Source organism: Balaenoptera ricei, chromosome 20, assembly GCF_028023285.1.
Source record: "Balaenoptera ricei isolate mBalRic1 chromosome 20, mBalRic1.hap2, whole genome shotgun sequence".
NCBI lineage: Eukaryota > Metazoa > Chordata > Mammalia > Artiodactyla > Balaenopteridae > Balaenoptera > Balaenoptera ricei.
Genome location: NC_082658.1, coordinates 62,469,338 through 62,579,844, shown reverse-complemented (window position 1 = coordinate 62,579,844; position 110,507 = coordinate 62,469,338). Strand labels below are relative to the sequence as shown.

Below are 110,507 nucleotides of genomic sequence, written 5' to 3'. Positions count from 1 at the left end.
AAAGGGAAGTGACCTTGCAGTAACCAACCCACTTTTTTTGCGGAGTATAACTTCCTGTTCCCTCTCCTTCTGACTGTAAAAGTCTTTCACTTTGTACAGCTCCTTGGAGCTCCTCTCTGTGTGCTAGGTGGGATGCTGCTGGATTCATGAATCATTGAACAGAGCCAGTAAGAGCTTTGAAATTTACTCAGCTGAATTTTGTTTTTTTAACATGCTCTTCTAAATTCTCAGCTGGGGCCCATGTAACAAAAGCCAGATTAACAAGAGAAAAGCACACAGATTTATTTAATGTAAGTTGTCTGTGACATGGGAGCCTTGGTAAGGAAATGAAGGCCTGACGAGGTGGTTTCACCTGCGCATTTTCATGCTGGGCTTGATAACAAGTGGGAAGTCGTGTGGAAATGTTCTAGAACAGGAAGGGTATGAGCTACGTGGAGTGAACGGGGGAACTTGGCAAGGCCTGTCCGTGCAGTTTTCTTCCCTCCTCCCTCCATCCTTGGAGATAGAGATGCTACTTTCCTCCGGGTATGGGAGGGGGTCACCTCTCACATGACAGTTTTATGACTGGTTTCAGGGGAAGGTCAGAAAGTTCTTCCTGAACCTCCCATTTCTCAAATTCCTTCAGCTTAAAATATTCAGGGACTTCCCTGGCGGTCCAGTGGTTAGGACTCCGAGCTGCCACTTCAGGGGGCGCAGGTTCGATCCTTGGTTGGGGAACTAAGATCCCATAAGCCACACGGCACAGCCAAAAAAAAAAAAAAAAAAAAAAAATTAGCATGCCAAGGCATCAAATTTTGGGGCAGTGTGTCCCAAACCCCACTGACAAGCAACGTGCAAAAATTCCCCTCCTGCCATACATTAATTTTACAAACTGTGTTCACTTTGTTGCTTGCACTTTCACATGATGAACTATTGGAGAATCATTTTGTTGCTCACAAAGACTCACCCAGCCTTAGCCTGAGGGATAGAATATCTCCAGGGCCCAATGATCAAACGTTCTAAGAGTTTTTCTTGTAAGACCCAACGCATTTGTCCTGAGTTCCCTCCAATCACACAAGTAGCCTCACACTTACGTGATAACTTAGGCCCTTCAGTAATTGTTCTACCATCCTAAATAATATTTCCCAGACACAAAAGACAAAGGCACCCATGGCTGTTATCTAGTATCAAAGCACCTTGTGAGGGCTTCCCTGGTGGCGCAGTGGTTAAGAATCTGCCTGCCAATGCAGGGAACATGGGTTCGAGCCCTGGTCCAGGAAGATCCCACATACTGCAGAGCAACTAAGCCCGTGCGCCACAACTACTGAGGCTGTGCTCTAGAGCCCGCGAGCCACAACTACTGAGCCCACACACCACAACTACTGAAGCCCGTGTGCCTAGAGCCCGTTTTCTGCAACAAGAGAAGCCACCGAAATGAGAAGCCCGTGCACTGCACCGAAGAGTGGCCCCCGCTCACTGCAAATAAAGCCCACGCGCAGCAACAAAGATCCAACGTAGCTAAAAATTAATTAATTTTTAAAAATTATATATTAAAAAAAAGCACCTTGTGAGGTGCCCTTGGGAGGTTCAGATTCAGCTTCCATGGCTCTGGAGGGTCTAAGTGTCAAGGACAACCCCCCCTAGAGGCCATTTTCCACATCCGTGCAGATCAATAGTTGTATGATTGCAGCGGGTGTGTCAGCTGAGCTAGCGATGGTGTCTCGGAGCTGCGTGGTACTAAAGCTCAGCTACCTTATTGCTGAGAGGCCTCTGAGACCTTGTGGGGTGTTTTTGTTCCAGCCTTAAATTATTCCCAACAGTCCAATTCCACATTTCCCCTATTTCCATTGCAATTGTGTTTATATGTTTTCGTAATTGCCTCCAAGCACTAAGTTTACTAGTCAAAGTATTAACATCAAAAAAGCATCAGCTAGGGACTTCCCTGGCAGTCCAGCAGTTAGGACCTGGTGCTCTCACTGCCGAGGGTGCAGGTTCAATCCCTGGTCAGGGAATTAATATCCTGCAAGCCGCATGGTGCGGCCAAAAAAAAAGCATCAGCTAGAACTTGCCTGTCCTATTCCTCCAAGGATTGGCTCTCACAGGTCTCTTTTTGTCCTTGGATGGCCCCAAACAGACCCCTTAATAAACAGATTCCATAGAGGGCAGGCCCAGGGGGGACACGATTCCACTTATAAAGGCTCTTAGCCTCAGACACTGGGCATCACATTTGGGGTTTGAGTGTTGACAAGGATCCTCTCCTTGACCAAACCCAGGATCCTCTGAACTCTTCTCAACCAGGCCCTGACTTTTCGGCTTCCGTGTTTCTCTCTGCATTGTCCACTTTTAGCATAAGTCAGTTTAGCAGGAATCCCCTCTCTTGGTATCTGATCACCCCGGATATCTGATCGGGTTCCTCCCCGCACCCCCCAGGCGATGTCCCATCACCCCGGCCAGCCTTCAGCAAGAATCCAGTGAGCTTGGTTCAGCCAGGATCCCCCCCTGTTCTCTGGTGTTTCCTCTTAATAAGTTTCTGTCCACTGACCGCCTCCCCTTGTGGTTCTTTACCAAGGGCCATGAGAGTGTTTTTCTTCAAGAGTAGCAAGATGCATGTTAGTTACTTTCACTTTAGTATTATCACAAATTACTCACAAAGAGGGTCCCAACTTCGCTTTGCGGATAATTGGATTGCTGGACTTCTGCGCCCAGACCGTGTCTATTTGGGAAAACCGAGGAGACCATCACTGGGACAGAGAGAAACGGCAGTGTGGCAACACGTTTGTGGCCGGTGAATTGAGAGTCTTGGAGCAGCTGAGGCATTGCTGCTGTGAACAGGACGGTGGGGCTTCCTGCCGTGATAACTCCCCTGGAAAAGCTCTTCTCTGTTGAGTTCAGAACAATGTCGGTCATTCAAGGAAACTTGAGTCCGGTCCTTGTGGGAACCTCCTTCACCTCGGAAGCACGGATCCAGCTGGGTTTTTCTCTCCTGTGGAGAGCCAGGTCAGGGCACGTGAAAGGGTCCCTCCCAGGGGTGACAGCGCCCGAGTGCATGTGAAACTTCCTCTGGCCGGTCCCTCCAGGTCCTGCGACCTGAGGTCTCAGGGTTTTCAGGGAGAGCAACCCTTTTTGGCGTTGGACCTGGTTATGAGAGGAGCCGGCGCAAGAGCCCGTGCCCACGGGATATGATCTCAGATCCAAGGTCACAGGCCCGCCAAACTCCAGTTTGTAAGTTCAGAGGGGGCAGTGGTTCTGCTGGGAAGGACGCTCCAGGCCGGTCCCACCCGGGAGATGGCAGGACGAAGCTTCCAGAGCTGGTCTCATCTGCTCCACCTTGGAGGGCCAAGGGGACAGGGCGTACGCAGCACGATTCATGAACGACGGTGGACGTCAGGCCAGCTGGACATTCTGTGAACCGCAGGACGAAACCTCTCACCTTCCACAGGCCTTGATTCTACGGAATCCACAGCCTGACGAAGCGGGTCCAGGAAACGTCCTGTGCTTTCCTGGCAGCAACCTGACAAGCAGCACGTCTCTGGTACGTGGCAGACACTGTCATCTGTTTGGTAAGAGCGTGGGGCCCGTCACGTTCCTCTCGGACGACGGACTCACATGACCCTGCGATGACACATCTCACCAGGCAGATGGGAGGTGTGGCACAGCAGTTGTTTTGTTGGCTGATAACCAGAGTTTGGTCACTTTTATTTTGGCCCCTTTCTCAACGCATTCGTCCATTGCCTTTCATGAAGCGTATTTTTGAAAACGAACAGCAGTTACCTCTTGAATCACAAGGGGGAATGTCCACGATTCAGCAGGGGCTTCTGCAACTGCGTCAGCCAAACAGCTTCCCCTAGAAACTGTCGTCAGCCTCACGTGGGTGCTGCCACATCTGCTGATACACGAGCCGTGAAGCCCCGAACAACTCAGCGCTTGATTTCCTGTGACATATTTTAGTTCCCACCACGGTCGAGAATGCCCTGTTTTCCGAAATTTTCCCTGTTGCAAAACAGGCCCTAAGCAGATGTTCACAGATATTTACTGTCTGTAGATTTGCTTTAAGTCTTTTTTTTCATATTTATTTTTATTATTTATTTGGTTGCACTGGGTCTTAGTTGCGGCAGGCGGGCTCCTTAGTTGTGGCTCTCTGGCTCCTTAGTTGTGGCACGTGGCCTCCTTAGTTGCGGCTCCAGGGCTCCTTAGCTGTGGCATGCGAACTCTTAGTTGCGGCATGCATGTGGGATCTAGTTCCCTGACCAGGGATCGAACCCGGGCCCCCTGCATTGGGAGCGCAGAGTCTTACCCACTGCGCCACCAGGGAAGCCCCCTGCTTTAAGTCTTGAACTGAGAATGGTGGCCCCAGTGACCGCTAGTAGTTAACTCGGCTTGTGCTGATTTAATTCCAGGCAAAACCTAAGCTTCTGAGAGCTGCTGGCCACCCACCACCTCACAGAAGTCTTAACTCAGCCTTTTTCATCCCGACACCTGACCCGGCTGGGGACGTGATCAAATCTGAACTTGGAACAGCATCGTCAGGTGAGTCAGACGAGGCCTATCATCTTCCCCGGTTGCCATTGTGTCGCCTGCCTGGCTGCCGACCAGGGTCTGGTTAGAGAGCATCGGGGCTGGATAATAATGCTCGTCCACAGCTAGTGGACGGCACACCTGCGGTGCTGGGTGTCATGCGCTTGAAAGCGGGCTGTCGGGGCACGTGGGACATGCAGATAAGTCCAGTGACCCAAAGAGGGCTTGAGCCCTTTCATGTGTCTACTGCCACCACAGCTCTGAGGATAAACCCAGAAGCACTGGGAAGCAGGCTGTGGGCCTGGAGTCTGATGCCGATTTCGGACTTAAATTCTGCTAGTAGTGCTGCCTTTGTCTTCACGGCAGATCACGCAGAATGTTTTTTCAAAACTGGGAATCCTGGGGCTTCCCTGGTGGCGCAGTGGTTGAGAATCTGCCTGCCAATGCAGGGGACACGGGTTCGAGCCCTGGTCTGGGAGGATCCCGCATGCCGCGGAGCGGCTAGGCCCGTGAGCCACAACTACTGAGCCTGTGCGTCTGGAGCCTGTGCTCCGCAACAAGAGAGGCCGCGATAGTGAGAGGCCCCCGCTTGCCACACCTAGAGAAAGCCCTTGCACAGACATGAAGACCCAACACAGCCAAAAATAAATAAATAAATAAATAAATTTTAAAAAAAATTAGGAATCCTCACAGCTGGGGAGAGACTCCAGCCAACTTCAGTCGTTCAGAAGCTTCTTCAGATTCTAGGAATGGAATCAGAGGGTCTAGACTATTATCAGTCAGTTGCTCCATCAGAGCTTTTCGCCTGTCCTTGTAAACGCTGGAATCCGCCGTGGAAAATATCCTACTAGTCCCCAAATTCTCTAAGTTGCGTTTTCTGTCATAGGTCATTTCATCTGCAGAGCTGACCAGCTCCTAGGTGCTAACCTCTGTGGCCTTCCACGGTGACTGCCCATCTGATCTCAGTCGGAGAATCCTGCTCCCTCTGCCCGGGGAGGGAACGTAGCAAACCGAAGTATTTGGGTTACTCTTTAGCTTCTGAGGCTGCCAGCAAATCATCTACACTTGAATAGTTTTAGATCCCTCCGGCAGGACAGATTTCCCTAAGATTTGTTGTGAAAGGTGAGACAAAATAGTAGGAGTCCTGAAAAACTCCCGAGTCCAGTGTTTTGCTATCAACACTGGACTCCTTCTCAGGTAAAAGCAAATGAAAATTTGGACTCAGAGGGACAGGAAAAAAAGAAAAAAGAAAAACACAGGTCCACTGCAGCAAAGAAAAAGTTTGCAGACGACAGAATCAAGTCAGAAAAGTTGCAGAGGAACTTCCCTGGTGGTCGAGCCGTTAAGATTCTGTGCTCCCAATGCAGGGGGCCCGGGTTCAATCCCTTGTTGGGGAACTCGATCCCACGTGCCGCAACTAAGACCCAGCACGCATGTGTGTACACATGCGTGCATGAATGAATGAATGAATGAATGAATGAATATTGCAGAGTTAGGGATGGGCAACAGGGGCGAGCAGAATAGCGAATTCACTTGCCTCACTAAGGCCTGGTGCAAATCTCCATGGTGGCCAAACCTCGCTCTCAAATTTACCTCCCCTGCTGACTGTGGAAGTGTGGGAGTGTGACAGCATGAGGATCCTTTTAAAAATTGTCCCTTGGGACTTCCCCGGTGGCACAGTGTTTAAGAGTCTGCCTGCTAATGCAGGGGACACGGGTTCGAGCCCTGGTCCGGGAAGATCCCACATGCCGCGGAGCAACTAAGCCCGTGTGCCACAGCTACTGAGCCTGCGCTCTAGAGCCTGTGGGCCGCAACTGGGACAATTTTTATTTTTTATTTTTAAATTGTATTTATTTATTTTTTGGCTGTGTTGAGTCTTTGTTGCTGTGCGCAGGCTTTCTCTAGTTGCGGCGAGCAGGGGCTACTCTTTGTTGCGGTGCGCGGGCTTCTCGTTCCGGTGGCTTCTCTTGTTGCGGAGCACGGGCTCTAGGCACACAGGCCCAGCAGTTGCAGCACGTGGGCTCAGTAGTTGCGGCTCGCGGGCTCTAGAGCACAGGCTCAGTAGTTGTGGCACACAGGCTTAGTTGCTCCGTGGCATGTGGGATCTTCCCGGACCAGGGCTCGAACCCATGTCCCCTGCATTGGCAGGTGGATTCTTAACCACTGCGCCACCAGGGAAGCCCAGTATTTGTCCTTTTGTAACTGGCTTATTCCATGGGGCATAATGTTTTCAAGGTTCATCCATGTTGTAGCACATTTCCGAATTCCCTTCCTTTTTTAGTCATGCCTATTGATTTTTAGTTGGATGCTTGACACTGTAACTTTTATGTCTTTGGGTCCAAGATGTTGTTTAATTCCTTTAAAGAGTGTGGAGTTTTCTGCGAACAAATAGCTTAAAAGGATCAAACTGATCCCTAGTAGCTTAACTGTGTTCCAGAAAAAATGCAACAGTCTTTCAGGGAAGACAGTATTCAGCCTCATATATTACAAGGTTTTTCCGTGCTGGAATTCTTCTCACCCTGAGTGCCAATAATTGTTCAGTCTACAAGTTCCAGATCAGATTGCTGGGTGAAAAATCTCAGAGGCACTAAGCCAAAGATCAATTTGAAATACCATATTGGTATCAGTGAAGCCTGAAAACCATAAATCTAAAAACACACAAGTCCAATGGACTCACTCCTATTATAATAAATGCTGTTTATACTCCCAATATAATCCAGGCTCTGCTGGGATGTTATATCTCATGTGGATATTCTAACTTATCCTGTGTATTCTGAGTAATTGTTAGAGGTATCCAGACACTTAAAACAACCACCCCTCCAGTCAATCATATGTTCTAAAAAGAATATCTGGAAGCTTCTAAAACAAAATTTATACAAGTCATTTAAGAAAAACTTCCAGAAAGGATAATTGATTCCCCTTTCATGCATACTCCACAGAATACAATTCCCACGAAGGGAATAAAACAACTAGAAAAAGTGGTTCAGACTTTTCTCTAACCTTCACGAAAGTCATAAATGATGCCACATGTATTCTGAAGAACCAACAGACTAATCTAAATGCATTCGCTAAAGCAGTCACGGACGATGGGATAGCCTTTGATTTGCCCTTAGCCTGCTGTAGCAAATACTGCTTGTGATGCCTACATAAGTACAACAGGGCAGACAGAACAGTGTGCGACGAACCTGGAAGGAAATGGACCTGACTGTCTAAAGCAAACCCAACTAAATTCTGGGCCCTGTTGGCTTTGAGACCTATAGGAAGCATTAAAAGTCATTTTGTTTGTGTTAATTGCCTATTTTACTGTTGGTTTACATGTCCTGTCCAGAGATTTTTTTTTCAACTGGAATATAGTTGATTTACAATATTGTGTTAGTTTCAGGTTTATAGCAAAGTGATTCAGTTATATATATATTTTTTCAGATTATTTTCAATTATAGGTTATTACAAGATATTAAATAGAGTTCCCTGTGCTATACAGTAAATCCCTGTTGCTTCTTGATTTTATGTATAGTAGTTTGTTATTCTCATAATCCTAATTTATCCCTCCCCCCACCTTTGGTAATCATAAGTTTGTTTTCTATGTCTGTGAGTCAGTTTCTGTTTTGTATATAGATTCACTTGTATTATTTTTTAGATTCCACATATAAGTGATATCAAATAGCTTCTGTCTTTCTCTGACTTCACTAAGTATAATATTCTCTAGGTCCATCCATGTTGCTGCAAATGGAAATATTTCATTCTTTTTTATGACTAGTATTCCATTGTGTGTGTGTGTGTGTGTGTGTGTGTGTTTGTGTGTGTGTGTATGTGTATATATATATATATATATATATATATATATATATATATATATATATATATATATATATACATACACACACACACATACATACCACATCTTCTTCAGCCAGTCATCTGTTGATGGGCACTTGGGTTGTTTCCATGTATTGGCTATTGTAAATAGTGCGGCTATGAACATTGGGGGTGCATGTATCTTTTCAGATTAGAGTTTTTGTCTCTTCCAGTTGTATACTCAGGGATGGGATTGCTGGATCATGTGGTAGCTCTATTTTTAGTTTTTTAAGGAACCTCCATACTGTTCTCCATAGTGGCTGCACAATTTACATTCCCACCAACAGTGCAAGAGGGTTCCCTTTTCTCCATACCCCCTCCAGCATTCGTTATTTGTAGACTTTTTAATAATGGCCATTCTGACCGGTGTGAGGGGACACCTCATTGTAGTTTTGATTTGCATTTCTCTAATGATTAGTGATGTTGAGCATCTTTTCATGTGCCTGTTGGCCACCTGTGTATCTTCTTTGGAGAGATGTGTATTTAGGCCTTCTGTCCATTTTTTTAATTGGGTTGTTTGTTTTTTCAATATTGAGTTGTGTGAGCTGTTTGTAAATTTTGGAGATTAACCCCTGGTCTGTCGCATCATTTGCAAATATTTTCTCCCATTCAGTAGGTTGTCTTTTTGTTTTGTTAGTGCTTTCCTTTGCTGTGATACATGTGTGTCCAGAGTTTTAAATGCTACTGCACAGCCATTGGAACATTAGATGTTTCAACAATGCATCCTACAACAGAAAGAAAAAAGAGATTAACCTTAAATCAACCAGAGAGTATGTGTAATACACATGCTTCTGATCTTAATCAGCAGAATCTTGACAAGGGTAAAAATCTGGACATCATGAATTAATGTCCTGCTGCCTGATGTCACCCATCTGGCCAAAAGAGGAACCGAGAGAGAAAAAAAGCAGCCCCTGACATCTGGAACTGATCTGACACTTAACAGCTAGATCTCTGTATGATCACAGGCTGCCTGAGGCTCACAGCCAGGCCGTTTTGTTCTGCGGGACATAAAAACCCTCACAGACAATCAACCTCAGAGGTTGCTGTGGTTACTCAGAGAGCAGGATGAAATGAGACAAGACAAGCCTGCTTCATAGTTTTGTCTAAGACAAGACATAAATGAGGTCACCCACAAAGCACCCAATCGTAGAACCGTCCCTGCTTCCTGGGAGCGCTCCAGCCAGAGCAAAGCCAGGCTTCCTTAGATGCTGCACCAAACCACCTGCCTGATGCCCAGTCCTGTAACAGGTTCTTCCTCGCACCCTCCCACCAGCCCTCCCCTGCTGCCCACCATCTGCATCTTCCTTCCCTCCGGCCAGTGAAATGCCAACGTGGTCACTTACACGTATGTCCCTGGCGCACTGGCTGAAGGGCAGCGGGCAGTGGATGTGCCCACAAGTGCCAGGCCTGTGGAGCAGGTGCGGCCAGGGTTCCCCTCTGCCACTTACCTGCTACGCTCCCCTGTCCACTCACTGCCATTCTCTGTGCCTTGGTTTCCCCGTATGCAAAACACAGGAACGTTCTATCTCAAAGGGGGCTTGTTGAGCAATAACGAGAAGAGGCCCCAAAATAACAAAAGATAACAGATGGTGACTGTTACTGCCCTTACCTGTCCGTGTCCTAAATTATTCCAACCACAGCTCAAGACTTGCCAGTCTTCCCAGGACACCAAACTAATTCAGGCCCCGTAAGAGGACCATGGCGGGCCAGGAAGGCTACTGTCCGCACTCAGCCGGCCCGGCGCCCGTGGTCCACATACCTCTCCCCCGGTGTGGACTGAGCAGAGCCGGGCAGCTGGCAACGTGGTCCAGGCAGTGGGGAAGGGCAGGCCGTGCTGGCCACAGCCCTGGACGGCTCACACACAGCTCCACTCCGGGCAGGCCCCCAAGTCCACAGCCACAACTGCGGCTCTCCGGGCCACCCAGGTGGGTCACGTTAGCTCAGGGCAGGCTCTCCCGCCAGGTGTGGCACGGGGCCCGCAGGCTAGCCCCCGGCTCTCCCTCACTGGGGAAATCGGCCAGCCTCCCCTGGATGAAAGGATTACCACGAGCTTTAATGTCTATAGGATCAGCCCCTTCTGGGAGCTACAGGTGATTTCCTAATTCCACAAGGGCACAATTGTTTGTAAAGGAACAGGTGGTCAGACCCCACCTTATTCTTGGGACTGAACCCTCTCTCTAGGCCATTCTCCCCTTGGCAGAAGAGAGGGGAGAACCCCATAACCTTCACCCATGACCCGGTGATGGACTGCAAGTTTTAATTCACCCCACACCATTTACAATTTTATTTCAGTTAAAAAAATTAATTTATTAGTTATTGTGATAAGATATACATAGCATAAAGTTTACCATTTTAACTGCTTTTCAGTGTACAGTTCTGTGGCATTAAGTACATTTATATTGTTGTGCAACCATCACCACCATCATCATCTCCAGAACTTTTTGATCTTCCCAAACTGAAACTCTGTCCCCATGAAACACTAATTCCCCGTCCCCCTCTCCCCAGGCTCTGGCAGCCACCATTCTACTTTCTGTCTCTACAACTTCAGTGACTCGAGATACCCCATGTAGGTGGAATCATATGGTATTTGTCCTTTTGGACTGGCTTATTTCTTGGCCTAGGGTATTCAAGTTTCACCCAGGTGGTAAAGTATCAGAATTTAATTCCTTTTTATGGCCCAATAATATTCCATTTTGTGTACATACCATGTTTTATTTGTCCGTTCGTCTGTTGATGACGTGGATTATTTCCACCTTTTGACTATTGTGAATAATGCTGCTGTGAACGTATGTATACAGATACCTGTTTGAGTGTCTGCTTTCAATTCTTTTGAGTATATACTCAAAAATGGAATTTCTGGGACATATGTTAATTTTATATTTACTATTTTGCAGAAACATCACAGTGGCTGCAGTATTCTATATTCCCACTGTCAGTGCATAAGGTTTTCAGTTTTTCCACATCCTTACCAACACTTGTTATTTTCTGGTTTGTTTGTTTGTTTGTTAATAATAGCCATCCTAATGGGTGTGAAGTGGTATTTCATTGTGGTTTTGGTTTGCATTTCCCTAATGACTAATGATCTTGAGCATCTTTTCATGGGCTTATTGGCCATTTGTATATCTTCTTCAGAGAAATGTTGATTCAACCCCCTCCCCGTTTTTAATTGGATTATTTGTATTTTTGTTGTTGAGTTGTCAGAGTTCTTAATATACTCTGGATACTAGACCTTTATCAGATATATGATTTTCAAATATTTTCTCTCATCTGTAGGTTGTCCTTTTACTTTCTTAATGATGTCCTTTGATGCACAGAAGTTTTGAATTCTTATGGAGTCCAATTTGTCTATTTTTCTTTTGTTGTTTGTGCTTTTGGTGTTATATATAAAAACCCATTGCCAAATCCAATGTCATGAAGATTTACCCTGTGTTTTCTTCTAAGAGTTTTATGATTTTGACTCTTATATTTAGGTCATTGATTTTAAAATTACTTTGTAAATCAGTTAAGAAAGAAGATGAAATATGCATTTATATCAATTTTTATAATTACAAACTATCTGTACACATTTTCTCTCTCTTCCTTTATGTTTATGTGTGTATGTGTCCTCTGTGTGTGTGTGTGTGTATGAATTTCTATCTGGGTTTCGTTGCTTTCAGCCTGAAAACCAGTGTGTCTTTAAGGTGTGTCTTAAAGGCGGGTCTATTAGCAATGACTCATTTTTAACTTTTCTGAGAATATCTTTATCTTCTTTCTTTTTTTTTTTTTAATTTATTTATTTATTGGCTGTGTTGGGTCTTCGTTGCTGCGCATGGGCTTTCTCTAGTTGCAGTGAGTGGGGGCTACTTTTCGTTGCGGTGCGTGGGCTTCTCATTGCGGTGGCTTCTCTTGTTGCGGAGCATGGGCTCTAGGCGCCCGGGCTGTGGTAGTTGTGGCTCGCAGGGTCTAGAGCGCAGGCTCAGTAGTTGTGGTGCACAGGCTTAGTTGCTCCGTGGCACACAGGCTTAGTTGCTCCGTGGCATGTGGGATCTTCCCGGACCAGGGCTCGAACCCATGTCCCCTGTACTGGGAGGCGGATTCTTAACCACTGCGCCACCAGGGAAGCCCTTTATCTTCTTTCTTGAAAGATACTTTTGCTAGATAATAAGATTCTTGGTTGACAATATTTTTTTCTTTTCAACACTTTGAAACTGTCATCTCACTGCCTTTGGCCTCCACTGTGTCTGATGAAATGTCATATTAGGGTTCCCTTGTATGTGATGAGTCATTTTTCTCTGGCTGTTTTCAAGATTTTCTCTTGGTCTTTCAGTATTTTTACTATGATATGTCTGGGTGTGGATCTCATTGTATTTATCCTGTTTGGAGTTCTTTCAGCTTACTGGATGTGTAGATTAATGTTTTTCAGCAAATTAGGGAAGTTTTCAGTCATTATTTTTTCTGTTTCTTTCTCTTTCTCCTCTCCTCTGGCACTTCTACTACATGTATGTTGGTACACTTAAGTGTATCCCATATTTTTCAGGAACTCTGTTCATTTTTATCCACTCTCTTTTCTCTCTGTTCTTCAGTTGCATGAACTCTATTGATCTATCTTCAAATTTGCTGATTCTTTCTTATGACAGTCCATATCTACTGTTAAGCCCCTTTAACAAAATTTTTATTTTTTTCATTGTACTTTTTACATTTCCATATATATTTTCTATTTTCTATGTCTTTATTATTATTCTCTATTTTATGAGACACTGTCTTCATATCTTCCTTTACTTCTTTGAGCTTCCTGGATATAAAGTTTAGGGTTTTTCAATAAATTTTGGAAGTTTTCAACCACTATTTCTTCAAATATTTTTGTCTGCTCCTTTCTCTCTCAACTCTCCTTCTGGTACTACCATTACATTTAATGTTATTTTGAAATTCTTTGAGGTTTTGTTCAGTTTTCTTCATTATCTTTTCTCTCTGTTTTTTGGCTTGCATAATTTCTCTTTACTTCTCTTCAAAATCACTAATTCTTTCTATCCCAGTTTGAATATATTGTTGAGCTCCTCTAGTGAATTTTTTTTCAGTTATTTTAGAATCTCCCATTTAGTTGTTTTGAAGTAATTTCTATCTCTTTATTGATATTTCCTATTTGGTGCAACATTTTCATCATACATTCCTTTATTTCTTTAATTATGGTTTCCTTTATTCTGTGAACTTATTTATAATGACTACTTTAAAGCCTTTTTCAGTTAAATCTAACATCTTGTCACTCTAACAAGCAGTTTTTCTTGCCTGCTTTTTCCTGGCATATGGGTCAAACACTGACATCAGAAATGATTCCTTCAATGGAGCCAAAGTTTGATTGGATTTGTTTGTAGAACAGTTTATGCCTCAGAGCATTGTGGAAAACAATAGAGCAATCAGGTCTTTATATTTTTGTACAGCTTCAAGTTATTGTGAGTGTCCCTTCATTTCAACTTGAAGGGCTTCCTTTCCCATTTCTTGTAGGGTAGGTCTAGTTCTAATGAAGTGCTTCAGCTTTTGTTTATCTGGGAATGTTTTAATTTCTCCCTCACTTTTTTAATTTTAATTTTTAAAAATTTCAGTTGGTGTAAAATTTACCATCTTAACCATTCTAAGCATACAGCTCAATAGTGTTAAGCAATCTCCCACATTTTTGAAGGACAGTTTTGCTGGGTATAGAATTCTCAGATGACAGCTTTTTCCCCCAATACTTGGAATTTGTCATCTCACTGCCTTCTGGCCTCCAAGAATACTGCTGAGAAATGACTGATAATCACACTGAGGATTGCTAGGGCTAGCAGCTTCTGAATCCGCCATTTTGTTCACACATGTAAGCCTTTAAAACAGTGTTTTAACGTGTATCTCTTAAGAGTAATGAACTACACCCTTTCCCACAATGTTTCACAGAGATAATGCTGTGCTCATTTACAAAGGCACCTAGTTCAGCTAACAAGGAATCTAGGCATGTATCAAATGAAATATGTGAACCACACACTTCTAAACACAAATTTTCAAAGACATAACACTATATTCATTCACTCACATGCTTCATTCTGTTAAACACAGTGATTAAATATACATCACTGAAGAATGGAACATGTGAGCCACACCCATGACACAGCATTCCACACATAGCATCGTACTTCTTCACTTATCCACTTGTCTCAATTCAATCATAGTTCAAACATGTATCCCGTAAGAATGAAGCACTTGAACCACACACTTCTACTCGAGTATCGTCATATACTTACCAACCAGCTTGTTAAACACAGTGTTCGAATGTGGATCACAGAATAACGAGCTACCTGAATCACATACTCGGTGACACGGTCTCAGCTCACGTCACTACAGGAAAGAATGTTTGCACCACAGAGTGACTGACTCAGTGATAGACAGAGACAGCTCTACAGGATCAGTCACGCACCCAGTTCAGTTAAACACGAGTCTCAACACACGTCACTAAGGAAAGCAGTACACACAGCACATGTTGCTAATCACAGGGTGTCACAGACACATCTTGCACTGAAGGAGTAACTGCACCACCAGCTGATAAATACGGAATTCTCAGCGATACCACCATACAGAGTCATTCACACTCATGTCTCTCTTAAACACAAGCTTCAACATCTGACACTAAGCAAATAGTACATGTACTGTGCCCTGCTGACCACAGCGCTTCAGAGATATCCTAACGACATACATCAGGAAGGAAAGCAGTTTATGCACTGTACGCGGATAAAGGGTTTCAAAAGATCACCCTACTGAGCCTTTCATGCCCCTCACACTGTCAAAGAGTTTTCTACAAAGGTCACTAATCAAAGTATTGCCTGTGGGACTTCCCTGGTGGCGCAGTGGTTAAGAATCCACCTGCCAATGCAGGGGACACAGGCTTGATCCCTGGTCCAGGAAGACCCCACATGCCACGGAGCAACGAAGGCCGTGTGCCACAACTACTGAGCCTGCGCTCCACAGCTACTGAAGCCCACGCGCCTAGAGCAACAAGAGAAGCCACCACCATAAGAAGCCCACACACCTCAACAAAGAGTAGCCCCTGCTTGCCGCAACTAGAGAAAGCCCACGTGCAGCAATGAAGACCCAACACAGCCAAAAATAAATAAAATAAATAAATTTATTTTTTAAAAAAAGTACTACCTGCACATCCCAGCATCTCACAGCTATAGCATAACCACAGTAACAGTGCACCTAGTTCTATTTTTATCGGTGTTTCAACAATATCACTACACTAAAAACATACAACAAAGTGCACAGTACAAGATCAACACACAAAAATTAGTTATATTGCTATACGATAACAGTGAGTAACCCAAAAGGGAAATTAAGAGGACAATTGTACTTAAAATAGCATCCAAAAGAATGAAATGCTTGGGAGTAAATTTAACCAAGGAAGTGTAATAGTCATACTTTAAAAAGTACAAACATTGCTGAGAGCAATTAAAGATCTAAATAAATGGAAAGACATCCTGTGTTCATGGACCGGAAGGCTTAATATTGTTAAGATGACATTCTTCCCTGGTGACTTATTGATTCAAGACAGTCTCTCTCAAAACCCCATCAGCATTGTTGCGCAAAAATGGAAAATCTGACCCTAAAATTTATACAGATCCCTGTTTTCCAGGATCACAGGGCTCAGATTGTCCCTACTGCCAGTGTGTGGGTAACTGTCACAAATACCCGGGAGTGATACTTGTGCAGGGTTATGAGAGCAAGAGGTACACAGTATAAAATATCATCCCTTCCTCCCTCCCCACCAAAAGGAGAAAATGTACGAGAAGAGTGAGGTGAAAGATATGACAGTGTGAGGGACAATGTGGACCCACTTGCCAGTGAAACTGGTGAAAATTATAAAAGCACAACAATTTAAAGTCTCTAGATGGGAGTTCCCTGGTGGTCCAGTGGTTAGGACTCGGCACTTTCACTGCTGTGGCCTGGGTTCAATCCCTGGTCAGGGAACTAAGATCCTGCAAGCCATGTGGTGCAGCCAATAGTAGTAGTAGTAGTAATAATAATAATAATAATAATAATAATAATAATAATAATAATAATAATAATAAAGTCTCTAGAATAGTTTAGGGGCATAGAGAAAATTAAGAAATATTCAAGAAGATCTATTAGAGCTCAACAAGCATGCCAGGAGTTGGTGGTGGGTTTTTGGGGTTTTAAAAAATATTTATTTATTTATTTATTTGGTTGCACTGGGTCTTAGTTGTGGCAGGCGGGCTCCTTAGTTGCGGCACACAGGCTACTTAGTTGTGGCATGTGGGATCTAGTTCCCTGACCAGGGATCAAACCTGGCCCCCCGCCCCCCCCGCATTGGGGGTGCGGAGTCTTAACCACTGTGCCACCAGGGAAGTCCCGAAGTTGGTGGTGTTTGAAACAGAATGCACTTCCTCCCTGCTCTCAGCTCAGGGCTCCCTCCCACCCCAGCTCCCACCGGAAGGTCTATCTTCCCAGCAAGGAAAGGGCTTCAGCATTTCTCCATCCTGTCCTCAGCTCCCTGCTGTGGAAGCTACATTCTCCACAAGTGTGGCCAAGAGGTGGGGGTCCCTTCTTCCCCAGGTTCCACTGGTGGAACAGGAGCTCTACCTTGGGATCAGTGCCACCAAGAGCACTGAGGCCCTGATTGCCCTTGTCTGAGTCGGGAAGGCGGTACTTCCACATTTGGAGAGACAAGCCAAGAAGACCTGAGTCAACTGCCCTTCCCCTCTACTGAGTGCCCAGCTCCTCCTGGGGTGATATCACTCAGAAAAAGTGGGCCATTGTCCTCACCCTCAGCTCCAGACCCTGGCTCAGAGATTTTGCCTGGGGGGAGAGTCAGGTCATCAAGCAGATAAACCCTCATCTCTTCCCAGAGGAACTGACTTCATCTGCAGTAGAGTGTGGAGAAGTTCAATCCTAAGAGGGCTCTCAGCAGTGGAGGATGTGGTGAAAGGCAGTTGGAAGGAGACTGGTGGGATTACTGGACACATAAGCTAACTGTAGGCTGGCTGGTTTACTCCCAAACCAGGAAGGGAGACAGCTGGGAGGGAGACCGCCTGGGATGAGAACAGATCTCAAACACTGACCTCTGCAAATATCCATTCAAAAGAGTGGGGGCTTGATGGGTTCAGACTATGGAGCAAGTTATGCCCCCTGGGTATTTTTGAAAACAGTAGAGGAATCAGCACGCAGTTAGTGGGGTTTAACAGCTGGATGCACTCAGGGAAAGAGACAGTCAAAGAGAGCCCTGACAAAACCAGTGTCATTCCAAGGCGACAGCATGCACATCCAAGGCTGTGCCCCAGAAACCTTACGGGCTCAACACCGCAGAGATGGAAATAGACTCCACTAAAATAATCCAGCCAGTCAAGAAACAAAAAGAGCTAATAACAATAACAAGCCCAGGAAGAGGACCAGTACCCAGAGTTGCTATCATGTATCATCCAAAATGTTCAGGGTCCAGTAGAAGAATTATGAGACATGCAAATAAACTGGAAAGAATCACCCATTCACCAGGAAAAAAAAAAAAAAAAGGAAAGCAGGCACAGAAACTGACAGCGAATGAGACCAGATGTTGCTTTTAACAGACAAAGCCTTCAAAGTAGCCATTATAAATACCATCGAGGAGTAAAGGAAGGCATGATGCATTCAACAGAGAGTAAAAACAAAGAGATAGAATTGACTTTAAAAAAGAATCAAATGGATATTCTGGAATTGAAAGGACAATAGCTGAAACAAAAAATTAGGGGAGCTTGGCAGTGGATTTTAACTGGCAGAAGAAAGAATTTGTTAAGTTAAGGATAAGGTCTATAGAGCTTGTACTATGTACAGATACATAGTAGTAAAAATGTTGAAAGCCTAAGACAGGGAAACAGTTTTGAAAGCAGCCACAACTAAGAGTCTACATGCTGCAACTAAGAAGTCTGCATGCTGCAACTAAGACCCAGTGCAGCCAAAATAAATAAACAAATGAATGAATGAATGAATGAATGAATAAATATTTTTTTAAGAAAAAGGATGTACATGGTAACCACTAAGGAAATAACTAAAAAATATATAGTGAAAAAATCATTAAATAAATTAAAATACTATATTAGAAAATATCCATGTAATGCAAAAGAAAGCAATTAAGGAGAAATAGAGGAACACAAAAGACATAAGACACATAGATACAAACAAAAAGCAAATGTCAGAGGAAAATCCAAGTATGTTAATAGTAATATAAAATATAAATGGATTAAACAATCCAAAAATTAGGCAAAGATTGTTGCACTGGATTTAAAAAAAAAAAGATCCAACTCTATGCTGTCTACAGGAGATACACTTTAAAGATACAAAGAGATTGAAAGTAGAAAGGTGGAAAAAGATGTATCATGCAAACAGTACCCACAAATAGGCTTGAATGGCTATTATAATATCAGACCAAATAAACTTTAAAATAAACAATGTTACTTGAGATATGAAGGGACATTTTATAATGATAAAAGGGTCAATCCATCAGAAGCCATAACAATTTAAAACATTCTTGTACTTAATAACAGCATCAAAATGTGTTGCAAATTTTGACAGAAATGAAGGGAGAAACAGACAATTCAATATTAATCACTGGAGATTAAAATGAACATCACCATAAACCAGTTAGACCCAACAGACAGCTATGGAACACTCCACCAGACAACAGCGGAATACATATTCTTCTCAAATGCCCATGGAACATTCCCCAGGGTAGACCATATGCTGGGCCATAAAACAGATCTAAGATGGCTAGAATAAAATAAAAAGTTAAATAACAAACTAAAAAAGAAGGTACCTAGCCTTACATCCTCCTTACCTTTTGACCTACTAATATCACCATAATCTTGATAATCTGTATACTTTTTAAAATCCTATACCAGCATTTAAAGTGATTTATGGGACTTCCCTGGTGGCACAGTGGTTAAGAATCCACCTGCCAATGCAGGGGACACGGGTTCAAGCCCTGGTCTGGGAAGATGCCACCTGCTGCAGAGCAACAAAGCCTGTGCACCACAACTACTGAGCCTGCGCTCTGGAGCCCGCAAGCCACAACTACTGAGCCTGCGTGCCACAACTACTGAAGCCCGCATGCCTAGAGCCTGTGCTCTGCAACAAGAGAAGCCACCACAACAAGAAGCTCGTGCACCGCAATGAAGAGTAGCCCCCACTCGCCACAACTAGAGAAAGCCCGTGCACAGCAACGAAGACCCAATGCAGCCAAAAATAAATAAATTTATTTATCTAAAAAAAGAAGTGGGCTTCCCTGGTGGTGCAGTGGTTGAGAATCTGCCTGCCAATGCAGGGGACACGGGTTCGAGCCCTGGTCTGGGAAGATCCCACATGCCGTGGAGCAACTAGGCCCGTGAGCCACAACTACTGAGCCTGCGCGTCTGGAGCCTGTGCTCCGCAACAAGAGAGGCCATGATAGTGAGAGGCCCGCGCACCGCGATGAAGAGTGGCCCCCGCTCGCCGCAACTAGAGGAAGCCCTCGCACAGAAACGAAGACCCAACACAGCCATAAATAAATAAATAAATAAATAAATTAAAAAAAAAAAAAATCATCAAAAAAAAAAAAAAAAAAAAAAAAAGAAGTGATTTATGTATCACCATTACAGTAGTGCAGGATTCCTTATTTGTCTATGCATTTGCCTTTACCAGAGAGCTTCATGTTTTCGTATGCTTTCATGTTCCTCTCCAGCATCATTCATTTCAACTTGAGGGGCTCCCTTTAGCAATTCTTATACAGTAGGTCTAGGGGTGATGAACAACCTCAGCTTTTGTTTACCTGGGAAGGTCCTTATTTCTCCTTCATTTTTAAAAAACTTTATTTTTTGGCTGTGTTGGGTCTTAGTTGCAGCATGTGGGATCTTCATTGAGGCATGTGGGATATTTTTTGTTGTGGTGTGGGCTCTTCGTTGTGGCACACGGGCTTCTCTCTAGTTGTGGTGTGCTGGTTTTCTCTCTCTAGTTCCAGGGCACATGGGCTCTGTAGTTGTGGCGTGCGGGTTTTCTCTCTCTAGTTGAGGCGCACTAGCTCAGTAGTTGTGGCATGCGGGCTTAGTTGCCCCATGGCATGTGGGATCTTAGTTCCCTGACCAGGGATCAAACCCACGTCCCCTGCATTGGAAGGTGGATTCTTTACCACTGGACCACCGGGGAAGTCCCTCTCCTTCATTTTTGAGAGATAGTTGTGTCAGTTATAGTATTCTTGGTTGGAAGGTTTTTTTTTCTCTCATTACTGTGAATATGTCAATCCACTCCCTTCTGGCCTGTAATATTTCTGCTGAGAAATCTGCTGATAATCTAATGGGAGCTCCCTTGAATATGACAGGTCACTTTTCTCTTGCTGCTTTCAAGATTCTCTGTTACTTTTGACAGTTTGATTAAAATGTGTCTCAGTATAGGCTTCTTTGCATTTATCTTGTTTGGAGTTCTTTGAACATCTTAAATTTGGATGTTCATTTCCTTCCTCAGAGTTGGACCATTGTATCCTCAAGTAAGCTTTCTGTTCCTTTCCCTCTCTCTGTCTTCTCCTTCTGGAACTCCCATAATGTCTATGTTGTCACCTTGAAAGTATCCTATAAGTTCCTTAGTCTTTCTTCACTTTTCTTCATTCTTTCTTTGTTTTGTAACTTCAAATGACTTGTCTCTGAGTTTTCTGATTCTTTCCTTCGCTTGATCGAGTTGGCTATTGAACCCCTCTACTGAATTTTTAAATTCAGTTATTGTATTCTTCAGTTCAGTTTGGTTCTTTTTTAATAGTTTCTACCTTTGTTGATATTCTCATTTTGTTCATGCATCATTTTCCTGATTTTGTTTAGTTGTCTATCTGTGGTCTCTTGTAGATCATTGAGCTTCTTTAACACAATTATTTTGACTTATTTGACAGGTAATTCAGAGATCTCCTTTTTTTTTTTTTTTTGGTTTGGTTTCTGGACATGAATTTTGTTCCTTTGATTGGGACATCTTTCCTTGTTTGTTCACGTGCCTTGTGATTATTTGCTGAGTTTTATGCTTTGAAAAAAGTCACCTCTCCCAGGCTTTATACAGGGAATACCCTCACCAATTAGCCCAGCTAGATATTCTGGGGCCTCTGAAATCTTTTGATGGGAGCGGGGTAGGTGCAAGTTCTCTGGGCTTGTGCACGTAACTTCCCAATTAGGTTTGCCTGGTTCTTTTTAAGGAGCATGAAGTCCCTTGATCCCTCTGGTGCCTGTCTAAGGTACTGCATGTTCCCTGGCTCTCCTCTGTTCTCAGCAGCCCCCAGGCATCTGAAGCATGCCAGCTGCCTGTCAGCTCCCCAAAGCAGGCGAGATAGATACCAGTCCTCAGGCACATCTCCAAAAAGCCAGAATGCTGTACACATGCTCTGCCCTTCTCTCTCCCTCCTGGGGGAGAAGCTACGAAGTTGGGCATCTTCTGATCACACCAAGCTGCCCTGGCCTCTGTCTGCAGTACCACAGGCCCTCTGGTGCTGCTGAAAGCTGCCCTCACTCCTCCTTGCTTTTGGCAGCCTCCAGACATCCAAACTGCATTGGTTCTGTGAGCCCTTAAGTCAGGAGAGACAGAAACCAGTGCCTTGGGCAGCCCTCTGAAAGCTGGAATGATGACGCACATCTCATGTTCTCTTCCCCACACCCCAGGTACAAGCTGTGCTGGCCGTGTGTGTGTGGGGGGGTGGCAATCACAGATAAAGTGAAATGGCTCTTCTTACACTTTGCAATGTGGCTGTTCTTGGCTTTGTATTTGCCTGGGGTACTGCAACTCTTAGCTGGTTTCTGGAGTTCTCCTAAAGATCTTGTGGTATTTCTAGTGTTACTTTGATGTCTCTGTTGGGGATGAGGGCTGAGACTTCCTATCCTGCTATCTTGCTGGCATCACCTTGATTACTCTGTTCTTTACCCAAAAGATCACATGAGGTGTCAAGACATATAGAGGCCAGTGTCTAAAAGGTGCTCAACACAGCTGCATTGAATGAAAGGCTGAATGAATGAGGTAGACCAGACAAAGACCTAAACTAAAGATCAGGAAGGCTACGGAATACGCCCAAAGTCGAAGTCTTAGTCTGTAGCAGGATGGCAGTCAGAGACCCAGGCCATCTGCAAGCAAGAGATGGGTCTGTAAGGGGTTGAATAGTGTCACCCAAAAAGACATTCCCACCGTGAACCTCAGTTGTCACCTTATTTGGAAATAATAGGATCTTTGCAGACATAATCCAGTTAAAGATCTCAAATGAGATCATCCTGGATTTAAGGTAGGTCATAATTCCATTGACTGATGTCCTCATAAGAGAAAGGAGGGGGAGATTCGAGAAAGAGATGCAGAACTGAGGATGTCTCATGAAGATGGAGGCAGAGATGGGAGGGATGTGGCTATAAGGCAAGGACTGCTAGCAACCCCGGAAGCCGGGAAAGAGGCACGGAACAGACGCTCCATCAGCGCCTCCAGAGAGGACCAACCCTGCTGCCACCTTGACTTTGGACTGCTGGCCTCCAGGACTGGGAGAGAATAAATTTCTGGTGTTTTGAGACACCCAGTTTGTGGCTCTTTGTTACAGCAGCCCTAGGAATCTAATATAGGATCTAGCTTCCCTCTCAGAGGTATAACTTTTTTTTTTTTTTAATAAATTTATTTATTTTATTTATTTATTTTTTGGCTGCGTTGGGTCTTCGTTGCTGTGTGCTGGCTTTCTCTAGTTGCAGCAAGCAGGGGCTACTCTTCGTTGCGGTGCGTGGTCTTCTCGTTGCGGTGGCTTCTCTTGTTGCGGAGCATGGGCTCTAGGTGCGTGGGCTCAGTAGTTGTGGCTCGTGGGCTCTAGAGCGCAGGCTCAGTAGTTGTGGCGCACGGGCTTAGTTGCTCCGCGGCAAGTGGGATCTTCCCGGACCAGGGCTCGAACCCGTGTCCCCTGCACGGGCAGGCGGATTCTTAACCACTGCACCACCAGGGAATTCCTATGATGCTTAATTTTATGTATCAATTTGCCTGGGCCACGGGGTGCCCAGATACTTAGTCAAATACTATTTGGGGTGTGTCTGCATGGGCGTTTTTCGATGAGATTATAATTTGAATTGGTAACTGAGTAAAGCAGCTTGCCCTCCCCACTGTGCGTGGGCCTCACCCAATCTGTGAGAGGCCTGAATAGAACACAAAGGTGGAATGAGGGAGAACATGCTCTCGCTGACTGCCTTTGAGATGGGACGTTGGTCTTCTCCAGCACTCAGACTAGAACTCGGACTGGAGTTACACCATTGCGCTCCTGGGTTTCAGGCCTTTCGACTCAGACTGGATCTATGCCACTGGCTGTCCTGGGTCTCCAGCTTGCTGACTGCAGGCCTTGGGGCTTCTAAGTCTTCATAACCACCAGAACCAAGCCCTTCAGTCAAATGCAGAAATTATGACGCTGCAAGCCCCTTCCTGTAAAGTTGGAGCTTGTGATATAGCCTCCAGTTTCTCTCCTTTAAGGGGCTTTCTTCAACTCCTCCACCCCTAGGCTGCAGATATAAAACCACAGGGAAACTGAGACTTCCCTCGTGGTCGTGTTTGGGGAATTAAGATCCCACAAGCTGGGCTTCCCTGGTGGTGCAGTGGTTAAGAATTTGCCTGCCAATGCAGGGGACATGGGTTTGATTCCTGGTCATGGAAGATCCCACATGCCGCAGAGCAGCTAAGCCCGTGCGCCACAACTACCAAAGCCCGTGCACCTAGAGCCCATGCTCTGCAACAAGAGAAGCCACCGCAATGAGAAGCCCGCGCACCGCAATGAAGAGTAGCCCCTGCTCGCCGCAACTAGAGAAAAGCCCGCGCGCAGCAACGAAGACCCAACGCAGCCATAAATAAAATAAATAAATTTATTTTTAAAAAATCGCAAAAGCTGTGAAGCGTGGCAGAAGAACAAACAAACAGAAACGATGGAGGATCTAAGAAAAGGGGGCCAGCCTGAGCGGTTGATCCAGTCCCTCACTTTCCCAAACCTATGAAAGACCTCTAAATGGAAACCATTTGAAAATCACAGACTTGGAGAGAGGCATTTTACTTTGTCTTCATTGAGAGAGGCCCAGTCAAAGCGGGACACCAACAGATGATCTTGGTGCCTTAGAGTTCATGGTCCAGACCCAGGAGTGGATGGACACGGACCGAGGGAGGCCTGCAGTGGTGGTTCTGAATCGTCCACCATGCGTTACTGGCCCTCACACTCCTGTGACCTCCACTCTAGCTGCACGTTTTTGTCATTCATCTTCAAGTTCCCAGATCTGTTCTCACTCGCCTGCTTCCCACAGGAAGTCCTCCGGGTGAGAGCCTGCCGCAGACCGGCTGCAGAAAGCTAGAAGTTCCTGGCGGTGAGGGGTAAGGAACTGAAAAGCACCAGTATGGGGTCAGAAGGGCCAAGACAACTGATGGTTGCAAGGCAAGTTTATTCAAAGAGCATGAATGTATATATAGGTTTAGTACGGAACGAATATCAGACAATACATCAGTAAACCTTGTATTTCCACATAATTCTGTCGCCACTATCTATGCGCCACTATCTATGCGCCACTATCTATGCACCACTATCTATGCACCACTATCTATGCACCACTATCTATGCACCACTATCTATGCGTCAGCATGCCTTATGGGCCGTTCTTTGGAGATACAGACTTCCCCCTCAGGGCAGCACGTCCTTCTTCTGGGGAACAACCAGGGGCTCTTAGATCCAGAGCAGGCACCTGGAACGAAACTGGCCGCAAGCCATTTTCCTTTTTTACGCTCAATACCGCAGCGTCAGGAGTGCATACCAAGAAAGAGACAAGCAGTTCTCCGGAAAGCAGAAAGCTGAATAAGCTTACAGCTTGGGGGCCACCACAAGAGCCTACCGCTCTCAGCAGCAGCTGCTCGAGTGACTACATCTGCCCTGTCACCTCTAAAAAGAGGAAGATGGGCAAACGTGAACGAGTCCCGCCAATGGCACCTCTGAATGAAGACGTTGACTAGATGAATCAAGGGGGAAGGGCTGTCATTTGGCACAAAGTCGAGAACCCAGGGCTGTTTGAAATATTGCAGTAGATCATAAAAAAGCTGACAGAGCACAGATATGTTTGGAGTGCTTTACTGGTTCTTACGCTAACCTCCCAGTAGCCCTGAGTGAGGCCCCTCTTTATACGTAGACGGTGAGAGCGAGGGGGTTTAAGACACACCCTCGACCCACGAGAGCCAGTGACAGCTGGGGACTCCAGCCCAGGCAGCCCAGCTCCAAAGCCCCTCGATTACGCTTTCCGGATGTGGGCAGGAAGTCCTCCAGCTCAGTGCCTTTAGATGGATTGTGGCGGGAAGGAGCGGCGGGTCAGTCGGGGGGCGTCAGGAAACGTTTCCGTGACCACTTGCACCTCTTGCCCACCTCACACAGACCCCTTCGTGGACTTCGCTTTGGAAACACGGAGCGGGTTAGGGCCTTCGGGGGCAACATTTGCGACTCTCATCCGGCCTTCATTGCTCACTTGGCGGGGACAGTGTTCACTCCCCACTAGGAGCCAACATGAGCCATGATCAAGAAGAGCTCACAAAATCCATGCTCAGCAAGTAAGAGTGGACCTTGAGGCACAACACCGCATTTCCTGCGCTCTCAGATTCCCCTCGCAGCTTTCCTCCTAAGTCAGCTCATCTGCGGCCTCAGGGGCAATAGGCCTCGATAAACGATAAGTTTAACAATAAACTGGTGACATCACCGGACCGTACAGAGGCGGAGAGTCCTCGGGATGCAGAAAGGAGGGCGAGAGTCAGCTCTACCCACCACCAGAGCCTCCCATCAAGCCTCTTAGATAGCCTCAACCACCAGAGGGTAGACAACAGAAGCAAGAAAAACTATAATCCTGCAGCCTGTGGACCAAAAACCACAGTTACAGAAAGATAGAGAAGATGAAAAGGCAGAGGGCTATGTACCAGATGAAGGAACAAGAAAAAACCCCAGAAAAACAACTAAATGAAGTGGAGATAGGCAACCTTCCAGAAAAAGAATTCAGAATGATGATAGTGAAGATGATCCAGGACCTTGGAATAAGAATGGAGGCAAAGATTGAGAAGATGCAAGAAATGATTAACAAAGACCTAGAAGAATTAAAGAACAAACAAACAGAGATGACCAATACAATAACTGAAATGAAAACTACACTAGAAGGAATCAATAGCAGAATAACTGAGGCAGAAGAACGGATAAGTGACCTGGAAGACAGAATGATGGAATTCACTGCTGCGGAACAGACTAAAGAAAAAAGAATGAAAAGAAATGAAGACAGCCTAAGAGACCTCTGGGACAACATTAAACGCAACAACATTCGCATTATAGGGGTCCCAGAAGGAGAAGAGAGAGAGAAAGGACCAGAGAAAATATTTGAAGAGATTATAGTCGAAAACTTCCCTAACATGGGAAAGGAAATAGCCACCCAAGTCCAGGAAGCACAGAGAGTCCCATACAGGATAAACCCAAGGAGAAACACGCCGAGACACATAGTAATCAAAGTGGCAAAAATTAAAGACAAAGAAAAATTATTGAAAGCAGCAAGGGAAAAACGACAAATAACATACAAGGGAACTCCCATAAGGTTAACAGCTGATTTCTCAGCAGAAACTCTGCAAGCCAGAAGGGAGTGGCATGATATACTTAAAGTGATGAAAGGGAAGAACCTACAACCAAGATTACTCTACCCGGCAAGGATCTCATTTAGATTTGATGGAGAAATCAAAAGCTTTACAGACAAGCAAAAGCTAAGAGAATTCAGCACCACCAAACCAGCTCTACAACAAATGCTAAAGGAACTTCTCTAGGTGGGAAACACAAGAGAAGAAAAGGACCTACAAAAACAAACCCAAAACAATTAAGAAAATGGTCATAGGAACATACATATCGATTATTACCTTAAACGTGAATGGATTAAATGCCCCAACCAAAAGACATAGACTGGCTGAATGGATACAAAAACAAGACCCATATATATGCTGTCTACAAGAGACCCACTTTAGTCCTAGGGACACATACAGACTGAAAGTGAGGGGATGGAAAAAGATATTCCATGCAAATGGAAATCAAAAGAAAGCTGGAGTAGTTATACTCATATCAGAAAAAATAGACTTTAAAATAAAGAATGTTACAAGAGACAAGGAAGGACACTACATAATGATCCAGGGATCAATCCAAGAAGAAGATATAACAATTATAAATATATATGCACCCAACATAGGAGCACCTCAATACATAAGGCAACTGCTAACAGCTATAAAAGAGGAAATCGACAGTAACACAATAATAGTGGGGGACTTTAACACCTCACTTACACCAATGGACAGATCATCCAAAATGAAAATAAATAAGGAAACAGAAGCTTTAAATGACACCATAGACCAGATAGATTTAATTGATATATATCGGACATTCCATCCAAAAACAGCAGATTACACGTTCTTCTCAAGTGCGCACGGAACATTCTCCAAGATAGATCACATCTTGGGTCACAAATCAAGCCTCAGTAAATTTAAGAAAATTGAAATCATATCAAGCATCTTTTCTGACCACAACGCTATGAGATTAGAAATGAATTACAGGGAAAAAAACGTAAAAAGGACAAACACATGGAGGCTAAACAATACGTTACTAAATAACCAAAAGATCACTGAAGAAATCAAAGAGGAAATCAAAAAATACCTAGAGACAAATGACAATGAAAACACGATGATCCGAAACCTATGGTATGCAGTAATGAAATTGAAACTGTGATTAAAAATCTTCCAACAAACAAAAGTCCAGGACCAGATGGCTTCACAGGTGAATTCTATCAAACATTTAGAGAAGAGCTAACACCCATCCTTCTCAAACTCTTCCAAAAAATTGCAGAGGAAGGAACACTCCCAAACTCATTCTATGAGGCCACCATCACCCTGATACCAAAACCAGACAAAGACACTACAAAAAAAGAAAATTACAGACCAATATCACTGATGAATATAGATGCAAAAATCCTCAACAAAATACTAGCAAACAGAATCCAACAACACATTAAAAGGATCATACACCACGATCAAGTGGGATTTATCCCAGGGATGCAAGGATTCTTCAATATACGCAAATCAATCAATGTGATACACCATATTAACAAATTGAAGAATAAAAACCATATGATCATCTCAATAGATGCAGAAAAAGCTTTTGACAAAATTCAACACCCATTTCTGATAAAAACTCTCCAGAAAGTGGGCATAGAGGGAACCTACCTCAACATAATAAAGGCCATATATGACAAACCCACAGCAAACATCATTCTCAATGGTGAAAAACTGAAAGCATTTCCTCTAAGATCAGGAACGAGACAAGGATGTCCACTCTCACCACTATTATTCAACATAGTTTTGGAAGTCCTAGCCACGGCAATCAGAGAAGAAAAAGAAATAAAAGGAATACAAATTGGAAAAGAAGAAGTAAAACTGTCACTGTTTGCGGATGACATGATACTATACATAGAGAATCCTAAAACTGCCACCAGAAAACTGCTAGAGCTAATTAATGAATATGGTAAAGTTGCAGGATACAAAATTAATGCACAGAAATCTCTTGCATTCCTATACACTAATGATGAAAAATCTGAAAGAGAAATTATGGAAACACTCCCATTTACCATTGCAACAAAAAGAATAAAATACCTAGGAATAAACCTACCTAGGGAGACAAAAGACCTGTATGCAGAAAACTATAAGACACTGAAGAAAGAAATTAAAGATGATACCAACAGATGGAGAGATATACCATGTTCTTGGATTGGAAGAATCAACATTGTGAAAATGAGTATACTACCCAAAGCAATCTACAGATTCAATGCAATCCCTATCAAATTACCAGTGGCATTTTTTTATGGAGCTAGAACAAATCATCTTAAAATTTGTATGGAGACACAAAAGACCCCGAATAGGCAAAGCAGTCTTGAGGCAAAAAAATGGAGCTGGAGGAATCAGACTCCCTGACTTCAGACTATACTACAAAGCTACAGTAATCAAGACAATATGGTACTGGCACAAAAACAGAAACATAGATCAATGGAACAAGATAGAAAGCCCAGAGATTAACCCACGCACCTATGGTCAACTAATCTATGACAAAGGAGGCAAAGATATACAATGGAGAAAAGACAGTCTCTTCAATAAATGGTGCTGGGAAAACTGGACAGCTACATGTAAAAGAATGAAATTAGAATACTCCCTAACACCATACACAAAAATAAACTCAAAATGGATTAGAGACCTAAATATAAGACTGGACACTATAAAACTCTTAGAGGAAAACATAGGAAGAACACTCTTTGACATAAATCACAGCAAGATCTTTTTTGATCCACCTCCTAGAGTAATGGAAATAAAAACAAAAATAAACAAGTGGGACCTAATGAAACTTCAAAGCTTTTGCACAGCAAAGGAAACCATAAACAAGACGAAAAGACAACCCTCAGAATGGGAGAAAATATTTGCAAATGAATCAACGGACAAAGGATTAATCTCCAAAATATATAAACAGCTCATTCAGCTCAATATCAAAGAAACAAACACCCCAATCCAAAAACGGGCAGAAGACCTAAATAGACATTTCTCCAAAGAAGACATACAGACGGCCACGAAGCACATGAAAAGATGCTCAACATCACTAATTATTAGAGAAATGCAAATCAAAACTACAATGAGGTATCACCTCACTCCTGTTAGAATGGGCATCATCAGAAAATCTACAAACAACAAATGCTGGAGAGGGTGTGGTGAAAAGGGAACCCTCTTGCACTGTTGGTGGGAATGTAAATTGATACAGCCACTATGGAGAACAATATGGAGGTTCCTTAAAAAACTAAAAATAAAATTACCATATGACCCAGCAATCCCACTACTGGGCATATACCCAGAGAAAACCGTAATTCAAAAAGACACATGCACCCGAATGTTCATTGCAGCACTATTTACAATAGCCAGGTCATGGAAGCAACCTAAATGCCCATCAACAGACGAATGGATAAAGAAGTTGTGGTACATATATACAATGGAATATTACTCAGCCATAAAAAGGAACGAAATTGAGTCATTTGTTGAGACATGGATGGATCTAGAGACTGTCATACAGAGTGAAGTAAGTCAGAAAGAGAAAAACAAATATCGTATATTAATGCATGTATGCGGAACCTAGAAAAATGGTACAGATGAGCCAGTTTTCAGGGCAGAAGTTGAGACACAGATGTAGAGAATGGACATATGGACACCAAGGGGGGAAAACTGTGGTGGGGTGGGGATGGTGGTGTGCTGAATTGGGCGATTGGGATTGACATGTATACACTGATGTGTATAAAACTGATGCCTAATAAGAACCTGCAGTATAAAAAAAAACAAACAAAACAACTAATACTAAACTTTCATTGGGTTATTTGTATGGAAATATGTTAATATAAATGTTTCAGACATTACATGAAATTTCTAAAATTCTTATATTTGTACTTGTATGGAAATATGTATGGAAATATGTTAATATAAATGTTTCAGACATTACATGAAATTTCTAAAAATCATATTTGTATTTGTATGGAAATATGTATGGAAATATGTTAATATAAATGTTTCAGACATTACATGAAATTTCTAAAAATCTTATATGTTCTGGTATAATGTTATAAGTAATAATCCTAGTTATTACTTTAAAATGTATATCTCAGAAATAACTAATTTTCTTGTCAACTGCATTATTATGAACTTTCATCAAATCTTTAACCGTGGTCATTTTTAAGTCTTTTGTCATTTACAGACAGTTCTGGGTGTACTCTGATGATTTTGCAAATATGTTCCTATAAAAGGGTTTCATCTTCAAGAAATTCATGGAAAAGACTCTGACAAGTACAGGTTTCTGGTAACGGACTGTACTGCTGAACTGAATGAATAAGCATTTTCAGAACTCTAATGAAAAACTGATGAACTCATAAAAGTGCTAACAAAAGATCAAGATGAAAAAAAAAATTAATTACATGGGACTGAGTGAACTGATGAGGATGAGTATAATTTTTGTGACTTTCTGTCTGAATTTAAAAAAAAAAAAAAATCCCACAAGGACTCAGAGGCAAAGAATATACAAATCAATTTTCACTGCAAAGTAAAGGAGCTGTTACAGTGGAGGATTACTGGACTGAATGTCAATATTATGACATAGTATGAGTGTGTTTCATGTTTCGTAATTGCAATCATTGTTGCTTTTGTTGTGGTTATCCATGTACAATGCTTGGTGTCAGTCGATTTATCTCTTGTAAAAATAAAATACAGTGTGTGTGTGTGAAATAAATAAATAAATAAATAAATGCTAAATAAATAAATAAATAAATAAATAAATAAAAAAAAAAGAAAGGAGGGCGAAGGGCAGGCTGGGAGGACTTCCGGGATGAGTCACGTGGGGCCACATGACGTCACTGACGCCCCACTGTGACGCACGTGGAGCCGCAGCGGGATTGGTCGGCCGGTCGCGGGGCGGGGCTAAACGCCGAGCTCGTGCACCTGAGGCTGTTCTGGTCACGCAGGTGCGTCCTACCTGTGCCCAGGTGTCCCGGGTCCCAGAGCTGAGGCCAGCCCTCGCCCACCGCCCGTCCAGGCCCGGGCCGCTGCCTCCGGCATCGAGTCTCTCAGGCCCACCCTTGCCTTCGCACCTGCTCTTGCCTCCCTCCCAGCCTCGTCCATGCGGGTCCGGAGAGCCAGGCGGGGGGCGCGGCCCGGAGCAGAACTGCCCTGGGAAGGAAGGGGGGCGTAGGCACAAACGGAACAGCGGGACAGCTCTAGAGCCTTGGAACAAATTTAGACTGGACCTCACTGAACCTCTGGAAATATCCATAAAAGAAACTTGAGTTGAGAGTGTAGGAATTAAAAGAAGTGTCCCGCCCTGTAGAGGAAAACTGAAGAAGAGAACCAGGAATTAGGTCTTGGGAGTGTCTAAAAGTTTTGACAGGTGCAGACAGGATGTCCTCCTGGATAAGAAATGTCAGAAGCTCAAAGTAGGGCTCAGCCCCCAGCTCTCAAAGGCGTGGAGAGTGCAGTTCTTTCCCGAGGAACCCCAGGATTGGTTGGCTGGTGGTTGTCCTGAGGGAGATGGGGACCTCAGTCCTCGGCCAGACTTTCTAGAAGAGTTTGGGAGCCTATAGTAATTCCTATTTTATTCTTAGGACCACTTCCCTTCAGGAAGAGAAGATATCAACAGACTGAACAACAGATTAAACATTCGAAAATATCTCTGTAAAAATGGCAGAGTCCTTATACTATCAAAATATGAATGGAAGCCCAAAGCAGAAAAATCTCTTTGGGAAAGTTAAAAAATAGCACAAGGGTCTTCCGAGGGAGTTCTTTCACGTGAGAAAGAATGGAGAAAAATGAATAAAGACCGTTGTTGGGCTGCACACCTCAGTCCTGCAGTCCTTGTAACTGCCCAGCGGCGAAGACGGAAGAAAGAGTCAGGAGACAGCCACAGAGGCATCCGTTTATTGGACGGGGAATCTTACACGGCAGAGGCAAAGGTCCTGGGATGACGCCCCACTGTGTACGGCACAGGGCAGCAGTCTTCACTGTGGGGAGGGAGAGCTCTCAGTTTTAGGGAGCATGAGGTCAGAAGCACCCCTTGGTCAGTGGGGGAACTGCTTGAAGGAACAGGTCCCGCACAGCTCTGGGTTAGGAACCATCACGAGGGTCGATGTTTCCTGGTGATGACTGAACACACTGGAGCTGCTCCAGTCCGAGGGCTAGAACAATCATTAGCTGGGGGTCAGGCTGATCACGCGGATAGTTACTGATTAAACTTTCAGATTAAGATGGGGAGGCAATCACGCGCATAAGGTAAGGGTGAGGCAGGGCCGGGTCGGGCAGGGGACGTACAGAGAGCAAGAGAGCAGCCATTTATGGGGCCTGACCATTCAACCATCAGAGAAGGCAAAGTTCAATGAAGAATTCAAGAGCGTATTGGTTGTGAAGATTAAATGAAGTAACACATAAAATACCTGCCACGGTGCCAGGGGCATAGTAGGTCCTCATACAAGTGATAAAATTGCAAAGATCTGAGTTTCCAGGCCACTTGTAGGTTTATGAGTCATTTTGTGGTGATGATTCCCCAATTTACACATCCATCAGATAGTACAAGATCACACTGGCTATTCTGGGGATGCAATTCGGGTGATTTCGTTGGACTCCATTAAAGCCTAATCAGAGAAGAACAATACACATTCGAGAGAGAGGAGAGGGGGAAAAAACAGAAGAAGGTAAAGTGGAAAAGGGAGCTGTGCCATAGCCATCTTCTGGCTTATGTGACTCCGCTGTAAGTATTGACAGCAGGCTTAGTTACTACTCGGCGCTTAGAGAGAGCCTTGAATTAGGTTAAATCACATCTTGCCTCAGTCCCAGGCAGCCGTGACAACGCCGAAGTCCTAAATTCTGACATGTCCGCGGAAGCCTAGTAGACACGCTAAGAATTAGGAAACGAAACATTGTGTTCTCTGGAACCCATTTCCAGAGCATTCCCTGGCTTATCCTTCCCAACAGCCCTTTTTTTTTTTAAGATTTTTTTAAAAATTAATTAATTAATTTTTGGCTGTGTTGGGTCTTTGTTTCTGTGCGAGTGCTTTCTCTAGTTGCGGCGAGTGGGGGCCACTCTTCATCGCGGTGCGCGGGCCTCTCACTATTGCGGCCTCTCTTGTTGTGGGGCACAGGCTCCAGACACGCAGGCTCAGTAGTTGTGGCTCACGGGCCTAGTTGTTCCGCGGCATGTGGGATCCTCCCAGACCAGGGCTCGAACCCGTATCCCCTGCATTGGCAGGCTGACTCCCAACCACCACGCCGCCAGGGAAGCCCCCAACAGCCCTTTGAGATCGGTTATATCACAGTTAGAATTGAGGACTCTAGGGCAAAGAAACGTCAGGTGACCTGTCCAGTGGCACACAGTTAGTAGGCGGTGAGGACGGGGCTGGTATGCTTGCCACCTGCTTGGTAGAGGGAATCTTCCACAGTAATCCTTTCTTGTCTAAGGCAGTTTAAGCCCATATTTAAATTCTGATGAATAGGGACAAGGCTCTCCCTTTTATAGTTCTTCCATGTTGGAAGACAGCTGTTTTAGTCCCCAGAAGATGGCATCGTCTTCCTCTGACTGTTGATGGAATTACAGGGTCCTGTCTGCCATCAAGGCCTCTCTGTGCGTAGCCCCCAGTTGCCATCAGCGGCATCCGGCGGGTGACAGTAAGCAGGGCCTTTGGGTTTAGTAAAGTGCCGAGTCAAGATCTCTAGGCTGAAAAACATCTCCAGAGATGAGTTCGGCCAACACTGTCACATGGGGCAAAGTTGAGAAAGTCACATTTATTGTCACATGGAGACTAACTAGACAGGACCCTTGTCTCTTGCTAGCTACACCCACAGCCGATACCCTGCAGACAGATCTTTCCGCTTCTGGCTCTGCATTTCTCCAAGGTAAAGGGCATCCACGCTGCGCCAGTCTCTTCTGACCACGAACAAGTGTGGCAACCTTTTCATTAGATCATTGAAGACATTCGAGCCCAGCCAAACTTACTCGGGTTTATACTGAACTATGTCCTCAGCAAAACCAAAACCTAATAGGGTCACAGAAACTTTAAAAGGGGAAGGACAGGCAGGGAGGTGCAGACTTTCCAACTGTAATCCTCTTGGATTTTCCCATCTTAAGGGAGGGTTTCTTTCCTAATCAAGGTTTTCGAGGCAGATAGCAAAGGAGGAAAACCTGGCATAAAACAAAATCATTGGGACTTCCCTGGTGGTCCAGTGGCTAAGACTCCGTGCTCCCAATGCAGGGGGTCCAGGTTTGATCCCTGGTCAGGGAACTAGATCCCACATGCCGCAGCTAAGACCCAGTGCAGCCAAATAAATGAACAAATATTAAAAAACCCCAAAAAACCCGAAAATCTAAATGCCTGAAGTTCACGGACTCCCTGTCGACACAAATAATCAATAACCAAACTATAATGGGAATGGAAAAGAGTTTTATTTGAGCCAAACTGAGGACTGTAGCCCGGGAGACAGGCTCTCGGTAGCTCTGAGGATCTGCTACAGAGAAGCATGGTTTTCAGTGCAGTTTTATATCTTGTCAGAACGAACAACATCAAACAAGTCAGGGACACATTCCTTCAAGGTTTCAAAAAAAACGGACCAGCAAATACAAAGCGAGTCAGGGTGGCCTTGGCACCTGTGAAGGGAGTCTTACCATCAAAGGAGAAACCAGCACTGGCGTCCCAGAAAGGGAGGCCTTTCATCTTTATTTTTAACAGGGACATTCTTTACTTCTGGTCAGTGCACCCTTTTCTTTACAGCAGACGGGCAGTATATGTTGGACAGCACACACAGGCTGTTTGGTTAGCATATAATTCGAGTTAGCTCATGTATAACCAGAATGACTTCCCCCCCACCTCAATGTGTGAAAACTTCTTCCATTCTCCCCAAATCCGCAGTTTTTTTCCTCTGTGCGGCGGCCAGGGGCTTCCATCTCCCGTCACGGGCTGTGACTGGCCTTTCTTGTCAATTAATCAGGAGGCCACAGCTTGGAGAAGTCCTGTCCTCAGCCTGGGGCTCCGGGTTATGCAACGTTGGCTCCCAGTATTTGTAATGAAAAGTTTAAATGTTGCATCCTTGCTCCACGGCAATTACTTCTAGACTCTGAGTACGACATCCCTTTATTCGGGTAGCTCATCAATGCAAGCACTTGCCAAGGCCAGCTCCCCTGCTCGCTCGCTTGGAAATCCAGACTGAGCTTGTAAAATGGAACAGTCCAGTGGGTTCCTGGGCTTCACTGTTACAAGCACAGCTTTGATGCGAACAGTCTTGAAGGTACATCTTTGCCTCTAGCCTTAACTGTTTTAGTACCTATTCTCTAGAAGAGGAAATGCTTGGACAGAAGCATTTTTAAAACATTTGCCGCATTACGATCCAAACAGCTAGTTCCAGTTTATATTCTTTTCCAGTCCTGAATGAGAATATCTACTTCCCCACACTCTTTGCCAGTGTTGGCACTCATCCTTTTTTTGTATTAACTGGACATTGACTGTTTTGTCATAAGAGTGATTTATGGGACTTCCCTGGTGGCGTAGTGGTTAAGAATCTGCCTACCAATGCAGGGGACACAGGTTCGAGCCCTGGTCCGGGAAGATCCCACATGCCACGGAGCAACTAAGCCCGTGTGCCACAACTACTGAGCCTGCGCTCTAGAGCCCGCGAGCCACAACTACTGAAGCCCACGCGCCACAACTACAGAAGCCCACGTGCCTAGAGCCCATGCTCTAGGCAGCAAGAAAAGCCACCACAATGAGAAGCCCGCGCACCACAACGAAGAGTAGCCCCCGCTCGCCGCAACTAGAGAAAGCCCGCGCGCAGCAACGAAGACCCAATGCAGACAAAAATAAATAAGTAAAATAAATTTATTTTTAAAAAATTTCCATATTTTACAGAAGGTGTTTTTTTTTGTTTGTGGGGTTTTTTGCGGGGGGGGTTGTTTTGTTTTGTTTTTGTTTTTTGGTGTAATAGAGTTTAGTCCTAAAATAAGGAAGCAGTTCTTTGCGATTTCTGGGCATCAGCAGAATTTTGGTGAGCAGCAAGGCCGGAACTGGGGTGAGGCGAGTGAGGCATTCTCCGGCGGGTAGGGACACCAAAAGCCTCAGCAGTTAGGATAAATTTTTAAAATGCAGTATTTTGAAAAACAAAAATTGGGGCTTCCCTGGCGGGCCAGTGGTTAAGACTCCGTGCCCCCAATGCCCGGGACACGGGTTCGATGCTGCGCGGCCAAAAAAGAAACCAAAAAGCAACAAAAACAAAAGACGACGTGACCCTGCACAACTGCACGACCACTGCACTGCTGCACTCTGGTCTGTCCTGGCAGGCAGGGCTCTCACTTTTCAGAGGGGTCCCTGTACACTACCTGCACCAACCTCTTTAATCCCTTTGTCCATTTGCGTCACCACACTGTCCTGTAGGGGTGCAGCCACAGCACGATTAAACATAGGTTTTGCTTCTACATCCCAGGAGAAGAGGGGCCGGGACGTGTGTATCCAAAATTCTGAGCAGGATTTCAAGAGCGTCTCTGATCTTTCCTTGTGGGTGAGGCATTCCTTCCGGTAGATTCTGGGCCCTTGGCCTCCGTGGGAAGGGCACTGGCTCTTCCTCACAGTGACTTCGCTGTGCGGCCAAGGCTGGAGGGCTTGCGGGGGAGAAGGGAAAGGAGTGTGTGATCAGCCTGAAGGTGAATCCAAACCTGGGGACTCCAGCACCTCATTCACTGCCTCCACTCCTTTGGTCCCCCATTCCTCCCCCCGTCAGGGTCCACGTCACCCCTGGGCCACCAAAAGCAATAAGGAGGTGACTCTGGTCTCTGGCTACGTGGAATCCGGACACGGCATCAGCAATCATGCCGTGAGCTGGCTGTCTCTTCCCTTAGGAGCACAGGGATAGAGCCTCCTGGCCTCTGCTTCTCTAACAGCCCTGGGGTCAATCCCAAATGCCTCTAGTGTCACACGTGGCCACAAACACAAACAGACGCGCCTCCTTTCCTGTTAGACAGTAGATGCTCTGGCGGTCTCAGCTGCCCCCAACCCCAAGTTCACGGCGAGCATCAGACGGTTTCCCTTCCTCCGGCAAAGGCGGGGCGGCTCCATCTCTCCTTCTCTAAAGAACACCAGGCCCTGCGGGTGTTGTATTTATTGAATTAATTGATGGCTTCTTGTTCTTAAGCAGACCAGGATAGCGCTCTTTCTTACTTAGTAGCTTTTTTACTTAAAAGCATATTTACTCCCTTATTTAATAGTTTTATCTTTCTTACTTAATAAAAAGGAAAAAGTACTGTCTAAAAGCAGGGTCTTAGGACTCCCATGAGGTAGACAATGAGCCCTTTAACATTATGCTAGAAAACATATCAACTAAAATATGCGGACAACACAGTGACAGGTGAGAATATTAACAAAATGTTAGGTACAATATAATCTCATCTCAAAATTGGATTTGAAGCGACTGGAAGGGGCGGGTGCTAATGTCTTTCTCGATTTGGGCGCCGGATACACAAGTATTTGCACTTTGTGAAAATTCATGGCTTCTTTTCCGGATGTGTGCTGTCAGCTGACAGTCCAGTAACATATTTGGGATGTGGATGTAGCCGGTAAAAATCTGCAAAAAGAAATACCGCACATGGAAGTATTAGCAGTGGTTATGTCTGGATGGTGGATGGTCAAAGATTCTAATTTTCTTCCAGGCGCTGTTCTGGCTTTCCTCAAAGACAATGTTTATTTTTATAGTTTAAATATAATAATTGTAAATCAACTATACTTCAGTTTTTAAAAATTGACAAATGCAATGCGCTGACTTGCAAAGTGAAAAAAAATAGTAAAGTCCTTGCGTTTATCAAGCTCGTTTATTAAGTCCTTAGTTTCCCGGCGATGGGAGATGCCCACCCCGCTTTCTTTTTTGGGGGTCTCTGGAAGGAGCCGGGGCACCGGCCTCGGCCACGCCCCGCACTCGCTTGCGGCGCCCCTCCCCCGGTCGCGCAGGCGCGTGGCGGCCGGCTCCTCCTCCGAGTGGGGGCGGGCGGCGCGGGGAGAGCGCCTGCGTCTCCGGGGCCGCGCGATGGCGCCGCCTCAGCGAGGCCTTTAATGACGCGGACGCTTACGCTCATTGCGACCTCGTGGCGCAATGGTAGCGCGTCTGACTCCAGATCAGAAGGTTGCGTGTTCAAGTCACGTCGGGGTCAAGTCGGCTTTTTTCCTCCCAAGTGCAGGGGCGCGTGAGGAGTGGAGTGGCGGCCCCACGCGAGGGATTTGGCCCCACGGAGGTGAATTATCCTCCCAGCTGCTTGGAAAACCCACTCTTTTTCTTCCCAGCGGGAACATAGAGCAGCTCCTCCCGGGACCGGCAGGGGCCGGTGCGTCGGGCCTCGGAGCGACCCCTCCCCGCCCCCACCCCTCCCGCCTCGCCCGTCTCCCCTCCCCCACCCCGCAGCCCCGGGTGACCTCGCCCCCGGAGGGTGTCCCCGCGGGAGGTGGACCCCCCCGCCCCGGGAGGCGGCGCGCCTTCTGCACGTGACCCCGCAGGTGGCCCTCATCTGACCGCCCCGCGGGCTCGGCCGCACGTGGATGTGGCTTCACGTTGGCGTCCGCAGGTCTGGCCGCAGGTGCAACCCGCACGGGGGGCTGGACGGCGGCGGGGGCTGCTCGTGCTCCCCCGGGCGTCCACACCCGCCGCGGGGACAGCAGCCTCCGGGGGCCTCGGAGCGACGGCCGAGCTCTGCGCAGCCCCGCGGCCCCGAGACGCCCCGGGAGGGGAGAGCCGGGCTTCCCCGCAGGCGCTCCACGTCCTCGCCCCTGACGGTGGTCGCACCCACTCGGGCGGCGAGCCCGCTCCTGCGCGGTCTTGCGCGGCTGTCCCCGGAGACCAGGACCGGCCCTGTTCCTATGTGGGTAGAAGAGCCAGCCAAGAAGAAGAAAGCGTTTGGAATCTTAAATGACAGGAAACCCTTAAGCCTCCGGTGTTAGTATCTGTGGCTGCAGACTAGGAGCGGCTCTGCTGAGGGGGCCTGCAGAAAATCAGGGGTCTCGGGAGCTGTATGGCCAGGCCACGCAAGATGGCTGTTCTCTTGCTGTCTGCACGTTCCCCTGCCCGGCCAGGGCCTGTTTCACCTACCCCTATGCCCAGGACCCAGCTGGTGATAGCTTACCATAGGGGCGGTGAGGGGCCTGCCCCTCCTCTGGTTTCCCTGGTAACTAATGAGGCAACCTGATGAAATTCCCCCTATAAAGGGCCCGCTCCTCTTCCCCTTGGGAGCGAAGGCTAACACCGTGTCCTGCCTGCAGTTTGCAGCCCACCGAGGGGTGTCGCTCCAGGGCCTTGCTTCAGACGTGTAAGCTCCCCTATCCACTGAACCATGGATGTGTCTCTTGCTGACTCCGGGCTCGCTCTTCTGTCTTCAAGCTGGGCAAGCACAGGCCATGAGCACACCTGTGCATTCAGAGAAGTCACACGTGGAAAGGAAAAACATGTCAAGGGGTTCCTTGAAGGAGACGGTGAGGGTGCAGGGAGCATGGGAGTCCGGGGTGAGCACGTACATCTGGTTGGAAGAATTGAGGGATTAGGTCCAAAGGGAGCAGCCGCTAGTTTTGTGAATAACGATGTAAAAAGGCTCTTCTGGGTTCCCGCAAAAAGAGTAAAACCCCGGGATCCACTCTTCCCCCACAGTTGTTCAATTCCCCTTGCCTTCAGAAGAGAAAGGAACATGGAAAGATAGACACAGAATGATCTGGTTACAGGAGCTAATCTTACAGAGGTTGCTAGAAAATACGGTGAAGGTGATTCTCAAAAATGATTTGCTATGCCACCTTGAATAATTTTTATTGCGTATTGTCAGTGAAATTTCTGTATGTTATTACCATCAGGTTTGAGTACATGAGCTGTGCATGAAACAAAAAATTAACATGATTTTAAAATTTTTAATAGAATATCAAATGTATGCAGCACTACTGTATTCATTTTCTTTTAAAATTCTCATAAATTAAAAACAACAGGAAAAAACGGATTACTAAATAAAATAAAATTTTTTTTCTCTGAAAAAAAGCAAGTTACACAAAAACTTTATTTTTTTGTGATAAATAAAATTATTGCATTTAATGTCATTTTCTTGAAAACCAAAATTACCAAATTCCTTAATGTTGTATCAAACATGAACAATGCCAGTTTAAGTTAGAGGAAATGTATGCCAACACCAGCTTCTGACAACAAAAATGAGAAGTTAAAGCCCTGCAGGTTTGTCTGATTTAGGTCAGGTAATCATGGAAACAAAAGAATATTTAAAAGAATTCATTTTATCATTATGCACATTGAAGGAAAGCATTATAGACAGGAGAGTTGTTTCCCACCATAAAATTAATTACACCCATTTATTAAGCTAGAAACACCAGCTTGAAAAGGTACTGATATATGCCATTTGTAATAATTTCTCTACAGCAAACAACTGTCTTACAGTTGGAACATGTTGAAGGAAATATTGTCTTATAAGTCTTTTTTGTTCTTTGGATCTCAGTCACTAAGAGTTCAAGGGACTTTGAGAGCTTTCTGGTGTCCTGGTTGGCCTGATGAATGCATTAAAGTCAAGCAGTGTTATCTGTATTCTGAAAATACTCTTAGCTCCATGCGAATGTTGCTTGGGTTATGGAGCTCATATTTCTCCCACTGGCACCATGACATCTGAAGAACATTTGTTATGAAAGTTTCACACCAGTTTCGTTTTGTTCCTTCTTCATTAGCCGCTGTGCTTCCTTTTCCGTTTTCTTCCTTTGTTGTTCTGCTGCTCTCTCTTCTCTGTCTGCTATCTTCTGCTGCTCAGAACTTGGGCTTGCCGCCTCGTCTTCCTCCTATGCATTGGTATTTTCCTGCCAGGTTTCCATGTCACCTAATTCAGGAGATTGGTGAATAAAAGGCATATCTTGTGTAGCTGCTAGTGTATTAGAGAAACCTGTGCTACCATCTGGGATGCCAAAATTTAATGGTTCTCTCTTCTTAATAATGACTTTCTGAGTTCTCCTTATAGTTGGTGTCATGTCCTTAAAACAGTCAGGTGCCAGTTTTTCTAAAGCATTTTGTTGTGTTGCCACATCCCTATTCCCTCCTTTAATCTTTACACTTGTGGGTGCATCTGCATCTCAAGAAGTCCACTCTTCAACGTCTGTCTGTTTAGCAACTGATGAATAATCAACTGTAGCTGGGAAAGTTATTTGGTCTCCACTTAATTAATTTCCATCCTCTGCCAGATCTGCATATTAATCTCCTTAGGAATGAGAATACTGTTGCTAGGCAGGTACAAACTTTAAATAACCGAAACCGTGTGATAGCCATGGTGGGAATCAAAACCTGAAATTGACTGATGAGAAAAAAAAAATCATACCCACTGTACAGATGCGAAAAATGACAGGAGCGTTTTTCAGGTTACACAATCTGATGCCATATGCACGACGTTTGGTGAAACGCTCTCAATTGCTCCAAGTGGTTGCCTAGTGGGCTGGGATTTGGATTTTGGAAAAATCTGCCTGGGAAGGAGCAAGGCCTGCCCCTCCCCCTCTGCACAAAAACTTTAAACACACAAAGAATGTGAACACATACTGTACATGTTAATGGATACATGCTTAATATGTATCCATGTCGGACTGTGGATCGGAATTATACACACCAGCTCTGGGAGGGTGGTTCCCATCCAGGGAATGAGGAGGAAGAGGGGACTCTAAAAAATTTTTTTAATGGAAGTAGCCAAGACATTAATATTTATTAAATCTGGTTAGAAGTTCACGAGATCTAACTTTATGAAACATGAGTTTCAGGTCGGTGTTCACTCTATAGGCATAGTCCAAAATCTCCAAGTCAAGAAGTTAATGGATAATTCCCCAGTCAGTAGGACCCCCAGCATGCTGGCAGAAGTAAATTCTCTCTGAAAAAAATACATCCTCAAAACAGGCCTTCTGGGGGGTGAGGGACGAATTGGGAGATGGGGATTGACATATATACACTATTGTTTTTCAATTAATTTAATTTCTTTATTTTTGGCTGGGTTTTGTCTTCCTTGCTTCACGCGGGCTTTCTCTAGTTGTGGTGAGCGGGGGCCATTCTTCGTTGTGGTGCGCGGGCTCTAGGCATGTGGGCTCAGTAGTTGTGGTACACGGGCCCAGTTGCTCCACGGCATGTGGGATCTTCCCGGACCAGGGCTCGAACCCTTGTCCCCTGCATTATGCAGATGGATTCTTAACCAGTGCGCCACCAGGGAAGTTCCAACATATATACACTAATGATACTGTGTATAAAATAGATAACTAATGAGAAACTACTGTATAGTGCAGGGAACTCTACTCAGTGTTCTGCAGTGACCTAAATGGGAAGGAAATCCAAAAAAGAGGGAATATATGTATCTGTCTAGCTGATTCACTATGCTCTACAGTAGAAACTAACACAACATTGTACAGAAACTATACTCCAATTTAAAAAACAAAAAGAACAGTCCATCTAGTTTTAGCATATAAAGTCCCAGGCAAAATGCGCTCATAATATATTTTACTTTATTTTTTCAAACCTAGGCTTTCTTTTTTTAAAATTATTATTATTTTTATTTATTTTTGGCTGCGTTGGGTCTTCGTTGCTGCGTGCAGGCTTTTCTCTAGTTGCGGCGAATGGGGGCTACTCTTCGTTGTGGTGCACGGGCTTCTCATTGCGTTGGCTTGTTGCGGAGCATGGGCTCTAGGCGCACGGGTTCAGTAGTTGTGGCTCATGGGCTCTAGAGCGCAGGCTCAGTAGTTGTGGTGCATGGGCTTAGTTGCTCCGCGGCATGTGGGATCTTCCCAGGGCTCGAACCCGTGTCTCCTGCATTGGCAGGCCGATTCTTAACCACTGTGCCACCAGGGAAGCCCTCATAATATATTTTAAAAGAAAATAAATCAAGAGAGAATACCTATATACTGCATAAAGAAATGCACAATAGAGAAAGTAAGGATTTTAAAAACAACCAGAGAGGGAAAAAAAGATTATTTAAAAAAAAATAACTAACACTTAGACTGAAGCAGAGTTCTCAGCAGCAACAATAGGAGCCAGGAAAAGTGCACTAATAATTCCAAACTACTGAAAGAAAGTAACTGCCAACCTACAATTATATACTTGGGAAATTATCTTTCAAGAACAGAGAGATTTTCAAGTAAATGAAACCACCAGCATCCCTCCCTGAAGGACTATGTGAAGGATGTACTTCAGGAAGAAGGGAAATGACCCAAGACAAAGGTCTGGGAGGCAAGGACTAGGAGCAAAGAAAATGAAAAACACTGGGTAGAGCTAAAAACCGAGACCATAAAGAAACAATAGCGGGGCTTCCCTGCTGGCACAGACAAAATGTTAGTTAAAGATATAAAGATTTGGGGAGATTGGTTCAAGATGGCAGAGTAGAAGGACGTGTGCTTACTCCCTCTTGCGAGAGCACCGGAATCACAACTAACTGCTGAACAATCATCGACAGGAAGACACTGGAACTTACCAAAAAAGATCCCCCACATCCAAAGACAAAGGAGAAGTCACAATGAGACGGTAGGAGGGGCACGATCACAATAAAATCAAATCCCAGAACTGCAGGGTTGGTGACTCACAAACTGGAGAACACTTATACCACAGAAGTCCACCCACTGGAGTGAAGGTTCTGAGCCCCATGTCAGGCTTCCCAACCTGGGGGTCCGGCAACGGGAGGAGGAACTCCTAGAGAATCAGACTTTGAAGGCTAGCGGTATTTGACTGCAGGACTTTGACAGGACTGGGGGAAACAGAGAATCCAATCTTGGAGGGCACACACAAAGTAGTGTGCGCATCAGGACCCAGGGGAAGGAGCAGTGACCCCATAGGAGACTGAACCAGACCTACCTGCTAGTGTTGGAGGGTCTCCTGCAGAGACGGGGGGTGACTGTGCCTCACCATGAGGACAGGGAAGTTCTGGCAAGTACTTCCTGGCAGCAGAAGTTCTGGGAAGTACTCCTTGAGCCCTCCCAGAGTCCGCCATTAGCCCCACCAAAGAGCCGGGTAGACTCCAGTGCTGGGTTGCCTCAGGCCAAACAACCAACAGGGAGGGAACCCAGCCCCACCCATCAGCAGACAAGCAGATTAAAGTTTTACTGAGCTCTGCCCACCAGAGCAACACCCAGCTCTACCCACCACCAGTCCCTCCCATCAGGAAGCTGGCACAAGCCTCTTAGATAGCCTCATCCACCAAAGGGCAGACAGCAGAAGCAAGAAGAACTACAATTCTGCAGCCTGTGGAAGGAAAACCACATTCACAGATAGACAAAATGAAAAGGCAGAGGACTTTGTACCAGATGAAGGAACAAGATAAAACCCCAGAAAAACAACTAAATGAAGTGGAGATAGGCGACCTTGCAGAAAAAGAATTCAGAATAATGATGGTGAAGATGATCCAGGACCTCGGAATAAGAATGGAGGCAAAGATCGAGAAGATGCAAGAAAAGTTTAACAAAGTTCTAGAAGAATTAAAGAACAAACACCTAGAAGAATTAACAAACAAACAGAGATGAACAATACAATAACTGAAATGAAAACTACACTAGAAGGAATCAATAGCAGAATAACTGAGGCAGAAGAACGGATAAGTGACCTGGAAGACAGAATGGTGGAATTCACTGCCATGGAACAGAATAGAGAAAAAAGAATGAAAAGAAATGAAGACAGCCTAAGAGACCTCTGGGACAATATTAAACGCAACAACATTCGCATTATACGGGTCCCAGAAAGAGAAGAGAGAGAGAAAGGACCCGAGAAAATATTTGAAGAGATTATAGTCGAAAAATTCCCTAACATGGGAAAGGAAATAGCCACCCAAGTCCAGGAAGCGCAGAGTCCCAGGCAGGATAAACCCAAGGAGAAACACGCCGAGACACATAGTAATCAAATTGACAAAAATTAAAGACAAAGAAAAATTATTTAAAGCAACAAGGGAAAAACAACAAATAATATACAAGGGAACTCCCATAAGGTTAACAGCTGATTTCTCAGCAGAAACTCTACAAGCCAGAAGGGAGTGCCATGATATATTTAAAGTGATGAAAGGGAAGAACCTACAACCAAGATTACTCTACCTGACAGGGATCTCATTCAGATTTGATGCAGAAATCAAAAGCTTTACAGACAAGCAAAAGCTAAGAGAATTCAGCACCACCAAACCAGCTCTACAATAAATGCTAAAGAAACTTCTCTAAGTGGGAAACACAAGAGAAGAAAAGGACCTACAAAAACAAACCCATAACAATTAAGAAAATGGTAATAGAAACATACATATTGATAATTACCTTAAACGTGAATGGATTAAATGCTCCAACCAAAAGACACAGGCTTGCTGAATGGATACAAAAACAAGACCCATATATATGCTGTCTGCAAGAAACCCACTTCAGACCTAGGACACATACAGACAAAGTGAGAGGATGGAAAAAGATATTGCATGCAAATGGAAATCAAAAGAAAGCTGGAATAGCAATACTCATATCAGATAAAATAGACTTTAAAATAAAGAATATTACAAGAGACAAGGAAGGACACTACATAATGATCAAGGGATCAATCCAAGAAGAAGATATAACAATTATAAATATATATGCACCCAACATAGGAGCACCTCAATACATAAGGCAACTGCTAACAGCTATAAAAGAGGAAATCGACAGTAACACAATAATAGTGGGGGACTTTAACACCTCACTTACACCAATGGACAGATCATCCAGACAGAAAATTAATAAGGAAACACAAGCTTTAAATGACACCATAGACCAGATAGATTTAATTGATATTTATAGGACATTCCATCCAAAACCAGCAGATTACACTTTCTTCTCAAGTGCACATGGAACATTCTCCAGGATAGATCACATCTTGAGTCACAAATCAAGCCTCAGTAAATTTAAGAAAATTGAAATCATATCAAGCATTTTTTCCGACCACAACGCTATGAGATTAGAAATCAATTACAGGGAAAAAAACCGTAAAAAACACAAACACATGGAGGCTAAACAATTCATTACTAAATAACCAAGAGATCACTGAAGAAATCAAAGAGGAAATCAAAAAATACCTAGAGACAAATTACAATGAAAACACGACTATCCAAAACCTATGGGATGCAGTTCTAAGAGGGAAGTTTATAGCAATACAAACCTACCTCATGAAACAAGAAACATCTCAAATAAACAATCTAACCTTACACCTAAAGGAACTAGAGAAAGAAGAACAAACAAAACCCAAAGTTAGCAGAAGGAAAGAAATCATAAAGATCAGAGCAGAAAACAATAGCAAAGATCAATAAAACTAAAAGCTGGTTCTTTGAGAAGATAAACAAAGTTGATAAACCTTTAGCCAGTCTCATCAAGAAAAAGAGGGAGAGGATGCAAATCAATAAAATTGGAAATGAAAAAGGAGAAGTTACAACAGATACCGCAGAAATACAAAGCATCCTAAGAGACTACCACAAGCAACTCTATGCCAATAAAATGGACAACCTGGAAGAAATGGACAAATTTTAGAAAGGTATAACCTTCCAAGACTGAACCAGGAAGAAATAGAAAATATGAACAGACCAATCACAAGTAAGGAAATTGAAGCTGTGATTAAAAATCTTCCAACAAACAAAAGTCCAGGACCAGATGGCTTCACAGGTGAATTCTGTCATACAGAGACTGTCATACAGAGTGAAGAAAGTCAGAAAGAGAAAAACAAATATCGTATATTAATGCATAAATGTGGAACCTAGAAAAATGGTACAGATGAACCTGTTTGCAGGGCAGAAATATAGACACAGGTGTAGAGAACAAACGTATGGACACCAAGCGGGGAAAGTGGCGGGGGTGGTTTGGTGGTGGTGGGATGAATTGGGAGATTGGGATTGACATCTATACACTAATATGTATAAAATAGATAACCAATAAGAATGTGCTGTATAAAAAAATAAATAAAATAAAATTCAAAAATTCAAAATAAAGATATAAAGATTTGAATAATAAAATTAACAATGTTGATAAAATGGACACAGAGAGAACTCTGCATACAATAATTAGCAACGTTCTTGAGTCACATGGAACATTTTATAAAAATGTGATCACCTTCTAGAATATAAACTAAATCTCAACAAATTTCAAAGCATGTGTATTACTCAGGTCGCTTTCTCTGAGCAAATTACGATTAAGCTAGAAATCAGTCAGAAAAAGCTTACCAAAATTAGGATATTTGAAAACACTTCTGGGAGCTCCCCGGTGGTCCAGTAGTTAGGACTCAGTACTGTCACTGCCAGTGGCCCCTGGTTCAGGGAACTAAGATTCCACAGGCAGCATGGCTCAGCCAGAAAAAAAAAAAAAAAAAGAAAAAAGAAAACAGTTCTAAGTTACTTCCTAGGTGAAAGACAAAAGCGTACACTTAGACAGTTTAAAAACAAAGTATAAATATTGCAAAGGAGCAGATGAAACTACTGTCATTTACAGAAGATGTGATTGCATAACTGAAGGACCTAAAATGGCTGAAAAATTACTGAAAGCAAAAGACATCAGTGAGATGGTGAAATACGAAAGTAATGTACGGAAACTGATAGTTTTTATAAAAAACACCAACAACTAGTTAGACGGAATAAAGTCAGAGAGGGCAAAGGTGGGAACCAAATGCTTCACATGCATTTTTATGATGTTTTGATTTTTTGCCACAAAGTGAATATATTATCTCATCCAAAAAAAGTTATTCACACGGGTGGATGCTGTAGGACACAGGAAGACCTTCCCAAGGACACTTGGACGTGGACAGATTTTTTTTTTTTTTTTTAAGTATTTGTTTTATTTATTTATTTATGGCTGCGTTGGGTCTTCGTTTCTGTGCGAGGGCTTTCTCTAGTTGTGGCAAGCGGGGGCCACTCTTCATCGCGGTGCGCGGGCCTCTCACTATCGCGGCCTCTCTTGTTGCGGAGCACAGGCTCCAGACGTGCAGGCTCAGTAGTTGTGGCTCACGGGCCCAGCTGCTCCGCGGCACGTGGGATCTTCCCAGACCAGGGCTCGAACCCGTGTGCCCTGCACTGGCAGGCAGACTCTCAACCACTGCGCCACCAGGGAAGCCCCGACGTGGACAGTTTTTAATGACAGGGTGTTGGGCAGGCGGGAAGTGCAGACAGTAAAAAGCCTCCGGGACTAAGGGACCCGGGCACCTGAGGGGCACAGGCAGAGAAGACATTTCTAGAACAAAACCTCTGACATCCGTGTCTAGGCTCTGGGATGGGAGGCCCCTGGCGGTGGCTTGTGTGGGGACAGGTGGAGCAGATGAGGGTTCCTCTGGAGGCCACTGCGTGACCCCGTGGGTGACTTCCATATGTCACAGGTGTGACCCATTGTCCCCGACCCGGTCCTAATGTGACATCTCTCCTGGGTCTCCCATTTGTGACGTGGAGGTTTACAGCCCCCTCTGTGTCTGACCCAGTGTATGACCCTCCCATGTGACGCCTCTGTGCACCGGTCACTGTGACCCTTGCCCTCTGGCTTCCAACTGAGTTTGGCTGGTGTGGAGGAAGGAACTAGAAGGTGTGAACGTAAATGCAGACCAACCAAAGGGGACCAGCAAAGGCTCTTCATGCCCAGCTGTATGTGTGTGTGTGGGGGGGTGGGTGTTAACCACCAGCACTGGAATCTGGCAGAGACTCCAAGGCGGGTTGAGGTGAGGGAAGGATTCACGGCGGGACAGAGGGGAGGCTCAGGGCTGCCCTGCTGGAGGCCGCTGGCCTGGGGGGGTGCTGGAGGCCGGCTGACCGGAAGTGGGGCGTCCTGTGTGCTTGGTCAGGGGCCATGTCTGCCTTTCTCTGGCTGGTCCTGAGTTGGAAACAGGGACAGAAATTAGGGAAGCTGTCAGTTACTGATGGAGGCTTGGACATTTTGGGTCAATTATTGCAGAAGTTATTCTTTGGCTTCTTGGATTATCCCTAGAGATAGGGATCTGGCCTCTCCCGAGTCTGACATAGGCTGGCTTCTGGGTTGTTTATTACAGACAAAGGGTTGGCTTTCTGGGCAGGTTGCTTTAGATTGAGGGTCAGAGTTCTGTTTTTGTACACAGTCTGAGCACCATGGCCATGGTCCACGTGCATATTCAGGCTCTCCCAGCTTGGAGTTTCGGATTCCGCTGTGGGTTCACTCTTGGCCAAAAGAACTCTCGCCGCCTGGGGTCTCCCTCTGGGTCCTGTGTGGGTTAATGGGGCAGAGTTTGTACGGTATTTTGAGACCAGCGAGGCTTCTTCCATCCTCCACTCCCACTCAGCCACTCCTTCTGTGTCGTTGCCTCTCTGGGGATAATCCTGCCCTGGGAGCTACTGAAGTCAGTGCAAGTCAGGTCTTGCACGAAGCTCCGAGGCAGGGAGCATCAGTCCTTTACAGGGCTGGCGACACGTGCATTTTTGGGGGGTGGGGGGACGTGCCATGCGGCTCGTGGGACCTTAGTTCCCCGACCAGGGTTTGAACCCAGGCCCTCAGCAGTGGAAGACTGCCGAGTCCCCTGGACCACCAGGGAACTCCCAACATCTGCATTCCCCTTTGGTGAGGAGAATGGGGCATAGTAGTTTGGAAGTACTGTTAGCAAGTATCAATAGTTTGTCTTTGGGTATTTCCTTATAATTGGCAGTTTTCTTAAAGTCAAATGTTATGGCCAAAAATAGCCTCTGAATGTTTGTTCTGAGATCCGGAAACCTGGAAGGTGGCCTTAGGGGTTTCTGGGCTTCCTGGAACCTTCTGGAAACTAACAGGGAGAGCAGGGTGGAGGTTTCTGGCTCACCGTGGGCTCCACCTCAGCCATGAAAGCAGATTCTCAGCAGTACTTAGGAGAAACATACACCCCAGGTCGGCTGGTGTTCCACTGAATTAACCTCTATTAAATATTTCCACGTCCAGGTCTGTGGTTAGGGATCATCATCTGTGCTGTCTCTCAGGCTGTGTGTTTTCTAGGCTTTATTGCCCGGCTAAATTGGAAAAAAGCCTGTCAGCAGGTAACTATAATCATTGCTCTCCTCTCCTGGAAAACACACACAACCAGTTTTACCTCTCTCTCCCTTATTTTGGAAGGTTCTTTTCTCTTTTATTATAAATGCTACTTTTTTGTCATTGTTGTTTTATTTTATTAGAGTTGATTTACAATGTTGTGTTAGTTTCAGGTGTACAGCACAGTGATTTAGTTATACACACACATATATATATGCACCCCCATATATATATATATATATATATATATATATATATATATATATATGGTGTCTGTGTGTGTGTATATTCTTTTTCAGATTCTTTTCCCTTACACAAAATATTGAGTATGTGTCATTGTTTTAACTGGACTTAATTCAGATGTGAAGGGCCGGCGACCCTGGCTTTATCTGTTCCCCTTTGTTTATTCATCAGATAGAAAAACAGGGGCTCTCTTCTTCCCTGGCTCCTATGCTAAACTTCCGCCTCTGTTCCTGAAAAGCCAATTTCAGGACAAGCTTTAGAACTGGAGAGAAAGGTGGAATGCCATCAAATTTATCCTGATATTTATCCTGTTTTTATGATCTCCCAGTGTTTCATTAAGATACCTGTGGGCATCTTTGTCTGTAAACTTCCTAGGGTCAGTGTAGGGTGTTAAATAGGTGATGGAGAAAAGAGGTGAAGGACGAGGAAGGGAGAATTCTACAGGATCCTGGTCCCCGACTTGCCCTCATCTTTTTTCCATCCAACCTTCCCCACCCACTGACCCCACTAGAGAGGCTCCCATGTTACACGTCAGTTAAAGAAAATGGCTCCACTGGGGAATTAAGCAAGTGTTTGATTAGCACTGTGGTGAAGCCTGTGGATTGACTTGGTCTCGTTTTCTAGGCTCAGGTACATGGCAATTTGAAACGAAACGTGGCCCAGGACAGGACTGTGGCTCTCTCCCAGGACCCACTTTGCCCAGGCATGACACAGCTGCCCCTGCTCTTGGGATGGGCCTGTCTAGGTGTTCACAACGAGATTTGCTGCGCTGAGCTCCCACTTAAATAGGGCAATAATGTCTCAGAAACAAATGATAAGGAACACCCAATTTCAGGTAAACAGTTGAAGTCTGTTTGCTTTTTTTTTTAGTTTTTATTTTTGGCTGCGTTAGGTCTTTGTTGCTGTGCGTGGGCTTTCTCTAGTTGTGGCGAGTGGGGGCTACTCTTCGTTGCGGTGCGCGGGCTTCTCATTGCGGTGGCTTCTCTTGTGGAGCACGGGCTCTAGGCGCATGGGCTTCAGTAGTGTGACATGCGGGCTCAGTAGTTGTGGCACACGAGCTCTAGAGCCCAGGCTCAGTAGTTGTGGCTCACGGGCTTAGTTGCTCCGCCGCATGTGGGATCTTCCTGGGCCAGGGCTCGAACCCGTGTCCCCTGCACTGGCAGGCGGATTCCCAACCACTGCGCCACCAGGGAAGCCCCCGAAGTTTGTTTGCTTTAATTGCAGACACAGACACACTGCTACAGATCATTAAAAGCTGCAGGTGATCAATTCAGTACTGATGCAAGCATTTAGGGTATTTTCCTTATTGTTACTCTTCTGAGGCATCCTGAGGCTAAGTCTAGGTCTGGGTCACTATCCTGCCTGGTACTTAGCAGGCCCTCTGATGAGAAGACTCACATCTCTCCCCAGTGCTGTGAACGGCCTTGAATCATCTCTTAGGTCATCTTTCTCCTCCACTGGCCTTATTCTCTTTCTGAGATGCTAATTCGATGAGTGCTGGCCCCTTGAACATTTCCCTGAAGCCTCTTAACTTAAAGAGCTACCTTATTTGTTGCGTTACTTGGTGGGGCAGAGCCCCTGAGGACCCCAGCTGACCACAGTGGGATCCAGTCCGTGTCTGTGGGTGAGTGGACAGCACCTGCCATAGGATTTCCTTTATTCTCCACGGTAGCAACTGCTTCTGGAATTACCATTCTCCCAGCTAGCAGTGCCTACATGCATCTCCTTTTATACAGAAGAAAAACACCCTTTTAAGGCACTGAGTTCCTTTTCATCTCCAGCAGGCCCTGAAAACCATGGAGGAATGTGGATAAGAGAGGTTGAAAAAACAGAGGAGATTCAGTCGGATCAGCAGACATGCCAGGTAGAGTGTCTTGAGGTTCATCCAAGGGCCACGTGGAAATTGTCTGGGAGACAGCGGGCGCTGCAGCGAGGGCTTCTGCTCTTCGGGGTCACTGTCATCTTGCTGGTGGGGGTTTTAGTGAGAGTCTATGTCCGAATTCAGTGATGTGGCGAGACAGAGAGAGAGAGGGAGAGAGAGCATAGGCCAAGGGATGCTTCTGACCTTACCAACAAAAATTCATTGGCCCAAAGGTGGCAGTTCGTTTTCAGTTAACGTTATTCAGCTGTGCCCATGGACGTCAAGAACTGAGAGTTCCAAGATATATTTTCTGATGAAGAAAAGGAAGGAAGGTAAAAAGTACGTGCTAGTCCAAAACAACGTCTGGAAGATTACATCCACCACCATTTCAACCGAAGACCACTCTGTACCGGATACATCGAGGTATGGCTTTGTATGTTTCTTCTGCTGTTTTTTTTTAGACACAAACCCATATACCAAGGACTTAAGGATTCTTACTATGTGAATTATTTAAAATACATTTTACAATATATCTTCCCTTAGATTATTATTCAGCAGGAAACGACATTTGTTAATATTCATTTGGTACCAAGGGTGGTAGACATGCTTAAGAAACTTAAAAGGGGAGAAGACAGATTACCAAGAAGAAAGGAGTCAGGTGGCATCAATTAGCATGCTTCCTGTCAAGGGCCTGGCTTAACACGGGTTTCGATTGACATGTTGGCAGGCGCAGGGAGGGATGAAGGACCAGCACTTTGTTTCTGAGTGGTGGGCATCCCACAGAGAGAAATACAGGCTTCGAAGAGCTAATCCAGGCAAACTGGAGGGAAAAATCAGACCCTTTCCTATTCTGATAGAAGGAAGAGTTGATAAAGTTGGAAGGCAGCAAAAATGAAAAGAGTGTTCTAGGAGAGGGGAGGATGGGGTCCTGGGCAGGCCCTGTTCGTCTTGTTTGGGCCTGTCCTCGTCTTAAAAAAGGAGCAGGCTTTTAGTGGCAGAGACGCGGTATATCCGGAAGGTTTTGTGCGGCCCCATCTCAAAAAGATGAGGTTTGAATGAATGCGCCCTTCTCCTTGGCCTTGGCAATCATTGGGAAAGTCTTTGGAGCTGTGAAAATCCAATCATTGCTAACTCCTCTTAGCGGGTGGGAGGGGAGTCAACAGCGGCCTTGGATTAAGGGGTCATTCTTGGATGCCGCCTTGCCGGGCTAGCCCCGCGCCGTTAGCTTAGCAAGCCTCACTCCCTGCTAAGTACGCTGCGTTCCGGGGTGGATACAAACTGCGAGGCGTGGCCTGTGCCCCGGAAGAACAGATAACGGACAAAATGAGAAAAGGTAGCTCCTTCGAGTGAAAAACACGCCAGGGCAGATTTCGGCGGGGGGAGGTGGAGGTACTCCCTTAAGGCATCTCCACCCTCAGCGCTTCATTCCTCTTGGGTCAGTTAAGTGGAGGGTCACCTTCCAGGGACCAAGACGAAGGCTGCACCCAAGGTGGCCCTCGCGGTGGGGCCCCAGCAAAGACCCCGTCCCGGCTTTTCGTTCCCTCCCCACCGGGCACCCCGAGTTCTTCGTCACCTCCCCACCGGACACGGGGGCTCGTCGTACCCGCTGCAAATTGCGGGCGGCAGGGAGCGCAACCCCCCGGGGAGTAAATTCTTTGCCCCAGCGTGGGGGGAGACATCACCCGGAAACCGGCGAAAGCTAACTCGGCCGCCCCTGCACTGTTCCCACCCGCCCCTTCCGCGCCCCCCACCAAGGCCGCCCCTCCCCCGAGTCCCGCGGGCCACGGAAGGCGGGGGCCGGGGGCGGGGCGGGGCGGGGCCTCCCCACCCCCAATCCCGCCACCGCCCGCCGCCCCGCCCACCCACCCCCCACCCTATCTGGCCCACCGCCCCCGCCGCTTCCCGCGCACTCCCGGAGCGGGCGCGCCCGCCGCCGAGCTCCTCCCGCGACGCCATGGAGACGCCCGCCGCCCGCCGCCGAGAGCCCCTCGTTCGCCCGCGGCGGCGCCCAGCGGCCGGGGACCCCCGGCTGGCGCGAACGCCTGCGGCCTCTGCGGGAAGCGCTGCCGCCCGACGTGGGGCGCGAGACGGCGGAGCTGGCGGCGCTCGCGGGCCCAGTGGTGAGTGCGCGGCCCCGCGCCGCCCGCCCCGCGGTCCCTCTCCCCGCGGTCCCTCTCCCCGCGGTTCCCCCCCGTCCCCCGCGGTCCCTCATCCCGTGGTCCCTCTCCCCGCGGTCCCCCCCGTCCCCCGCGGTCCCTCATCCCGTGGACCCTCTCCCCGCGGTCCCCCCCGTCCCCCGCGGTCCCTCATCCCGTGGACCCTCTCCCCGCGGTCCCCCCCGTCCCCCGCGGTCCGGCCGGTGGACCAGGGCCGTCCCGCGCCGTCTGGGGCGGGAGGGTCGGTGTAACGCGCTGTCCTCCGCTTTCCTCCCCCCAGTTCCTCGCGCAGCTGCTGACCTTTCTCATCAGCCTCGTCAGCTCCGTATTCTGCGGACACCTGGGCAAGGTCGAGGTGGATGCGGTTACGCTTGCTGTCTCGGTAGGTTTTTACATTCCTTTCTTTTTTGGGGGGGGTGCGGGCGCTGACGACTTGGAAAAGCCTGGAATTTGAATTGTGTGATGCCTGACACCTGCACCTTCACAGGGTCCGAGCTTGACCCGGGGGTTCCATTACCCTATCGTTAGATTTGGAAGGAGATTGTGTCAACTACTTAGAAAAGGTGTTCTGTGTACTCAAACCATCCTATGGTGACCGACCTCTAATTGGTCTGGGGACCAGGTACTGCAAAGAATTCGTAGCAATGAGGCAAATTCTGCTGGTAGAACTAAAAGAACTGCTTTTTTTTTTTTTTTTTCTATTATGAAGTTAAACCAGATAGCTTATCTAGAACTAGGTTGACTGCTGTTAGTTTGAATTACCCAGTTCATTAAGGTGGTGCTATTTCAGCCTTGTAATAAAGTGTCTCCCTTCCACCATGGATTGAAATTACACCCCCTTTGAAGTCTCTGCATTTTTGTTGGTGATGTAGTGGAAAGCTGCCTCTCTCCTGCGTTTCATCCATGCTTTCAAAGAAGGTGAAAAGCTTCTGCTGGTAATGGCAGATGGTCTTTCCCAGTCTCAGAAAATGCCCCTCCTGTTCCCACCCAGGTGGGTAGAGCCCTAAGATCATGGCAGGGCCACAGAAGTTTTCCTTATGGTTGAGACTACTTTGGTATGTGGAATCAGACATTTTATTTACAGGTCTATTATTGGGTGAACCCGTTTGGTAGGTTGCCTTTTCATTTTGTTGACGGTTTCCTTTGCTGTGCAGAAGCTTTTTAGTTTCATGTAGTCCCATTTATTTTTGCTTTTCTTGCCTTTAATTTTGGTGTCAGATCCAAAAAATCATGCCCAAGACTTGTTAAAGGAGCTTACCACCTAAGTTTTCTTTCAGGAGTTTCATGGTTTCAGGTCTTATATTCAAGTCTTTCACCTGTTTTGAGTTGATTTTGTGTATGGTGTGAGATAGGGGTCCAGTTTCATTCTTGTGCATGCAGACTCTCCTTTCCCAGCGCCCAGTTTTGGACAACCTATCTGGTACACCATCCTGGACTTTTCCTTGTTGATCTGTACGTGGCCTCTTCTGTGTTCACTGACAACCTCAGGACCTGAGTGCTTGTCTCCTTGGGTGTGTAGGTCCACCTCCCTCCATCTCGCTGGCTTCCAGGACCCCCGAATGCACATCGGGCCCCACGCCCTGCACATTTCCACCCCTCCGCGTGCACCCACAGCAGAAGCTTTGAACTTTACACTTCCGCTCACCACCCTTTATCCCTGGAGCCCTGTCAAGGCCTCACACCTGTGCTGTCTGGCCTCTGCCCTCAAGGGGGTTTTCCATGCTGGGATCCCTCCGTCCTCGCTCACTCTGCAGCCCCCGCTTGGTCCCCTCCCACAATCCAGGGCCAGTCAGTGCCTGACCGCCCCCCCCACCGCCCCCGCTTCCTTCAGCCCTGCCACCTGGATCCCCATCACTTTTCTCTCTCTTTTTTTTTTTTCTCTCTTTTTTTTTTTAAATAAATAAATTTAGGGCTTCCCTGGTGGCGCAGTGGTTGAGAATCTGCCTGCCAATGCAGGGAACACGGGTTCGAGCCCTGGTCTGGGAGGATCCCACATGCCACGGAGCAACTAGGCCCGTGAGCCACAATTACTGAGCTTGCGCGTCTGGAGCCTGTGCTCCGCAACAAGAGAGGCTGCGATAGTGAGAGGCCCGCGCACCGCGATGAAGAGTGGTCCCCACTTGCCGCAACTAGAGAAAACCCTCGCACAGAAATGAAGACCCAGCACAGCCATAAATAAATAAATAAAATTTAAAAATAAATAAATAAATAAATAAATTTATTTATTTTTGGCTGCATTGATTGGGTCTTCGTTGCTGCGCGCAGGCCTTCTCTAGTTGCAGCGAGCGGGGGCTACTCTTCGTTGCAGTGCGCGGGCTTCTCATTGCGGTGGCTTGTTGCGGAGCATGGGCTCTAGGTGCACGGGTTCAGTAGTTGTGGCACACGGGCTCAGTAGTTGCGGCTCATGGGCTTAGTTGCTCCATCGCATGTGGGATCTTCCTGGACCAGGGCTCGAACCCGTGTCCCCTGCATTGGCAGGCGGATTCTTAACCACTGTGCCACCAGGGAAGTCTCTCATCACTCTTTTCTTTGAGACCAGCCTTCTACCTGGGCTCAGAACTATCCTTTCTCCTCCAGCCCCTTCCCTTTCACTAGTGCTACTGAATTACGATAAAGTATCCAAGTCTCTCCTTGTGCAGCCCCTTCTCTGGCCTCTATCCACTTACGCTCTTTGCCAGAAAGTCTACACTGCGTCTTCATTTTCCTTTTCTCCCCATTGCAAACTGGCCTCTATTTCCCCACTGTTCCATTTAACCTACTCTTCCGAAAGTTGCCAGTGACCCCCCCCCCCCCGCCCCGCCCCCAATCTCCAGAGACTCGCCCTCACCTGGCCGCCTTCCCCCACCTCCCTCCTGGGAACTCTTCGCACCTGTCAGTCCTCCCTGGTTCCCCTTCCGGTAATTGTGCTGCTTCTCCTCTTCCCCCTCCTCCTCTGTTTGTTGGTGACCATCCTGCCCTGGGAGCACCGTACACGGCCCCCCGTCTGCATCAGTCAGCAAGCCCTGCTGCCTGAATTTCCCACATTTCTTAAAATCACTTTTTTTCTGTTTCCTGCTACACTCTCCCAGCTCGGCCTTCATCCCTCCTGCCAGCCGCGCGGCCTCCCCTCCTCCCGCCCTGACTGCATCCTGCCCTCCCCCATTCTGCAGCCAGAGTCGCGCCCCTCCCGGCTTCTGACCTCCGGGCATCTCAGCCCCCTGCTTGTGGTGCCCACTGCTTTCTGTTACCTGCGTGTGAGGTCCAGGTGTGTCTGCCTAGACAGGGCAGGGTCACCTGCACAAAACTGTCCCTGAGGACTCCCGGGCAGCCCAGAGCCCCCTCCTCCGCGCTGTGCTGCTCTGTCTCCGCCTGCTTTCTTGTGATCGGCCAGCTCCTGTTAACTTTTGCTGAGCCTGGTACCAGCAGAAATGCGGCCCCAGCAGACATCTCAGAAATGCGTGACTTCGGAGACCCGAGCAAGCCGGCTCTCACCCAGGTGTCCCCTGAATGTTATGTTTTTCTTCTCAGCTCTATGCCTTTATGTTTTCCCATCTGTAACGTGGTGACGGTTTAAAGCATGATGATTGTGTATGCATGTAGAATCCCACGGTGCCTGTTTTTTCATTTATTTCACCAAAACTATTTTGAAACCTATCTTGGGAGGGGAATTAAGATTTTATATGTGTTTTTTGGTGATTCTTTTCCTCTTTCTGTTTTTCCCCTGAAGCACTCAATGATAAGAGGGTAACGAAAGAGTTTCTAGTTTTTGAAGTAAAAATAAAATAGGAATACACCCAGCAAGGACCTACTGTACAGCACAGGAGACTATACTCAATATCCTGTGATAAACCATAATGGAACAGAATCTAAAAAAGGATACATATACACATATATAAAACGGAATCACTTTGCTGTACACCTGAAACCAACACAACATTGTAAATCAACTATATTTCAATAAAAACAAACAAAGATTTGGTGTGTGACTAACAAGAAAAAAAAATACAGTAAATACAAACCTAAAATTATACAGACAGGCTTGAAAAGGGCATGTGGGAAGGTGGGTATGTTCCAGTCAGGCATTTGTGTGGATAAGGTCTTAGATAAGGGGGTCTGTGCCTGTCTTCCGGGGGGCAGTGGATGGCCAGACTTTTCCTTTTAATCAGCTGTTAAATTGTAACAAATTGCTAGGGAGACAGTAGACTCATTTCAAGAAAACTCTATTTATGAAAGCCAGGCCCAGTTAGAAATTTTTTTACCTTGTGAAAAAACTCTGGATATAGTATGAGAGGGTTTACAAAAGTGTTTGGTTTTAAAAGAAAAGAACATTTCCATATACCCACCTTGTTCCACAAAGCATTTGAGTTGGTTTATAAAAATACTTTCAAGGCAGATAGAGTCGGGTCCAAGACACGTGGATGGAAGAAGACACAAGGTGGGGTGGTGGTGACTGGCATCTGAGGGGCTGCAGATCTGCTCTGAACTCCCCACCCATGTGGTTCCCCCAAGTGTTCCTGAGCCATCTCTCAGGGAAGAGCAGCTTTTCTTGATGCTGAATCATAGGGAGTTTCTCTTGTAGAGTTTCATAAAGTGGACACCCTGATGTGAAAGCCCATGTCCCGGATGACGTGCTCTGAGAGATACAGTAGCAGTTCCTGTGCATCTTTTATCACACTGGCTGCTGCGAGGGGAAAGTGTGACATCAGGGCTGGGTTGGTAAAAGCTCGTTGACTTTAACCAAAGCCGTCTCTGAATAGTAACTTGACCCAGATGGACTTGAAGTTGTAGAGAAAGAATGACACCAGAGTGCGTCCATTTACCCAAAAAAGGCTCACGTGTGACATTGTTTTTCAATACAAAACTCTTGAGAAATTGGCATGCTTCATCCTTCTCTCTTCCTGGAACGCCGAGGTGTTCTGGGGCTTTTGCCCTGACGCCGTCCTGGGTGGACGCAGAGCAGAGGGTGTCTTGGGGTGGACGCCCCCTCCTGCTCTGAGGGTGGCCTGTCACCGCCTCCTGGGGGCTGGAGTCGGTGGTCTTGCTCAGCCAAGGTCATCCTGGGGCTGCCGTCACTGCTAAATGTGAGCCCAGGATGGAAACGAGGGTCTTCAGCTCCCCCCAGCCAACTCTGCTGGGCTCTGACCCTTACCTGCAGGTTACTGCTTGTGCCCTTGGTTGTCGGGGGCACTGGGTGGGGTCTGGGCGAGAGGCTGACACGAAAGTAGTGCCGTTCCTCCCTGGAGGACCAGAGCCTGGGGCCGGGCTGGCCAGCTTCAGGTCACCGTCTGAGCGATGTAAACTTGCTGTGACTCAGAGGACCCATTAAACGGGAGTCGTGGTCGTAGCATTGTGTGTGTGAAGGGCTTGGGACGGCCCTGCACGTAGCGCGTGCTCAGTCCAGGTTCGCCGTTATCTTCATTAAATGCACGCTGTAGGTCAGGGGTATCACCGTCAGGTGTTAACCACAACATTGCTTTTATTAAATACAGAAGTTGTAATGCGCCGTGGGTTTAGGAAAAACTAGGTTGTTGGCGCCCCTGGTTGACGCAGGTGACTGTGATCCTTTAGTTAGACTGTACGTCCTGTGTGACAGTCGACAAGGACAGATGTGGACACCATGTGATCTGAGACACAGATCACCAGCTGCTCCCGCCTGGTCCCCGGATGCTTGCCACACCTGGTCTGCTGTTCCTTGCAGGTTGTGAATGTCGCCGGGATTTCCGTTGGAACCGGCTTGGCCTCCGCTTGTGACACTCTCATGTCTCAGGTGAGGACCACCCTGCCCCACAGACCTTTCTTTGTCAATTATCTTTCGTTTTAGAACCAGTCTAGGGGATGGAGGACAGGCTGTGGTTTTGCGGCCTTTTGTTTGTCAGATACCCCGCTGCTGATGGCTATGAATGAAGTGGAGCTGGCTTCACTAATCCTGTCCTCTGCATACATCTGCTCAGGGCTGTTTTCCTTTTTCCCTCCTGGCTGATCCCTCCCACCCTAAAACCGTCCTCCTTCATCCACTGCCCCTCTGTCTCTCCTCTCCTTCAAACCAAGCTGCTTGAAGGTGTCCCTTGTGGTCCCTGTCTGGACACCACCCTGGACTTGGCACCCATCACTGATTCCGTTCCTGCGCATCCTCCCCCACCCCCCCACCCCCCCATCCTCAACCCGCTCAGCCACCACCGCTCTCCACCACTCCCTGGTTGCCACGGTTACAGATCCTGCCAGTGGTCCAGCCACCTCTCTGGTGGCTCCTCCTCAGTCTGTGGTGTCTGTTCTTCTTCTTCCTGCCCCTTGGAGCCCCCTGCCCTCACCTGCCTCCCACTGTGGTACATCCCCCCCCACCCCGGCTGCTGTCTCCCCCGCCGCCAGCGGTGGTGAAGACTCATGTCGCCATCTCCTGCCCACATCTCTTCCCGGGGGGCCAGCCTCCATTCTGTCCTCAGACCCAGCTCATCCAGGATTAAGCTCACCAGTGTTCCCCTGCAGAGTTCCCTCTCTCAGGAATACACCACCCGCTACTCAAGCCAGAAGCCGTCCGCTTCCTCCCCCATCTCCACACGTTAGCAGAACTGTTGATTGCTGTTGACTTTGACTCATAGTGTTTCTTGACTCTGCTCGTTTCTCTCCATCCTTACTGCCTGTCTTGGGATTGGGAGCTCTGGGCTGGTGTGCAGGCATCACCAGCGCAGAGACAGATGCCAGTCAAGGCCTTTTACTTCTGGCTCTGTCTCTTACCTCACTCACCTGATCTATAACCATAGTGGTTTTCCTTCTAGACTCTGAGCTCCTTAGGGAGAAAGGCTGTGTCCCTTTCAGTCTCTGAAGCCCTGTGGTTCAGCGTTGTGCTTGCTATATAGCAGGTACCTTGGAAATTTGTTGAATGGGTGAGAAGGAGAGAGAGAAGGAGGCAGAGATGGGTGGATGGATGGATGGATGGATGAGTGGCTGTATGATGAATGAGTGTGTAGATGAATGAATGGGTTGGGTGTATGATTGATGGATGGATGGATGGATTGTGGATAGGAGGGTGGATGGATAATGGATGGATGGATGAATGGGTGGGTGGGTATATGATGCATCAGTGGATGAATGAGTGGGTGGGTGGATGGTCAGATGGATGAATGAATGGCTGGGGCGGGGTGGTATATGATCGATGAGTCCTACCTTTAAACCCAAAGCCTGGGAGAGTGAGGACAGGGTTACATGCCAAGGAAGGAGCAGTGCTGAGCGAATGTAGTATCTCCTGAGCTGTTGCCCTCGGCTCCCATCAGGTAATGTGTGAGGGTTTCCTGAGATCGTTTTTCCAGGCTAAGCTGAACATGGCTCTGAAGGACTTAATGTAATTTAGGCCAAAGCTAACTCTGGATTGGCGTGATATAGGATATGAAATTTTATTTCAAAAGAGTTTTTTGGGTCCCGTTTTTTTTTTTTTTGCACCATTTCAACATTTCAGTCATTTTAATTCATATATATATATTTTTTAACAAAAAGGCTGTATCTTAATTTATTTCCCCACTTATCAATATATAATGGACATCTTTCTGTATTATTAAATGTACTTCCATAGTGGCACATTGTTTCCCAAATTTTATTTTATTTATTTATTTATTTTATTTCTGAGGTATACATTTTAAAGTAAAAACTAGAATTATGACTTATAACATTATACCAGAACATGTAAGATTTTTAGAAATTTCATGTAATGTCTGAAACATTTATATTAACATATTTCCATACAAATAACCCAATGAAAGTTCAGTATTAGTTGTTTTGTTTGTTTGTTTATTTATACTGCAGGTTCTTATTAGTCATCAGTTTTATATACATCAGTGTATACATGTCAATCCCAATCGCCCAATTCAGCACACCACCATCTCCACCCCACCACAGTTTTCCCCCCTTGGTGTCCATATGTCTGTTCTCTATGTCTGTGTCTCAACTTCTGCCCTGCAAACCAGCTCATCTGTACCATTTTTCTAGGTTCCACATACATGCGTTAATATACGATATTTGTTTTTCTCTTTCTGACTTACTTCACTCGGTATGACAGTCTCTAGATGCATCCACGTCTCAACAAATGACTCAATTTCGTTCCTTTTTATGGCTGAGTAATATTCCATTGTACATATGTACCACAACTTCTTTATCCATTCGTCTGTCGATGGGCATTTAGGTTGCTTCCATGACCTGGCTATTGTAAATAGTGCTGCAGTGAACATTGGGGTGCATGTGTCTTTTTGAATTATGGTTTTCTCTGGATATACGCCCAGTAGTGGGATTGCTGGATCATATGGTAAATCTATTTTTAGTTTTTTAAGAAACCTCCATATTGTTCTCCATAGTGGCTGTATCAATTTCATTCCCACCAACAGTGCAAGAGGGTTCCCTTTTCTCCACACCCTCTCCAGCATTTGTTGTTTGTAGATTTTCTGATGATGCCCATTCTAACTGGTGTGAGGTGATACCTCATTGTAGTTTTGATTTGCATTTCTCTAATAATTAGTGATGTTGAGCATCTTTTCATGTGCTTCTTGGCCATCTGTATGTCTTCTTTGGAGAAATGTCTATTTAGGTCTTCTGCCCATTTTTGGATTGGGTTGTTTGTTTCTTTAATATTGAGCTGAATGAGCTATTTATATATTTTGGAGATTAATCCTTTGTCCATTGATTTGTTTGCAAATATTTTCTCCCATTCTGAGGGTTGTCCTTTCGTCTTGTTTATGGTTTCCTTTGCTGTGCAAAAGCTTTGAAGTTTCATTAGGTCCCATTTGTTTATTTTTGTTTTTATTTCCAGTACTCTAGGAGGTGGATCAAAAAAGATCTTGCTGTGATTCAGGTCAAAGAGTGTTCTTCCTATGTTTTCCTCTAAGAGTTTTATAGTGTCCGGGCTTACATTTAGGTCTCGAATCCATTTTGAGTTTATTTTTGTGTATGGTGTTAGGGAGTGTTCTAATTTCATTCTTTTACATGTAGCTGTCCAGTTTTCCCAGCACCACTTACTGAAGAGACTGTCTTTTCTCCATTGTATATCTTTGCCTCCTTTGTCATAGATTAGTTGACCATAGGTGCGTGGGTTTATCTCTGGGCTTTCTATCCTGTTCCATTGATCTATATTTCTGTTTTTGTGCCAGTACCAAACTGTCTTGATTACTGTAGCTTTGTAGTATAGTCTGAAGTCAGAGAGTCTGATTCCTCCAGCTCTGTTTTTTTCCCTCAAGACTGCTTTGGCTATTCGGGGTCTTTTGTGTCTCCATACAAATTTTAAGATTTTTTTGTTCTAGTTCTGTAGAAAATGCCACTGGTAATTTGATAGGGATTGCATTGAATCTGCAGATTGCTTTGGGTAGTATAGTCATTTTCACAATATTGATTCTTCCAATCCAAGAATATGGTATATCTCTCCATCTGTTGGTATCATCTTTAATTTCTTTCATCAGTGTCTTAAAGTTTTCTGCATACAGGTCTTTTGTTTCCCTAGGTAGGTTTATTCCTAGGTATTTTATTCTTTTTGTTGCAATGGTAAATGAGAGTGTTTCCATAATTTCTCTTTCAGATTTTTCATCATTAGTATATAGGAATGCAAGAGATTTCTGTGCATTAATTTTGTATCCTGCAACTTTACCAAATTCATTGATTAGCTCTAGTAGTTTTCTGGTGGCATTTTTAGGATTCTCTATGTATAGTATCATGTCACCTGCAAACAGTGACAGTTTTACTTCTTCTTTTCCAAATTGTATTCCTTTTATTTCTTTTTCTTCTCTGATTGCCGTGGCTAGGACTTCCAGAACTATGTTGAATAATAGTGGTGAGAGTGGACATCCTTGTCTCGTTCCTGATCTTAGAGGAAATGCTTTCAGTTTTTCACCATTGAGAATGATGTTTGCTGTGGGTTTGTCGTATATGACCTTTATTATGTTGAGGTAGGTTCCCTCTATGCCTACTTTCTGGAGAGTTTGTATCATAAATGGGTGTTGAATTTTGTCAAAAGCTTTTTCTGCATCTATTGAGATGATCATATGGTTTTTATTCTTCAATTTGTTAATATGATATATCACATTGATTGATTTGCATATATTGAACAATCCTTGCATCCCTGGGGTAAATCCCACTTGATCGTGGAGTATGATCCTTTTAATATGTTGTTGGATTCTGTTTGCTAGTATTTTGTTGAGGATTTTTGCATCTATATTCATCAGTATTATTGGTCTGTAATTTTATTTTTTTATAGTATCTTTGTCTGGTTTTCATATCAGGGTGATGGTGGCCTCATAGAATGAGTTTGGGAGTGTTCCTTCCTCTGCATTTTTTTGGAAGAGTTTGAGAAGGATGGGTGTTAGCTCTTCTCTAAATGTTTGATAGAATTCACCTGTGAAGCCATCTGGTCCTGGACTTTTGTTTGTTGGAAGATTTTTAATCACAGTTTCAATTTCATTACTTGCGATTGGTCTGTTCATATTTTCTGTTTCTTCCTGGTTCAGTCTTGGAAGGTTATACCTTTCTAAGAATTTGTCCATTTCTTCCAGGTTGTCCATTTTATTGGCATAGAGTTGCTTGTAGTAATCTCTTAGGATGCTTTGTATTTCTGTGGTGTCTGTTGTAACTTCTCCATTTTCATTTCTAATTTTATTGATTTGAGTCCTCTCCCTCTTTTTCTTGATGCGTCTGGCTAATGGCTTATCAATTTTGTTTATCTTCTCAAAGAACCAGCTTTTAGTTTTATTGATCTTTGCTATTGTTTTCTTTGTTTCTATTTCATTTATTTCTGCTCTGATCTTTGTGATTTCTTTCCTTCTGCTAACTTTGGGTTTTGTTTGTTCTTCTTTCTCTAGTTCCTTTAGGAGTAAGGTTAGATTGTTTACTTGAGATTTTTCTTGTTTCTTGAGGTAGGCTTGTATAGCTATAAACCTCCCTCTTAGAACTGCTTTTGCTGCATCCCATAGGTTTTGGATTGTCATGTTTTCATTGTCATTTGTCTCTAGGTATTTTTTGATTTCCTCTTTGATTTCTTCAGTGATCTCTTGGTTATTTAGTAACGTATTGTTTAGCCTCCTTGTGTTTGTGTTTTTTATGTTTTTTTCCCTGTAATTGATTTCTAATCTCATAGCGTTGTGGTCAGAAAAGATGCTTGATATGATTTCAATTTTCTTAAATTTACTGAGGCTTGATTTGTGACCCAAGATGTGATCTATCCTGGAGAATGTTCCGTGCGCACTTGAGAAGAAAGTGTAATCTGCTGTTTTTGGATGGAATGTCCTATAAATATCAATTAAATCTATCTGGTCTATGGTGTCATTTAAAGCTTGTGTTTCCTTATTAATTTTCTGTCTGGATGATCTGTCCATTGGTGTAAGTGAGGTGTTAAAGTCCCCCACTATTATTGTGTTACTGTCGATTTCCTCTTTTATAGCTGTTAGCAGTTGCCTTATGTATTGAGGTGCTCCTATGTTGGGTGCATATATATTTATAATTGTTGTATCTTTCTTCTTGGATTGATCCCTTGATCATTATGTAGTGTCCTTCCTTGTCTCTTGTAACATTCTTTATTTTAAAGTCTATTTTATCTGATATGAGTATAGCTACTCCAGCTTTCTTTTGATTTCCATTTGTATGGAATATCTTTTCCCATCCCCTCACTTTCAGTCTATCTGTGTCCCTAGGTCTGAAGTGGGTCTCTTGTAGACAGCATATATATGGGTCTTGTTTTTGTATCCATTCAGTGAGCCTGTGTCTTTTGGTTGGAGCATTTAATCCATTCATGTTTAAGGTAATTATCGATATGTATGTTCCTATGACCATTTTCTTAATTGTTTTGGGTTTGTTTTTGTAGGTCCTTTTCTTCTCTTGTGTTTCCCACTTAGAGAAGTTCCTTTAGCATTTGTTGTAGAGCTGGTTTGGTGGAGCTGAATTCTCTTAGCTTTTGCTTGTCTGTAAAGCTTTTGATTTCTCCTTCAAATCTAAATGAGATCCTTGCCGGGTAGAGTAATCTTGGTTGTAGGTTCTTCCCTTTCATCACTTTAAGTATATCATGCCACTCCCTTCTGGCTTGTAAAGTTTCTGCTGAGAAATCAGCTGTTAACCTTATGGGAGTTCCCTTGTATGTTATTTGTCGTTTTTCCCTTGCTGCTTTCAATAATTTTTCTTTGTCTTTAATTTTTGCCAATTTGATTACTATGTGTCTCAGTGTGTTTCTCCTTGGGTTTATCCTGTATGGGACTCGCTGTGCTTCCTGGACTTGGGTGGCTATTTCCTTTCCCATGTTAGGCAAGTTTTCGACTATAATCTCTTCAGATATTTTCTCTGGTCCTTTCTCTCTGTCTTCTCCTTCTGGGACCCGTATAATGCGAATGTTGTTGCGTTTAATGTTGTCCCAGAGGTCTCTTAGGCTGTCTTCATTTCTTTTCATTCTTTTTTCTTTAGTCTGTTCCGCAGCAGTGAATTCCACCATTCTGTCTTCCAGGTCACTTATCTGTTCCTCTGCCTCAGTTATTCTGCTATTGATTCCTTCTAGTGTAGTTTTCATTTCAGTTATTGTATTGTTCATCTCTGTTTGTTTGTTCTTTAATTCTTCTAGGTCTTTGTTAAACATTTCTTGCATCTTCTCGATCTTTGCCTCCATTCTTATTCCGAGGTCCTGGATCATCTTCACTATCATTATTCTGAATTCTTTTTCTGGAAGGTTGCCTATCTCCACTTCATTTAGTTGTTTTTCTGGGGTTTTATCTTGTTCCTTCATCTGGTATATAGCCCTCTGCCTTTTCATCTTGTCTGTCTTTCTGTGAATGTGGTTTTTGTTCCACAGGCTGCAGGATTGTAGTTTTTCTTGCTTCTGCTGTCTGTCCTCTGGTGTTTGAGGCTATCTAAGAGGCTCAATGGGAGGCTCTGGTGATGGGTAGAGCTGACTGTTGCTGTGGTGGTCAGAGCTCAGTAAAACTTTAATCCACTTGACTGTTGATGGGTGGGGCTGGGTTCCCTCCCTGTTGGTTGTTTTGCCTGAGGCAACCCAGCACTGGAGCCTACCTGGGCTCTTTGGTGGGGCTAATGACAGACTCTGGGAGGGCTCATGCCAAGGAGTACTTCCCAGAACTTCTGCTGCCAGTGTCCTTGTCCCCACAGTGAAACAGAGCCACCCCCCGCCTCTGCAGGAGACCTTCCAACACTAGCAGGTAGGTCTGGTTCAGTCTCCCCCGGGGTCACTGCTCCTTCCCCTGGGTCCCGATGCACACACTATTTTGTGTGCGCCCTCCAGGAGTGGGGTCTCTGTTTCCCCCAGTCCTGTCGAAGTCCTGCAATCAATTCCCACTAGGCTTCAAAGTCTGATTCTCTAGGAATTCCTCCTCCCGTTGCCGGACCCCCAGGTTGGGAAGCGTGACGTGGGGCTCAGAACCTTCACTCCAGTGGGTGGACTTCTGTGGTATAAGTGTTCACCAGTCTGTGAGTCACCCACCCAGCAGTTATGGGATTTGATTTTACTCTGATTGCACCCCTCCTACCGTCTCATTGTGGCTTCTCCTTTGTATTTGGATGTGGGGTATCTTTTTTGTGAGTTCCAGTGTCTTCCTGTCGATGATTGTCTAGCAGTTAGTTGTGATTCTGGTGTTCTCGCAAGAGGGAGTGAGAGCACGTCCTTCTACTCTGCCATCTTGGTTAATCCCAAATTTTAAATAGCTTTTTAAAAAGATTATAAAGGCCAAACACATATAGAAATTTTAGGTTATCTAGAAAAGTATTTTAAAAAGTGGAAAAAAATCACTAAAATTTACCCCCGCCCATCCCCCAGTTACCTCTATTAACTTTTTGGTGAATATCCTACAAATATTTCAATCTGTGTACATTTATGCACCCACACAATTCTAGAATTTACATATGTTTTTTTCCCTCCCCTTCAACAATGTTTGGAGAATGTTCTGTTTCAGTGAAGTCAGTGTATACTTTCCCTTTTAATATTTGCATAATATTCTGTAATATGTCACTAGTATTTCCATTCTTCTGTTACTGAGTGTTTAATTTAGTCCCATTGTCTCTTTTTTTTTTTTTTTTTCATTGTCTCTTTTAATGTGTGTTGAGGTCGGACGCTTTTGGTTGAAGAAAGGGACAGTCATTCCGTTACTTGCAGAGAGAGGAGGCCTGGGCCGGGGCACTGGGGCGTGGCCTGTCCACCTGCCTGCTCTCTGTGTCCCGGCCCCCCACCTGCCCCTCTGCCGCTTGTGGGGTTCCCCTGCTTGGAGCTGCCCAGTGACCCCTCCCCTCCCCTCCCCCTCCTCCCTCCCCTCCCCTCCCTTCCCTTCCCCCTCCCTTCCCTCTCCCCTCCCCTCCCCAACTCTGTTCCAGCCCTGCAGCACCCCCAGGCCGCTCCCGCTCATTCTCTTGCCATCAGCCCCAGGGTGAGGCCCCCCCATCACCAGGTCAAGAGCCGTGCTCACTGCCGCCCCCAACACTCCATCCTCTTCCCCTTCCCGGATTGATTTTTTTCTATGAGAGCAGGGACTTTGCTCCCTGCTGAGTTAGTTCCCAGGCCTCACGGCTGTCTGGCACATAGTAGGTGTTCTAGAAGTATCTGCTGAATGAATCCGGAAGGCTCTAACATGCACCCAGTTCTTCTCACACCTTCTAAGCTCAGCTCTTTCCTGCCCGGTTCCCTGGAGCAGGGGACCAGCCGTCCCGGGCAGCCAGCTCAGCGGCTGGGGTGGGAGCAGATGGCAGGAAGCACCCGGCAGGGCTGCTGGCGGCGGGCAGGGCGCTTCCGGTGGGGGGTCTGTTCGCGGGGCAGGCGGCCCAGGCGCTGCGTTCTCCATCACTGTATTTGTGTTCCCGAGTCCTTTGGAGCCAAGAACCTAGAACGTGTGGGGCTCGTCCTTCAGAGAGCCATCCTCATCCCGATGCTGTGCTGCTTCCCACGCTGGGCCCTCCTCCTCAACACCGAGCGCCTCCTTCTGCTGCTGAAGCAAGACCCCCACGTCTCCAGGTCAGCCCTATCTCTAGCGTCACAACCCCAGGGTCGCGGTCAGTGGCTGGCTGGTTATCTCGCCTGTGCTGACATTTTCGGTCAGTCACCTGGACTTGAACCCTGTGGAAGGTGGAAGCTGTGACTCTGGCCTGCGGGACCCTGGGCTGGTGGGGACCCCCCGATGCGGATGCAGGGGGACCCTGCCCTCCGGGAGACAGGGCCCCGCCTGCCCTTCGCGGAGTTTCTCCGTTTGGCGTTTTGCACACGCACAGAGTGTCTTTCCCTGACGCGGTAGCAGAGAGGGCAACGCGGTCGCCTGACGCTTGTTTTTAGAGTCGGGATTGTTAACCCTCCGTTCTAGCAGGCTCGCCAGGGATGTCGGGGATGCCGCATGCAGGGGGGCTGTCCTTTCTGGAGACTGTTGGTCGTGCTTCCTCGTGAGGTGCAGCTGCAGTCCTGGCTCTTCCAAGAGGCTTCCGAATTTTGCCCAACTTTCAGTTCACTTGGGTGTGTTCCTTCCAGCTTCTCTGCCTAGGATGACCTGAACAACGTCAAGTCCAGCTCCCCTGAGTCAGCAGACATTTAGCAGGCCTGATGTGATGTCGACCTACGTTGCAAGGAAACAGTCACTTACAAGTGTTATTAACTTTCTCCCATATAAATTATTTTTAGTTGTAATTTTTAGAAAATACTCTGTGGATTCAGCTTGAAGACAGCATGAGCAGCAATTGTTTTAATATTAACTGGAGGCTCTTTTGTTGTCTGTTTCAGGATAGCCCAGATCTATGTGATGATTTTAATCCCTTCTTTTCTGGTGAGTGTCAACAACATCCTTGCGTGTCGGTACGCAAAGCAGCTCAGTGAACAACGCGGGCCTCCCCTCCTCTTGTTTGTTTATTTTATCAAAGTGCTATTCATGCAAAAGCTGAGCATTTCTTGGACCTGTCCTCCCCACCCCACTGATCCTCAGAGCTTGTGCCACTTTGATGTCCAAGAGCTTAAATTAAACACTGATAAGGGGAAGACATTTCCTTCCTTATTCTAGGGTTACTTTTTTTTAAGTTAATTTTTATTGGAGTATAGTTGCTTTACAATGTTGTGTTAGTTTCTACTGTACAGCAAAGTGAATCAGCCATATGCATACATATGTTCCCTCTTTTTTGGATTTCCTTCCCGTTTAGGTCACCAAAAAGCACTGAGTAGAGTTCCCTGAGCTATACAGTAGGTTCTCATTAGTTGTCTATTTCATACACTATTTTATATCAACAGTGTATATATGACAATCCCAACTTCCCAATTCATCCCACCCCCTCCTCCACTTTCCCCTCTTGGTGTCCATATGTTTGTTCTCTACATCTGTGTCTCTATTTCTGTTTTGCAAATAAGATCATCTGTACCATTTTTCTAGATTCCACATATACGCGTTAATATATGGTATTTGTTTTTCTCTTTCTGACTGACTTCACTCTGTGTGATGGTCTCTAGGTTAGGGTTACTTTTGATTCCAAATTAATCAGGATGCTTCCTGGGTTCTGCCTGGATTTGGGGAAGGACCGGCAGCTGTCACCCTCGGAGCCATTCAGATGTCAAGGCAGTGAGTGGCTTCTCTTGAGCTGGTTAGAATTTGCTTTTGTCCTCACGGAGTCCGCTCTGGGAAGATCCAAATAGTTAGCATTTGATTATCCTAGCATTTGGTTAGTGTGGGTCTGAGTCTCTGAATTTGAGGTCACATAACAAGATTAAATATCTTACTAAAAACCAGAACCGACGTAAACTGTGGGAATGAGACTATTTTTTTAATCAACGAGAGCTGTTTTTGTATTTTATCTTACAGGCCACATTCCTGTTCCAGCTGCAGGCAAAATATTTACAAAGTCAGGTACAGATTTTTTAATATTTTTACTCCATAATACTGGCAATGTGTAGTAAACATTTTTTTCCCTAACTCAACATGGTATTTCTGTTCTGTTTATTTATTAACAATAATTTGTCTGTTTACTCTGTGCCTGATACTGTTCTAAATGCCTTATAAATATATTAACTTAATTCTAATAACAATGTGAGTAAGCTCTATCTTTTCCATTTTTAGATAAGAAAACTAAGGTATGTAGATGATGTGACTTGCCCAAGGTCATACAGATTGTAAGCCAAGGAGCTGGGATTTGAACTCAGTCTGGCTCCAAAGTCTGATCTAAAGTTTTCGGTATTTAAAAGTCTGTATTTCTGGGGCGGGCTTTTCCCTAGCTTTCCCCAGTTTTGGTTTTAGGCAGACACACCCAACAGCGTGCTGAGAGTCATTTCTCGCAATCTTGCAAGAAAGTAATTATTTTACCCAGCTTTACAGAAGAGGAGAGTTAGGGCTGAAGAGGGTAGGTTCTGAGTTGGGATTCAGAGCTAGATTTTTTTCTACAAACTATTCTGCCTTAAGGATCTGCTTGTCTCTCCAACATGACAGCCCAGTGCTGGGCTAGGCCTGAGGGTTATGGTGGAAGGCGGGCTGCAAGGTGGAGTGGGCTGGAGGTCCGGAGGTCCGAGGCTCTGGGCCATCCCAGCTCACACCGCCCCTTCCCCCAGGCTCAGTGAGACTCGGGAGCCAGACCGAACCAAACGTGTGGCTCCTCGTCGTGGGGGCCACCTGGGACCTGTCCCCCACCGGCTTGCACCCTGTCCATCCGGGCCGCACCTGCAGCCCCACCGTCGGGCGTCCATCTCGCCCATCCTTAACCCCCCGACACGTCCTTGCTCTGTGCCCCGACCCTGACTGTGCTTAGACAGAGACGCACTGAGGCTCCAGCAGAGGCCTTGTTGCGCTGAGGTCCCCAGGGGAGCGGGCTTCGGTCCAAGCTCCAGGCTGAGCACTGTCACCACCTGCGTGTCCACAGCCCGCTTTCTGGCCCCGCGGGACCGGCCAGAGCGCCACACTGCCAACCGGGCCGCCGCCCACCCACCCCGACCCCCTGGTAAATATCTTAGGGAATTTTCCATAAAAGTAATGGACAGTTTTTTCTGAGGTTCTACCCCTGAGCTCTGACTGGGTAGAGTCTTGTGGATGGATGTTCCCCGCCCTAGAGAGATGCCTGGCCCCATCACATCCTCTAGGCCACCTGGTTTCTGGCTTTGCACCGGCCTCAGACTGACTCTGGCGCCTGTTTTAGGTGAGGAGGACCCAGTGTCCCACGGCCACCACCGCAGCCGTGTGCAGGGCCCCCCGGGGCCTCGTGCAGCACAGGGCAGGGTGGGTGCGGGCAGAGTGGAGAGGCGCCCCAGCCCACCAAACTCAGCCCCCAATGCCTGCGTGTCACCGTTTGTCCACGAAGCCATTGCACTTTGACAGTGGTCAGCCGTTTAAATGCATGGGGAAAATGCAGAAGTCTTACTTAAAGAAAGTAGCAGTGTCGCGTGGGCAGCAGATACAAACAAAGTGAGTAAAGTAGGAATAAAGGGATGAGCGTTTGCTGCACCCCTGCTCCGCCGCGGGCATCGCTGGGTACCCTGGATGAGGTGACCTCGTGTGCCCCCAGCCTCAGTCCTGGCACCTCGCAGGTGGTCTTTCCTTATAGACCTCACGCCAGGACCCGGCTGGCTCTTGGCGTGGTTGTCCCCTCTTTTCTCTCTGTGATACTGTCGTCACGCAGAGGCAGTTACCCACCGGGTGGGTCTGGCTCAGGCGGCACCAGGGGGGGAGACGCCCTGTGGTCCCGACTCCTGCCGTTGTTGGTCTTGGGTTACTTTGCTGTCATTTAAAATTGTCGCCTGTTTAACTCTGAATGTTCATCACCTGTTCAGGAAAACTTCAGTCTTCCTCCTGCGTTTGCCCTTCACTCTCACACGACTACCACGCTCAGAAGTGACATCAGACGTGGGGTTTTTTCCCCCACACCAAGCAATCCAGGGCACCAGCTGGGTGTTGTGCAATTTCACTCTGACACTCTGTACCTGGAGATGGCGTCAGGTCCCACGGGTTAAGGCTCAGTCTCACGTGCCTGCTCCCCTTAACCCCCCCACCCCCAGACGCTCACTGCAAGTCACCTGTGCTGACCAGTTGGCTATAAATCAGAGGTTCCCACGACCTCCTCTTGGGTTCGATTAATTTGCTAGAACTCCTCACAGAACTCGGGAACACTGTCTCTTACTGTTCACCGGTTTATTATAAAACAGCATGATAAAGGATCCAGGTGTACATCCGGGTGGAAGCGGTGCGTGGGGCAGGGTATGGGGAGGGGCTCGTGCCCGTGTTCACCCGCCTGGAAGCTCCCCGAAGCCTGCGCTGTTTGGACTTTATGGAGGCGTCCTCACAAGGGCACGATCATTCATTAGCTCCATTTCCAGCCCGTCCCCCCTCTCTGGAGAGTGGGGGTGGGGAGCCTGAAAATCGTGGTGACCGGCCCCCATCAGGAGCCCATCCTGGGTCGCCTCATTAGAACCAAAGGTACTCCTGGAGCTCTTGTAACTAAGGAATTCATAAGGCGTCAGGAGCTCTGTGTCAGAGGCGGGGTCAAAGACCAGATATTAGAATAGGAGATGCTGCTGGTGCGCTCAGCACTGCGGGGACGGCAAGGGTCTTAGGAGCTCCGTGCTGGGACCCGGGGCAGAGACCGATGTATATGTCTCCTGCTCTCTCTCACCACCCAGCTGACTGGCTCTTGAAGTGCTCACGTTCCCTGTTTGCTTGGGGCTCCTAGGGCATCATCACGCCTCCAGTGGTTACCGGCATCACAGCGAACGCCCCCAACGTGGGCACGAATGCCCTCCTGCTGTACGCCCTGCCTTTTGGAGTCGCGTGAGCAGTGACCCCTCCACCCCCGGGTACCGAGTGCCTGCTGTGTGCCAGCTGGGATGAAGGGGAGGGGGCAGCCCAGGGGGGAATGCCAAGCTGTGTCGATGGGCGGCGGGTGCCCTGGAACCCGGGAGGGAGGAACGGTGGGGCTTAGTCTGGGGAGAGCGGGGAGCTGACACCCGCCCGGAAGAGGGTGACCCCGAGCCTGGGCAGACAGGGAGGGGTGACCCCAGCAAAGGCAGGAGGTGGGCAGAGAGGCCTGTAGGGATTTTCCCGTTGTCCCTGGATTGTAAGGAATGGAGCCAGATTCCGTCTCAAAGAAGCTCGAGCAGGCGGGGGTCACACAGAGTAAGACCTCCCTGGGTGGGTGCCATGTGCTGGTCCCCCCCTCGCTTGAGGCCCCCAGAGCCTGCTTCCTCCGTGTGGCTATCGTGATCTCACCAGCACTCGTGGACCGGGCCTCAGCAGTTTTGAGGTGCTTTAGGGCAGTGTGTTCGTTCTTTTTTTCGGCTGTGCTGCACAGCTTGCGGGATCTTAGTTCCCCCACCAGGGACTGAACCTGGGCCACTGCAGTGAAAGTGCAGAGTCCTAACCACTGGACCGCCAGGTAATTCCCTAGGGCAGTGTGTTTCTTTATAAATGAAAACTGGTTTCGTGGGTCATGACCAGCACTTTGAAAAGTTAAATATATTATGAATGAAATAAGATGAAATAGAATAGAAAATAGAAGGTGGCCTGGGGGTGTTTTTCATGAGACGTTTGCTTCTATGGCATGTGGGTACTGGATAGTGACAGAAATTTAATTCTTACTGTCGGTTGCAGTAAAAAATATATACAAAAGCCGTTAATTGAAGGATTGTGCAGAGTTGGAACACAGACCAATCAATGAAAAAACATTTGTAACACCTTCCAGAAAACCGAAAGAGGCTTTGGCCGTGGGGGAGTGAAGAGTCAGGGGCCAAGTTTGAGAAGCGGTGACATTGACCCACATAAGCATCTCAGCAGGCTTCTCTGAAGGTGAACCTCAGAGACTGTCTTTTAGAAGGTTTTTTTAAACAGATATACAGAGGGCAGTTTGGGAATTAGGTGGGTAAGAGGAGAAAAACACAGGAATGGATTAAGAAATGATAAAATGTGAGAACTGGTCAGGAGAGTGAAATGAAAAAATAGAAGAGAATGCAGAGTTCCTGGGTCTCTGTGCCAGAACAGGGCACATTCTATTTGTGGGGATAAAATGTCATCCATTGATAATGCTCTCAGGTTATTTCCCAAGACAAAACAAATTTATTATAATCCTGGGAAATAAAACTACTATGACCTTAGACCAGTTGTTGAACACAGTAGCTGTTTGCCATAGCCTTTTTTTTTTTTTTTTTTAATCTGCGCCCGGTCTTAGTTGCGGCATGCATGTGGGATCTAGTTCCCCGACCAGGGATGGAACCCAGGCCCCCATGCATTGGGAGTGCAGAGTCTTACCCACTGGACCACCAGGGAAGTCCCTGCCATAGCCTTTGAACTAAGTATGTTTAAGAATTTATTTGATGGTTTATTTAAGGCTATCAGAACAAGGAAGGGTGATAAGTCTTTATGTCCTTTTGCTTTACTAGTAGCATTGGGTTCTTCCACAAAAATTCAATCTTGATGAAAAGAAAACAAATCTATTATAAGTGGATCCAGTGTTTAAAAAGAAGATAGCCCAGGAGCTCTGGGCTAATCTAATGACTGTGAGAGCAAAAGCTTATTATTTGGGAGGAATGTACTCCGGGTGATGATAGCTTTTTCTCCTTCAGAGGATCTGCCTGGGCGAACACCACTTCCCAGTTCTGCCTGTCTGCTCTTCTCTTCCTGTACGTGTGGTGGAAAAAAATCCACGTCAACACCTGGGGAGGTAATGAGGACATTGATTTCTTTCATTTTTTTCTTTTCTTTTTATTTTTTTATTATCTTCTTTTATTTCTTTTTTCAAACCCTTGTGCCGAGGGCTGACTTTCAGTAGATCGCAGCGAGGGAGCTGCTCTGCTACGTATGAAACCCCGACCCAGAAGCAGGTCGTCTATGAATGGTTTAGCACCAGGATCCCCACGAACGTGCGATGCGTGACGGGCAAGGGGGCGGCCGCCTTTCCAGCCGATTTCTTATGTTATTTATTGTTCAGAAAGATGTGATTCTGGTCTCTGAATTTTTTTTTTCCTCAGAGTTTTTTTGTTCTTATCTTTTGGGAAATTTAAAAATTCTATAAAATATTTAAGTTACTGAAAATATAAAAGTTACAGGTTCAACATGAGAATTTTTTTTTTTTTTTTACATCTACGAAGGCAGCTTTTGTTCATAGAAACCTACTGGTTTGTAAGGATTAATATTAAATGAGTTAAAATTGCAAATACAAAATCCTAGTAGCTGTTTCTTGCAAATCAGTCTGCTCTGTTAAAGTGAAGTTTGATTAATGTCTTATCAAATCACATGAACAGATGGAACTCTTAAACAATCAGCACCACTTTCAACTTAGCTAAATTCCCTTAAGTATCTTAACATCCATTTGTAAATTTAGTAAAATAGATCTGTTTTTGTTTTCTATTTTTTGAATTGTGGTAAAATATATGTAATGTAAAATTTGACATTTTAACCATTTTTAAATGTACAATTTAGTGCCCTTAAGTACATTCACAATGTTATGTATGCAACCATCACCACTATCCATTTCTAAAACATTTTTATCTCTTCAAATAGAAACTCTACCCATTAAGCAGTAACTTCCCATTTTCCCTCTGCCCAGCCCTGGGTAACCTCTAACCTACTTTCTGTCCCTTTCTGTTGATCTTGTACCTGACACTCTGCTGAAGTGATCTGTTCTTTCTAGGAGCTTTCTTGTGGATTCTTTGGATAGGTGTAGGATGGTGTCATGTGTGAAGAGAGAATTTTACTTGTTCCTGTCCAGTCTTTTTTTTTTTTTTTTTAATTTATTTATTTATTTTTGGCTGTGTTGGGTCTTCGTTTCTGTGCAAGGGCTTTCTTTAGTTGCGGCGAGCGGGGGCCACTCTTCATCGCGGTGCGCGGGCCTTTCACTGTCACGGCCTCTCTTGTTGCGGAGCACAGGCTCCAGACGCGCAGGCTCAGTAGTTGGGGCTCACGGGCCTAGTTGCTCTGCGGCATGTGGGATCTTCCTGGACCAGGGATCGAACCCGTGTCTCCTGCATTGGCAGGCAGATTCTCAACCACTGCACCACCAGGGAAGCCCCGTGAATTTTTGATATTACATTAGTTTCGGGTGTACAATATGGTGATAGAAAAATTTTATAGATTATACTCCATTTATAGTTAATATAAAATATTGGCTATATTCCCTGTGCTGTACAATATATCCTCGTAGCTTATTTATTTTATACACAGTAGTTTGTACCCTTAATCCCCTACCTTTATTTTGCCCCTTCCCCTTCCCTCTCCCTACTGATAACCCCTAGTTTGTTCTCTGTATCTGTGAGTCTATTTCTGTTTCATTATATTCACTAGTTTGTTTTATTTTTTAGACATATAAGTGATACCATACAGTATTTGTCTTTCTCTGTCTCACTTATTTCATTAAGTGTAATACCCTCCAGGTCCATCCATGTTGCTGCAAATGGCATTATTTCATTTTTTATGGCCAAGTAATATTCCATTGTACATACGTATCACATCTTCTTTATCCATTCCTCTGCCGATGGGCATTTAGGTTGTTTCCATGTCTTGGCTATTGTGAATAGTGCTGCTTTGAACATTGGGGTGCATATATCTTTTTGAATTAGTCTTTCCCTTATTTTTTGGATATATACCCAGGAGTGGGATTGCTGGATCATATGGTAGTTCTATTTTCAGTATTTTGAGGAACCTCCATACTGTTCTCCATAGTGGCTGCACCAATTTACATTTTCACCAACAGTGCAAGAGGGTTCCCTTTTCTCCACATCCTTGCCAACATTTGTTATCTGTGGTCTTTTTTGATGATGGCCATTCTGACCTGTGTGAGGTGATATCTCATTGCAGTTTTAATCTGCATTTCTCTTGATGATGAGTGATGTTGAGCATCTTTTCATGTGCCTGTTGGCCATCTGTACGTCTTTGGAAAAATGTCTATTCAAGTCTTCTGCCTATTTTTAAATCGGATTTTTTTTTTAATTAAAAAAAATTTATTATTTAGTTTTGGCTGTGTTGGGTCTTCATTGCTGTGCACGGGCTTTCTCTGTTTGCGGTGAGTGGGGGCTACTCTTCGTTGTGGTGCATGGGCTTCTCATTGCAGTGGCTTCTCTTGTTGCGGAGCACAGGCTCTAGGCACACGGGCTCAGTAGTTGTGGCTCGCGGGCTCCAGAGCGTAGGTTCAGTAGTTGTGGCGCACAGGCTTAGTTGCTCCACGGCATGTGGGATCTTCCTGGACCAGGGCTCGAACCCATGTCCCCTGTGTTGGCAGGCGGATTCTTAACCACTGCACCACCAGGGAAGTCCCAGGATTGTTTGTTTTTTGATGTTGAGTTGTATGAGTTCTTTGTATATTTTGGATATTAATCCCTTATCATATATATGGTTTGCAAATATCTTATTTTGTTTATTTGGGTCCCCTCCCTTTTCTTCTTGGTGAGCCTGGCTAAAGGTTTATCAGTTTTGTTTATCTTTTCAAAAAACCAGCTCTGGGTTTCATTGATCTTTTCTATTGTGTGTTTTTTTTTAATCTCTCTTTCATTTATTTCCTCTCTGATCTTTATTTCCTTTCTTCTGCTGACTTTGGGCTTTGTTTTTCTTTTTCTAATTCTTTTGGGTGGGAGGTTAGGTTGTTTATTCGAGATTTTTCTTGTTTCTTGAGGAAGGCCTGTATGGCTATAAACTTCCCTCTGCTTGTGCTGTATACCATAGATTTTTGCAGTGTTGTGTTTCCATTTTCATTTGTATCAAGTTATTTTCTGATTTCCTCTTTGATTTCTTAATTGACCCATTGGTTTTTTAGTAGCATGTTTTTCAGTCTCCATGTGTTCTTTTCCCATTTTTCTTTCTAAGTTGTTTTCTAGTTTCATACTATTGTGGTTGGAAAAAAAATGCTTGATATAATTTCTGTCCTCTTACATTTGTTGAGACTTGTTTTGTGGCTCAGCATGTGATCTATCCTGCAGAATGTCCCATGTGCTCTTGAAAAGAATGTGTATTCTGCTGTTTTTGGTTGTAATGTCCTGTAGATATCTGTTAAGTCCAACTGGTGTATTGTGTCATTTAAGACCACATTGATTTTCTGTCCATTGATGTAAGTGGGGTATTACTATTACTATTGTATTATTGTCAATTTCTCCCTATATGTCAGTATCCATTTAACAATTCTCCATGCTCCATTCCCCCAGCCCCTGGCAACCACTGTCTTCCTTTCTGATTCTGTGAGTTTGACTACTCTTGATATCTCACATAAGTAAAAGTATACAGTATTTGTCTTTTGTGCCTTTTTGTCTTATGTGTTAGCATAATGACCTCAAGGTTCATCCATTTTGTAGCATGTGTTAGAATTTCCTTCTTTTTTTAAGTTTGGATAATATTCCATTGTATGTATAGACCACATTTTGCTTATTTATTCATCTGTGAATGGACATTTGGGTTGCTTCTACCTTTTGGCTATTGTGAATAATACTGCTATGAACGTGGATATACAAATATCTCTTTGAGATCCTGCTATCAATTCTTTTATACATATATATATCCAGAAATGATTTTGCTGGACCATATGGTAGTTCTATTTTTAATTTTTTGAGGAACCACCATACTGTTTTCCCATAGTGGCTGCATCATTTTACATTCCCACCAACAGTGCACAAGGCTTCCAGTTTATCCACATCCTCACCAACACTTGTTATTTTCTATTTGTTTGTTGGTTTAAAGCAGCCAACTGATGGGTGTGAGATGATATCTTATTGTGTTTTTTTTGATTTGCATTTTCCTAATGATCAGCGATGTTGAGCGTTTTTAAAAAATGTGCCAGTTGGCTATTTGTGTATCCTCTTTGGAGAAATGTCTGCTCAAGTCCTTTGCCCATTTTTTATTTGTTTGTTTGTTTTGTTTTTTGTTTTTTAATTTATTTATTTTTTGGTTGTGTTGGGTCTTCGTTGCTGCACGCGGGCTTTCTCTAGTTGCGGAGAGCGGGGGCTACTCTTCGTTGTGGTGCACGGGCTTCTCATTGTGATGGTTTCTCTTGTTGCAGAGTGTGGGCTCTAAGTGCACAGGCTCAGTAGTTGTGGCACGTAGGCTCAGTAGTTGTGGCTCGTGGGCTCTAGAGCACAGGCTCAGTAGTTATGGCACATGGGCTTAGTTGCTCTGCGGCATGTGGGAACTTCCCAGACCAGGGCTCGAACCCATGTCCCCTGCATTGGCAGGCGGATTCTTTACCACTGCGCCACCAGCCTTTGCCCATTTTTAAATTGTTGTTGCTGTTGAACTGTAGGAATTCTTTCTATATTCTGGATATTATGATATCCAGATATCCTTTTCAGATAGAATATTTACTAGTATTTTCTCCTGTTCTGTGTGTTGCCCTTTCACTCTGTGGATTGTGTCCTTTAATGCCCAGAAATTTTCCATTTTGATGTAGTTCAGTTTATCTAGTTTTACTTTAGTTGCTTGTGGGCACAGTGGAGTTCAGATCTAATCATACTGCCATGTGTACGCCCAGTGTTCCGCTTTTCCCTATAGTATCCATCCATCATATTTTACTTTTCTAGCTCCCTAGTGATTGTATCCTTGATGCCCCCATCATCCCACAAGCACACGAGCCACAGGGATACCTATGTGGTTTCTTATGGGACTCTGCACAAGTTTCTCTGCTGTGTATAACGGGAGTGAAACGTGTGGGTCATAGGGCATATACAGACTTCAGTTTCACTACATTTTGTCAGCTCTGTTCCCACCATCTCAAACTCTGGGCTTGTTGACCTCTTTAAAATATATTGTTTTTCCAGTGAACACTGGTTCCTCCCAGTCTCTGAGCTTTCGGTGGAGGCACGCGTGTGAGATAGAATTGTTGGTATCAGACTGTGGAAAAGTAAATGCTGTGTTCTTCCCTGTCCTCCAGGTTGGACCAGGGACTGTTTCCAGGAGTGGGGCTCCTTCATCCAGCTGGCCATACCCAGCATGTTCATGGTGTGCATTGAGTGGTGGACCTTTGAAGTCGGAACCTTCCTTGCAGGTTGGTCAGCAGTTCAGTGGAAACCTGTCAACAGCCTGGTTAATCATGTCCACAGAGCTTTTCAGGAGACCCAGGTTTGCTTCTCCTTCCTCTTGGTTTCATCAGGCCCTCATGGAAGATTTCAGTACAGGTTTCACTCCTCATCCAACCGTAAGCACACTGTTCAAGTTGGGTGAGGCTTTGTGCTACCCCACTGCCTTTCATTTTGTAGCTTTGAAAGGGACGTTTGCTAAGGTCATGGAGCGACCTGCCAAGGTCACAGAGCAGGAGAACAAAGCCCGAGTCTAGGTCTCAGGACTCTTTGGCCATCCTGTGGCTCAGCCGACTTTTGCTAGGCATTGTGCCAAGATCCTAGGGCATTTACAGAGTGACTGATTTTGCTCTGTTTTAGCCTCACTCTGTGTTTCTTTCCGACCTAGAACAGTTTCAGTCACGGGCATTCACCTTAGCCGTCCACTGCTAGTGAAGGAATAGAGAAAACAGCAGAGACAGAGGGTAATAATACTTGATCTGAAAGTTTCTGTGGACACTGGAATGCGTTAATAGTCCCATCACTTCTCATGGAGTTCCACTGCCCTCTGTCCTTCGCTCCACACTGTGGCCCCCCGTCTCCCTGAAGGATGACCTGCACCCCGGCACACCGCATGGTTTTCTACTTAAGCCCCGTGTTTTGTTCCCTGGTGAAATGGGGGCTTCTGGAATGAGCCTGTATCCCATCTTAGCTGCTGAAGTTCTTGGATGCTTCCTGAATGGGGTTCTCCTTGGCACAGAAAGTGAATTCTGCCATGGGATTATGCTTCTGGGGGCAATCTTGACTTCTCTTAAATTACATTAGGTTCTAGCTTCATAAGGAAAATGTTCACTTTACTCCACTTCTTGAACATTTCAGGATTGATGAGCATGACAGAGCTTGGAGCCCAGGCCGTCGTTTATGTACTGGCTTCTGCGGCCTACATGGCAAGGCGATGCCGTGCTGTCCACTCGGAGAGTTAGACGGTACGAGGGGGGAGCGCAGCTGGAGAAGCAAGCGTGGATTTTGGAGCCAGACACACCGCTGGGTGTGGGTCCTGGCCGTGCTGCTTCCCAGCTCTGTGATGCTGGGCTCGTTATGTAACCTTTCTGAGCTTTACTTTCCTCATATACACAGTGGGAAAAAAATAATACCTACTTGGCAGGTGAAAATTAAGACAAAGCTTCTATAAAATACTTAGCACAGCGCCTGGCGTGTCTATTGGAGATAACGGAGTTTACTGAAAATAACCTGGTGCTGGGATACGGTGGGGCGTAAGGTGCAGACGGTCCCCGTCTCGTGGCTGGTGGGCTGGCGTGGAGATAAGCAAACAGATGAATAAGAGCATGATATAGACATATAATATGTACCATAAAAGAAGCAAACAACAAAAAAAGTCTAAGATGTATGAAAACAGAGACAGACACCTTTTTAGATAGGTGTTTAGGAACGGTCCTCCTGAGTTGCTGTGTAAGCGGAGACTTGAAGGGTGAGAAGGTGCCAGCCCGGGAAGCCCACGGTCAGGGCTGACCACACAGGCCCTGAGATGCAGGGATGCAGGAGAGCCCTTGCACGTTCAGGGACCTGACACGAGCCCGGTTGAGGGGTTCGCAAGGACAGAAGCTTCTTGCCGCTGTGTGGAAGCTGGCTTGGAGGACAGGTGTGGGATGGGAGGCGGGAAGGAGGCTGTTGGAATCGTCGAGGGGAGCAAGTGGACGGCGGCTGGTGGTGGAGGAGGGGCAGAGAGGCTGAGTTAGTGATGCCGTCGGGCAGAGCTGAAGTGACAGGACCAGGGTTTGGATGTGGGAGGCTCGGCAATGCACGGGAAGAATCACAAATGCCTCCAGGGTTTCGGGCTTGAACAACTGCGTAGGGTCATGCCTTTTACCTTCTGAGGCTTTCTGAATATTCCAGTTCTGCACATACAGGCCCTTTGTTCCTTGTTTTTGAAAAACAGATGCCATCTGGGCAGTAGGATGAGGGGCCATTGTTGTTTCCGTTTACATTTTTTTTAGTCTTAGAAGTGAAAGAAGGACTTAGTGGGGATTGATGTGGTCGTGTAGGAGTGAGCAGGGAGGGTGTCTAAGGGCAAACCCCAAGACACAGAAGTCAGCAGCAGAAGGAGACCCCCACCAAGAGCCAGGCCCGGGCAGGTGTGGAAGGGGGGTGACCCCGAGAACAGGTCGTGGAAGAAGCCGGGTAGAGGGTGGGAAGGGTCCCTTGGATGTAGGGTCATTGGAGACGTTTTGGAGTGATGAAGAGCAGGAGCCAGATGTGGGCACTGACCTTCTCGGGGATGAAGAAGCAGAGGCTGCTGGGAGTCAGTTCTGTCTAGAGGATTGGCTGTTGACGGGGGAAAGATTCCATCAAGGCACGGTTTGGTTTTGCTTCTGGTTTTATTTTTTTATTTTTTAAAATTAATTTATTTATCTTTGGCTGCATTGGGTCTTTGTTTTGGTGTGCGGGCTTCCAATTGTAGTGGCTTCTCTTGTTGCAGAGCACGGGCTCTAGAGCGCAGGCTCAGTAGTTGTGGCACACGGGCTTAGTTGCTCCGTGGCATGTGGGATCTTCCCGGACCAGGGATCGAACCCATGTCCCTGCATTGGCAGGCAGATTCTTAACCACTGTGCCACCAGGGAAGTCCTTGCTTCTGTTTTTAAATGGTAGCCCTGGAGTTTGTTTGTTTTTAGTGTTTTTATTTATTTGGCTGTGTTGGGTCTTAATTGCAGCATGCGGGCTCTTCATTGCGGCATGTGGGCTTCTCTCTAGTTGTGGTGTGCAGGCTCTAGAGCACATGGGCTCAGTAGTTGCAGCATATGGGCTCTCTAGTTGTGGCATGCAGGCCCCAGAGCACGTGGGCTCTGTAGTTGCGGCAAGCGGGCTTAGTTGCCCCGCAGCATTTGGGATCTTAGTTCCCAACCAGGGATCAAACCCACGTCCCCTGCATCGGAAGGCGGATTCTTAACCACTGGGCCACCAGGGAAGTCCCGTGGAGCTTGTTTATAGGTGTGCAGTAAACCGAAGCTATCTGCCAATTCTACCTTATCTTCAGATCTTCTGTTTTTCTACCTGTTCTATCACAGGCTTCATTTTTTTTTTATTAATTTTTATTTTTAATTGTGGTAAAATACACATAATGTAAAGTCTACCATCTTAACTACCATTTTAACTGCCCAATTCAGTAGTGTTAAGCATATTTTGACTGTTGTACAACCAATCTCCAGAACTTTTTCCTCCTGCAAAACTGAAACTCTGCCCATTGAATAATTCCCGTTCCTCCTGCCCTCAGCCTCTGGCAACCACCATTCTAGTTTCTGTTTCTTGTCCCAGGCTTCCCTTTGTTAAGAGACTCTGAAGCAATAAGTGTTCATTATTTTTATGGAAAAAAAACAAGTCCCCTTAATGGTGAACTTACAATAAAAATGATAAAATACAGAGAAATAATCCACCGAGAGCAAGAGTTAACAGATACAGTAAAGAGGAAAGTTAGAGTTTGGAATTTGAGATGATGGTATAATAATCAGAGAATAGAAAAGTCGTATGTTCAAAATCATTCAACATAAAAGAAGAAATTGAAACCCGAAGAATGATATTTGGAAAAGAACCAAGTAGGATTTTAAAAAATTGAAAATATAGCCACAGAAATTTAATACTTCATAGATTAGTTAAAACTGAAAAATCAAATAATGAACTTGAAGATAGATCTGTGGAAATTCCCATAATAAAACAAAGGCATGTAAATAGATGGAATTAGATACTCAGACCAATGAAATAGAGAGCCCAGAAGTAAACCCTTACATATATTGTCAAGTGATTTTTGACAAAAACAACTGTTCCTGGGAAAACTGGATATCCACATGCAAAAGAATGAAGTTGGACCTTACCTAACACCATGTGCAAAAATCAACTCAAAGTGGATCTAAGACTTAAAACAATAAAACTCTTAGAAGTATATACATAAGGCAAAAGCTTCACAACATTGGATTTGGCAATGATTTCTTGGATATGACAGCAAAGGCACAGGCAACAAAAGAAAAAAGACAGTTGGACTTTATAAAAATTTTATAATTTTGTGCATCAAAAGACAGTATCAACAGAGTAAAAAGGCAACCCACAGAATGGGAGAAAATATTTGCAAATCACCTGTGTGATAAAGATTACTAATCAGAATATATAGACAACTCTTAAAACTCAATAACGAAAACCAAAACATCCTGATGTTAAAATGAGCAAAGGACTTGAATAGATATTATCTCCAAGGAAGATATACAAATGGCCAATAAGCACATGAAAAAATGCTCAGTATCACTGATCATTAGGAAATGCAAATCAAAACTACATTGAGATACCTCCTCACACCCATTAGAATGGCTACTCTCGAGAAAAAAAAAATAGAAAAAGGAAAAGAAACAGAAAATAAGTGTTGGCGAGGGTGTGGAAATACTGGAACCCTTATGCAGTGTTGGTTGGAATGTAAAATGATGCAGCTGCCATGGGAAAACAGAAAAATGGTAGTTCCTAAAAAATTAAAAATAGAATCACCACATGACCCGGCAATTCCACTTTTGGATGTATACGCAAAAGAGCTGAAAGGAGGATCTCAAAGAGATATTTTCACACTCATGTTCACAGCAGCCTTATTCACAAGAGCCAAAAGGTGGAAGCAACCCGAATGTCCTTCCACAGATGAATGGTTAAACAAAATGTGATATATACATACAATGGGGTTAATCATTATTTTAAAAAAAAAGGAAGGAGATTCTGACACATGGAACAGTGTGGATGAACCTTGAGGACATTATGCTAAATGAAATAAGCCATACATAAAAAGACAAATACGGTACAAGTCCACTCATGTGGTACTTAGACTAGTCAAAATAATAGAGACAGAGTAGAAGCGTGGTTGCCAGGGTCTGGGGGAGGGGGGAGTGAGGATTTATTGTTTAATGGGCCCAGGGTTTCAGCTTTAGGAGATGAAAAGAGTTCTGGAGATGATGGTGGTGATGGTTGCACAGCATTATGAACGTATTTAATACCATTGAAGTGCGTACTTTAAAATGGTTATAACGGTTAAAAAAATACACCACATAGTAATTACTGGAATGAGAAGGGAAGAAATGGCTAACACGGTAAATTTCACGTTGCGTGTATTTTGCCACGGTAAATACAAGTGAGAAAAAGTAGAACTGGAACATGTGAAAGATGTAGACCCATTATATATCTTATACCTAGTAGGAATTCCACAGGGAGAGGATAGAGACTGGCGGGGATGCCGTATTCAGAGACCTTTGATGAGAGACAGAGACCATTAGATAACTGAAGTAAGACATGAATCTGAATATTCAACAATTATAATGAACATTTTATTGGAGATTCGAGCCTGTGCAATTAGGCAAGAAAAGGAAAATGCATTGATTTATAAACTAAATGGCTGACATGGCTTTCCTGTCCTGTTGTTTGTGGATTTTTCTCCAGCAGACCTCTCCCCTGCGTGGGAAGGATCAACAGGCGGCTCAGTACAGAGGTGGGATCTGTCACGTGACATCTTCACTTAAGGGCTTATGGGTGGGGAGCAGGGAGCACAGTCCTGACCGCCCCCACTGCCCCACCCCACCTCCCATCCCCCAAGGCGAGAAGGGCTTGGCTCTGAGGCACTCACGCCACCAGTTGCTGCGCAGTGAGTCTGAGAGGGAGGGCCGGTGGGCAGTGGGGTCTGGTCGTGTTGTCTGTGGCCCTGTCGTGAGTCCCCAGGACTGCTCATCATTGCCTCCTGGGGCCCCCGTGGGAGGAGCGAGTGGGATGTAGCCTTTTCCTCTTCCTCATCTGGACTTCGGCTTCCTGTTGTCCTTTCCCTCTTCCAGAAGCTCATCAGCTCGCTTAGTCTCAGAGTTGTTAATGAGTTTCTTCTCTGTTAAGCATCTTTACTGACATTTTAGTGGCATTTGGGGAAGGAAGGGGGTTAAGCATGTGAGCTGGCCATTCATCCTGAGCTGAAGCCAATATGTATACTTTGAGCCCACAAGTCTTGTAAATTTTTATATAGTCAGGTCCATTGTTTTTCAAGTTCTTAATCTTAACAATTTTTAATACATATTTTTTATCAACTTCACTTAGGCTGGTTCTCAAACAGCAACAAATTAGACGGCTCTCAGGAGGGTGCTGCTTCTAGTAGGAATAAGAAGTTAAAGCTGACACGTAAATTACTGAAGGCAGACCTGAGAACTGAAGTCGGGTTACTACACAACCCGTGATTCACAAACAGCCCCCGAGGGCAGCACCGTCATCACAGGAGAACAACCGACGTGACCCCGCAGGTTGAATAATGGTCTCTGTAAGAAGCAAGCAAGCTTACAGCTTCAGATTTCCATAACCAGTACTTAAAATAAAGTTTGGGCATCTACTATGAAAGGCCATAGTTCGATTTGATGGGTAATTAGACATAGGAATGTTGGACACATAACATATGGTGGAGTCAGATTTCATCAGCTTTTGCGGAATTCCTACAGTGTGCCAGGCTTTGTTCTAAGTGCTTTTTTCACATGATTCATTTCACTTTTACGACTGATTTATATATTTATAGTTCATTAAATCTTGTAGAATGTAGCAAAGGTGAATTGACTCTTGATAGTGTATGTTTAGCTAATAAGGGAGGTGCTTTGCCCTCAAATCCAGCATCTGTAAGAGGTTCTGCTCTGATGCCTCTGATGGGGGCAGCGGTCAGGGCAGCTGTTACGCATCTGTAACAGCGGGCGAGGCCAAGCCACTTGTTTCCAGTCACACGGCAAGGACGTACTGGAACCGGGTCTAGAACCCGGAGCTCTGGCTCTGTCCCGGGTTTCTGCGCAGGTAGACTCTAGTGCACTGATACTCTGCTTTTCAGACCCTCTGACGCCTCCTCGTGATTCTGTGATCATTCATTTCTAGGTGCCTCTAGGCCTTGGCGTGGCAGCCAGCGTCCGGGTGGGCGGTGCCCTGGGGGCGGGTGAGCGCGGCACTGCTGCTCGCTGGCCGCAGCTGTGTCGACGGTTAGAAACACAGATCACAACTTCTCTAGGAACTGACGTACATGTGTAAACTCAACTGAAATCTTTCTTCTTTATGCTCACTCCTGTTTACTCAGTTAAGTAAAGCTCCTAAATATGATTTTCTGTTATTAGGTACCAACTAAATACTGTTCCACTTGGTACTAACAGGAATCATTTCAGAGGCAGTTGTTATCATGTGCAGGCTTATTTCTGACCAGAATCTGTGTGCCCAGCTCTCCAGGTTCCTGGATCACTGACCCTTGGGCAGTATGAATGTTCTGGCATCTGAGCAGTTAGAGAAGATTCTGATTGGGTTGTCATCTTATCTATGAACATCTTTTCTATGAGTCTCCCTTAGAAAAAGAAGTTAGAATCATCTGACCTTAGGTGCTCTTTTCCTAGACAGTAAGAAGAAACACTTTAAATTATTACATTTCTTAAATCGTTGACACAGATATCTCATGAGAAGTCAGTATGAGGATTTATCACACTCGGGAGGATTTTCATTTCCTGTTGTTTCGTCTGTATTTTCCAGGTGTTTGCGCACTTGTAACGGGTATCCTACTTGCCGCTTTAAAGGACGTGGTTGCCTGTGCATTTACCAGTGACAAGTATGTACCATCTTCTAGGAGGACATTTTTAGTTTTATGCTTTCTTTCTTTACTATACTTTTCTGACTCTGAGAGGTGAGTAGCATTTTACTCCATAGGAAAATCTGTAGTGCAGCTGGGAGTGAATTTGAACAGGTTTGAATGAAGGAGGCCCATGGAAACCCCCTCCACCCCTCCAATACCCAGTTCATTTATCGAACGCAAGTGGGCTTTCTCTTGTGCTCAGTGTGTTTTTGCTCAGAGATACACAGACAAAGCACATGGAAAAACCTCATCCCCAGAAAGGCACCTCCAGGGCACGCTGGCAGCAAGCACGCCTGAATCATCTGGGCAGTGTTTGCATAAACCACTGACCCAATCTTAGGTTGAATTTTACTGCATTTTCTGTAATGATGTGTTTGCGTAATTATTTAGATGCAATAAAGTGTCTTGAATAAACCAAATCCTTATGCAAAAGCTTCAGTAATTTGCACCAGTTGCCTCAGATTATGCTTATGGAGAAATTCGGTTTTATTACTTTTAAGTGTGCTCTTCTAGTTTCACCCAACCCCACTGGTTTTAGACCAGTGCTTAAATATATTCTTGTAAAATCTTAGGGCTAGGGAGGTGGTCAGATGGAGGCACAGGAACTAGATTTACCCTCCTGCCTTAAACAACTAAAAAACCAGACAAAATCTGTATTTTAAAAAATGGCTTTCAGACATTGGACCACAGGCAGGCCAGATAAATCCCTGAGGAGAACCCCGTGATTGCCCCAGCTTACTATGAGGGAGTTTCCAGGACAAAGTACAGGCGGGGGCCCTGGCAAAGCCCCCCATCTCCTTGGGTTGGGGAAATGGAGTTGGGAGTGGGTAGGCTGTGTGGCGAGTTCCCAGGCAGAGTCCCAGAGCAGGGAGAGCGCCCAGAGAGTGCTTTGGAGATCTATGGAAGCTCTCCCTCAAGTCTTCAGCTGACCACTGAGCCGATTGTGCCTGTAAGGGTCCTACCTGAGGCCAGGGGAGTGGGGTGAGGGGCAGGAAGGAACACCTGAAAGGAGCAGGCAGAACAATTCTTGAAGTTCATAAAGGGTCGGGAAGAGTTTGTGTTCCCACCACGCGGAATGAACAAAACCTCGTAATGCATGGGATGGCTGGTGGAGTTCTCAGAAGGACCTTGCCTCAGTACAAGGAAAATTAGCCCTAGAATGAAGGCTGCTCTGGTTCCACCTAACAAAGCTTAAAAGCAGACTTTGAAAGGATCACATTGTTTGCAAGAAATTTAACTGTATTACAGCTCAAGAGTACTTAAATTATTACAAGAACATGCAGTATTCGACAAACTAAAATTCACAATGTCTGCATCTAATTAAAAATTACCAGGCATACAAAGGAGCAAGAAATTAAAATCCACAGAAGCATCAATCAGTTGAAACCAACCCAGAAATGAAACATATGATAGAATTAGTACACACAGGTATTAAAAATTTTAATAACTATGTTTTGTATTTTCAAGAAGATAGAGGAAAATATGAGCATGCTGAGGTAAGACATCAAAGATTTTTTAAAAAACAAATTGAACTTATAGAGCTGAAAGAAAATGTCTGAAATGAAAATATATTGGATGAGAGTAACAGCAGATTAGATAGTGTAGAAGAAAAGATTAGTGAACTTGAAGGTAGAGCAATAGTACATATCCTAAATGAAATGCAGTGAGAAAAAAGACTGGAAAAATATGAACATCAGTGAGCTGTGATTGGCCTAGAAAGGCTGTAACTAGAGTTCTCAAAACAGAGAGAGGAGAGGGGACAGGAAAAAAAACTTGAAGAAATAATGGCAAATCTTTCTAAATTTGATAAGATCTTAGAATTAAAGAGATCTAAAAGGCTATTTGATGTAATCACTCATCTTATATATCAGGATTCCTCCAAAACATCCTTGCCAGGTTGTCCAACTTACACTTTCATAACCTCAGTGGTGAGGATCTTGCTACCTCTGAAGGCAGGTTTGATTCTCAGGACACCTTCCTTTTTTTTTTTTTTTAATTAATTAATTAATTTATTTTTGGCTGTGTTGGGTCTTTGTTACTGTGCACGGGCGTTTTCTAGTTGCGGCGCGCAGGGGCTACTCTTTGTTGCAGTGCATGGGCTTCTCATTGCAGTGGCTTCTCTTGTTGCAGAGCATGGGCTCTAGGTGCGCAGGCTTCAGTAGTTGTGGCTCACGGGCTCAGTAGTTGTGGCTCACGGGCTCAGTAGTTGGCAGCTCATGGGCTCTAGAGTGTGGGCTCAGTAGTTGTGGCACATGGGCTTAGTTGCTCCACAGCATGTGGGATCTTCCCGGACCAGGGCTTGAACCCGTTTCTTAACCACTGGGCCACCAGGGAAGTACCAGGACACCTTCCTTATTTTGAGCTGAAATGTACCCATAATTTTCACCCACTTATTCTGGTTCTTGTGCTTGTAGGAATCTAAATCCATTTCTGAGTTACAGCCTGCAGATATTTGAAGGCACCTCTCATGCTCTCTTCTCCATGGTAACCGTCTGAGATTCCTTCACACATTTCCCATGGAATGTGATTTTGAGTCTCCACTGTCTTGAATTCATACAAACCTGAAGGCAGTGCTCTTAGCTCCACTTAGAGCAGAACTATGTCCACTGTACCTCATTCTGCCTGATGGCCTTCTGGTGAAGCATTAGGTTTTTGGTGGCTGCACCGCACTACGTCTGTGGAGCTGACTGCCAGTGCGCCCCCGACCAACCCTAGCATCCACATCCTGCCCTCCTCTGGTTATCGTCTTGAACCCAAATGCAGATCCTGCTTTCGTACCCATTCGTCTTTATTTTCTTATGTTTTGACTCATCTTGACATTTTGGGTTCCTAATTCTGTCCGTGACAGTATTTCCTACCCTTTTCAGCTTCCGGCATCTGTACATGGGATACATGCTTGTATATCTCCATTTCCTCCTCTTTTGCCTAACACTCGGGCATCTTCATTATAGTGTTCTCGCCCCCGAGACCCTAGCAGCATCCCGGCTGAACTCAGTATCCACGTGGATGAGCTGTCCAGTGCCCCAGTCCTCACCCCGGTAACCTCTGCTCTCCGCAGGCACACTCTCCCGTGGTCATGCTTGGGGCTTTGTCATTATGCAACTGTTCCAGCTCTGGTCCTCAGTTGGCCACAACTCCAACGCTTCCAACAGCCATGTCTACTTAAGAGGATTCTTCAGCTGCTTGGGCTCTCCAGTCTGTTGACTCCTCTGGTCCTGCACTCTTTCTCAATCCATCATGACATTCCTGCCTTTACGCCTTCCCTTATGTAGCATAGGTGCCATGGCTCATTGTTTGAGGAACTCCTGAATCCCTTTGGCCCTCCTGTGTGGCAGAACCCCAGCCTGGAGGAACCCAGGTGCACACTGTCTGTATCAGTAGCGCATCTCTTTTGGAAAAGTCATGGAAGAGGGTATGTTGGTTCCACTAGAAACTTATGACCACAGTTAGACCCTCAGCATTGTCCATCTTGCTTTTCCTTGGCCATCTCACTGTCCATCACTGCAGTCCATATTAGACCTTCTCCACTCTCCTCAAACCACTGACCCCTCTGTACCACCCTCAGCCATCACTCTCAGCAAATGACTTGCCTCCCCCTTGAGTTTATCCTGTTTGGAGTTTGTTGAGTCTCTTGGATTCATGTCTTTTATCAAATTTGGGAAGTTTTCAGCCATTCTTTCTTCAAATATTTTTTCTGTCTCTCTCACCTCTGGCACTCTCATTATGTGTGTGTTGGTATATTTGATGGTGTTCCAACAGGTCTTCATTTTTCTTCATTCCTTTTTCTTCATTCCTTTTTCTTCATTCCTTTTTCTTTCTGTTACTTAGTCTAAATAATCTCAATTTGTTTACCTTAAAGTTCACTGATTCTTCCTTCTGCCAGCTCAAATCTACTGTTGAGGCCCTCTAGTGAATTTCTCATTTTATTTTTTGGATTTTTCAACTCCACGGTTTTTATTTTTTATAATTTCTGTCTCTTTATTGATAGTATCTATTTGGTGAGGCATCATTCTCATACTTTCCTTTAGTTCTTTAGACATGGTTTTCCTTAACTCTTTGAATATATTTGAAATAGATGATTTAAAAGTCTATTTTAGCGAGTCCAAAGTCTGTGCTTCCTCAGGGACAATTTTTATTTATTCATTTTTTCACCCTGTATATGGACCATACTTTCTTGTTTCTTTACATGACTCAATTTTTTGTTGTAAACTAGACATTTTTTGATATTTTGGGTTTTTTTTTAATGGAAGTCTAGTTGATTTACAATGTTGTGTTAATTTCTGCTGTACAGCAAAATGATTCAGTTATACATATATATATATATATATATATATATATATTCTTTTTCAGATTCTTTTCCCTTATAGGTTATTACAAAATTTGACTATAGGCCCCTGAGCTCTACAGCAGGACCTTGTTTTTTATCCATCCTATATATACTAGTTTGCCTCTGCAAACCCCACACCCCCACTCCACCCCTCCCCCACAGCCACTGTATGTCTGTTCTCTATGTGAAAACTAGACATTTTAAAATATTATAATGTGGCAATTCTGGAAATCATATTCACCCCCTCCCCTGGGTTCTTGTTGTCAGTGCTCTCGTTTGCTTAGTGACTTCTATGAACTATTTCGGTAAAGGTCTATATTCTTTGTTGAGTGTGGCCACTGAAGTCTCTGCTGCATTAGCTTAGAGGTCAGCTAATGATTGGACAGTCTGCATCCCAAACATCTCCCAGTCTTTGCTGACGGGCTCTCTACATGCGTCAGGTTCACCTTCAACACCCAGCCAGGCAGTTTACAGCTTGGCCTTAACTCTCACTTCCTGTTCATGCAGAGTCTCAAGTTCAGCCCCAGGTGAGAGCTTAGGCCCTTCCTGGTCTTTCTTGAGCCTCTGTGCAGCCCTAGGCAGGCGCGTGGCCTTCTAGATCCCCAGTAACATGTCAGAGCTTTCAGAGCGAGCCCTGATACACCCCTCATCCCCAGCCTTTCCTACCAAGCTGGTTGGTTAGTCTGTTATTTGCCCTGTTTCCACTGCCTCAGGAAGCAGCAACTAGAACATGTGCCTGTAAATTTTTTTTAAAATACATTTATTTATTTATTTATTTTTGGCTGTGTTGGGTCTTTGTTGTGGTGCGCGGGCTTCTCACTGCGGTGGCTTCTCTTGTTACGGAGCACGGGCTCTAGGCATGCGGGCTCAGTAGTTGTAGCTCGTGAGCTCTAGAGCGCAGGCTCATTAGTTGTGGCACACGGGCTTAGTTGCTCTGCGGCATGTGGGATCTTCCCAGACCAGGGCTCGAACCCGTGTCCCCTGCATTGGCAGGCGGATTCTTAACCACTGTGCCACCAGGGAAGTCCCGCCTGTAAATATTTTTGACAAACAATCTCCTAAAGGTCAACTTTAGCACCGGGCAGTTGGAGCCAGATGAAATAAAGACGGCCTTTCGGGGGGGGGTCTTCTAAGGAGCCACCAGACAGGTGGCCTTTTGTGACTTAGTAACTATAATTTGGGAATGAAACTTAAAAAGAGTTCGACCCACTCTTCCTCCTCCAGCCTTGGAAGTACGTGTGGGCTGTTACTTTAAGGTTACTGCTGAGCTGGGAGCAGGGGATGACACCACAGAGCTATCATTACCAAGATTCAGCCACTTTTCTTGAATGTGGGCTCCCCAAGTAACTGCAGGCCTTTGGTTAATTTCCATAGTTCTGAAACAGTCAACTCTGACAATATTTGCCAGTTGTGACAATCTCCTTTTCCCTATTTTCCTGTTTCTCTGTATGCTTTGTAAATTTTTGTTAAGAACTGGACGTTTTTAATATTGTACTGTGATAACTCTGGAAACCAGGCTCTCCTCCCTCCCCAGGCAGTGCTGTTCTTGCTTGTTCTTGCTTTTTGTCATTGCTGGTCTGCAGTTCTATTCGTTTGGTGACTTTTCTAAACCAGTTTTTACAGAGACTGTGTTCCTTGTCATGTGTGGTGTCTGCTATCTCCGCAGTCAGCCAATGGCCCAACAGAGTTTTTTTTTTTCCTTTCTTCTTCTTCTTTTTTTTTGGCCACACAGCTTGCAGATCTTAGTTCCCCAACCAGTGATTGAATCCGGGCCACAGCAGTGAAAGCACCAAGTCCTAACCACTGGACCCCCGGGGAATTCCCAAAGAAGAGTTTCTTAAAAGTTTATGTCTCCTTAAATTACTCAGCAGGCACTGCCTGGGAAGGCACTTCAGCCCAGAGGGGTTAAGACAATGGGCCTGCCTCTCCGTCAGTCCCAGAAATTTTATTTTTCTGGAAATCTTTTTTTTTTCCTATAAATTTATTTATTTTTGGCTATGTTGGGTCTTCGTTGCTGTGCGTGGGCTTTCTCTAGCTGTGGTGAGTGGGGGCTACTCTTCGTTGTGGTGTGCGGGCTTCTCATTGCGGTGGCTTCTCTTGTTGCGGAGCACGGGCTCTAGGCACACGGGCTTCAGTAGTTGTGGCACGTGGGCTCAGTAGTTGTGGTTGCAGGCTCAGTAGTTGTGGCGCATGGGCCCAGTTGCTCTGCAGCATGTGGGGTCTTCCTGGACCAGGGCTCGAACCCGTGTCCCCTGCATTGGCAGGTGGACTCTCAACCACTGTGCCACCAGGGAAGTCCCTTTCAGATATTCTTTTTGTCCTTGGCCGTGCTTAGGTGCAGGTGAATCTTTTATTCTGCCTGGCACTTTGTAAGCTTTCAGTCTCAAGCAGTGGATTTTACTTTAGCTCTAGGAAATTTAGATAGATGATAGAATTTATGGATTAATTTGACATGTGTCTTTTCTGTGGTTATCTGTATTTTCGGATATTTCCTCAGATTTACCATTAGTCTCTAGCCATGTCCATTTCATTATCCAGTCAAGTGGAATGCTGTATTTTAGTGTTCATATTTTTCATTTCCAGTTACTTTTCCCAGTTGCTCTTTTTCCTTAAATGCCTACAGTTTATGAATATTTCTAAGAATAGGAATTATAATTTTTAAAAGTTTCTCTCTTGCTCTTTGCATTCTTTCTGTTTCCTTTTGCGTCAGCTCTTCTGCCTGCTCATTTTGATTTTCTTCAGTGTTTGCTGCATGTTGGTTTAATGTTTATACTTGGGAAGGAAGGACCACATTGTCACTTTGACTAGTAGAGACGGTGCAGGGTTAGCCGACGCTGCCATCCTGCGTCTGCTCTGCGGAGGAGGTCGTTGCTCTGGTGAGAGGGTTGCCTGCAGGCTCTGCCTGAGTTGGTGGCACCTGCTGGCTAATGGTCTTCCCCACAGGCTGAGGGGAGGGAGGCCGGAGCTCTGGGGGGGAGCACCGCCATCTGTTGTGTGTTTTGCATCCACACTGGCTCCATGGTGTAGGCCTGCGGTCACCGCCACTCTGCTGAGTCGTTCTCCAGGGCCCCCCGAGCCCCATGCAAGGCCCCTGAGCCTCATGTGAGGCCCTCGCCAGACAGACCTCCCAGCACAGCTGCCAGAGCTCAGGGCATCCCCGAGGAGGCAGATGTTTTCTCTGCCTTGAACACTGGCCTCCAGCTGCATTTTTGAGGAAGACTCCCAGCCACAGGGGAAGATTACCCTTCACAGGCTGAAACCTGCTGCTTTTTCTTCCCAACCCTTTTTTTTGTTGTTGTTGAATTTTTGAATTTTATTTATTGTTTACACAGCAGGTTCTTATTAGTTATCTGTTTTATACATATCAGTGTATACATGTCAATCCCAAACTCCCAGTTCATCACACCACCCCTCACCCTGCCACTTTCCCCCCTTGGTGTCCATACGCTTGTTCTCTACATGTGTGTCTATTTCTGCCCTGCAAACCAATTCATCTGTAACCAACCCTCACATGTTTATACTCATCAACAAAACTTTAAGAATTATGCTGTGTCGTGGCAGCCTAGCCCACGTCCCTTTCGACCTGAATTCTAACTGGTGACATTGAAGTTAGTGAGGTCTTATCGTGTCCTCATTTTATCAAATAGGGAAGTAGTATGTGGACTGAGTTGACTGGTCGGTCACTCTGGCAGGTTCGTCCGGCCAGCAGGTGATTAGTGCTACACTGAACTGTGAGTTTTGGGTCACTGACTCTTTCTTGTCCCCCAACAGAGATGTCATGTCCCTTGGGAGCCAAGTGATGCCCATTTCTGCTCCCTTTCATCTGTTTGATGCACTTGCGGTGAGTATTTGCAGTGATCTTACCTCTGTGTACCATATGCAGCACGATTTTGTTTTGTGTGTCTAGTTTTGAGTTGAATGCCCGTGGTTACATTCCTGAAAAGCGGGAGCTCTTGCCTCGAGCAGCCGCAGCCACGTGCGGGACAGACAGGTTGACTGAGAGCGTAGCGTCTCAGGTGGGAGGGGCCTGAGTTAGCCAGCCTCCCCTACCTCACCTGGGGCTGGGTGCTGTGTGTGACTGCTGGCCACGGGGCGACACCTCCAAGGCGGGCCGTGCTACCTCGGAGTCCACTCTGACCTCTAGAAGGTCCTTCTCCCGGCTGACCTTCTCTAGGTTTACAGGTACTTGAAGACCCTTCTGCTAAACCCTGGAATCATCCCTTGAGGCTTCTTCCTGGTTTCAGCAATTAGTCCTCATGACATGATTTCTGGGTCCATTTGCCATCCTGCTTTTCTTCCCAAGGGATTCCTTCTGCTGTGTCACACTCACTCTGAAGATGTGGTGCCCACGACTGGACACTGGCCGTGGCAAGAATGTGACAGAGAGCAAGACGGTCATCACCCCTCTGGCTCTGGGCATTTTTGAAGCCTAACTGGATTAATATTTTTCAGCCATGATATCAGACTAGTTTCTGCTGAGACTTCCATCAATGAAACCTCTACATTATTTAAAACTATGCTTTTATGAACTATTTTTAAATAGAGATTTAAATGCTGTTACTTGGTGGGTTTCTGGATGAAAGCTGCTGTAGTTGTTGTTAACGTAACTTTAAAAAAAATTATTTATTTATTTGGTTGTGTGGGGTCTTAGTTGCAGCTCGCAGCCTCCTTAGTTGTGGCCCGCGGGCTCCTTAGGTGCGGCATGTGGGCTCCTTAGTTGCGGAATAAGAACTCTCAGTTGCAGCATGCATGTGGGATCTAGTTCCATGACCAGGGATCGAACCCAGGCCCCCTGCATTGGGAGCGCAGAGTCGTATCCACTGCGCCACCAGGGAAGTCCCTTAACATAACTTTAGAAGCAAATGTTCTCCTTTACCTCTTACATAAGGTGTGGTCCCTGTCTTGAGATAGGGTATGTGACTGTATTCAGAGCTGTGAAATACCAGGTTGTGTTGTGACCTGATGTGATGATGACACCTGAGTGACTGCAACACTGGTTTTGGTTTTCCTCTCTTTAGGGCACCTCTGGTGGAGTCCTGAGAGGTGCAGGAAACAAAAGATGGGTGCCTTCCTGAATGCCATTGGTTATTACGTTTTTGGTTTTCCCCTTGGAGCATCTCTGATGTTTGCTGCTAATCATGGGATAATAGGTATGTGTCTGATTCCTCGGTGACTTACCTCAAATCTCACTTGTCCTGTTAAGATAAACTGCTTGAGATACAAACCAGTTGTCTGGAAAGTGACCCCTGTGGAATAGGAAAAATGATTTTCTCCCTACAGAGTTATTTTGTATATAGAAAATACAATTTGTATATTCGGTATATGAAAACAATGTGTGTATTCAGTATACAAAAACACTGGAAATGTCGACTTGAAGGAAATAAACATGACCCTGCCCTCAGGATGAGACCAAGATTAAGTAATTACACAATTATTCCATTAGGGTTAAGTATTGTGAAAGCTGTGATCTCCTATGATGGCCTGGAACAGTTCCCTGAGGTCGTAATGCATTAGCTTAGTCCTGAGATGTGACTAGAATCACCTAGACGAGGTGACCACAGTTTGCTGAAAAACGATTCTTTCTCTGTTGAATGGTCTTGGCACCCTTGTCGAAAATCAGTGGACCAGAGACGTGTGGGTTTATTTCTGGACTCTGTTCTGCTTCATTGGTCTCTATGTCCAGCTCACACCAGTACCGCACTGTTTGGATTACTGTAGCTGTGCGGTAAGTTTTTGTTTTTTTAATTTAATTTTATTTATTTTTTTATACAGCAGGTTCTTATTAGTTATCTATTTTATACAAGTTTTTTAAAATTTTTATTGAAGTATAGTTGATGTTAGGGAGTGTTCTAATTTCATTCTTTTACATGTAGCTGTCCAGTTTTCCCAGCACCACTTACTGAAGAGACTGTCTTTTCTCCATTGTATATTCTTGCCTCCTCTGTCATAGATTAGTTGACCATAGGTGCGCGGGTTTATCTCTGGGCTTTCTATCCTGTTCCATTGATCTATATTTCTGTTTCTGTGCCAGTACCATACTGTCTTGATTACTATAGCTTTGTAATATAGTCTGAAGTCAGGGAGTCTGATTCCTCCAGCTCCGTTTTTTTCCCTCAAGACTGCCTTGGCTATTAGGGGTCTTTTGTGTCTCCATACAAATTTTAAGATTTTTTTGTTCTAGTTCTGTAAAAAATGCCACTGGTAATTTGATAGGGATTGCACTGAATCTGTAGATTGCTTTGGGTAGTATAGTCATTTTCACAATATTGATTCTTCCAGTCCAAGAACATGGTATATCTCTCCATCTCTTTGTGTCATCTCTGATTTCTTTCATCAGGGTCTTATAGTTTTCTGCATACAGGTCTTTTGTTTCCCTAGGTAGGTTTATTCCTAGGTATTTTATTCTTTTTGTTGCAGTGGTAAATGGGAGTGTTTCCATAATTTCTCTTTCCGATTTTTCATCATTAGTATATAGGAATGCAAGAGATTTCTGTGCATTAATTTTGTATCCTGCAACTTTACCAAATTCATTAATTAGCTCTAGCAGTTTTCTGCTGGCAGTTTTAGGATTCTCTATGTATAGTATCATGTCACCTGCAAACAGTGACAGTTTTACTTCTTCTTTTCCAATTTGTATTCCTTTTATTTCTTTTTCTTCTCTGATTGCCATGGCTAGGACTTCCAGAACTATGTTGAATAATAGTGGTGAGAGTGGACATCCTTGTCTCATTCTTGATCTTAGAAGAAATGCTTTCAGTTTTTCACCATTGAGAATGATGTTTGCTGTGGGTTTGTCATATATGGCCTTTATTATGTTGAGGTAGGTTCCCTCTATGCCCACTTTCTGGAGAGTTTTTATCATAAATGGGTGTTGAATTTTGTCAAAAGCTTTTTCTGCATCTATTGAGATGATCATATGGTTTTTATTCTTCAATATGTTAATATGGTATATCACATTGATTGATTTGCATATATTGAAGAATCCTTGCATCCTTGGGTTAAATCCCACTTGATTGTGGTGTATGATCCTTTTAATGTGTTGTTGGATTCTGTTTGCTAGTATTTTGTTGAGGATTTTTGCATCTATAGTCATCAGTGATATTGGTCTGTAATTTTCTTTTTTTGTAGTGTCTTTGGTTTTGGTATCAGGGTGATGGTGGCCTCATAGAATGAGTTTGGGAGTGTTCCTTCCTCTGCAATTTTTTGGAAGAGTTTGAGAAGGATAGGTATTAGCTCTTCTCTAAATGTTTGATAGAATTCACCTGTGAAGCCATCTGGTCCTGGACTTTTGTTTGCTGGAAGATTTTTAATCACAAAAACACACATACATTAACAAACGTGTGTGCATGTCTTTTTTAAAATAATTAATTATTTATTTATTTTTGGCTGTGTTGGGTCTTCGTTTCTGTGAGAGGGCTTTCTCTAGTTGTGGCAAGCGGGGGCCACACTCTCCATCGCGGTGCGCGGACCTCTCACTGTTGTGGTCTCTCTTGTTGCGGAGCACAGGCTCCAGACGCGCAGGCGCGCAGGCTCAGTAGTTGTGGCTCACGGGCCTAGTTGCTCCGCGGCATGTGGGATCTTCCCAGACCAGGGCTCGAACCCGTGTCCCCTGCACTGGCAGGCGGACTCTCAACCACTGCGCCACCAGGGAAGCCCATGCGTTGGGTCTTTGTTGCTGTGTGCAGGCTTTCTCTAGTTGTGGTGAGCGGGGGCTACTCTCATTGCGGTGTGCAGGCTTCTCATTTTGGTGGCTTCTCGTTGCAGAGCACGGGCTCTAGGTGCATGGGCTTCAGTAGTTGTGGCACGCAGGCTCAGTAATTATGGCACATGGGCTTTACAGCGCAGGCTCAGTAGTTGTGGCGCATGGGCTTAGTTGCTCCACAGCATGTGGGCTCTTCCCGGACCAGGGCTCGAACTCATGTCCCCTGCATTGGCAGGCAGATTCTCAACCACTGCGCCACCAGGGAAGCCGCAAAAATTTCATTCTTTTTTATGGCTGATCTCTGATGGAATACTTACCTACCATAATCTTCTTTATTCATTCATCTGTTGATAAACACTTAGGTGCTTCCATATCTTAGCAACTGTAAATAATGCTGCTATGAACATTGGGGTGCATGTATCTTATCAAAATAATGTTTTTGTTTTTTTTGAATATATACCCAGGAGTGGAATTGCTGGATCATATGATAGTTCTATTTTTAGTTTTCTGAGGAACCTCCATACTGTTCTCCATAGTGGCTGCACTGATTTACATTCCCACCAACAGTGCACGAGGGTTCCCTTTTCTCCACATCCTCGCCAACACTTGTTATTTGTCTTCTTTTTGGTGATGGCCATTCTGACAGGTGTGAGATGATATCTCGTTCTGGTTTTGATTTCTATTTCACTGATTATTAGTGATATTGAGCATATTTTCATGTGCCTATTGGCCATCTGCATGTCCTCTTTGGAAAAATTTCTATTCAGTTCTGCCCATTTTTTAATCAGGTTGTTTTTTTGATGTTGAGTTGTATGAGCTATTTATATATGTTGGATGTTAACCCTGTACTGATCATATACAAATATTTTCTCCCATTCAGTAGGTTTTCTTTACTTTTTGTTGATGTGCAAAAGATTTTCCTTTGCTGTGCAAAAGATTTTAAGTTTTATTAGGCGACATTTGTTTATTTTTGCTTTTATTTCCTTTGTTTTAGGAGATGGATCAAAAAAAATTGCTACAATTTATGTCAAACAGTGTTCTGCCTATGTTTTCCTCTAGGAGTTTAATGATATCTGGTTTTACATTTAGGTCTTTAATCCATTTTGAGTTTATTTTTGTATATGATGTTAGAGAATGTTCTAATTTCATTCTTTTACATGTAGCTGTCCAGTTCTCCCAGCACCATTTATTGAAGAGACGTCTCTTCTCCATTGTATATTCTTGCCTCTTTGTTGTAGATTAATTGACAGTGAGTGTGTGGGTTTACTTCTGGGCTCTCTGTTCTGTTCCATTGATCTATGTGTCTGTTTTTGTGCCAGTATGGTACTGTTTTGATTACTGTAGCTTTGCAGTATAGTTTGAAGACAGGGAATGTGATTCCTCCAGCTCTGTTCTTCTTTCTCAAGATTGTTTTGGCTATTCTTTTGTGTTTCCATACATATTTGAAAGTTATTTGTTCTAGTTCTGTGAAAAATACCATTGGTATTTTGACAGGGATTGCATTGAATCTATATATTGTGTTGGGTAAGATGGTCATTTAACAATATTAATTATTCCAGTTCAAGAACACAGTATATCTTTCCATCTATTTGTGTTGTTTTCAGTTTCTTTCATCAGTGTCTTATAGTTTTCCGAGTACAGGTCTTTTACCTGTAGGTTTATTCCTAGGTATTTTATTCTCTTTGATGCAATGTTAAATGGGATTGTTGCCTCAGTTTCTCTTGCTGATAGTTCGTTGTTAGTATACAGAAGTGCAATACAGTTGTTAGTATATAGAAACAATCCCATTAATACTTTTAATTAAAAATAAAGTTTTTAGTGCCTGGGGAGATGATCCTATAAATTTTCTCCTTAGATCTCTTATGATGATAAATCATATTATTTGCTTTCTTCATATTGAACAATCCTGACTAGTATATGCTACTCTTTTAGTGAGCTGCTGGATTCTGCTAATATTGTATTTAAGAATTTTGCGATGATAGTTATAAGACTGGTCAATAGTTTCTTTGTGTAATCTTTGTAAAGTTATGACATTAACAGTATTAATATACACTTACTACATAAGGAAAATTTAAAATGTTCCCTTTTTGTATTCCCTGGAACAATTTACATAGTATAGGAATATTATTATTATAAAGGTTTGGCTAAATTCTATGAAACTGTCATGCCGGGCATTTTGGAGGAGTTTGTTACAACTTTCACAATTTCTTCTCTGAAAATCAGTTTGTTTAGACTTTATATCTTTTTGGAGGGGGGTCAACTTTGGCAAATTATACATATTTTCAGAAATCTATCCATTTTATCATGATTCTAAATGTATAGAATTGTGCAAAACAATCTGTCATGTGCTTTTGGGGTAAGTTGTTGTATGTGTGTTCTGCATCTATATCCACATCTGCAATTTCTCTGGATTTCCTCAGTAACGATGAGTTGTATTTTCTGCAGAAAATAGTCTGATTCAAGGACTGACCGAATGCTGTAGTATGTATTCAAGTAGCTCCTTTTGTTCTGTGTCAACCAGTACATTTTGACCGTGTAAACAATTTTGAATCTGTCCCCATTGCTCTGTGAAATTTTAATCCTGCAGCTGTCGTGAGAGCCTTCTGTGTCCACACAATCAGAGGTGCTTAGTTTCTTATCCTGACTTTTTGGAAATGTTGTCATGTGATGGCTTAATGAGTAACTGTCCTCAATGTCATGTCTCTTTTGATGACTAGTTCAGGCTGAGAGCCTGTGGGGTATTTGATCAGGGTCAAGCAGGATTTCGTCCTTCTGTTTGGGACACAGAACTGCCAAGTATTTATTACGGTCTCATCCCTGCCAAGCACCGTTGTCGACACCAGGGAAATAACCGTTTTAACCAAATAGCCAGAGCCTCTGCCTTATGAGCTGCTGGGGTTTCACAATTCAGCTTTACTTTAAAAAGCAAAAAACATAAAAACCTCTACTCTAGTAGATGCTAAGCTCTTTAGAATAAGAACACGTCCGATTTCCCTCTTTGTCCATAAAAGTCCCTCTCGCTATTGGACTTATTTAGCAGGTGCTCAGATTTGTTAAATAACACTTTTAAACTATTAATTATACATTAACAACATGGAAATCTTGTGAAAATACATAAAAAATATAATGATGAAAATTAAAATTACCTCTAGTTCACTCCTCAAATATAAAACCTGAGGTATGTCAATGTATTTTATTCCAGCCTTTTAAAATTATTTTTCTCCTAGTACTTTTTCTGTTATTCACAAAAGTGGGGTTATACTGAATATGTAATTTTCCCTGGTCCCATGTTAAAGACATGGTTTTTATTAATTCTCTAGTATTTCCTTGTATCATTTATTTAATGCTTCCCTAATAGTGGCCACTTGAATTGCTCCCCTTTTATTTTTTAAATTGAAGTATTGCTGATTTACAATGTTGTGTTAATTTCTGCTGTAGAGCAAAGTGACTCAGTTATATACATATATACATTCTTTTTTATGTTCTTTTCCATTATGGTTTATTCTAGGATATTGAATACAGTTCCCTGTGCTATACAGTAGGACCTTGTTGTTTATCCATTCTATGTGTAATAGTTTGCATCTACTAACCCCAAACTCCCAGTCCGTCCCTCCCCCACCCACCCCCCCTGGCAACCACAAGTCTGTTCTCTGTGTCTATGAGTCTATTTTGTAGATGAGTTCATTTGTGTCATATTTTAGATTCCACATACAAGTGATGTCATATGGTATTTCTCTTTCTCTTTCTGACTGACTTCACTTAGTATGATCATCTCTAGGTCCATCTATGTAGCTGCAAATGGCATTATTTCATTCTTTCTTATGGCTGAGTAGTATTCCATTGTGTATATGTACCACATCTTTATCCGTTCCTCTGATGATGGACATTTAGGTTGTTTCCATGTCTTGGCTGTTGTGAATATGCTGCTATGAACATTGGGGTGCATGTATCTTTTTGAATTAGAGTTTTGTCCGGGTATATGCCCAGGAGTGGGATTGCTGGATCATGTAGCAACTCTATTTTTAGTTTTTTGAGGAATCTCCTTACTGTTTTCCATAGTAGCTGCACCAACTTACATTCCCACAAACAGCGTAGGAGGGTTCCCTTTTCTCCACACCTTCTCCAGCATTTGTTATTTGTAGACGTTTTAATGATGGCCTTTCTGACCAGTGTGAGGTGGTACCTCACTGTAGTTTTGATTTGCATTTCTCTGATCATTAGCGATGTTGTAAGTTGCTCCTCTTTTAAATAACATTGTGACGAGCATCCCAGGTATATGAATTATTAACGACATTCCTGAGTCTCTCCTTAGGATGGATTCCTAGGAATGGAATCAGTCCATCAAAGGGTATAAAGTGTCCATCCATCTGCTTCTCAACTCGAGAGGTTATTCCAGTGAAATGGCCAGGAGTCCACGGGAGGCCCAGCCTCAGTGACCCCTTGCCAACGTGGGGCCCCAGACATGTGAACAGGTTAGCAGACTAATTCCCAGTTTATACTGGGTTCCAACTCAAGCCTAGACAGCTGGCTTTGTAGTGCAGTTACTCATATGTGAATGGGTATTTTATATCCACTTTGTTATGCAATGATATTTAAGTGGTTTAAATAGTTTCTTCTCATAAGGAGATAGGCATTGTTTATAATGTTTCTCAGTCATCTCTTGTACACAGCAATTGGAGAGATGGTTCTCAAAGTGGGCTTCTAGAAACATCAGGCCTCACAGGTACATGCACACACCCACCTAAAGCTTTCCAGTGGGTTCCCACTAGAGTTGGAATCAAACCTGGTCAGTGGTAAGCTTGAGCCTGATCCTGGTCCATAATTATCTAAAATTTTAGCGTAAGCTGCAGTTTACGCTGTGGATACGGTAGTTACGGGAGAATGTTAATGATGCCGGGAGGGGGCATTGCAGAAAATCTGAATGGGATACTTGTTTCCCACCCACAGGTCTCTGGTTCGGATTGATGGTCTGTGTCTTCTTTCAAACCCTCTTCTACTTGGTGTACACCTGGAGGATAAACTGGAACAGAGTGGCAGAGCAGGTAACAGAGGGCGGGTCCTCTTAGAGATAAGAAGTCTTTCAGGGTGAAAATGGTAAGAAATCCATTGGCAGCATGACGCACTTTGATTAGTGAAATGCATCCAACGTGAGAGCTGGGGGCAAAAGGAAATCCTGTGTCAGCACGTTTTCCTCTTAATGTGGAGTTAATTTAGTTATCTACTAAGCAGGGCTCAGCCAGAAAAAAAAGAGAATTCGCTTAGAAACTATTTTGCTGTTTTGGTGTGGTAGTCTTAGAAAAGCAGTAGTGTTTCCTGTTTTTCCTGATCTGTTGTCTCGTTTTAGGCGTTTTAAAAAGGATCTTTTGGTCCATGGTTTCCTAAGAAATGCAAAATGCTAAGTGCCTGTGATCAGGGAAGTTCTTGGGGGCAGAACCTGTCCTGCGGGTTGAGGACCGGGATCCTGACCCTCTGGGCATCTCTGTGTTGAAGTGTGAGCCCTGCTGACTGCATCAGGGTTTGAGAGGAGATGGGTGGGAGGCCGGCTGAGGGGAGGTGTCCTGGACAAAGAGCCGTGAGGAGGAGCTGAGCTGTGCAGACCGCCACCGTCTGCGTCTGGACCACCCTCGAGGGTTCGCAGCCCTTCTGCCTTTCCTTACGGTGAGGTATCATGTCCTTCCTCCCTTCAGTGTGATTGCTGGAGGGAATGAAGTGTACAGGACGTTCAGTTGGACCATAAACTACCCCTTAGGTGACTGTACCATTTATCTTTAGACTTTATTCCTTTTATCGGGATTTAGGAGCAGTAAAGGGCACAGAGCAAAAAATATGTTATGTTTGCAACTATGGCAACAAGTGCAAACAGTTGCACTTATCAGCTTCCAATATTAATAAGTTGCACTTATCAGCTCATTTTTGTGAGCTGATATTGGGGCGAAGAATAGTGGTTTCTAGTGTCGTGTTGTACTGTCACTGGCGTTTTCAGGACCAAGCAAGACCGCGCTCGATGCTGTCACCTCTAGCGTAGTTTCCGAGGGAGCTTAACCACAGTTTAACAGCAGTGAACTGGCCTCACTTGACTGCACTTGCTTTACCTCTGTGACGCTTTGTTTAGGCACAGGTTCGAGCCGGGCTGAGCGGGACGAAAGAGGCCGTGCCCACTGCAATAGGTAAGGGAGTTTACGGGGGACGTTCTCCAATGTCCTTTATTTCTGGTTCTCACGCCTGGAACTCGGTGCATGAGCTCCTGCTCCCTTGCGCAGTAGCTTGTCTCTGCCTTTCTCATTGGCAGGCCAACTCTGCGTTCCCCTCTGGAACGTGCTTAATAACCCCACATGTAACAAACCATTTACAACGTAGGCTCGTGTCACCTTCAGGAATACCCTTTACTCAGACTAGCACGTAAGGAAATACCTCACTGTTCTCTGCAAACAGATCTGTCCATCCTAGAGAAAGAGGTAGCCGATGGGGTGATTCTACCTGATGTCATCCGACCTGAGAGCCAGGCCATGCAGCTGGTGGAGGAGAACAGCTCGTGTGGGGTGGCCACCATCGGGGAGGTCTTGACGGGGACCCAGCTGATTTTGTATCACGGGGCGGCTGTAGTTTTAGCTTTCGCTGTCCTGGTAGCAGGAATTGTAATAAGAGTTTTCACTGACTGTGGCTGAAACGGAATCACCGGGACAGTGGTTACGCTCTCAACTAAATGTGGAAAGGATACCACTTAGTTGAGATGTGTGCTTAGTTATTCTGAGAGTTTGCACGATCTTACTGCTTACTGAAGATCAAGAAAAGAGTTATAATTTTAAGTGAACTTTTCTCCCAAAGATTAACTCTGTCATGGTTTTTAAATCTGCAAATCTGGTTTTCCCGGCTGTAAGTGTTCTTTATGCCGTCGTATATTTAATATCTTTCGTCTTCCAGGAAAGCAGGTCCTCTAACATTAACCGCTGGTCACGCTGTCTTTGTGTTTCTCTGTTACGTGTTCAGTCTTGTCCGTGAGTTTGTACGAAGTGCTGTCTAGTCCGGTCCCAGGTAGTGCCGTGTGAGCTTTTATAAAATAAACACTTTAAAATGTGTGCTCGGACTGTTTGTTTCTACCTAAATCATAACTTGTAGCTTATTACCTTTTAAGAAGTTTTTGTTAAACTTTTGTATTAATTAAAAAATAAATCTGTGTTCTCTCCTGCTGCTCAGCTCCCAGATGCCAGCAGGTATGGCTGCACCTCTCGATGGAGATTTTTAGAGCCTTTTAAAGGAAATTTGACCAATCCAAATAGGAAATCCTAAAAAAAAATGACTGACGGACATTGGAGCTTCCCCAACACAAAGCCCACCCGATGACCTGGAGAGCAGTGTTCCCTGGAACACTATTAAATTAATAATTTAATTATTAAATTAAAATAATTTAATTTTTTAAAAAACTATTATACCACCTTGGTGTGAAGTGCCTCCCTGTCATTTTAGTTTGCAGTTCTAATGCACATTACTAATGACGTCGATCATCATTGCATAGGTTTACTGGCCATCTGTGTATGTATGTTTTCTGGAGAAATGTGCCCATGTTTACATTGAGTTGTTTGTTGCTGAGTTGTAAGAGTTTTTAATACACTCTGGATGCTGGGTCCTTATCAGATGGGTGTGGTTTGCAGTATTCTCCACCCCCAATTCTGTAGCCCATATTTTCACTTTCTCAATAGTGTCTGCTCTTTGAACAAAAAGTTATTAATTTTGATGAAGCCCAATTTATCTATTTTTTCTGTTGCTTTCATTTTTGTTGTCATATCTAAATAAAAATCCACTGCCACATTCATTGTCAGAAAAAAAATTAAGTACTGTTGGAATATGAAAATAGAAGAAATTTAAAACTAAATAACAGCTTACAGGGACTCAGGAAAACACTTCACATAGGATTACTGGTTTGTTATAAAGGATACAACTCAGGAAGAGCCACATGGATGAGATGCACAGGGTAAAGTACAGAGGTGACGGTGCTCAGGTGGTCCTTCTGATGACCAACTGCCCTCCTGAAGCTACGTAGGCGCCCCCCCCCCCCATGAGTCACGTTATTAGCGTTAAGCCCTAAACCTGAAACTTCTCTACAAAACAGTCTGTTCTTAAAATGGGCACATGATCTGCATTGACATTTCTCCAAAGATGATGTACAGATTGCCAATAAACACATGAAAAGATGCTTAACATCTTAGCCATTAGACAAATGCAAAAGAAAACCCCAAGGAGATACCACTACACATGCACTAAGTGGCTGTAATAAACACAGATACAGCACTGGCGTAGATGGGGAGAAACTGGAACCCTCATACATTACTGGTAGGAATGTAAGATGGTGCCGCCACTATGGAAAACAATTTTATTACAGTTCCACAAAAAGTGAAACAGAGTTACCATGTGACTCTAGAGTTACCATGTAACTGAGCAACTGTACTCCTGGGTATATACCCAGAGAACTGAAAACATGTCCACAGAGAAACTTCTACGTGAATGTTCCTAGCAGCATTATTCAAGACAGCCAAAAACTGTTTAATGAAATTATAATATTCAAAATGCCCAGTTTTCAATACAAAATTACTATGCATGCAAAGAATCAAGAATGTATGGCCATTTACCAGGAAGAAAAGATTAATAGAGACTATCCCCGAATAAATATGCCCAGACAAGGGACAAAGAAGTAAAGGGAGCTAGGAGCATGATCTCTCAACAAAGAGAGAATGCCAACA

General features: G+C 45.0%; 2 protein-coding genes, 1 non-coding gene and 1 pseudogene across 3 annotated transcripts; 3 read left to right on the top strand and 1 right to left on the bottom strand.

The window, feature by feature from the left end:
* The first annotated feature begins 39,043 nt into the window (after positions 1 to 39,043).
* Positions 39,044 to 39,115, top strand: TRNAW-CCA (transfer RNA tryptophan (anticodon CCA)). Its single transcript has one exon. It is a non-coding gene; the product is annotated as a tRNA-Trp (tRNA).
* Positions 39,116 to 41,275: 2,160 nt separating this feature from the next.
* LOC132355537 (receptor-binding cancer antigen expressed on SiSo cells-like) lies at positions 41,276 to 42,249 on the bottom strand (annotated as a pseudogene).
* Positions 42,250 to 50,026: 7,777 nt separating this feature from the next.
* Positions 50,027 to 53,181, top strand: LOC132354592 (multidrug and toxin extrusion protein 1-like). The gene is made up of 4 exons (XM_059906450.1): positions 50,027 to 50,084; positions 50,844 to 50,938; positions 51,798 to 51,876; positions 52,958 to 53,181. The coding sequence occupies exons 1-4, from the start codon at positions 50,027 to 50,029 to the stop codon at positions 53,179 to 53,181; spliced, it is 456 nt and encodes a 151-aa protein (XP_059762433.1).
* Positions 53,182 to 54,911: 1,730 nt separating this feature from the next.
* LOC132354591 (multidrug and toxin extrusion protein 2-like) lies at positions 54,912 to 108,851 on the top strand (the record flags this gene model as incomplete). The annotated part of the gene is given in 18 exon segments (XM_059906449.1): positions 54,912 to 55,154; positions 55,471 to 55,572; positions 60,868 to 60,936; positions 69,980 to 70,128; positions 70,882 to 70,924; positions 71,945 to 71,989; positions 74,793 to 74,890; positions 76,678 to 76,775; positions 81,960 to 82,073; positions 82,963 to 83,063; positions 87,562 to 87,760; positions 89,644 to 89,719; positions 97,842 to 97,911; positions 99,089 to 99,119; positions 99,122 to 99,220; positions 106,720 to 106,814; positions 107,885 to 107,939; positions 108,205 to 108,851. Coding segments are annotated over 18 exon segments (1,920 nt in total), but the record flags the coding sequence as incomplete, so codon positions are not given.
* Positions 108,852 to 110,507: the final 1,656 nt, after the last annotated feature.

Coding starts and splice junctions, on each gene's coding strand:
- LOC132354592 (XM_059906450.1), top strand. CDS start 50,027: ATGGCCATGGTCCACGTGCATATTCAGGCTCTCCCAGCTTGGAGTTTC. Junction 50,939..51,797: donor GGAAAAAAGCCTGTCAGCAG/GTAACTATAATC, acceptor CTCGTTTTCTAG/GCTCAGGTACATGGCAATTT. Junction 51,877..52,957: donor CCAGGACCCACTTTGCCCAG/GCATGACACAGC, acceptor CATCTCCAGCAG/GCCCTGAAAACCATGGAGGA.